A 119,557-nucleotide genomic window follows, 5' to 3' on the forward strand; every position below is an offset into this window, starting at 1 on the left:
GATGGGACACAGAGATGGATGCTTTCCCTTCTTGGATTTACAAAAAGGCTTTGCCAAATTGAGCTCTGAGGTTTAGCTAAAATGCCGGGAGACAGCTTGTTTTTGTCAACAAGGTTTCCTCGCTCATATCTGCCTGACCGCGATGTTCACAGATTACCTTCCTGGAAGAATGGAGCGTTTTTCACTGGCAAAAGAGTTTATGTTTTGAAGTGGTGGTAATGAAGAGAATTTCTCAACGGCCTCTGCTTTGGAGACGTCATTTCTGAAGTTGCCAAAATTCAGTTTTGCTGTGCCGTAGCTGTAGTTTCCAAGGTGAAATAAGGTAAATCATATTAAGGCCATTTGGAGCTGAGCGAGATGGGTCGAATGGGAATTTCAGGCAGGTCCATCACCAAGAAATTCAATTCACTACTTAACTGAGCTGAACTTTCCTGACCATCCCCGCGCAGAGGCATGAGTCTCATGTTGAGACAAGCCGGAGACTCCGCTGCAGCACTCCTGGGCTCTGCCCAAGGTAAGCACTCCTCCTGCCTCTGCCTGAGCTCTTTCTCCAGGTTCTTCTATCAGCATCTGGCTTTCCTCTCTCTGAGCAGTCAGATTTAGGACCTGCTCTGGATGCCCTGGCCATGTGGTCCCAAAAGCCTGAGCAGAAACACCCTTGGGAGTGAGGACTGCTGGAGACTGAGCTCAGCTTTCCCAGGAGCTGTGGATCAGGAGCCCCAAGGACAAGGTCTCTTTGAGGCTTTGCTGGACACAACTTAGAGTTGATGGGTTTTGTCCTCTCCGCAAAGGGCTGCACATCTTAAAAGGAGAAAAATGAGGCGACTGACTCACGCAACGGTTCACCTAAACTGGCTGGCATGTTGTTTTTCTGAAGGGCACATAATCATTTTATGGGGGGTTTCACTAGACTTTGCACCGTCAAGCAGTTCCTTGTGCCAATATTTGATTATGACGATAGAGCTAATAGACGTGCTCGCTTGTCCTTTCTTAACGAATTGGCTGTGCTGTATAATAGAGCGGTTAGATTTGTGTTAAATTGCAGCTTTGGGAGCCATCACTGTGAGATGTTATCTTCTCTGAACTGGCGTCCTTTATCGCAGGGAAGGGAATTGAATTGGTTTAAGATGGTACACTGTCAGTTTATAGGTGTGCTTAGGAGAGCTCTTAAGCCTCCTCCAACACACGTAGGGTGAGAGCTGAATGGCAGAGAGTGGGTCTTTTGCTTCAAGGATGCAAGGGAAAAGATACTTGTCAGCATGTGGTTGTTTCTAAACACGTCGAGAGCATCATTTGGCTTCACTGATGCCACTGTTAATTGTTAAAAGCTGCTAACGACCCATCCCTCCATTCTTCTGCTCAAGTGGTACCTTCCACTTGTCAACATTTACCTAGCCTCTCCCCGAGAGCCACGAGCTCCGGCGATGGCTTTCGGGTGTGTGCAGAAAGGGGTTTCTTTCCCAGCCTCATGCATTTTTTCTGACTTTTGGTCCCCCTGCCCCAGAGCTCCTCTGGGTAAAGTCTCAAAGCTCGGTCCTTCTCACCCTGCTCCCGCGACCAAGGTGTCCCAAAGAACGCACAGCTGGGTGGTCAGGAAGGGGTTGCCTTGTTCTCCATCAGGTTACTGGGGAGAGAAGGTAACTTTGCTCTTCAAGAGCTGCCATTTGGCCTCGAATTCACCTTCCTTGGGCCCCGGGAAGATGATGCTGAGGCTGGGGAGCAATGGGATGGGCTGGAGATGACACTGCAGCCAATGGAGCAGCCCCCGGCTGGAAACTGCTCCCCTCCCAACCAGCACTGAGCATAGCTTGGCTGGATTAAAGGCTCTGGCCCGCACTTGTTAACACACTCGCTTCTCCTACACTTTTATGAGAAGATATATCCTGAAACGACCTTCCACTTCGTACAGAAGGGCTCGTGGGATTGAGGCTGTAGGAAAGCATGCGGATGATGCATTCTTCAGGCAAATAGCTCTCGTTATTCCAGATGCCTTCATCCCCTTCTTTCAGTGGGATGAATAAATCACCAATTGTTGTAAAAATGGTAGTATCAGATTTAAAGACATTTTCGACCCTGTCAACAAGGAAGTATAACAGCCATTAATGCCTGCTTTCATTTATATAACTGCAACGCTCTTTTGTTTGAATGTCAGTGACTATCTGTGATGATCTGAAGAAACACAAGCCATGAAGGGACAGAGCAAGGACATATGCTCTGCCTGAGCTCCAGGATGAGCACGAAGGGCTGGACCACACCGGGAGGACCGATCTACGCTAAGATGTGATGTCCAACCCTACAGCATAGTGGCCACAGTTAACTCCAGGATGCCCTTATTAAAGCCAGGAGATGCCAAAACTTTTCCTTGCCTCTTCCTTAATTCCAGCGAGTCCCAGCATCCACCCAAGCCAAGCATGAGGCAATGGCCAAATGGTTTGGACTGAAACAGGGGCTAACCTGGCCTTAGCACCACAGGGGAGCTGGTTTTGGCCTGAAGCTCATCAAGGCCAAGATCAAGGATCAGCTCCTCAGGTCTCGCCATTTGCTGGAGGACTCCTTCTTGGGCTTCAACATTTAATAATCCAGCCCAACCATGCTGAGGCTGTTTAGCAATTAAATAACATAAATCCAGAAGCTAGATTAATAAACAGACTAGTCTGTCTAGAGCAGTCTACAGGGTGGAGAGATAAAACTGTAAAATATTTATTACCGGCTTGGGGATGAAGTCATTAATTTAATAACTACCCATTGCTTTGCTTCTTACAGTTAGCAGTCTGAAGGTTACAGAAGATTAGGTGGGAAACTTACTGCCTCCCTGGTGAGAGGAGCCTTTCCCATGAAAGCCAGAGCCCAGCTCCCATCTGTCACCCCATTACATTTGGAGGTGGTGAATATATTACCGTGCCACTTACCGAAATAAAACAAAACAAAATTTCTGCTGGCCACATGGCAACCCTCCACGAAACTTAATGAGGACGCTGCCCTTTGTGCGCGGGGCCATTTTCAACAGCTGTAGAGATGAAGGCAGGAGGATCTTTGTTGGCGCTTGCCGCTTGCTCACGATGTGGCTCCCACGGCGAGCCTGGCCCCAACAGTATTGCGAGGGCAGGCGCCTTTGGGGACCGATGCTTTGGCTGCCTCTTGTCCTGAGAGGTCGGCAGCATTGTCAGAGCCTCTCATTTGTGATTTCTCAGCAGGTCTTCACATTTTCAGGAGAGGGAACATGGGTATTAGTTCAGTCCCTGCTGTGATCTGATATTAGGGAGCATCCAGGACTTAGATATATGCATCCTCTTTATAGTGATTATGGCTGGAGTCCCCTGATGAGCGTGCTCCCCCACTGACAACTACAATTTGCAGCAATGCTGCAGCAAAAGTTGGGGCAGGGGAGAGTGAGGGAGAGTGTCTGTGTGCCCTTGGCATATTTTGCCATCCGTTTCATTCAGGGACAGCAAAGAGCTGTCATGTGAATGAAGTGCACAAGGGGTAGGGTTTGAGCAGGAGACAATGTGTGATGTGGGACGTGTGCCCCCCCGCCAGCTCCCGCTGCTGAGGGGCCGAGACACTGCTAATCCTCCCTGATGACCGCACTGACAACAAGTAATAGAATTGCCTAAATAATTTAATGGAATCTTTAGCCTGCTTTGTAAAATAAATAAAATAAAAATGGGCACGTACTGTGAGCACGGGACACAGACCACAGCACGGATGAATATACGGGTGCAGCCACCCAGTCCTCCCGGCTACAGCCTCCCTTGGGGGGGACCAGCTCCAGCAGCACTTAGTGCCTGTCCCTGTTCTTGAGGAAGGCAGGAAAAACAGCTCGGAAAGCACTGAAGGGTGCTGGATGGCTCCTGGAGAGCTCTGTCCCGAGGGAGCCGCAGAGCCCATACTCCTCACTCAGCCACCAGCCTTGGAAGAGCCCCTTTAGCCATGGGCATCCCTGGTCCTCCTAAAGCCTTGAAAAGCTGCAGAACCACACGGACCGGGCAAAGCAGAAATGAGTAGGAGCCCTGAGTGGATGCCTTGAGGATGTAAGAGAGGTTGACAGGAGACAAGGTGGCCAGTGGTGGAGAAAGGCATCTGTGCTCTCTGTTAACACAAGAAGCAATGATAAGCGCCTGCAGGTCATGCAGCGATGGACGCTGATTTTTACCTTGCGCCATTTGGTGTGACTGTAGTTCTGCTAACAACCCAGAGAGCACCAAGTAGCCTTGTTTTCAGGTAATTTCCAGGTGATCTGGTTGACTCAAATTATCTGTGAAGAATGCCCAGGAGAGAAAGGAAAACAACATCCCTGAAATAATATTCTGGTTTCTGCACGCTCCCACAAAGGAGAGACTTGCGTAAGGTTTGTGGGCAGCTCAAAGCAGACGAGTATGAAGCTGGGTCTCCAGGTACTGGAGATGAGAAGCTCTGTACGGGTGGATCAACTGTGATGTCTTGGCCAAGACTTTGCACTATGGTTTAATGACATCAGGCTGTGTTTTACCACAGACAGAGTGAGATTTTAGTGGTACTTTAAGGAGGATAGGGAGGAGAGGGAAAGAGAGAAAAAACGCTTGTGAATCAGACGGGCTTCTTCAGTGCTGAATGGCATGACAGACCTGCAAGATACTTCTGTTCTCAGCAAAAAGTAACAGAAACATTTCTGCAGAGTGTTAACCTCAATTTTTCCCTCACAACAGACTAATTTGCAACTGTCAGCACAAGCACCTTTGTCCTGACCATCCTGTACTCCGGTACACATCCAGCACAGGCAGGGCTAACTGCAGAGGCCCTACCCCAGTATCATGTCATCGCATTACCCTTTCATTTCTCTTATCAACACCACCATTCAGTTCCACTCCTTATTCCCAGCCGTTATCACAATGAGCCAAGAAAGTGCAGAGCATCAGCCAGGAGAAAAAAAAAAAAAAAAAGAACAGGTGAAATTCTGATGTTGTCAGCTAAAATAGTTTCCAGATGAGCTCTGCCCACAAAGAAGCTGAATCTTGGTGATTTTGTTGCCAAATTTTACATTTGCTCCCTCTCCCCCATCCCTCCTCTCTGCCGCAAGCTGAAAGTGGAGTCCTGACACTGCAAAGTGTTAATAGAATTAGTCTCCTGCTATAAACTGTTCACTGGGGCTTGTTAGCTCAATTGTTGATGCTAAATTCTTATCAGAGCCACCTAAAAGAGCATTAATCAAGAAAGGCTGAACTCCCTGCCTGGGTCACAGAAATTTAATTAAACCCCAAGTAAAACTGGAAAATCATTTTGAAAGAGAAGAGACGAATACAAAATGCTTTTCATCATTTGACTCTGCATCTTCGTAGTTCAAACCCTCAGCCATGATTTCAAAGAGAGTTTTGCTAGAGCAAAGGCTGAGTGAAACACAGACAAGGCTTCCCTCAGTGCCTCCTTTAACACAAGGTCCTGATGCTCATCCAGGGTAAATGAAATATGGAAAACCACTGATTAAGGCCTGCTAAGGACCGGGACCCACAAATGCAAAGGGGCAGAATGCCCTTCCAAGTAAAACAGCGATCTCCTTGAGTAAGGTTGTGTTATGATTATTGGTTTATGGATTTGTATCTATTTTCCATTTGCTGTGCAAAAAGGTTCACGCAACAAACCATTTATTCAGTAGACGCAGAGAAATATTAGTACAGGTGTCTAGTACGACCTCGTGTGGGATATTGTGTGTAGCTCTGGGACCTCTCTTTGGAAAAAAAAAAGATGAATTTATCCTTGAACAGGTGCAGGGAAGGACTGGCAGAGTGATTAGCAGAACAGAGAACCTATCTTAGGAGAGGAGATTAAAAGAGCTTGGCTTGTTTAGCCTAGAAAAACAAAGGTTAAGAGGAGATACGATTACTCTTCATAAATACATTCAGGGTGGGAGGAATGGGAATGATTTAAGTTAGAGGATAATACGGGAAGGAGATCAAATAAGGCGCATCTTGGCCAGGAATAAATTTCCATTGGAAATCTGAAGATGTTTTCTTATTGTTGGAGGAGGGAGGTTTTGGAAAGGCATTCTGAGCATGATGCCTGAGCCCCCGTGGATTTTAAGGGGAAATGGACAAACGTTGTGGCTGGCACAGCCCAACATGCCAGTCTGTAGGTAGGATATGTAGGACCACCAAAGCCAAAGCAGGAGCAGGAAAACGTGATATGGCTGCCGTCTTGTTGTATTTTTATTATTTATGAATCCATAAAATCTGTTGATTTTATTTAATCCAGGAATCACTTGAAAGATCTAGGAATCATTTTCTTCCCCTGTAAGTAAGAAATGCTTGATTTTTGAGATTCTTATTTGGCAACCCTCTCCTAAATCATGGCAGATGGGCCATAACGAGACAGGAGAGAGACAGGACACTGAACGGGGCTCACTGGTGCTCCTGGCAGTACCAAGAAGAGATGAAGCACCTCGCTGCTGTATGTCCCCAATGGCAGGGACCTCTGGTGACGCTTTCTCCCACTCTCAGCCAGGCTGCACCATCTCCTGGCTGCTTTCTATTGACGACGCAGTTAAGTGAGATGAATCCAGGTCTTTACGAGCCCTTCTTCCAAGTGGCAGTGGTTATGCATGGTGCAATACAGTGGAAATCAAGATATATGTTCTTCCTCTTGCTTCAGCAATTACTCACAGAGCCCCTTGATGAAGTGAGGCAGAAGGATAGCTTTAGGAGAAACACACACATACACACATATACACCCTTTGCATGGGCAGGAGGATCTCAAGTGATTTGCTGTCAGTGTATTAATAGTAATACTAGTATAAATGCATGTGTCTGCATGTATTTACATATAAGCATATGTGTGTGCATATGCACATATAGTATATACTTCTGAAAGTGGTATAGTGCCAAAGTGACCAAAAAATGCAAAAGAGCATATTTTGCAAAATAATAAAAAAAGAGAAAATGGTGAAAATATAACCCTATGATTTAATGCTCCTCCATCTCTTCATTTATGTGAGTCATCCTGTCACTCACAAATTACCCTGTTGACTTAAACAGCAATCTGTATTGCAACGGTGCAGGTCAGGCTGCCTGAGTGCACGAGCTCAGCCTGTTGGGCCCTGACTTGGGTGCTAAAATACATTTTTACTATTTGCTCTTTCAAATAAATAAAACCATCCCATTTTAACTAATCATCTCTAAGATGGACTTCAGAAGTTAATTCACGCTGACTGATATTTTAAAAGTATTTATAAAAGAAATTGGTTTAAAAAAAAAGGAGGGAGGAAACTGTAAATCACAGGGAAATAAAGACAAGGAAAAGCAAGAAAATTCTTGGCTTCAGCTCACCCTCATGAAAATTGCTTGTTCTCAGCAATTAAGTATCTCAGCTAACGAAGGATGGAGACCTGATTCTTACTGGTAAGACTGTAGAGCAGGGGGTTGCTGAGAGTAGGGACAGGGATTGCACTTGCACCTGCAAGGGTCCCTGCAATGCCCCAGGCCAGGCAAAGGTGCTGAGGTGCAACCTCCAAACCCCACAGCAATGCCTGTACTGCTGGAGACACCTTGTGGTACACGGCTGAGAAATATACTAATGCACGGATTTAACCAGGGCCACCAGGGCCTGCTTTCCCAATCCTACTTTGCTTTTTCCACTCTCAGAGGCTGCTGGGGTTCTTCAAGCCAGGGGGAGCTGCCCACACGCATTTGCAGACAACGCAGATGCAGGAGTGAGTTACTAATCTATTGCTGACTATAACTCATGGATAACAAAGCCCCAGGTGAGCTGTAAGGATGAAAGGAAGGTCTTTTTAAAGAGCAGGGAAAGAAGTAGCACAAAGAATCAGCAATCGCAGACCCATGAAATCATGAAATACCCAACCCTTCTGTTTTTCTAAATGTGGGTATTTTTGCAATATTATCAGACAACTTACGGTTTCCTCCAAGGCTGGAGCCTGGTGCTATGACCTACGTGGAGGTGTTTTCAGCAATAACTGCATTTTCAAAGAAGCCAGAGGGGAAAAAGCACCCGGGGAGCAGAACCAGTGGGAAGCTGGGGGTGAGCCCATGCAGCAGCGAAAGCAAGCCTGCCCGGGCACAGCTTGGCATGAGTTTTCTGTTAGCACATGATTTGGGTCATGTGTTGCAGAGACGTGTATGAGTTAGAGGTGCAGAAAATAACCTGTCCCTTGGGGGTGACCGTCTCCCTTTGGCTATTCCCTCCCCATGGCTGTGCCCCCGGACATGTTTGGGGTGCACGCAATGAGGTGGGGACTTGCTGTGGGCAAGTGTCTTCCCTGCGTGCTTCTCCTGGTTAATCCCTGTAATTCTCTGGAAACAGAGGGGCTGCCAAGTCTCACCGATCGTGGCAGTGAAAGGCTGGAAGGAATCACGAATACACCTAGGAGGGCTCAGGGTATTTGGGAATCCCTAAAACACTCCTCAAGCTCCTTCTGGTCTTCTCGAGGACTTGCTGCAAGATCTGCTGCTGCTGCCGAATCTACCTCTCTGCCTTAGTAACAGTTTGCAGGGAAGCACAAGCAGTGCTCCTCTCTACCCCTGCTCCTGCGAGCTCTCTGCCTACAGCACAGCTGCTCTAGCAATAATGGGATTTTTTTTTTTACCCAGCTTTTATTTTAACAATTTTTTGTGCAAAAAATAAACCAACTGCTATTTTTCAAGAGGCTCTAGTGGCAAGGGGAGCAGACGCTGAATGGAAGGCCTGGAACCACACGTGTAAGGAGTTTGTCTGTTCTGCGTTTGCAGATTTGAACTGCGTTGCCATTATGCTTAAGTGCTTTCCGTATTAAACAAGATGAGGCGAGCACAATAACCGCGTCCTGTTTTGGTTGAATCAGCAAGGAGGAGTTTCCGCGCTCACTCTCCACAAATAATCCCATTCTCCCAGGCAGCTGTCTTCTGTGCAATGAAAGTGCAGACATCTACAGTATTACCCTGTGCCTGTTTGCAGAGTCTGCTGTTATCACGTTAACGAAGGGAGCTGAGATAATCACCTTAAAGCATAAATACATCTTGGATGCTGATTCACTTTCTCCTATTTGAGCCTATTTACCAGGGTAATTCTTATTCTTTTCCACTGTGGGCTTGTTGTGTCTGGAAGGATAGCTGTTTCTTTTTTCACGATTCAAATCCAAACAACTTAAAGCAAGATGCCTCTTGTCTAGATGTGATTATTCCTTCTCATTTTGTAGCCATACGTAGTATCAATTCCTAGATCTAAGGCTAGTCTAGACAATTTTGTTTGATCTGCAGCCTTAGCAGTCACACAGATCACGCAGCCTCAGCTAACGCTGTGTGCGTCACTTACAGATGAAGACGGACACGCACTTTTAGAGGATAATTTCTCTCAGTCTGTGATGGGTGACAGGAGTCAGCTTTTCCCCATGCCTTGTCAGGCCCTGCCACGTCAGTTAAAGCCACTGAAGGAGCCTGCGTGGGTGGATAAAATCTAAATTAGGTCCCTAATGCTCAGCCAGATCATCTCGGGGGACAGGGATCCCTCCACCGCACGAATAGCAAGTCAGATATTGTGGCAGTCTCGCAATACTCCATGTTTCCCTCAAGCCCCAGCCCCCGGAGTCGGGTGAATATGCATCTCACTTATTTTCTTCTCAGTAAATTTATATCTGGCATTTATGGTTGTAGCCAAAAAACATAAAATTATCCAAGCATGTGACTCAAGTTGGGTGTTCATAGGCTCAAAATGAAGAGTATCAATTAGTTCCCAGAGTAATGTTTTTTTTCCTGAGTTCCCATGATTTTTTCCCAAGCCTAACGACATCAGAACATCTGGTGTTGGCCAGGCTTCACACAGGAGGTTCAGCTACAGCGTGAGGACCGCGTGTGCCAGCTGGAGACTGGCATCTCCCCAGCTCCCAACACCGGGCTGCTCCATGCATCCACTCCCGCACCCTGGGAAGCCCCGATCCCACCCGGAGCCGGGGCAATCTGCTGTCACAGCGGGGATTGCTGCGGAGGCGTCCTGCAGGGGACGAGGACTGGGAGAACTGGGTGCTGACCTGAAGGAGCAGCTGTGGCGACACAGCCCTGTGCTGGGAGCCAAAGATGAGGGCAGGGTAAGTGGGACGGGGCTGGGGGAAAGCAGCCACGCCGCGATGAGGAGATCTTCCCAGGAGCTGTGCGATGGGGAAGGGAGTCCTAGTCTGCATTTAGTCCCAGTCTGTATTTAGGCTGGATCTGTGGGTGCAGGCTGTTGGCCCAGTCTGTGTTCAGACCTGCTCCGCATTTACGCCTGGCCGGTATCCCTGTGCTGCCGGCCCAGGCCGTATTTATGCCCGGTCTGCCGACTCCACCTGCATTTAGCCCCAGCCTGCAGCTCCTGTCCGTATTTAAGCCCTGTGCCTGTTGCCCTAGGCTGTATTTAGACCTAGTTTGTACTTAGGGCCGGTCTGTATTTAGCTCTGACCCGTAGGCCCAGTGTGATATGCGCTGTGGTTTGTACGAAGGCCTGGTCTGTAACACTTCCCCTCAGGGAACCAGCGCTGCCCCCCGCCCCGTAGTGGTACACTCTTCCCACCCTCTCCCCGGTCATGCATGGTACAGCCCAGACAGCGCCCCCCTCCGGGCAGCAGTGGTATGCTCCCCCTCGACCCCCCCCCCCGCTTTTCCCGCGGCGGTGGTGCGCGCCGCGCCTGCGCAGTGGCGCGGCCGGCGCTCAGCTGGGCAGTGTTTACAGCTGACCGAGCGCGGCGGGACGGGCCGCGCCGCCGGGCCCGGGAGGGGAGCGGGCCGCACCGGGCTGGCTTTCGTCGACCCGCCGCTCAGGTACGGCCCGACGGGCGAGGAGACCCTGTCCGTTGAGGTGCGGCCGGTCCCGACTCCACCTGACCTCACCGGGCTGCTGCAGCCCCCCCTCTTCCCTTCACCTCAGCCCCGGCCGGAGCCGCGCCGCCTCCTCAGGCCGCAGCCGCCCCCCCCCCCCTCCTCCGCCTCAGCCCGGCCCTGCGGCTTTCCTCGGGCAGTGGGGCTCCCGCTTCTCCTGGAGGTGCCCCGCGGTGGGGGCATGGCCCTTCCCGTGGCCTCTCCTTCGCCCCAACACCGCTTCCCCGTCAGGGCGGCCTGGGCTCCCACACGGCCGCGCTGGGGCTCTGGGCAAGGCTGGAGGCAGCGATGCTGTGTGGAGACCGGAGGCGCCCAGGTGTAATTAAAGCCGGGGGCGGGGAGGGGGAATATACCAACATCTGGCCTTCCTAGACCTCCCAGTCTCTCATCACCGTCACTTTGCTCGGCAGCAGCCTGATAACGCAGGTAGTGATTGAGCTATATGGCGTGGGGCTGTTTAATTTGTTATTTGAGAGGGTTAGAAGGGATCGGATTGAAAGCTGTGCCAGCTGTAACTGTTGTGTTTTTTTTTTTTATCGATAAATAGCCTCACCTTTGTTATTCCTTCTGGAGCGTATTATGTCAGAGCAGGGATTATCCTGGAAATGTGTTGGGGTGAAGAATTGCATTTTTGTGCCTTGCGTATTGTTTTGAGTCTTCCTCTGTGCATCTGCTGGTGTTTGCCTTGGAAGAAATTGCTTTTATTTCAGTGTTTTGTTTCAGGCGTCTGAATCCAGCTTCTCATGTCAGACTTGTTTGTTTGTTTTTCTGTTTTGTTTTTCTTAAAGGGGAAGATGACAACATGCAATTGAAGGGATATTTCAAAACTAAAAGGCTGCTTCGTTTGATACCTGTGTTGTGATCAGCTAAGGATCGTAGTTTTTGCATGTGAACTTTGTCCCTGCTCAGATTTGTGGAAATCTGTGCTTTACCTAGAAGCGTGAAAAGTGCAACTGGGCTAATTGTGGAGGGAGAGGATCTGGTTTTAAAAAGTTTGTTAAAAATAAGCCCTACTCATAGTTGTGGTCCCCATTTCCGATAGGAGAAGGGAAACAAGGTTAAACAAAGACGTGGAATTACCTCAAGAGGAATTTAAATGTCAGAGTTCTATGTTCTGCATACAAAACATCCATTCTATTGGAAGTAAGCTAGTGTCCAGTAAAAGTGATCATTTCAGAATTAACTCACACCTGTCACAACTTGGATATTCCTTGATCTCATTAGAAAAATGTCTTCAATGTTGTAGGACGTGGAAGAACAGTTGTTGATCATATAGCTGTGCTAAAACCAGGTTGGACCAGGTGTCCCAGTGGGGCTTGTGTACATCAGAAAGAATTTGTTGGTGATCCAAAGTGGAACACTGTTAAAGGCACAACTTTTTATTCATACTTTAAATCTAAAAATGTAGATTTTTAATAGCAAAAAGAGCTTAAGTGGAAGAAAGAAACAAGCCTAAGAACAACATATACAAAAGAAAGTCGAGGGAATCAACACCCTCAGGGAAGAGAGTATTTTAATGCAGCATGTTATATAAAGCATACTGACTAAAGATATAAGCAACCCTACTTGTGCAGATGCAAAGAGTTGTCGTGTATGTAAGAGGAGGGAAAAAAAAAAGAATCAAATTGGCTGGTAAACCCAGCTAAGCCTTCAACTTGATGTGTTTCCACTGTGAAGTAATAAAACACAATCTTTTTTTTTTTTTAGAGAAAATGAAGGAGTAACTATAGAAAGGAGAGGGGTGGCATTTTTTTAAGTTTTATTAATGGTCTGGAACGGGATTGATGTGTTTGAGACATGAATGTATTAAAAACTGGCTTGAGTTCCCTGCCTAAGTATATCCTATTTTGTGTGTCTCTGCAGGTAATCAGGATGGTATGTTATTTGAATAACTGTGAAATTTCCTTAGACTCCTGTAGCTTTTCTTTTTTTCCTCTGAAAATGAAAGTGTATAATTTGCTCTTGCTGAATGAAACAAATAAACCCCAACAATTTAGCTGTAGGCAGATCTTCTGATCCCAGGAATGAACTCTAAAGCTGCTGCTTCTGTGGTTGTTATTGTGAGCAGAGAAAGGCATTGTAAATAAATGCATTTAAAAAAAAAAAAAATCATGTTGTGTTTTCTGAAAAGGATTTTTTTTTTTTTTTAAGATATGGGAAGAGAAGAAAAGCTAGGTTAATTTTGAGTGATAAGTTCTTCTATGTTCTTCTCCCCCTACACCTTTTCCTTTAAAACCTATAGATATTTTACTACAGGAAGCGTATAGCCATGCTTGGTGTAATGCACAGTCAAGGAAGGTGCTTGCTTTTCTCCCCCCCCCCCCCCCCCCCCCCCAACCAAGCCTGAATAGGTTGCTGGAGATGATCATGTCAGTGAAGTCAGAAGTGTTTGTAATTCATAAATCTGTGTCACTGAAGAGGTTCCAAATTGGGGGTTAGCTCATCTAGGACTTAAGAGGACCTAAGAAATTCTACAGGCTTCAGTGGAAATTCTCCCTGCAGTTGCTGTCTGTATCATTAAGTGCTTTACTAATGATGGTGGCTCAAGCTCTAAAGATGAGCTGTGTGAAAGTGCATTTGCTAAAGTAAGCAAGCTTGTACACTAGGTCAGAGGTTTCTTTAACCTCTGCGAAATCGGCATCCTGATGCATGTTCAAAGAGAATGTAATTTGAGATTTTTTCTGGTTCTTGCTGCCTGTGTCTTAATTTCCCCTGGTTGCTATTAGAGATAGAAAGTCGGCGTGTGGCAAGAATTCTGACAGGCAAGCCAAACTTGCACTGTTTGTTGGATTTGAAATGAAAAATGACCTATAAGCATAGGAGCTAGAATAATCCTTTTATATAAAGGGTTCAGTGGAAAAGCTGACATGCTAGTAAAATGTTGGTAGTGTTTGAAGACAGGCATTGCATGTTTAAATTGTCTATTGTGGTTTTCCCCACTAGTGTCAGGTACTGGATGCCAGATCTGCTGCATTTTGTTTTTCATTGTTTGAATGGGGGATGGGGGTGCTGGAAGGTGGTAATGTTCTTCTGGTGCTTGTGGTCCTTAAGGCACCTAAAGGTCTCCCTCAAAGTACTTCATATACAGCAGCATAACTTAGTGTTCGAGTGCGTGCTCTATACCTCACCTTCCTTTATTACTCTTTCAGTTTTAGTGCTTGTAGAAAACTGCTGAAGATGGGAGGTGCAGTGAGTGCAGGAGAAGATAATGATGAATTAATTGATAACCTGAAGGAGGCACAATATATCCGGACAGAACTGGTAGAACAGGCGTTCCGAGCCATTGATCGAGCAGATTACTACCTGGAAGAGTTCAAAGACAATGCCTACAAGGACTTGGCATGGAAGCATGGAAATATTCATCTCTCGGCACCGTGTATTTACTCTGAGGTGATGGAAGCTTTGGATCTGCAACCGGGGCTGTCATTTTTGAATCTTGGCAGTGGCACTGGTTATCTGAGTTCCATGGTTGGACTCATCTTGGGTAAATACCTTTTCAATCATGTTAACTGTTTACATTAGATTAAAAAAGAAAAAATATTGAAATTGGGAATGAAGCATACCTCAAGTAATGAAACTAAAAGGTAGCCAGGAAAGTAAAGAATGCATTAATTCAGCTGGCCAATTTATCAGGATTCTTGCAACCTTTTCTCTGCAACTGGATGGGATCCAGATTTCTGTGGCAGTTCAGAACAGGCAACGATGTAATTGCCCAGGTGGCTGTAGTGGATTCCTGCAGAACTGGACATGAACTTGGGTTTGTTGCCCCTTGAGCAAGAACCCAGCTCAGGAGCAGGAGCGCCATGTTTAAAATAGGATTGAGCATGTCCATGGGAACCTGTGACTATAGCTGCTTTGTGGCTTGTTTGTTTTTACGCTCTCCTGTCTAGACCGAAACATGTTTGAAATCCAGTTTTGACTCTTGCCGACATACAGGTGGGAATAGTCTCTGGAAAGCAGTTGGTGCATCACAACTGACTTCGTGACCACATCTACAGTAGGCACAAAGCAAAGCATCAAAGTGCAATTATATAATTGCAATTCGCCCTTAAGTATTTCAGTCAGCAATTGTGCTGCCGGGATAGATAGCAAATTATTATAGGGTACATATTTTCCTTTTGTGGGGGTGTCAAGAATTTTAACTGCTGAAACATTTGTTGTCAGGATAGAACCTCGCTCCATCTCCCATTTGTGGTTTTCAGCTAGGTTTGTTGAGGTTACCTAGGATGCCAATATGTAACCCCAGGGCTTTTGAATTCCTTTGAATTTTTTGAAAAGTTACCAAGTCAGTTCTGAATAAAAAGCATGAGTGCTGAACAACTTCTGTATTTTCCAATTTATTTTTGCTGTTAATTGAGGTATGATGTGTGGTGACTGTTCCCAATTCCTTTGAGGAGATTTTCAGCATATCAGCAAGGGGCTATGAAAATAACATGAAGATTTTTTTGAGAGATTTATTAAAAAATGCAGGCTATTGTTCTGCATTGGAGTTTTTTTCAGGTGGTCAGTTTTACAGCAGTAGTATCAGTGTTTCCCTCCTACAGAGGAATTTCCTGCATAGTTAAGAGCAAATGATTCAAAATCAATTGTGCCAAACAGCCTCATTTGCTGCCAGAAATTGCAGGTATAGGGTTGCAATCCCCATTGTAGTAGTATGATAGCTGACCCTACACAAGTGCTGATTGTCTGACTCTCAAGGAGCAATCTGTTATAGGAAGTAACCAAAACTGTATTCGATCCTGTTGGATTTTGTGTTGTTGCCTGTTACCATTATGTACTGTTCTATATTTGCAGGTCCTTTTGGTGTTAACCATGGTGTGGAGTTGCATTCCGATGTGATCGAATATGCGAAGCAGAAACTGGACTTCTTCATTAAAACAAGTGACAGCTTTGACAAGTAAGAATGTGGAATGCCCATTTGGATTCATTTTGTGCATTTGGCTTTAGTCCTGGCAGTTCTTGCTCCTGTGTGGCAGCTCTGGATTCAGGGTAATCTGAGGATTTTGGCTCCTTAGGCTTGCTGAGCTGCAGTGTGTGACCTTCGAAGCTGATGCGTATTGTGGGGGAGTTTCAGAAATTTTTGCAGTGTTTTTAATAGCAGTGCTGCTGTTGCAGAGCTTAAAGGAAGCTGAAGAAGGTTACTTACTTCAAAATGCACTTGCAGGTAACAACTTGAAACTTGCAAATAACAATAATAGTTATGTTTGTGATCTGAAAGCGTACATGGTTATCAGAAGAATATGAACTGATTTCTGTGGTGGCCTAATATGTTTTATCTGAGAAGAAGAAAAATGGTGTTTTAAAATATGAAGGTAGTTTTATGATGATTAAGTTGGTACTAAAACTGCTTGGGATTTGATTTATGTTCTTCCTTAGAACCTCCATTTTGCTGCTGTCACAAGTAATAACTTTCCAGCAAGATAACCACTGCCAATAGTAACCTCAGCAATAAAAGTTGTAGCTGTCATATTTTTGGATCCGTCTCACAGTTTGTTCAAACAGGGAAGTAAAGCACCTCTGGATACCTGATAGTCCTCCTCTCATGGGAGGAAGAAAATTAGAGTCATTATGTGCTGGAATTTAAACTACTCAGCCTTGTGCTATTACTGCTGTGCTGGAAAGCTGCTGATGGCAGGGCTGTATTTTCTTAATGTTGGCAGCAGACAAAGTTTTCGGCATGGACAGTGCTTGCACATAGATGACTGGGTTTTTTTCAGAGTCACATTGCTATTGTTTGAATAGGTGTTTTAAGGAAGACTTCTTTTTCTCTCTCCAGACAAATATAGCTATGGAGCAGAAGTGAGCTGAATTCAGAAATCAACATGTCTGGAAAATTGGCACTGCTGAGAGAAATGTCTGCTGGGTTATGCTGTTAGAACACCATGTGCAGGAACTATTCGCTGGCTGCTGTGAATGTCTAGCATGCTTTGCAAAACCAGAAGGTTTCAGGAAGTGTTTAGGAATAAATAGGTGCTATATTGAGCTGCCTCTCAAAGATTGCAGTAGAAGAATGGATACATTGTACTTGTACAACTTCTATCAAAATCAGCCCTTAAATGTAGGGCTTAAACTTATGTAGTTTTGGAGCATGTAAGAGAACCAGAAGCATCACAGAATCATTCATTTTTCTGCTAAACTGAATCAAAAATGCTATAGGCAAAAATTCTTTTTATGAAGGGTGAAATCACAGTTCTTTTGAAGCTAATGGCAAAACTTCCATTGGCTTCAGCAAAGCATATTTCTGAAGCATCAGGTGATAGTTCCCCACAGCATCTGAAAACTATTTAAAAGCTTTTGAAAATGCCAAAAAAACCCTGGTGCAGTCCTTAAAAGACCTTAACATTTGGAGTTGCTCGTCTAATATTTATATTTGCGTATCATAACTGAGTCAGCATCAGGTGACTAAAAATAGCTCGTTCTGAAGAGTTATATGCAACTAAAGTATGAAATTATGTATCCTTATCCTTTGGAGATTTTCACCTATGAATTCTCACCTCGTTGTTCTGTGGTTTTGAGACTTCTAGCTGTGGTCTGTTCCGGTAATGTCTAGAATATATGGGCTTCGGAGGAGAAATCCCATGAAACTGGTTTTTTTTCAAGTATTTTTCATTGTTTCAGTTTTTTTCAGAATCATGAAAATAATTCATTTGATAAATTGTAATATTCTTGTATGATACGCATCTTCTTCATTTTCAGATTTGAATTTTGTGAGCCATCTTTTGTTACCGGCAATTGTTTAGAGATTTCTCCAGACTGTACTCAGTATGACCGTGTTTACTGTGGTGCTGGAGTACAGAAGGAACATGAAGACTACATGAAGAACCTGTTGAAAGTTGGGGGAATTCTTGTCATGCCTCTAGAAGAGAAGGTTGAGTGCCTTTCTACCCATGTTTCTCTTTCAGTTATTCTTAATTCTAATCTCGGTTTAGTCAATAGCTCTTCCTTTAGTTTGCCCTTCTTGTAGCAGATTGAAGAAAGCAGCAAGTGCACCAGTTTTCACTGTGAGTGGAAACGCAACTCTGCTCACTTAATAATATTTAAGAAATTCATAGTTCTACCAGTCTTCCACACATTCAGATCTGTTGTTTTTAATTGCAGATTTATTTTCATGCTGCAGAAAAATGTCAGCAAGGCTTTGTTCAAGTTACATCATCTAGTGTTGTACTTAATGGCAAAATACAAAATTACCCTCTAACTGGCTTATGAAAGAGCATGCAAGTTGTCCCTATTTAAGTGTCAATGGATTCTTTTTAGTAAAAAGTGGGTAACAGCCCTGTGTGTGAGCTTAGGATTGTAATTCAGATTATCTTTTTGGTGTAAAGGTGTGTTGTTTTAATGGACTTGAATGACTGAGGTATAGGTATGTGACCTTTTGCCTCTGTCAGGGTGGTTGAGGTGAGCAGAGTTTCTTCCCAGTAAGATGCTGTGCAGTGAGTTAGTGTAAGAGATTTGAGCTGGAACAGAAATCCAGTGATCTTCAGGCTTCCTTCAAGAGTGAACGTTCATCAGTGACTGGCATGTTTTCTCAGTGGTGAGACATAGCTGTTCTGGTTCAGAATTGAGGAAGATCTGGGAAAGCAGGGTGACCCAAACTGCCAGTGCCTGTACTGTGTTGCAACAGATGAAGTTACCTGGTACTAATCCTGTAAGGAGTTCTCAATTTTCTCAGAAAAGCCCCAGCGTTTCTCCGTATTACCTAACTTTTACTGTTGTTGCTTCTAGTACTTTAACCACTTGTCCAGGCAGAAAAGTAATTTGTTCATTTTTTGTTCAGAAATCTTGCTGTAGTTCACACAATGGACAATAATCTCCTTGTTTTGATTTAGTTGACTAAGATAACTCGTATTGGTCCTTCTGCCTGGGAGACCAAGAAGATTCTTGCTGTTTCTTTTGCTCCCTTGATTCAGCCTAACCACGCAGATTCAGGAAAATCAAGGCTTGTTCACTTGCGTGAGTACAGACATTCTTGAGTATGGGGGGGGTTTCTTCTGCTATTTGGCTATAAACTGCACCTTACTTCCTTAGATGTAACATCCCTATGAATCCTTTCACGGAAAATTATTCCAACTGCTTCCTTCTTTGAACAGTTGTCTAAGTCTTGTATTGGCTCCCAGTCCACCCTTGAGGATATCTGCATAGGTCTGGTGCAAGAATCAGAATTGCATAAAACAGATTCTAAATACAAATGATTTCTTGTGAAATTGTACCTAAACTTTGTGGGATGTTTCATCATTGTTTTTGCACATGCAGACATCTATTTCAATCCTGAATTACGTACTGTCGTGGTTCTCGGGCACTGTGCCATGGTGATGGAAAATACAAGCAGTACCTGTGAACAAACATTCTATCTACTCAAAGGCTCTCACCACCCAGCAATTCAGAATTATCCTGAAGCTGGAATGCTTGAGGGATAGAAGTTGTGCAATTTTTGATTAGCTGTTTGAAATGCAGGTTGTATGCAGTGGCCTCAATCTTTAGATTAAGACTTCAGTGTAGGGAGGCCTCTTAAGAACATGTGAAGACAGAGATACTTCCATAAAGAGATTAGTCAGGCTTTGTTCTTATTCTGGAAAGGTGTCTTTGCATGACAAAAAGCAGCTCAGCAAGCAGTCCATACAGTGCTATAAAGCCCATTAAGTGCATATTTCAGCATACTTGGTATGGTGGCTTTGTAGTGAGACCTGCATATATATTACATGTATTTTTTTTCTCGTTCCTTCATTCGGGTCACAGGAATGCTTACTTGTCAGTAGAAGACAGGGAGGTTTTTTTGTTTCAGTTTTAATTCATTTTAGTACATGGATGTGTGTGCATCAATACATTTTTTTCTTTATACTACATGAGTTATGTTGTGCACTTACGGGCTGGCAGCAAATAAGTGCAGAAGACAGAACAGTCTTCCAGACCATTAATGTGGGAAGTATTTTAATACAATAACTTATTGTATGCTTCTATAATTACTTTTACCAAATGGTTTCCAGCCAGTCTTCACCCACTAAGTCTGAAGCAGTTTTTGAAGAGCGTAAATAGTACTCATGTTTTATAAGTGAAGAACTTGGCAAAGCTGAAGTAACTTCACAATAGAAAAATCATTTTATGGAAGAGTTAAATAGACTTCAGGTCTAGTTCTCTATGGTTGGAAAATATCTTTTTCTAAGTTATTAAACAGTCAGAGTTTCAGTCACTAAGTCTGCATTCTTATAATCTTTAAGACATGTGTATCTTAAAATAATTGTGAGGACTTGACATCAAAATATGAAACTCTTCTTTCATCCCATTCTTTTTCTTCAGTTAATGAGAGAAATGCATAATTAAATTTTGTTTAGGAAGTTACAATACAGTTTATCTGAGTTGACAGGAGTTGAATAGGGCTGTTTTTGTAATCACAGCAGGGAATTCAAGTGGCCTGATTTAATTTGAGCAAATACAACTTTTCCTGTGAGTACTCTTGAGGGGAGTTTCTTCATATCTGTTCATGGTTTTCATTTTGTTTTAGCCCCAGTGGCTGTTCGCAGCCTCCAGGATCTGGCTCGCATAGCCATCCGAGGAACCATTAAAAAAATTATACATCAAGAAACAATGGGCAAAAATGGAAATGGGCTGAAGAACCCCCCAAGATTTAAACGAAGACGAGTGCGTCGCCGTCGCATGGAAACTATTGTTTTCTTGGACAAAGAGGTCTTCGCTAGTCGTATCTCCAACCCATCAGATGATAACAACAACAGTGAGGATATCGAGGATGAGAGACGAGAAGAGGAAGAAACTAAACCCTCTGAACTAAAGCCAGATCCCCCTGTAAACTTTTTGAGGGAAAAGGTCTTGAGTCTGCCTTTGCCTGATCCGTTGAAATATTACCTGCTTTATTACAGGGAAAAGTAATTTCCTTCTTCTAGAAAGTGGGAAGTAGGCAGAAAATAAAGTATTACTTAGGGCTTGACAAATGTATACCACTTGCTTGCCTGCTAATATGACCACCCAAAGCAGTAGGCTAGCTGGGGAACATGGCTGCTGTACACTTAAACATTATAGCTTTTTTGAGTTTCTTCTTTCTTCTCAGTTGTGTGCTATAGTTTTATCCTACAGCAGGGATTCCTTAGGAAGCAAGTTGGTGAAATGCTCAGCTGCTTACGGAAAGGAGGATTTAATTCCCTGAAACTAACTGCACAGAGATATTCTAAAAATCTCATGGCTGCTCTACCAAATTGCAGTTTTTAAATATTCTCAAGCAGTTCCCCAAAGACCTTTGCTGTCTGTGCTTTCTCCCACTAAACCTGCCATCTATTTACTGTGGTGTGTGTTTGATGGAGGATGAAGATTATTAGTAAAAACTGACCTGGCAAATCTTGTTTCTTCCAGTAACCTGAAAAAGCACAACTTTTACAGAAAGGAAAGAATTTTTGGCATTACCCTTGTGGCATCCAGGTTTTGAATGAGAAGGAAAGCATCAGCTCCCCTTTGATTGGTCTCAGTTTTGCATATAAACTATATATAATTTTTCAGTAAAAGGTAAAAATGTTTTAGAGAATATTGATTTTCTTAATGGGAAACACATGTTCTAGTGAATTAGTCTAAGAGATGCAAAGTTGTTTTTTGTTGTGTTTTTTTTTTAAGCAATGGAGGCAAGTGAAGAATGGCAAAGCTGGTTAGCTTTGACAGGATGCTAAGGTAGTCAGGGTTGTGACTGTTGTCTCTGGAAATGTTTACAGAGTAATTCTGAATGGGGAAGAGGGTAGAGAGATGCGAAGCAGTGAGTTTGTGAAAACTGACTGTGAAAGCAGAATCTGCGGATTTTGCTGTTGTATGAGATAACTTACATCTGCTGGGCTGAACAGAGTGAAGTGCAGCGTGCTAGCTTGAGCAGAGTGGCTTGTGTCCTGGTAAATCAGCCAAATGTAGTTTTGTGGAGGGTATGTAGAACCTGAAAACAGTCTAGAAAGCCAAATTGATACAGTTCTTAGGTGTTCCTGTGTGTGTGCCCCTGCTGTAGCCAGGTGGCTAGAATACAACCTGTGTACACACGGTCCACATACAGTAGGTAGAATGAAGTTGATCAACTTGGTAAGTTATTTTATTCCTATAACAATTAAGTAGATGTTTTAACAGGCTTATATAGAAGGACTTTACGCTCTGCAGTTCTGTGGATGTGAACTCTAATTTTTATTCCCAAGTCTTCCTGTAATGGTGATAGAAGTAGATATCGTGTTTAGAAGGGGAAGTTTACTTGGTTCAGCCTGTTTGAAAAACCTACCTAAAGTGGTAAAGGCTGAAAAGAAACCCTTGAGCTTGTATTGATGTGAAATACTCTTAAAGCTGGTGGGGGGGAACCCCTCTCTGTAGGTAATGAAGCTATGTTAAGGCATTGCCCCATCAGCAGCACTTAAGTTGGTATCACTTTGATATCTTTTTTTTTTTTTTAATGCTGTCTCCTCATTTTCTGAGGAGGAATGAATGAAGACTGTCTTGCCAAAAGTACGTTGGGTTTTCGGTTAATGGTACTGAGTTGCACAACTTGCCTAATGATAAATGGTGTTTCAAAGTTCTGTGCGGCTTTGAAAATAAATGGATAACTCTTGTACGTCTAAGCCCAAGGTGGAGAACTCTTCCTTGCTTAATAGGCTTTTTTATATCTTTGAGAATATCATCTGATAATACGGTGTCATGTGGCCGCTGGCACATAACACAGTCGTAGGCTGTGTTTTGCCTCTGGTTTCCTAAGTCTCCACTTCTGGCCTAAATGGTACCCTAAGCTATCTTGCTCCCTCAGATTTTTATTTCTTTATTTTAAATGGGGCAGTTCTATGGCCACTGAGCTGATGGTTTCCTGTAAATATGCAAGTACCCATCTTGTAATTCTGGCAACTACAATGAATTTCTTTCTACAAATGAAAATCCCGGATATGGTGGTAAATAGAGGCTTAATAGAATCTACGTGTAATATTTCCCTGTGCTTCCCTGAAGGCTGTCACCTCTCTATTTGTTAGGCATTTCTGCTTAATAGCTGTCATACCAGGTATGTGCCTTTCTGTATTGTGGCACAATTTCCACACCCCTACATAGTACAGGGTGCCTCCTACTTTTGGCTATCAGGTCATCCTTCAGTTTGTTAATTACAAAACTTCTTTTAAAGAAGTTGCTTTAAAAATGACATTAAACTTCAAGTTCGTATTAGTAAGCCTTGTTGAGATTCTGTTAAAGCCGACCAGTTGAGGGAGAATTCTCTTTCATTTATCCCTGTTTGATTTTAGCCCCATCCCACCCCCAGTTGTAAAAGATATTTTATCAAATTTTTCACCAGATTTGCCTTTTTTATTACATTTGCTAGATTTTTGTAGCTTTCTATAAGATGCATAAAATACTGCTATTTTTCCTGGATAAGGTTGAATAAATAAATATATATGCAGGAAATTTATGTTCTAGGTTGTCAAATTGTCACCTTGTCCAAAACCCCACAGATCCAAACACAGAGTAGAAATTTTATGTGTAATATAACTGTGAAATAGTATTGCTTATAGCCTGTAAATGAAGGGGAACTGTAAATACATTTTCCCTGTGCACAAGGACTTGCACTGTAGTTTTGTATGCATTTCTAATAGAGTAATTGTAGCATAACTGTTTTTGTATAGTCTGTAAGCTGTCTAGGAATTTTACCTGCTTTGTTTCCTTTTGTGTTCGAAGTAGTCTTCATTTAATTGTATGTGGCTCCTTTTAGGTTTCGATACTGCAGTAAATTTGCAAAAAGAAATGAACTTCAAGCTGCTTTAATCATTAATGTGTAAGTTGAAAAATCTATGTGTAGAAACTAGAGTTAAATTGGCCTGAGGCATGCAAAAGTGTTACACAATTTAAACATTATTAATAAGTGTTTCTGTATCAATAAATTCAGTAAAGACTTTTTAGCCTTCTTAACATGGCTTTGCATCATGTTGTGATTAGAATACTTTGTAGATAAGTACTTATTTCCATAACTGAAGGTTAAGACACTAGACCACTAGAAAAAGCACTTAATAATATGGTGCAGGTGCATAGTTTTAGATGAACTCCTCAGAATGTAATCTCTCAAAAGAAACCTGCCCAGCTGATGATTTCTAAACCTTTATGTAATGGAGTTGTGCAAGATGCATTTTGGAATTAGCACACACAGAACTGATCTAGATTTAATATATCAGAACGGTTAAAGAGTGAATTCACTTACCTGGCTGTTAGACCTGTAGACAACAAATATCAAGATGTCATTTAGTCCACTGCTGTACTTCAAGGAATTGCCTAAACCAAACATGTCAGGAGTTTGTTTAATGCATTCTGAACTGCAACTCCCCTCTCGTCTCTTGTGCTCTGTTTCAGTGCTTAATTCATGGCGATTTTTAAGAGCTGGTGTTCAAGGCTTCCATTTCACTAGTATTGAGAATAATATTTTGGCTTCAGCTGTAATAGGAAACTGATCATAATAGCAAATACAGCTGTTGCTAATTAAATGTGTCTGTTAACCTTTATTCCACAGGATAATTATGTGTAGTCTGTGTTTCTTAATGTCATCTGTGTGTGTGTGATAGATGTCCTTTTACCAGCTATAACATGAGACTAGTTCAGTGATAATGTTTTCCTTCACGTGATGCTTGCTGAAAAAAAAAATCCTTTTCTGCTTTGGAAAGCTATGGATGTGTCATACAAATGGTGTCAAGTAAATTAAATTTGTCAGATAATGTTTATGTTCCCTTTATAGTAAAATGTAAACCATCACAGTTTCCTGGGAAGTAGTGATGAGCTCGTCAGGGGACCTACTCCAGTGAAATCTTTTTACTGCCATAGAAGTGATAGTTAAAAATAAAGAAGGGGTGGGGGGGAGACCCACACCTGAAAAACAAAACCAAACTTCCTTGCATTCTACCTGTGTGAAAAAGTCTGTCTAGCAGAGACTGGCAATGGTTAAGCATGGGACACAAGGTTCCTGTTGCTTAGGAGTTAACTTTTCGTTCATGTTCAGAGCTGCACGCTCCTTTTTAAACAGTTTGTCATGTTGATGGAAAATAAGATAAATTAATGCAAGAGTAAGGGAACTGTGATTGCTAGCATTTCATAACATCTCACAAACATCCCATTTGTCGTGAGGGGGAGATAAGCAAGGTAGAACAAGTATGTTTCAAGTTCAAGTGAAGATTTGCTTCTCAGTAAACGTATAGGTTGCAGAACTTGCTTTTTTGCACTCTAGTTATTCTTTGTGGTATGGCCACTGTTAATCTGCTGACTTGGCTAAAGATCCCATTCCCACAAAGTTGTAGGCAAATACCCATCAATCCTCCCAGAAGCTGCCACCGACTGCACAGCCAGGCGCTGAAATAAGATTCCAAAGACAGTACGTACAGAAACATGACTGATGCCTGGCCCAGCTCTCCTGTTAGCAATATAAATAAACCTGGAAGGCATTTTTTTTTTTTTTTTAGATGGTGGATTTAGAGCTCAGAGTTTATGCACCAAGATGTAATTGGAGGCAGAAGGCAAAAGCTTTGTATTTGTAAAGTGGCCAGATGTACCAGGGAAGATGTCGATTACTTTCCTAAATACTGAAGCATGGTTTGAAGAGAGCATTTTGTTTATTTTCCTAGAAATACTTCTTTACAGAGCAGCTCCTAAGTAGCTGTGTTACCCTGTCCTAACAGAGTTCAATGTGTTTTGGAAAGATGATATGAGGAGCAATCAGACTGGAAGAACATACAACTTAAGTCTTGAAGATTTTGACATAACCTGCGTTGTCTTTTCTGATGCACATGAAGGATGCACTTTTAATGCACTTAGGTTCTCAAACTGGAATTAAAAGCTGTCATTCACCTGGAGCAATCTGCCCTCAGCTGCCAATTGTTGTTACATAAAGGCTGAAGCAGATAATTTAGCCTTTTACAACCTTTTTTTGTAACAAAGGGTTGGGTGGCCACTAGAGGACACTCTGCTCAAAACCATGAGTTGGGTCCACAGGGGGAGCGGGGAAGAGTTCAGCGAACTTGCTTGAATTTTAAAGTGATGTCAGGGCAAACAAGCAACAGATTGCCTGAGAACTAGATGCAGAAAACCTGCAGTATAATGCCCTTTTATAGGTGGGAAAAAATATAATTTTTACCATCTATGACATGAAATTTGTAAGTGAAACCCCAAAACCCAACACTCTCTCCCCCTGTGCTCAAGCGACAAAGAATCTGAAGGGAGGAAAGAACTGGGGAGGTTTAAATGTCACCCTTGTTAAGTACTGTTTTGTTATGTTAATTATATTGTAGTTTATGGTATAAAGCAGACGTGCAGGTTGATGGGAAACTTGTGTTTGATCTTCCAGGTAATGTGGAGCAGTGCCATGTTTGGATTCCTCAAGTACCTTTATATCCTAATAAGCATTAATGCCTCGCACTCATTTAGGATCCTGCATAGTAGTAACTTAAAATCTAAAGACAAGCTGTTTCCTCTCTAAGCTACTTTATAACAGTAAAAGGTGATTAATTCAACTGGAAACAAGTCTTCCCTTTTGCATCTCCACTTTGTCATCCAACCGGAGAAACAAACTGAGGTCTGTGTTTCCTGGAGTTCAAATTCAGTTGATTTCATTGTTTCTTTCCCTCTTCACCCCTCAATTGCCTTTAATTTCTCCAAAATCCTGACATTTTTCCAAATGACATCCTTGTAGAAAGAAATTACACTAGCTAAAAGGTCTTTGAAATGAATCAGCTTTTACTCTGCATAAAAAACTTTACAGAATGCATACAATCAGGGTTTTTTTGTCTTTATTTGCAGGTTATTTATCTCTGTTAGTGATCTCCCTTTTAAAATCACTTATCTGTAGCACTCCATGCTCCTGTCAATGGTTGGAAACGTATTTTTGTTGGATGTTGTAACTACATGTAATAAGAGACAGCCTCTGTCCTAAAAATCTTACTGCCTGATACGTTTGACAGGCTGTTAGATAAGATGCTATCCTTAGTTTGCAGAGAGTGTGCTAAGGCAAAAATTTTGACATAAAAAACTTGACCCTGGGCCATCTGCATCCTAGCTCAGCCTTGGAAATACAGGGTCATTTTTTGGTCATTGTTCATGAAGGTGCGTTCTGCATGCCTTCAGATAAATGCCTGAGGAGAAGGTGAGGAGTTAACTTGCTGTTCAAAGTAAGAAACGAGGCAAAAATAAATCAAAATTAAGAGTTTGCATTTCAGCACCACAATTAAAGAGGGGTGGGAACAGTCTGATCTTCAATGATGTACATAATGGCAGAGAGGGTGGGCGGTTGGACTGTCAAACTGCCTTAATTTAATTGCAAACACATGCTGATGAGTCCCCTCCTCCTGGACCTCAGGGCTGGGAAACTTTTTTTTGTCAGCTCCCCGCAGTTCAGAATTGAGGCAAATACACTCCAGCAAACACCATGCTGATCAAATCTTCAGCTCTTCGAGGCTTTTTGTGTTTTCTCCTCTTGCCTAGTTTCTCCTGCTCCTGTCCTAGTCGCTGCCTGTGCTTCAGGACTACAGTAAGATGCATGCATCTGATGTTGGAAACGATCCCCGATATCCCACCCCAGACAAACATACTGTGAGTAACCATTTCATTTTACTGCCTTTCTTACCTGCTTGGTCTTTAGAAAGAAGAAAGAAAATGTCAAGGCCAAAGGCATGCTTTTTTTTCTGCAGAATTGTCTGCATCACAAACTGTTTCCTGCTTTTAAAGCATAAAACAGAAACTGGTTTTTTTGGGCATCAGCTAATTATTAACAGGACAATCAAGGGAATTGAAAAATGTAATAAGAATAATGCCAGGGCGATCACTGGAAGACAGTTTTGGAGAATCAAAGGTCAAAAGTGTTAAACTGAGCTTATAGAAAGGTACATAGTTTACATTTGAGAAGGCTTTGTGTATGGGTGTAGGGGAGAGAGAGGAAATACAGCAGTTCAGGCTTTTGTCTCTACTGAAACAAACACTTTTCTAATATATACAACACCATTTCTTTCCTAAACTTTAAGTACTGCTTTTTCAGTTTCTATCTGAACTATACAAACCAAACTTAAGGCTTATTTGGAAAGCAACAATTGTGGTTACTCACAGATTCCTTGAGAAATAAAATACCTGTTGGCGAGGGAGCTGCTGGCTGAGGCCCTTTGAACAGAAAAGGTGGAGGAACAGGGTATGTAATGCTTGGAGAGTCCTAAGAAGCCCTTGCTGATAGATCCAGAAGAGCACTTCCCTGTGATTCTAAACTAATCCTCACCTTAAAGGTGGTTTTAAGATGCAGTGGCATGTGACGAAATACTTCCCTTTGTGCTCCTCTTAGCTGATCCCTTGGTTTGGAAGACCTTTTTTGTGAATAGTAGGAAAGACTCATTAAAAATTTATCTTTATACTCATCCTCCTTAAACTGCTGCCAATTGTAAAACTTTTTGAAGACTAGTTTGAGAAGCTTTTCGCTGTGCCTGTAACAGTCCAAATTTGGTCTCAGTCAGAACATCTATACCAGCATTTCTCCTGTAATCATCTCACTAATATTGCTAATGCATTTTCTCTGCTGGCAGCCTAAGGAACATGATGTGGGCAGGATGCTGGCATTTTAATTGCTGCCATCCAGATCTGCTTTGGTGGATGGAAACTGCAGAGGTTCTAGCATTAGTGGCACACAGGAAAACATCTACATTTGCTACAGCTGCCAGAGCTATGCTCTTGGGGAAACTGATTGCAGCTGGACTACTTGGGAGTCACCTTGACACGGGGCGGATCAGAATCTGGACTTGCTCTCTCCCTAGGCTAGTGATGGAGTGGTTATTCTACGGTGTGGAACTGGTCAGTACTCTATGGCTTGTTGCAAACTGGGTGGTGGTTATCTGCTCTTACAGCAACTTGCAGAGTCTGACTCTCCAAATTGTCACCAAACTTTTTTTTCCCCCCTTACTCCCCTGCATCTTGAAATATTAAAATATTTAAAAAACCTTACACTGTTTGATTTCAGCAAAGTAACTTGTTTCTCCTTGTTTAAACATAGATTTTACTGAGAGAAAAGTTTGTTTTGTTGGCTGAACTGAGAAAGCTTAATTTCTGTTCTCTGTTTGAAATGAGATATTTATTGTCACACTGGATAGCCTGAGTGTGTTTTGGGTAGAGATTCTTCGCAGAGGGAGGGAAATTTACTGTAGTCACCAACTTTTTTTTCAGTACCGCAATGGTGTATTTCTAAATGCCCTCTGGCAACAGCACACTTCATTCTCTGTGCTGAAGGGGGCAAATGTAACTCTGGTCCATGGCTTGTCCTTGCAGCTTTAGTAAAATTCCAGGTAGTATCTTGCTACAATGTAAGTGGCATTTAGTTGTCTGTAAAACTCAATCTAGAAAGGTGACCAGTTTTTCCAGTGCAGTGTATACAGTTATCCTAATTCCCTCTCCCCTGCTCTAACTAGTTTACACGTACACTGCTTGTAAATGGTCCATGTTTTGCCTCCTTAACCCTTTGGAAAGCTGGTTTATTTAGTTTAACATGATAGCCACAACCTTGAATGAGAAACTGTTTTTTTAAACATTAACTAAATGGTACAGGTGTGAGATATAAAAGTAGTAATATTCCAAAACAAGATGACTGTCTTTACAGACCAGTATTTTTAAGGAGATTTATCTGGTTTATTCTCTTTTAATACTGTCTGCATAATTATAAGCAAACCCCATACTGATGAGCAGAGATCCCCATAGATACAAAGACGTATGAGCCTGGTAAGTGTTCTCTGTTGGCAGATCATGTGCCTTTGTATGGTGTGTGGCCTGACTTTCTGACTATCTTGAAGATCTAATGTATGTAAATGCATTTGCCAGCCAGCATCCCATTGTATCTGTTATAAATAGCATTTGAATAATTAAACTTTTTTTAATTGTGAAAGATCAAAGAATGCTTCTTAACCAGGCCCCTGACGACTCCAGCTTTTTGGTATGTTAATCTTTCTCCTGGGAGGACCGTTGTGTCAGAGTGAACATTCAGAATTATAGCAAGAGTAGTCTTGATCATGGAGTTATTCTGAGTAGAAAATGTGGGATTTTGATATTTTCCACATTTGCCCTTTGGTATGAATAGGACCAAGTCTGTGACTGCAGATGCAAACACCGATCCCAGGCTCCAGCTCGGTTCCCTTGGAGAACAGCTGCAGTTTCCAGATGGAGTTTGCTTTGAAGTTGGGAGTTTGGGACTTTCTGACCTCCGTGACTCCGTGCCACCCTCTCTCTAACAATCCTTGAAGAGTGGGGGAGTCTTCTAGCTGGCACACACTGTGCTTCAACAAGCCCCATTGGCAGATGGCCCCCTCGGGGCTGTAGCCAGCTGGCGTAACTTAGAGCAGCCCATAGCCTTCTCCGAGCGATGCTGGGATTGGCATGGAACCAGTTCCAGGATTGATGAGCTGTTACTGGCTCCTCTTTGGTCACCATTTCCCTCCTCCCTTCGCAGTCCCAGCTGGGTGCAGCTGAGGATCTGGCCCAATGTCTGGTTTTAGCAATAGACTCTTTATCTTTGGTAATGAAGTCTGTTTTATCCTGAGCAGAGAATAGGATGGCAGGAATGGCTACACGTGTATAGATAAGTAAGCTATAAAAATTCATGGTGTATAACTGCAAACGTATTTTGGCTGCTGTCTCTTCAACTGGAACATGATTACCCAGATGTGATCTGCTGGTTACCGCTGGGATTCAAGCAGTTCTTTTTGCCAGCAGCCCAAAGAAGGGAACAGCTGTGAAACATACACTCAGAAAATTTCAATAGGTCTTTAACCTTCTAAGTCATTTGTTCTACAGTGTGACATTTAAAACAATAAACGTTGAAATGTGTGGGCATGAGTAGAAGAAATCCATGGAAAGAAGTTCCCCCCTGGCTGGCAGCTAATGGATTGCAATCCAATTATCCATGGGTTATTCTCCTTTCTGCATTATGCATAGCACATAATGAATGAGTACTTCTAGAGAAACATAGCTGAGGGCACAAGCAAAGGCGGCGCAGTATCTGGGATCTGAACACATCGCTGGCATGAACTGAAGGTGACCCAGTTGTTCACAGACCTGGTTGCTAATTGGGCAGTGTAGGCATGGCCAGCTTGACAAGTTTTGTTTCCCGTCGTTGTTGTGCTGCGAGTTTGGTGGCCGCTCGGTTCCTTTCTTCCTCCCGCAGGTCATTACACTGCGGTAGCGAAGGCTGTAGTAGGACAGGGTATGGCTCTCTTAGTCTATCTTAAGGAGCATAGTTTTGAGAAGGAACTTTATACGTTTGTTAGGGAAAGGTTTACTGAGCAAATGAGTTCTTGGAAATGCTGCTCCCTTTGTGGTCTCTGTCGTGCGCTTTGGGTTGGAGAATGGATTACTCATTTCCTCTGCGTGTGATAGTCTTATATGCAGCCATTAAATGCACACCCACGCATACTGGATATGCCAGGTGTGATCTCTTTCTGACTTCTTTCTCTGTAGTATTCAATCCTCATTAAATCTTTTAGAGGTGACCAAAGTGTTCTGTATGTTCTGTTTATAGAAGTCCCTTCATCAGAAGAAAAATAGGGAGGGAAGGTATTTAAAACATGTTTTCTTTCCTAGAAACATTCCAACATCTTCTGATGAAAACATCCTAACTCTTGGGATTGTAGCTACCTCAAGGGTTTAGAAATCCTGCCTTCACTGAACTTCACAGTGCTTCATCATCTGGTTCCCACTTGAGTATTTGCATTTTCATTGACCTCACCACATCCTTCTCCCCCTAGGTATACCAGGATTTTTTCCTGTGCTCTTTAAGAAGAAGTCAGCATTTTTTGGTGAAAGAATGTGTGTGTATTCTGGGTAAAGACTTGAACGGTCATGCTCTTAAAAAAGAAAAAAACTGACACTTAGGCTACATGGGACTCGGTACTAAAGAATGCCCCAGCAGTTCATTTAAGCTGGCATGGTGCTACTGATTCTTAGACTCTATGAAAAAGGTAAATATATCTTTACGCTCTGAAATGTTCTTTTACTCCTTCCAGATCCAGGTCAGAACACAGTTCAGCAGGAGGGAAAGTTGTCTTCATTTGATGCGGGCAATATCTTGAATAGATGGTACAAAGGAAATATGCATTAGGTTAAGAGAGTCCTGCTCGTTGCTGACATGAATGCCCAAGAATAGACTTAGTTGGTTTGATTAGGATCAGGATCCTAATCTCCATACCAGCTGTTAATACATAATAGCTCAAATTATCTAAGATTGTTGAGGTCAACAGTTTGCTGTGTAATCTCCCTACTTGAATATGTGTCCAGGGCTGAAACTATGTTTTGGAGATACTCCTTGCTCCTGCCTTTACTGGCAAGAGCTAAAGGGATGCCCTGTGGCAGGTGATGAAATGATTCCACAGGGATGAAGAACCAGCAAACCCCTCCTGCCCTAGCACTGCCTTCAGGGCCAGGCTCTGAAGTGCAATATTGACGCCAGCTTACATGCACCGAAAAGGTGGGATCAAAACAGCTTGGTACATTGACTGCTGAATTACTATCTTGCCCCAGCTGATGCAGAGGGAGCCCCTTTGAAAAGCTAACCCCTGTTTGTGGGACCTGAAATCTTAAAAAGCTGGTTTCAGGAATGCCTGTGGTAATTTCTTAATTAAAAGCTAGCGTGTCCATCCCTAAAACTTCAAAATGTAAGCAGTGTGGCAGTGCAACAGATAACAACAGCCTGTTCTGCAGCACGAGGTTCTCTGCATCTGCTTGCTCTTCAGTGTTTCAACCATGATCGTATAATCTCATTTACTAGTATTTCCATGGTGAACATATTTTCCTTCCTCTTCCCTCTTTGAACAGTCAAATCTTGATGTCTTAAGCTGGTATGCCCCAAAATAGGCAGGACTTGGAAAAAACCCCAGCCCTGAGCCTCCCTGCGGTCTCCTCATCTGTCTAGCAGAGATGGCAATGCTCAGCTGTCCATGTAAGGATTCGGAGATGAAGGCTGTCATTTATTAAAGCCATTTGGGGACTCGTGTGCGAGAGGGACATTCCTGAGTTGGGGAGCTGATGACAGTGAATCTGGAAGACTTCATTTCCATCTCACCAAGGCTGTTTTCCCATCCTGCCAGGACTGGAGCTGTTTGGCAGGATGGGGGAACCTGCAGAGATTACTCCGATGGTCTGTGGATAAGTAAGAGAAACAAGCATCTTTCTGATAAATGTTCTGGCCCTTCTTACGTATGGAAAACTTGACCTAAAAATTGTGTTTAGGATGTCTTTCACATCCTCCCTTCCCCAGGAAACACTGGAAGGAACCCGAATGTCTTATCTCTGTTTGTAAACCCACCTTTACTCTCTGTCTCTTTGTTGATAATGATTGGGTGGCTGCCACTTACTCAACCAGTTCTGGGTGAAATGGGCCAGAACTGCCAGCATCACTGCTGTGCACAACATTTTGAACACAAAAGATGCTTCAGTGAAACAAACCCAGTAATTTCCATGGAACTGCAGTAAAATACCTCTTGTACCTAATTATCTGCTTAGTTAACATAGTAATACATGATTCTGTAAAAGCCTAAATAGATTAAACAGAAGTGGAAGTTTCTTGTAAAAGCCATTGATTGCTTTATATGCTAATCACTGATAATTATTTAATGCAATGCTTTCAGGAACGATTGTTCTGATAGCAGCTGAGAGGATCAGAAAGATTCAAGTGTCATTCTGTAAAGACCTGATTCCCCATCCGTTTGCAAGTTCTGGCATTCTTGGTAAGCCTCTGCAATGGGGTTAAGAGTTCCCAGAGTCAGAAAAGGTGAGTTATTTCAATAGCAGATCCTAGATTATCTACGTATTCCAGCCCAGTTTCCCATCAGAACTATGGTGCTTTGGCACGAGGGTTTGGTGAGGTCTTCTGCTGAGCCAGTCAAGCTGGTATTGTCCGGAGGGATCAGTATTGCATGATGCAGGACAGCTGCCGTCCCAGGCCTCCAGGGACTGCGTATGTGAAGGTAAAAAAGGATCTGGGATCCTCTAGCAGCAGATATCCCCTTTGTTCCTTGCGGAAAGGTATCTTGGAGTCCCAGACAGTTGGCCTTGAAAACATGGTGGAGAGTTAAATCACAAAGGATATTTTTCCCCTCCATTTTGCAAATTCCAAGGTGGAAAGAAGGAGGCGGGAGTGAGGGAGCCCAGCTGCTGGTGCGCACAGCAGCTGGAAGGGGCTGGCACGGGAGAAGCTGTGTGGTGGGTCCCCGTAAAAAGCACACTTGTTTGTGAAAAGAAACGTAAAGTTTCCAGAGCGAGTGCCCTGGGAATAGAGAGAAACAAGCGTTTCTGTGTAAGAGGGGACAAACTCTGTAGGGAATGTTCTCAATCAAATACATGCAAGCCAGGAATTTCCCAGTGCAGCCCTCCATGGCATTCATTACCAGCTAAGCTTCAGGCTAAGGCGAGGTCTGGAGAAAAACCACTATAGATGAGCCAAAGTGTTGGGTTTATTTTAATGTATTGGTAAGGAGGAAGGTGTGGGTTCCTCTGTGTCTCCAGGGGCTTTCTTTGCTGTGTAGGGACATCCACACTGGTGTGTTTTTACTGCTGTCTTGGGTACAGGGAGCAGAATAGTTGAGTCCATCCTTCTGCCTCCAGGGCAGGATCCATCTACCTAAACCACATGTGGCTAATGTCCGTCTCACCTGCAGTCCACCTGAGTGTTTTATTAGCCTTGCTGTTTACGATATTTTAAAAAGAAAATCTGAATCTGCGGTTTTAGTTGGTGACTATTTGCCCTTTTCCATTTGTAGCAATGTTCTGACATAGTTATTGTACCCATGGCTAAATAAGCCATTTCAGTTCTTTTCATTGTCATGTTTTCTAAACTTCAGATCATTCCCATTGCTTTCCTCTGGATTCTCTCCAGTTAATTTACATAATTTCTTGAAATGAAGTGCTCAGAGTAGACATGTGCTGTTTCAGTTCCCCTTTTTGTCTGTGGAGAAAGCTGTTGCCTTCGTGTGATGGAGAGCAAACCGAAGAGTGAGCTTTCCAAAGGAGCGCAAGACAGCTGGGGTCCAGGGACTCATTTGACGGTCTTATCTGGAACAGAAAACAGAAGAAAAATCAAGATATTTCATTAAAATAATAAGCTAAGTTTTATTATATGCTCCTTGGGGGTGGTGTAGGGGAAAAGTTCCTGCATGAAACCAGACCCCCATTGCTTGCTCATCAGTGGGAGCTATGAGGAGGCATCTCTCCATCCATGTGCTTAGCAGGAGCACTACTGAGAGATGGTTCAGCCAAGTGACAGCTGTGAGACATCTGTTAGTGACACAGGGTCACTCCTGCCAGGCTTTGCAGCCCAAGTTTGCTTTATTGCTCTCGCAGGTGAAGAAACCTGCCGCCTGGGAGGTCAGACTTGCTTAGGGAGCTGGAAACCAGGTGCAAACTTCCAGAGCACCATTTCCAAGGAGTTGTTTTCAGCAAGCAACCGATACTGAAAGCAACCCTGGGAGTGGAGGAGCTTGTGTTTTTTATTTTTCTGGGTTTTAAGTCACCTGTGGTTCTGGGTTTTGCTTTTTTTGTCAGCTATGGAAGCTGTGTGCTTATGTGTGAATGCTGGGGTGTGAAGAATTGCAGTTATCTTTGTTCATGAAAATAGTCTGATTTTTTTTTTTTCCACCTGCAGCCTGTGACCCAAAGTGGTATTTTACACTTCACTGCCTGCTTCCCGCTGCCTTCCATGAGCATCAACAGCTTCAGCCCTGACCCCTGTGTATTTCTTCCATTTATTTGTTATGTTCCCTATTACCTGTAGCCAGCTGCCTGGACTAATTACACATCTCTTTACAGCCCCCTGGGGCAGACAGAGTTGGTGTCTGTGCGTTACAGTGTATAAATCAAGTTTGCATTTCTTCACCTTTTTTCATGATCTAGTCTCTCCTCCTTTCCTTTTAATGAGGCTGCGGAGAATAGTCAGTGTGTTGTGTTATCACCTTTGCCAATGTTTAATTGTATTTGGCTTTATGGTGTCAGCCCTTGCCTTGAAAAATCCATACAGATATCCTCAAATTCATATCAGCAGGGAAGAGGGATGGATATGTAACACCTTCCAACAAGAAGAGCAAGAAACGCGCATTTGAGCAATGCAAGTAAAGCCAAACATGCCAGAAAATGTCAAAGGTAAAGTTACTGTTAAAAACTGCAATTCCAAAGGGTCATCCTTCGGGACTGCAGTTTGCAGTGGACAAATGGTGCTTGTAAATTACAATTCCAACACTTTTTTTGAAATATTGAAGCTGTGTTCCTTCCTGCCCTCTAACTCTTCTCTGTGCAATACTTGCCACTAAGAAAGGGGAGAGACTTCTCACTTCATTAGTCTTCTCATTCCTTTATTCAAAGTTAAAAAGTTAGACAGGAAAAAACACAACAGAAAAGACAACGTTCCACTGGCGTGTGTTCTGTTGCATTCAGTGATAACAAAGGGGTAACAAGGCAGAGATTTAATTATTTCAGTGTAACCTCAGTTAAGTAAAAATACCATGCATACTCTGCCTAAAAAGTAAGAAAATTTAGTGAGAATTTTTTATAATAACTAGTTTTAAAATAACTAGTTTTGCAAACTGTTAAGCTAAAGAAACATTGCATCTGAAGATAAAATCATCTTTACTTACTGTGTATCCTCTTCTCCAGTACTTGCTCAAAGATGTTTCAGCCCCCTTGGATACTCACTGTCAGTTTGAGTTTACAGCCACCTGCAATGAATGCACCTCTTTCTAATCTTAATTTTATAACGGCTGCGATTCTTGTTGATGGCTGTTCTAAAAATAAGTGTTAAACTTCTAGCTATTTCTAGAATTCTTTCTTTAAACTCTGCCTCCAAATGCTCTGTAACTTACCACCAGAATGACAGGCAATTCAGCATGTTCATGTGTTTCTTCGTCTTAAAGCAAATGCCCTTAAAAGGCTGTCTTAAACCAAGAAATAGCTGTGTATTCTCTAAATGTGATAGATCAGGCAGTGTATGAGAAAAAAAAGCAACTTCATTGTTGTGCTTTGGTTAGAAACTAGTAGCAAAAAACATTTGTCAGTCTTTTGTGATTTGTTATAATAGGCTGGAAGGTGCCAAATCAATGCACATTCCCTATAGAAGTGTTTCTACTTGGTTAACCAGGTTAAACCACTTAGCTCTTATTTTATTATCTCATTAGCAATCAAAAACCCATGTTTTAGGGCTCCAAGTCAATGTCGTTACATGGACAGCCCTTGAAATTTGCCAGAATCCCCTGGACTCCACTAATTGTAATTGAAGTTGGCACAAATTTGAAATGAAGGCGGCGATAAGCTGTTCTGAGTCTTGGAGCGTTGCGGAGCAGAATGTGAAATGCTTGTTATATGAGGTTATTTGATCAGATTTAACCATTTTAGGGCAAAGATAATTTTGCTAGGGAGCTAAAACATGGGCCCACATGATGATACACATTCCTCTACAAATCAGTATGAGATGCAAGTGTAATTGCATGTGAACTTGGGGTGTTGAGCAGCAGACCTTGTCCGGTGTTCGTGGAAATGATCACTTGAGTCCTTTCAGTCTTTAGTTCTCTATGAAATTAAAATGAATTTTGTAAACATAGGCTTGCTCTGGCTGTTGGCTGACTTTGCAGACAATAGTAGACCCCAGCCATCATCCCCACTCCTCCTCCGCTCCCTTCCCTGGTCTTTGTCTCCATTTCTCCAGTTCATGTAGGCCTGGTACGATAGACTCTCCCAGGAGCCCTCCTCCCTTCCTCCCTGGATGATGCTGATTGCTAATGGCTTGTTTATATCACGAGTGCACTGATTGTATTTTCTGCTTTCAGAGATTTACGTTTCAACCACATCAAGGAGATACAACCTGGAGCCTTCAGGAGGCTGAAGAACCTCAACACGCTGTAAGTTCCACTTGGTGATCCTGCAGTGAAGTTATCCATTTATTACTTGTGTCAGTACTATCCCCCATAATGGCTTAAAGATGGCCTTGGTCTTTTAGTTATTTCAGCCAAGTTGTGCATATCCAGCTAAAACTTTAAAATTCTCTCTGTTCTACCCTGGATCATGTTTCTTACCCTTTTTAATTAAATGTGCAATTTAATAACTTACATTTTGGCAATTAACTTGTCTTTAAAAAAAAAAAAATTAAAGATCCTAATGCATACGGTCACTGCCTGAGGATGTTTCAGCAGGTATGGCTTTAGAGTAGCCTGTAAAAACAGTTCTGGCGTGGGATCAAGATAGCGGAGGGATGCATTAAGATCTTTGTCCTTTCTGTGACCTCCTCAAATGCATAAACCACATTAGTTGCTCTACATGACATTGACTGAAGTGAGAGTGCATCCTTCCAGATGCCATCTTGTCCCTACGCCTTGCCGTAGAATAAATGCCTACAAATACCCTACTGCAGCTAGGAATGGGAGTAGAAAGCAGTTCCTTCAGTCTTGCATCCCAGCCAGAGCAGGCACACTCACGTCAGTATGATCTACTACTGCACTAACAAGTTTCTTATTCTGCTCAAAGGAAATAGTGGGAGCCTTTGCTGCTTCTTGCCGCTGTAAGGCTGAGGGTTTGAAGATAGATATGAGTACATCTGCACCGTGTAGCCAAGAAGTTGAAAACAAACCAGCTCCCAAATCAGGAACAGAAGCTGTGTCAGCACAGTGCTGTGCTGGATGTAATTGGCCTGTTGAGACTCAGATCTGATTATTCGAGCCGTTACATGGCGCTAACAGCTATGAGATTTCCAGGTCCAAGCTCGAATCTCTCTGTGAAGCAAACTGGCTAGCTTGGGAACCTGCACTGCACAACAGTCATGCTCAGATTTCCTGGGTTCGTACATTCGTGGTCCCAAATGGCAAGAGAAAGTCCAAATTGTTTTTTTCTGTCTGACCTTGAAAGATCTGAAGTCCCTGATCCTGTAAAGATGGCAGTGCTGAAAGAAGGAAGACCTGGGCAATAAGGAATTCAGTCAATTATAAGAAGTTGTAGGAGGAGTGGAAATACAGCAGGACTTTATCATAGAGCCCTGTTCAATAGCTATCTTTTAAAAATCGGTATTTGCTAAAGATCGTTCCACTGTGTGTGGGGGACTGATTGGCTGACCCATGACTGCAGGATGCTTCAAAGTACCCTGGTCATGGCCCAGGCTCCTGCTCACAGGACTGGTGGTCAACTAGTAGACTGGTAGAAAACTTTATTGCCAATGATGCTGTTCATTCAGAGCACAAGAACAGCCCATATTAGTCTCTCAAACAGCACCATGTAGTACTTAATTACCAAAACTAATAGAGAGAAAGGATACTTTGGATGGATTTCTGTCATTTGAGATAGGGTCAGATGGGGTGATAAATGTGAGTAAAATATCTAGAGAGAAAATAGAGTCTGAGTCCGTAGGGTTTTACCTTATCACAAAGCTCTGCTGAGGCATCTTGATCTCCAGACCTGCTCTTCCACCCCTGAAGCTCTCCTGAGTCGAGAAAACAAACTGTTCCAAATTATGTCATCTCTGTGAGATGCAGACAGATGTTTGGCAGACAGCTCGGCAGGACCGCCAGGCTAGTTTCAGCCGAACCCTGGGGAAACTAAGGATGCTGGCAGGCCTTCACTTGGAGAGATGCTCCACCCAACCTGCGGAGCCTTGTAAGAGATCCCAGTTCCTGCCCTGCCAGTGCCTTGGTCTAGGCAGGTCCCTGCCATCTGCAAGACTTCTGCTTCTGTCTTTCTGACTCCTGCCACTCTGTTTAAAGCTAGATATAGATACACAGCCTGGCTGAGGTGGAAAGACCTGTCTCTCTACAATACCCGTTCATGCTCCATGAATTTGTCCCATTCTTTTTGCTTTCTGTCTCCACACCTTCCTGGACAGGGACATAATGACAGCAATCCCCTGAACAGATCCTAAAGGGAATAGGCATGAATGTCCCCCCTAACATCCCTAATCTCATGATTATGGATGCTGGGGCAGTAAGAGGAATATGTTTTGCACAGATGTGGTGGGCAGGCTCCCCTGCTCTCCCTAAATAGTGTCCTACGGCCATCGTCAGAGCTGGAATACTGGACTAGGTGAAACACTGCTCTAACAAAATACTGCATTTTTATATTTGAATTCTGAAAATCAACTAGTTTTGCAGATGAAACCTTTCCATTTAGATAGTACTTCATATGCTTGGTTGGATTTCCTGGTTTGGCCAGCAAACTGGAAAAATCAGTTATTCTCACACTCGTAGTAGTTAACTCCCACGGATGAAAAGCTTGATAACTGAATGAAAGAATGTCAGACCTCGCACTCTTAAAGCAAATTTCTCTCCAGGAACTTTTGTTTGTCCAATTCCCACATCAAAACTGACAAGAGCTGAAGAATTTGCTGATGTTTCTTAGATGGTAAACTTTTGCCTGAGGACTCTTATAGGTCTTCAAGTGATAAAGAGAATAAATCCTTTAAAATCCCTGAGAGACTTGCTGGGAAAGTTTGGCCAGAATATTTGAAGTGAGAGGTTTGGAGGACAGAGTAGTTCAGGTTCCATATGCAGAGCTCTGAGCTTGCAGCTTTCTGCCATGGGACTTAAATAAGTGTTCCTTAAGCAAATAAGTGCTTTTAAAAGAGCCTTTTCCTACAATGCTTTGGCCTGGCAGAGGAAGGGCAGCAGATTCTGATGAAGCTTCTGTTCTGCATCTCCTTTTGGGCAGGATGGCTGTACTATATCCAAGTTTGACAGTTTATAAACCACCCTGATAAGGAAACCTTTGTCATCCGTGTTGGATGCAGGGAGGTGGGCTGTGAGACTGACAGAAGAGGAGCCTGCCATGAATGTCCAGTGGGGCTTTTCAACAGTTCAACCCTTCCCCTGGCTCTGCTCTCTTCTTTTCTCTCCCTGGTGCGGAGATTTGATAAGTTACAGAGCACTACTTTAAAATTAAAAACAAGAGCCCTGTTTGTCTGTGGAAGAGATACAGTCATTACGTGTGTCTGGCTGGGGACTCCTGGTACAGCACCACAGGTAATAAGCAATTATCCTAAATGCTGCACCACTGGGACCTTGCTTGTCAGCCGTCTGCAATGTTGTGTGCATTGAAGAAGTCCTCTTGGGCTAAACATCTTAGACTTGTAAAGGTTTCCTCATCCCTTCCTATTGCCTCTTCTCAGTTCCCATGCAGATGTTGGTGTCAGGATCTCCTCTGTGTATTTTTAAACTCTTAATATGTCCCCTCAGTAAAAAAAAACAGGGTAGCAGGGAGAGGGAGGGGAAAAAACTTTTGTATGCCATCCACAAAATACCCACAGCTCCTCAACAGCTGTTTCACTTGAGCTTGCCAACGCCAGCCGCATCACTTAACCCACCATTAGCTCACAGCAGGTGGTGGACTGTGGAAGAGAGCAAACACATGGCGAGCCCATGGTGAGGCATAGCGTCTCATTGCTTTCCAGTTGTTGCTCCTTTAGGTCATCTTTGGGTGGGGATGGATGACGACACCCCTTGCGTGACTGTCCCCTTACGTGTTTCCACAGGAGATCAGCACCCTGCCATGTTGACCCAACTGGTTGATTGCTGTATTTTCAAACCAAAGCCATCACAACCAAATGGTTGCTGCTACTTGAGTCTTTCCAGCATTGTCTATAGAAATGTCCAGCCCTGGGACCAAAGCACTATTTCTTAACTTCCCCAGTATGTATTTTGTTCTGCCTGTGGCATGGGCACCCTAGAGAATAGGGACTCTGCGGAGACCACATTGTGGTATGTGCTTCTGCTTGTACGTTTGCCCTGTCAATGTTGTTGCTCACATCATATTTCTCTTTCTGCTTAGGTGAGAGCAAAGGGCACTTCTGGTGAACTCTGCAGCTCTCCTTTAGATGCCGCTTATAAAGGGTTTCAGGGTGAATGACAGGAGTAACGTGGAGGCTATGTCTTGAACCCTCTAGTAGCTCTTGAGAGAATGTGTTCCTGTCAGCAAGGAGGGGATGTCGGAGCTTGCTTGGATCTCAGAATAGCAGTTTCTCCCTCAAATATGGGGAATGGCTATTCCAGATCATTCTGTCAACAAGGGAGAATGCATGGCTGAATATTAAACTCACATTTTCTCCCCCTTTAAATACAGTACGTGATGATTTCTATTAATGAGGGGAGGAAAAAAATAGCTGTTGTCTCACAACAATTGTAGCATGTGGTTTGTCAAACAAAAAGAAGAAAGAGTACACGGTTTGAGTCTGAATTCTGTACTGTCACATCATTTAATACATTCTTCAAAACAGAAAACGACTCAATGCAACTTAAGCCTGTGCTTGGCAACCCGGAGAGAGGGTGGGGAAGGAGAAGGGAGGGGTGGTCGGGACATAAAACCTAAAGGAAACTGAATGTAAAGTGTTCTCTTACTGAATCTGGGCCAGATCTCATGGTGCTTGTGTATCTCAAACCTCCCATAAGAACTTCTCAGGAATAAAACCTGTACGATTGAGTCCACCTACTCATTTGGAGCCCAGTTCAGCAGCTGGCACGAAGGGGAATGCCACATCATTTTGCTATCTTTTGATAAACTCCAGGAAACGTACTTCTGATACTTTTAATTTAGCTTGTTTTGCTACAGGGTATACTTAAGACGTGCATCAATAATGATCTTTCCAGCTTCTGTCTGCCAGAGCATTTATTCCCAGCATGTATGGTTAGCAGTAGGTCTTAGCTTTCAATCCTCTTTAACATTAGCAGGAATTTGGGCAGTTTGCTGTTTGATTGTAGCTAGCATCAATATCCAGGTCATGGCAGGATTTTGCACACTCCTCTGCCGGGGTGAATTGCACAGAAGTCGAGGAGTAGACAGCTGTGCACAAGGCATCTAAAGTCTTTCAAGGAGCCAGATGTGCTGTCTTGTCTATGGATTTCTCTGAAAGCAGCATTTTGGAATATGTAGACTATGGTGGACTTCATAAATTATCTCACTTTTGAGTTTTTTCCAGGACATATCCTTCTATTACAATGGGGAATCCTGAGACAGGAAACAGAGATGGCTTCTTCCATACGCGTTTTAACCTTTAATCGGGCAATGAACAAATTTTTAAGTGTCAGACGATGAGATAAGAGGCCTGTGTACTGCATGCCATCTGAACTTCCAGAATTTGTCTTGTTTGGCTTGGATCACTGATTACACCCCCTTGAACTGTCCTAAATAGCCAAAACGACAAAACGCACTAGGTTAATGCTTTTTAAATAGCACCAAAATGCAGTCAGACAACAGGTTGCAATTTGAAATCCCCCCTGGACTTCAGTCCTCGTCCGAACTCATTGCATTAAAGGGTCAGTGAAGGAGTCCAGACCATCGTGGTGCGTGAGGCTGTTGGCGTGACCCTGCCTCCAGGACCTGCTCGCCTGGTTGTTGTCTCGTGCCCGCTGTGAAACGGGTGGCCGATGCCAGCTGCGTGGCAGGGGACAGGTGCTCACGTCCATCGGAATGATGTCGGAGCTGGCACCCGTCTATCAGCCCATCTAGCATCCTCAGAAGTGGGGCCAAGGATCAGATAACAGAGAACAAGCTGCCTTCATCCTCCTCTGGCTGAAGATGAAAGCGTGCTGATAGAGGGCAGGGAAGGAAGCGTGCACGGTTGGTGCCTGTGTTGTCTTTGTCCTGTGGGTAAATAGACAAAAGCCCTCTCCCGCGCTGCTCTCAAGCAGTTATTTCCAGTCCTTGGGTGTTCAGTCATCAAATAAACCTTTGGGTTGGTGCTCAGGGGCTGTATTTCTACTCAGCATATCTGGCTGTCAAAGCAGGATCGTGTGTTCCAGGGACTTGACATCATTTTTGCATCCTTACGAGTGAAATCGGGTTGTTTAACCTCAGCCGTGTGTATCGAGCCATTGCTTCCAGCTGTGCAGAAACTTTGCAGCAACTTTCTGCCTTAACCTCTTCGGGCTGCTTGTCCACAACCCTGGCGATGTGCAGTTTGATAGTGGTGCCCACATCCATGGTAGCAGGGTAGCTAATCAAGAGAGGATGGTCAAATCAAGGGTACTGAGATTTTTCTCAAACCCTTATTGTTCTGACTTCCGAAGGTTTCTTTGCACTCGAGTTTCTGAAGTGCTTTTTGGACCCTTAATGTAATACGCCACCTGAGAACAAGCTGGTGGAAAGCTGGTGTGACTCAGGTGCCTGGCGGTAAGTTGCGAAGCTGCCATAACACATGTGTGTTTCTGACACCTTTTATCTTTGCATCCCCAAGGCATTTGATTTTATCTTCATCTTCTTTTCCCACATGTCTTCTTCCATTTCTCCCCACCTCTTCATCTTTTCTCTCCATCCTTTACCTGCACAAACTGTTCTTCCCAGGAAGGGACCTTTGCTTGTAGTGCCAGAGGCTGACTGATGCGCTACCTACCCTATTTTCTCCAGCAAAGGGGAGCAGAAGATCGGGCTTCTGGGACTGCTAGGAAAGTGCTGAACTGTCTTCTCACCTGCTGTCTGGTGGCAGATCGTTTGTGAGGAGCGTAGCTACCACAAAGAGGAGCTTATAAAATAGAAAATTTACATCCAATGCACGTATTGAATTTGACCCGACATTGTAAGGTCTGGCTGCTTGCAGAGGGAATAGCAGTTTTTCCTACAACACTAGAAAAACAAATCTTTGCAGTACACAGTCACAGCTCTCCTTTCCATCCACATCTCCATTTAAGAATTTTAAAAATAAGTGTAGCCACTGAAATCCTTGCTCTGCGATATTCAGCTATAAGCCCCACCAGCTCTGCGGCCACAGTGAGGTTTGCCAGATCTGAACATCAGTGGGATACCACGGCGAAAGACCCACAGGAGTGTGGTTGGGCAGCCATGATGAATAGTTAAATGTTGTATATTAAAGAGCTATTTATAAGTGATTTATTTCGTTTTCTCGGTGTTGGGCTTGTCAGTGGTTGCAGAAGAGGTTTTTGTAGCGTTCAGCTGCGTGGTTACCGCTGTTGCACACAGCATGGTTATTACAAGGTTGAGCTGTGTTTCTGGTCATTGGCACGGGCCATCATTTGCATGCACAGTCATGGCAACTGCACATACAAGTCGGAGATTGCTTGCCAATACGATGTTGTCCATAGGTTTTGTATTAAAACCTGGCAAAAGGCTCTCTAGATCGAAAGAGGCTGTCTCTGAATAGCCTCAGGAGTCAGATCTGTATTTATTTATTTGTCATGTGCACATATTTGTATACAAAGTGATTAGAACAAAGCGTTACCATTTTATAACTCCTATAACTCCACTGTGAACTGGTATTTTAAACTGCATTTGTACTCTTAAAAACTGGCTCTGCACGCCCCTGGTCACACGTTGTTGAACACAACTATGCACCTTCAAAAACTGTTGTGGTTGTACAAGACTGGCAGCAATGATTTAATTTCTCCCTCCCCTCCATTTCTTTCTGCCTGTCTCCCTTCCCCTCATCCCTTTCCTGGTCAAAATTGTAACTTTGGGGTGAAAAACACTGTGGCAAAAGGTAAAGAAAAGTCTTTGAACATTGTACGTATTGGAAGCACTTGGCACCTCTGGGCGAGAAACCTTCTCATTGACTTAACTGGTCTTTGATCTGCTAACCCCTTTAAATCTTAAACTCTGTGAAACACGAGCTCGGGATTTTTCAGTGGGTATCCAGGAACAGAAATACCACAAGTCTCACACATCCTGAATTCACCGGTTGTGTTTTTCTTTCTTGATTTGAACAGGCTGCTGAACAATAATCAGATAAAACAAATTGTGAGAAGATCCTTTGAAGATCTGGAGAACCTGAAATACCTGTGAGTTGGTAGCTCAGTAATTTCTTAATCTCTTTGAAATTTAACAACCCGCTTCTAATGTTTGCCAGTCAAGGATGTATTTTCTGTCCTCAGAATTTCTGGATGTTCATGTCACAGCTATAAAACATTGCCTTGAATCGAATCAGCAAGCTCTGCTTTGGGTTGAGGTTCATAGCTGTTTCCTGTGTCTTTTTAAAACACAACTGCTGGTCGGTTAGCCTAATGCTTTTTTCTGTCTCTCCTTTTGAAAGCTACCTTTATAAAAATGAAATTCAGAGCATCCAGCAACACGCCTTCAACGGGCTCCGTTCTCTGGAACAGCTGTAAGTACAAATGAGCCTTGTTTGTTGCTGAAGGTGATGTGCGTAAGAGCTGATTTATTGGCTCCTCTGACTCAAGCGCTGTGTTTCCAGTAGAGGAGAGTACCAGACACTTAGCAAGGAGTAGGATGAGGCTTCTACTGTTTTATGATCCAGCTTTGCAGGACTACCCTGGCTTCATTTGAAAACAGCTGGTCCCAGTACTGATTTTGGTTAGTTAATGCTGAGGTCTCTTCCTACTGACGTCCCGTATGTTTTCTCCTGACCCGGAACCTCTGGAGCATAGGAAGAGCCCAGCTGTGCTTCTGATTCCCTTTGCATCCAAGAACCTTAGGGTGGGAGGAGATCGGGGTCTGTAGGATGGCTTGAAGCAGAAGGCAGCTGGCCTGCTGTGTTTATGTCTGCTGAGATTCCTGGAGCAGAGAGTAGGATCTGGCCCTTTGCTTGAATTGAGGGTGCTGGTCGAGTTTTTCTGTTATCCAAACCTTTGCTGAAGATGAACAGATGAAGTGCAAGGTGAGAGCTGGGGCAGCGGGGTGTTTGTGGGAGCAATGGTGGTGCTTGCATGCTGTAAAGCATCTGGAAATTGCAGTGGGGGGAAGATGATGGATCCAAACAAACAAAGTAATGACCTTCCCTCCAAGCTGTGTGGCACTCTGGCATGAAAGGAGCCTCACGTGTTTTCCTGGCAGCTGGAGCCCATCACAGTGACACCCTAGCAGTCCTTATTTGCTCCCCTTCTGTGTATTGCAAATCTGTGTGGTTTATTCAATCAAAGAAGTTTTGTTTTGTTTTTTGACTCTTAGTGCTCCATGCTCAAGGTGAGATGGGAAGACTGAGATCTGACTCTTCTAAAGTGTCTTGCTAAACTGGGATTGGATTTTTCATGCCAGGCGTCGTGATATATTATGTGCATATGTGTAAATACATGTGTGCATGTGGAGAGAGTGTGAGTGTGGCTATTTGAAGTATAGGAATTATTTGCATCATTGGAGAACAGGAACCAAAGATGAAACCTTTCTAATTCATGGATTGTTCCCAGCGGCAGCATTTATAGGGTTGGAACGTAACTAAGGATTTTGCTGTAAAAGGGATAGGATCCAGCTTGTTCTCCAGGCTGACAGCAGAAATGGACAGAGTATAACAGGAAGTTTCAGGTGAGCTTAATAATAGGTGTGCTACCAACCCTGCGTACAATATGGTTTTTCATCAGCCAGCTCAGCAAGGATGTCTGGGAGAAAACATAGGAAGCAGATACTGGCTCAGCCATGCTTTGAGGGGAGATGATGCTGGCCACAGTGATATTTTAACAATAAGCGTTCCAGACTCGATGTCATGAATAAAAGAAAAAAAACCCAACAAAACCAACAAACAACCCGCTGAAAGTCCCATCTGTTTTCAATCTCAGGCAGACGTGGTTCCAAAAGAATTAGCTTTGCTCAAATCCTACCCCGTTTTCCTGTACCCCACAAGCCAGCTTTTCAAGAAAAAGTATAACCCGATTGATGGACAGTATCAGATGCTTTCCTCAAGGACCAAAGCAATGACAGCAGACATGTGAGACTCATTAAAGCACGTATGTCTCTCCCCACTGTTGCCCTCCACTGCAGAATCTGAGTCACCGTCTCTTGGTTTGCGCTCTGATAGTGGACCATTTATCATGAATCCTTCCATTACGAATCAAACAGCCATGTGGCAGCTTAGGCAATTATTTCTCAACGCGTTCAGCTACAATAGCAGAATGAGTATTTGTAGATCTGTGATTAATCAGTGTCTGCCGTGAAGTTTATGCCTGTGTAAAAATAAGGGGGAAGAGTTGAGGCAACTTTGAAACCATACTGAAACACATCTAAAGGTCAGGAACACATCAGTTATGCCAGTGAATGTCACAGCTAATGGGAACAGGGAGTCTCAGGTATCATGGGGTGTTGCTCTGCAGATCCCAGGTTTCCTTTGCTGATGGCAAGAGGTGACCTGGGGCAGAGCAGAAGGTCTCCCAGGCCTCTGGAATAGCAGGTCACACTTGAGATTTTAGTGGAACTAAAAATATTAACCTGCATTAGCAAGAGCTGGGCTGTTCACGTTAACGTGCCATTTAGATCCAAGTGTTGCAACTGACTGAACCATCTCTGTCTTTGGAGACTGTGCCTTCCCTCCGCAGAAACAGAATAGCCTGACGGCAGCTGTTCCCAGATGTTTCTGCTCTTGCTGGATGGATGCACGTGCTGGGAGCCCCTGTTAGAATCACAGATAAATGCAGGCTGAAGAGACCTTTGGATGTCTCCAGTCCCACCTTCAGCAACAAGCAGGACCAATTTCAAAGTTTTATCAGGTTGTTCAGGGCCTTTTTCTACAATTTAATTCTCAGCAAACTCAGGATTCCACTCAGAAATATTGCAGTTCCTAGGCTGGGAACAAGTGCCTTGTAGTAAGGCTATTTCTTCCTCCCTGACAATCCAAGGATGTGTTGGGGACTAGGGGAAAGGCAGGGGAAATTCCCGTATGGTGCTCAGATAGGAGCAGCTGCTGCTGGCTCTCCGTGGGCAACGGTTTCATCCTGGCACTTAACAGTGCAACAGGCAATTCATAGTGATGGTGGTGGCCTTAGGCTTCAGGGAAGAGCAGAGCTGTCCTCCTTTCTGTCTGTGTTTTAGTTTATTAAGAGAGAGAGAAAATAATTGACAGGATAGGGAAAAGCCAGCGTTGGCTACTACATGTGCACGTGGAAAGTGGACGCACTGAAGTGGAAGCTGGCTTCTCAGCATCTGCCCTGAGATGTGTGGTGACCAACTGGTGGGCATTGGTGGATTGATCTGGAAATATCTTCTGTCTTTTAAATTGCCATCTGTAAGCCTGCCCTTTGTGATTTTCTGTGTGACAGCTACCTGCATTTCAACAACCTGGAAAGTCTGGAGTCGGAGACTTTTAGTGACCTGCCTAAACTTGAAAGGCTGTAAGTAAAGATGGGACCTTTCTTGTGAGTAAGGGGGTGAGGAGAAGGGGAAAAAACCTTCTTTTTGTGTAACAGTTTCAGTAGCATGAAGTGTGATCTTCAATATGGAGGGAAATGCAAAACGAAGCTTCCTTGAAGAAGAGTTTACATACTTACCAAGTAGAAAGGTTACTGAGAATATGAAGGGAATTTCCCATGTTGTGTTACGTTCACGTTTCCACTTAAGTAGGGGTCAGTCTGCAGAAAGCCCTGCTGCTGGCCAAGCCAACTGAAATTTTACTCTGACCATAAGGTCAACATTAGTCACTGTTGGGCAGTGTGTACAAAAAAAAGTGGGTGGAAAAGGAAGAAAGTCAGAAGAAAGTCTAACAAGAAAAACACGCGTCCTTCTTGAAAGCAGTTAGGAAACGAAGTCCTGTGTCTCTCGCTCCCCAGGATTACTTCTAGTAGTAATGTAGCCCCTACAACAAAAGTTAACATGGTGGTTCCCACTCCACGGTGAAACCAACAGACCCTTCTATGCTGCATGGAAATGTGCCTTATATCCGTACACACTAGGGAAATAAAATCATGGTATCCAAACACCCTTAGGAAAATTCAGACCTGGATTAGTACACCATGGCTGATCTCAGTCGCTGTATTTGATCCAACAAAAATTCTGGATTTAAATTTTAGAGGAGGGTTTGTCAGCATCCAAGCTGGGCAACTAGGCTGAACTTGCATGTACATGTGCGTATGCAGACATTTGCACACAAGCTGTACTCCTTTTGCATTTCTTTCCTGTTCCACTCTCTACAAAAATTTCTTCCTGTCTTTTATCAATGGTCTCTTATGAGTTTTAGATGTAACTGGCATAAGTAAATTTCCCCCTCCCTTATGGGAATGGGGAGTTAATTATCCCATCTTGGTCCCCACTGATGGATTTTAGTGCAATCAGGGTTATTCTTCTAAGAACTGGGGAGTCTTATCTGCGTGCTAAGACTTGGGAAGTGACAATTTATGTCGGCTTTGTTCAGAGGTAAGCCCGGCTTAGGCCGTTGTTGTCTGAATTAGATTTACTCGTGGATTTGGGTTAATAACTGCATTGAGTCTAGGGCATGAGTCGTCTAGCATCTTCTACTGGAGCCTTACTTCAATGGCTGCCCTTGTAAAATTGCCATATCTCCTGCAGGGGAGAAAAGAAAAGGTGCCTTCTAAACTGGAGCTGACCCAGGCACAGAAAGCATAGGGTGGGTCCAGTCTGTGGGGATTTCGTGCCCTTTCTCCTCCCTTTGCAGCACATGAAGCAGATTAACGTTAAGGTTCCAGTTTAAACCTGTTACATCACATCTTGAGTCACCATTTCCAGTCCACACCCGCTCTCCGCTTTGGTGTATTGCATTGCACTTGCAGATGAATGAAATCCCTATAGCTCATGGAAACAAACACAGTAAATTTAAAAACTAAGCTCCATTTTGATGAGTAGCCTTCGTATTTAAACTGAGTTTTGACCTGGGATGTTATCATCCATGTAGTGCAAATACTGAATAATGTTTTGGCATGGGTTCTCCCGTTGCAGATTCTTGCACAACAACAAGATTTCCAGGATTCATCCAGGGACATTCTCTCAACTGGAATCCCTCAAACGGCTGTAAGTAAAAAACATTGCCTGCAAAGAGCAGTTGTTTATCTTTGATCAGATGGCCAGGACCTGAGGAAAAATGTGCCTGGTTGGCAAAGCTTTTAGTTGTTGCACTTCTAAGGCCACTGCTAAGTTTATAAAACAGTTTTGATTGGACGTGAGAGCTGATTTAACCAGTTAGTAGTTTCTTCATGCTAGTGTCTAATTATAATCTAACTATAATCTGCTTACAGCTCAATAATGCCACAGGAATGAACATTCCTGGAAAGTCCTCACAACGGTTTGAACCCATAAAACATCCTTCAAAAATGTAGGAACTCCAGGTCACATATATGACCTTGATCATGTCCTCACATCAGTATCTAACATGGCAGGAAAAATCATAGTCATAAAAGGAAAGGCTTTTTTTCTACAGATTGAAAATACTCCAAGGGGTGCCCAGGTGCACGATTCTCCTCCCATGCAGGAATACCCTGGTGTGTTGTTCCCACATAACCTGGCTGTCTCTTAAGCTTACTTGCTTGCTTAAACCCTGCAGAGATTTGCTTTGTTTGTCTTTTATGATCTCTGGAAATAAGTTCTATGATGCGTTTTGGGGAAAAAAAAGCAAAAGCTAAAGAATTTTGGTGTTTTGCCATGCTTTTAAACTGCAAGAAAATAATGTGTTTCTCACTGCAGCCCTCTGTGATTTCTGCAAGCAGGTAAAATGCTTCGCTTTTCTTTAACAGGGAATAACTTGTGAAATGTTGTCTGTATGTGTCAGAGAAAAAGGTGGGGTGTCTATAAAATGCTCTATCATGGCCTTGTGTGAAATCTCACATTCTCAAATGTTTGTCCCTGAAAACATTTGACCTTTCTTCCATGTTTTTTTCCGATGGCCCAGACCCATCTATTGTAAAACTGTCAATGGGGAAGGAGGCATAAACTAATCCCCCTATAGTCTTTATTTATCCTTATGCATAGCACTGCACAGAGGAATGAGGTCAGTGGAGGAAAAAGCATGGGTGCGCTCGGAGGTCACTGGTGCTCCATACGGTACGTTGCAGTAATAAAAGTTCTTATAGTTTGCAGAAATGCTACAACCTCTAGCACCTGGTCACAGAAAGAGATTCATCCGATGCACACTAAAATCAAGGGGGAGTTTTTTGGAGCTAAGAGTGAAACAGAACGGAAAGCTCTAACAGAGGCAGTGTTATCTGCCGTTCTTAGAGAATTCAGTAAAGGTTGAAATCTCCATCCTGGGGGAAAACCCAGTATTTCACTGTCTCTCTTTGCCTCACATTAAGCCAAAAATGCATAATCCAGTTTAACAGAATAATTTTCATTTGAAACTGGAATGAGTGATGGGTAACGTTAGTTTTTCAACGAAATCCTTCTGACTTGGTTAAGCATCCTATATGACCATTGTGGGAATGAAATATCTCAAATTTTCATTTGGAATATAATCAAATGCAGGGAAAACCAGCCAAGTGATCCTTCACTGCTCTTCCCCTCCCATGTCCCGGAGAAGGAGGCAGCAGTCAGAGGCTGGGCAATGAACTGCCTTTTCCTCGGTCTTGCAGGCGGCTGGACTCCAACGCCTTGCTTTGCGACTGCGACTTGATGTGGCTGGCTGAGCTGCTGAAGAAATACGCTGAGCAGGGCAGTATCCAGACAGCCGCCACCTGCGAGGCTCCTCGGGACCTGCATGGGCGCTCCATCGTCACCTTGACCGCCCAGGAGTTTAATTGCGGTGAGCGAGGTCAAACCCCTCCACCGGCCACCCTCAGCCCGTGGAGTTGGGCTTTGGTCTGGGAATTGTGTCCTTCACCCCTTTCCCTCCCTGTTTCCCATCCTGGCATCCTGCTTTCTCCCTCCCTTTTACTGCTGAAATGGGGAAGTCCCAGTGGGGTCCCACGAGTTATCAGGATAATGCAGAAAAAGCTGACAGTCGTGGGGGGGTTGAAGACAGCTCTTTTTTGGCTGGCAGTTGTCATCTTGGTTTTTAGATAGAGTAGGGCCAGGAAAGGACCTGCTGTGGTCGGTGGCTAAACCAGCAACCAGAAGAAATGTCCCGCATTAGGCTGAACAGAAGGGGAACACTGGGAGAGCTGCAATGGCTGGAAACGCAACTGAAAACCTAAGCAAACGTATAGTAGATACGTAGCTGAATGCTTTGTTTGACTGTGGTAGTGTATCGCATTTGTTAAGCGGTTATTCTTTAAATATAGATAATTGCTCACTGAAAAATGCCATTTTGAAATGAAAGGGTTTGGTCTGAAAAATTCTGAAGTAAAATATGTCATATAGAAAAAGACAAAACTCTGACTTTTAAGTGCAGGCATCAGCAGAGGATGGCACAAGCGTCAGCTATGGTTCCCTGATACTTCACCGCTGGTGGAGTCAGTCTGAGATGTTCCCACTCACCCGGGCCAGCTATTAGCATCCCTCCTGGATGTGCCAGTCCAGCTGTGTGCGTGGCCATGCCAGATGTGTGAGATCAGCTGGATTTTGAAGGGCTCTCCCTTGAATTCAGCTTTTCTCCTATGATTTTATTATTTTTTTTCAAAATCTTGACCACTTCACAGCTTAATTTAGGGTGCAGCCACGCAAAGAGTTCAACTGGCACAAAAGGGTCTGTAACCTCAAGGGAGGGGGGAATAGGGAGGGGGGAATAGGAAGGGTCTAGAGAAAGCAGCTGGGGACACATGGAGTGGGACCCGCTACAAGTGGATGTGGCGCACAACGAGCTGTCCCCGACACACAGCCGGTGCCATGGTACAGCCGTTAATGTAAATTGGTTCTGGTTGAGGCATGGGCGCACAGTGGGATGTCTGTCAAATGAGCCAGAGCACCTGGTGGGAAGATTTTGCTGGCATTAGGCTTTTACACTGGTATTGTGCCAGCTGGGAAAGACAAATGATGCATAATTCAGCGTAAAGCTCTAATGATGCAGGCAGCTGATATCTGAGTCAGTACGAGGCCTGCTGGCATCAAGTTAACCCACCACTTTTTAGCAGATGTGAGCCAGCGGAGCAAATCTGCACTGGGTCAGCGTTTTGTACCAACGGGCTGCGGTGGGTTTGGTCCTGGCGTTGCCATTGGGGTTAAGTTGCCAAGCCATTAAGTTGCTGTCTAAGGAGTAAGGGCACAGACTTTCCACTGGAGAAGGTTCTCAATCTTATGAATAATCCATCTGGTTTTACTGGATTACTGGTGAGCACACAGATTGTTAGATGGGTAAGTATTCTGCTGAATCAAGATCAAGCACTCCAGACCATGTACATAAATTCCTTCCTATTTTAGCACATCCTTTAAATGTTTAACTTGCTTAGTGCTTGAGTACATCTTAAAGTGAAGCACATAGTGAAAGGCTTGGCTGAATAGGGATCGGCTGATGAATTAGGGGCATAATGAATGAAATCCTGTTGAAAGGGAAGTAGCGTGATTTGCAGAGAGCTGGCTCTGTGTGATTTGCAGAGAGCTGGCACTATGTTCAGAGGGAGCAGGCAGTTGCTGAGAGCAGCAGGCTGCCAGGGGCAGAAAAATAACCCAAGTGAGGATGCCGCTGACTACTTCGCTTATTTTGGGGGAGATGGGGACCAACTTTTGGGGCAGCTATAGTGAACCAGTGTACAGCCAGGTCTGTTTTTTCTCAGTGCTGCCTGGGGCTGTGAGGGGAGCTGATCCGCTGCCCAACATACTGGCAATAAAAGCAGCCACTTCGATTCTCCAGGGCTTTTAGCGGGCTCAGATGAATGATGCTGTTCCCTCCCTGACGTCATTTTTGCTGATGTCGGTGAGAAGTCCTGGGGTGGCTCTGAGTTGTGCCTAGGGATCTGCCGGTGCCTGCTTGCTCGGGGGTTGCAGGATGGGTGTTGCGTTACCCACTACACTCTGGTTGGGCTGTAGATGGTTTTGTGCTGCTCTAGACTGGGTTGTGTTAAAACGGTCTTTTGCAGAGAGGCCTCGCATAACCTCACAACCCCACGATGTCGACGTCCTCTTGGGAAACACAGTTTATTTCACCTGCAGGGCAGAAGGCAACCCAAAGCCTGCGATTATTTGGCTGCACAACAAGTAAGTCGCACACAATGAGCCCTGGGGTAGCAAAGGTTTTTCAAGCACCGAGCTCTTCAGTTAGTGCCTGTAATTACAAAAGCTGTTTCACGCAACATAAAAAAAAAAAAAAAAAAAAAAAGAATGGGTATTCCATGGGTTGTATTTACCTCCCTTTTAATAGCATTCTCTGGTGACCACGTAATCCAAGTGGTGTTTTCATCTGCATTTGAAATATTTCGTCTGCATTTGTAATGGATTCCAAGAGCTTATAACTTTCCCATAAACGTACTCTGCAGGCTGAAAGCAATTGTCTTTTGATCAGAAAAAGAATAAAATTAGTATTTCATGTTGCTCTAAGCCACCATGCTTGCCATTTATTAACTGCTGAAATGCTTCTAGTCTCTAGGTTTTTCTCACTAAAGGCCTAGTGTGCTGGGAGAATGGCTTTTTTTCAAAGGGAAAAATCACTGTGCTCCACTGAAAGACAGACCTTGCAAAGCAGTGTATAGATTATCATTCTATACAGCAACACTGAAAAAATATACGGCTATGCTAGTTGCTGATGCGTTTCTGGGAAATGCTGCACAATAAAATATTCTGTGCTCAAGCAGTCGCCCACTGTGGAAGTGAAGTTACTTTGCTGCTTTACGAGCTTCTTGTCTGTGGGAGCCTGAATAGGGCTTGGTTATTAATAAAAATGATCAATGTATGCTTCTTCAGCTAACTCCCCACCAGGCAGAGTTTCAGCACAGAGCAAAAGTTTATGGCTGAGTTAAGTCCCCCTGGAAGGAAGGTTTTGTTAGGGAAATGCTGGCAGGCTCCCAAAGATAGCATTGTAAGAGGGGTAATGATAATAAATGTTCCGCAAACGAGATACGACTAGAGTGAGGAGACATCAGGGGAATTAAATAAATGCCCAGCAAGCATATTAGTTTGCATAGTGGATTCAGCCTTTGTCCTAGGGGGAGAGAGGTCCCTTCTCCCCTTTCAATCGTCTGCAGCCATCCAAGATTCCTTCATGCTGGGACAAATGGGATGCAGCAGCGGGACCTTCTGCCGCGGGCTGGGATCCAGGAGTCGCAGGTCACTGTAGAAAGAAGGAAGATGTTTCACAGCTCTCGGGTTGGGTTGGAGTCCAAGCTGTGTTGGGGTCCCATGGTGACTTACTCAGAGCTTTTTTGCCCCCCTGAGGCCTTTGAGCCCGTACTAATAGAAATGGCTGCACGCAGTAACAATATTAATTCATTATTATATTTACACTTAGTAAATAATGAGAACAAGCTTTCCAGGCCCAGATGCCCTGACAATAGCAACGATGCTATTGCATGGGAACAGTATGCTCTCCTGATGGGCTGTAAATGTCGTATGTAATCAGTGGTGAGAGAAAAAGTAGCTCACCCAGGGAGTAAATCGGAGCTGGAGCTGAAGTTCAGTGCTGTAAATCATAACTCTTGCTATAAATTTCATGAAGTCTCAGAATAGCTCCAAGGAACACCAACTTGCAATGCATGCAAAGCCCCACCGCTCCTCCAGCAGCTCGGGGCAAGATCACCAGTCTTTACTCCTTTGAGATTTTGTCTGTTTGTGGCTGTTTTTCAGTAATGAGATTGACATGAAAGATGACAACCGCCTGAACCTGTTGCAAGACGGTACCTTGATGATCCAGAATACCAAGGAGTCGGACAAAGGCGTCTACCAGTGCATGGCCAAGAACATAGCTGGGGAGGTCAAGACGCAAGAAGTCGTGCTGCGCTATTTTGGCACCCCATGTAATTGAGCCTTGTGCACCCCTTGAAGGCCCAGCTCGGATTGGGGCTGGGAGTGGAGCTAAGTCAGAGTCAGTCCCAGCTTTGTACATGTCAAGATGTTCTTGGTGTGCTGGGGAAGAGAGTGGCTAACAGCGTAGCATGGTCTGAGCTTTAGGGGGTTCCTTCACAGGAGTGGGAAACTGAGGGTTAAGAGACTGAAGGGAATTTGGGGCTGGGGAGGGAGTTTGGAGGCTGGGATGAATTCTGCAGCCCAGAGGTATCAAGGGTGAAGGGGACACCGGGGTGGGGATGCTTCAGCACTAAGTGACTGGGAGGGAGGAGGTGGTAGGAAGAAGTAGCGCTGGGGGAATTGCTCACGGTGAGGATTTGGAGGTCACGGAAGAGTCAGGTGATTGCTAGCTGGGTTGCGTGAGGAGTCCTAGCAATTTCTGCCCATAACGGAGCAGGCAGCAGAGCTTCTGGTTTCTGAAGCACTCGTTTCCTTCCAGCCAAGCCCACTTTTGTGATCCAGCCGCAGAACACTGAAGTGCTGATTGGGGAAAGCGTCACCTTGGAGTGTGGGGTCTCTGGGCACCCCCACCCTCGCATCAGCTGGACCCTTGGCACAGGCTCTCCTTTACCGCAGGATTCCCGTTTCGCTATCACCAGCTCTGGAGGACTCTTCATTCAGAACGTCACTTTCTCAGACCAGGGCCAGTACAACTGCAATGCCAGCAACACCGAGGGATCCGTCCAGGCGACAGCAAGGATCATAGTGCAAGGTGAGGAGTCCCAGGGTGATGACATTTCTGGGATACAGCGTTCAGTCAGGGGGCTGTATTTAAGCCCTGTGACTGGTTCTGCTCCCATGAACTGAGAATTAACCTGAGCTTGCTGCCTGAGTTTTTCCTGCTGCTCAGTCATTGCTTTCCCCTCCAGATTCTCCCAGGTTTCTCCTCATTCCCACTGATCAGACAGTAACTGAGGGACAAAGCGTGGACTTCCCATGCTCTGCTGAGGGTCATCCTCCACCCGTGATTGCCTGGACGAGGGCAGGTACTGCCTCACTTGACTCACGATTTCTTTCTCTCCCATGCCATCATCCACGGGATGTGGGTGAGAACAGCTGAGCTGATGGTCCAGGGCGATGACTTGCAGTGGTGACACTGAACAGATGGTGATCAGCACAGACCTAGTCACACTATGAGGTATGTTGTAGATCACCAAGAACGATGTTAAGCACTGAGGAGGGAGCCTCTTAGGTCTTTGACACACTGAGTCATCGTGTCAGAAGGAAGGAGTGTGCTGGTTTTCATCGGCATGAAACCCACGGACAGCCTCGAACTTCCTCCTGCCTTCTTTGAAAAGGGAAGGTCTGGACACTCCAAGTCAGTGGATATCACCGTGTACCGGCTCTCCATCACTGTCATTGATTTGCTCCTCTCGGGGAGCACGGTGCAGAAGAGCACCGTTCACCACTGACACACTTCTGAGGTTTCTTTTAGGTTAGGAAAAAACACTTTGGGCCAACAGGTGGTGGTGAACTTTTAAAGTCTCGGGTGGTTGTTAGTGCTGGCTCCACTGAACTGATCCCATCCAGCACTTTCTGGGACAGAAGCCAATAACACTTGGCCCAGAGGCCCTCCAACTTTTCCTTATGCTTCACAAGCCATAATTAATGGTTTAGTGCTGTGGAGAATTCATGGCTATTGTATTCCAGCTTCCACAGCAATAGCCCTGATGCGGAGTTAAGAAAGACCAGCCGAAATTCTCCTCCACCAGCATGTTCTCCATCTCCTTTAACCTGTTTTCCTCCACTGCCCAGATTTCAGAAGGTATCTCTTAGAGATGTGGAAAGGAGCACAGTGACAAGAAGTAAGGTTAATAACTGCTTTGTAACCAGGTTTGCTAGGTCACTCGGCAATCCAAAGGCTTTACAGTGCTTTCACGGAAGGCACGCTAAGAACAAGACAAGAGGAGGAGAAGTGACGGAGCATCGCTCATCCCAAAGCCACTTTTGACAGTGTGGGGAGGATTCAGATTCCTTTTGGTATTTGGGATGAATAAAGAGAGCTCTTATTTGGAGGAAAATGGAATATTAAAAAAAAAAAGTAGCTAAACTGAGAAATTCTAATAATTTTGTTTGGGTTTGGTAAAGCATTTTAATTTTCAATTTTTCTCCTTAAATAGAGGGAATATTGAAACAACATAGTTTCCAAACCAAAGAAAATCAAAGTAACAAATTTTAAAAGACAATGCTAAGTGTTTCCATTTATTTCATTGAACAGCCAGTTTGGATAATTGAACACAGATTTGCTCTCCATCAGGTGTCACTAAATCTGCAGTTTGCACTAAGGAAAGACTTAGGAGGAAAGAAAAAGGGTACCAGCTCCTTTCCAGTTGCTTAGACAAGACAACTCAGTCATGATCCTGGGTGTGAGAAGAGCAGCATCTGTCCTGTTCCTCACTTAGCAAGATGAAGATGGTATTTCAGCGTGGCTGATGTCATGTTGGGAAGGAAATTAAATTTTTAACCGTCACACAGATACCTCCAGTGATGGGAAGAGAAATCTCACAGACAATTAACAAATTGCACTGCTTGTTTGTCCAGGTGGGCCACTGCCGAATGACCGGAGGCACAGCATCCTCTCCACGGGTACCCTGCGGGTGATGAGGGTTGCTTTGCATGACCAAGGCCAGTACGAATGCCATGCCATAAGTGCCATCGGAGTGAGGACCCTCCCGGTACAGCTGTCGGTGACCCCACGAGGTAAGCTGGTGAGGCTGTGGGAAATAAGGGCTGGCGAATGGGTTTATTAATTTAATGTTACAGTATATAACGCACTGTCTGACAAGGCAGGGAATTGCCCTGGTTCCTATGGGATGGGATTTTGCTTTTGCCTGGGAGCAGACATCTAGCCCTGAGAGCTCCATCAGTTGATGGGAAACGTTAAAGAGGTTTCCAGAGGGCCAAGAATTGTAAATTGGAAGAAGCTGCTTCAGTGTTCCTTGAAAATTTATCTGGTAGTCCAGAAAAAGTATAACCGTGGGAATGAAAGTCATCTGGTGTGGCCAGGGAACGGGATGGTATCATTTGGCATGTCCACAAATAAACACTAGGGCAAGGTTATGTGATCAGAAATGACCTTTAACAGCCATCAGATGAGCTCTGATATCTGACCAGTTTGAGTGAAAAATGGGGCCCTTTAATATGTTGGGGAGTTGTCATTAAGAAAATGATTTTGGGAAAGGAAACAAAGGATTTTTGTTGGATAATTTACAGAAAATCGTATTAATTAAATTCTTAGTGGTTTTTTTTTCTATTTTTAAATTTTGGCTTTCCTACAGAATGAATTGTAAGATTCTTTTTAAAATGAAATATTCTGCAAAACAAAATGATTCCTTCTCGGGAAGATTTAACTCTGGCTCTGGACACATTTGTCTTAAACATTAGCAACCAGGTCGTAGGTTCAACTTAAATTTAGGTATTCTAAAATCAAGCCTCTGTAAAATACGAGTGACACAGGAATGCTTTCATATTTTAATTTTCTTTTTTGTTCCCATGTAAATAATTGTTCTAAATAAGCAAACATCCCTGCTTGTTCATAAACATGGCAGAATTTTACTAATGGTAGACTGGAGGGAAGGCAACTATCTAGAAACATGAAATTAGTGATGCTTCAAGCACAGAATTCACAGAATATTTTAAGACCAGTAAGATCAATATAATTATTTAATCTGACCTGACTAACACTTGCCAGAGAGCCTCGTCCGATAACTCCTGAATCAATTGACGATCCTTGTTTCAGCTAGAGCATCTTTTCTAGAAAGCCTTTGAATTAACGATTGTAAATGACGGAGAACCCAGCACATTCCTATGTAATTGCCCCACAATTACAGAGACACACAGGAGCAGAAAATAATGAATGTAAATTACAGAGGACTTGGTAGAGAGACAGAGAGCACGGGTAAACTGACACCCCTTTGAAGAGCCCTTGCAACAGCAGAAAGAGCCCAGCAGCCCTGGTTTGCCCATACGGAGATGTTTTGCACACAGATTTCTCTGTTTTCTTTGATGCATTTCTTGCACTTGTGACTTTTTTTCCCCGTGTTGCACAGTGATACCCGTGTTCCTTCATCCCCCCCAAGACGTGGTGGCAGAGACAGGCCAGGACGTTGCCATTACCTGCACTGCCCAAGGAGATCCACGGCCCACCATAACCTGGGTCAAAGTAAGAGGGGATATCATGTACTCGACAGTCACCGGCAAGCAGGAACACTCCTCCGTGGGGGCATTAAACAACTCTCTCGTTAAATGCCTCTCCCAGCTCAACTAGTTAAATCAGTTTGTGCAATGCACATGGAAGAAATTGTGTTTGATGAAAATTTAAGGACCAATGTTTCCACTGATTTGGGGTTTTTAATGGTCTAAAAGAATGGTGCTCTTTCTGAGGCTCGAAGCCTTGCAATCCATGTTCCTGTTTTCTCTTGTTCTTCCTTCCAAATGAGTAACTTGAAGCCAGTGACTTTCCAGGATGTTAGAAACGCTTGATCGGCTGTTCCTGGAAAAAACTGAAAATGGATTTTTTTTCTAAGTACTTTGCCCTTATTTCTAGGATTCCCAGTGGTGGAACTGGATGTTGCCAGTTGGCTCCAGCTTTGATGGGGCAAAGCCACAATCCCTCAAAATCACACTGCAGCCTGGCTGCTTTTTTCAAGAATTTATTAGATGAAGCTCTTCAGACTTTTTCCTGCTGTGCTGTAGTACCTGTGACCTTCAGTGGGACCTGCCCTGCCTTTGAGCGCAGTCAGGCACAGAACAAATTAGAGGGGAAAATGCTTGAGCCTCAGTTACCCTGCGGAGGTCTCATGGGAGGTGGGCTCCAGCCAACAGTAGGAGAAGAAGAAAAGAGCCTGGTGGCAGGGCAGCAGAGTAAGCATTAGACTGGGGCAGGGCAGCAGAAAGATGGTAAGAAAACAGGTGAACAAAAAAGTAAAACCTGAAGCCACTTCTGCTACCAGACAGGTTGAGAGGTTGGGTTTGAGCGTGCTGCTGCTCGCAGCATTTTGATCAGCGATGCTGCCCAGAGCCAGCAAAAGCTGGTATCTGCAGTTCAAGGCCAGCAAAAATCCATCAGTTTCAGGTTGTCCCCAAACTGAAGACATTTAGACTTACTTTATGTGCCGTGAAACTTCTGTGACAGCATCAGGGCACAGCACTCACTCCAGCCAGCCCATCTGTAAGAAGTGCCGAGAAATGGGTGGGTTGGCTGTGCCCTGCAGTGAGTGCCTGGAGGTGGACCAGGAGGAGGTCCAGAAGGAACTTGCTGGGGGTCCAGGCAGGACCAGATGTCCTTGGATAGCTTTCTGGTTTCTTTGGAAGAGCAATGCTAACATCTGGTGGCCACGTTAGTTCATTGCATCTGTCTGCGGGTTTGCTGAACAGGCTGAAGGCTGGGGTGATGGGAAGCTTTCCATACCCTGACACGTTTTCTGTCTTTTGATGGTACAACAGGAGGGTATCCAGATCACAGAGAGCGGCAAGTTCCACATAAGCCAAGACGGGACCCTTTCCATTCAAGACCTCGGCGTGGCTGACCAGGGCAGATACGAGTGCATAGCCAGAAACCCCTTTGGCTTCACCTCCAGCGCTATGCAGCTCACCATCACTGGTAGGGTATCTCCTGTGGTCCTCGTGAGTCTTCTCTTGCTCTCACGTGAGGAAGGGCTATGCTGTGTTGATGCCACTTTGAACGGATAACTCTGTTATTTCTTTAGCTTCTTTGCAGACAGGTCCCTCGCAGGCGTGATCGGAGTCGCTCGGTTGTGAAAGCCCATGCACCTCCCAGCTGCTCCTCGCTGTTTTCTCAGCTGAGCTGCAATTGCTCCCTGCAAAGCCAAAGGTGTTGTCTTAAACCGCCTCCTGCAAGCCGAGCTGTCGGCGTGCGTGTAGTTACTGTCTCTGCTGGGAGGGAGAAACTTATTAAAATGTGCCAACACGCTCACAAGTCATCGTCTGACCGTAACCTCGCACGCCAGGGGAGGGAGAAGGAAAACAACATTGTCGCTGCAAATGCAGGGTTTTAAACATTTGCTCGGACCCTTGGGGATGGGAAATAAGTCGCTTGGTTTCAAGCTACTGCTCTGTGCATTAGGGAAGCTGTAATGAATAAAGAGGAGCAGCGCTCCTCTGCTAGTCAAACCAGAGGTCAAGAGTGGAAATTGTACTTCTTAGAGGATAAGGAAGAACTGGCAAGGAAAAAAAATCAAAGGCAAGCAATAAGGTTAAAAATATAAGTAAGGGGCTATTCCTCAAGCACGCAGGAATAACCAGCATCGATAGTGAGTATCTTATTAGATGAATTTAGTATCATTTTCTATACAGGGATTGTATGCAAGGAGCTGAGAATAATCTGAAATCTCTTTGTTGTCTGAAATTATTCCTAAAATAATTTCTGTGATTTATTCTTGACTGATATCTCATTTTCCAGCGGGCTATTGAATACACCAGTAGCCAAATGGGAACTGGTTTGTACAGACGTGACAAGGGCCATGGCTTAGGAAATGCATTCTGTAGTAATTTTTAAGAATACATGTGTTTACTTCTGAAGGTATTCAAACAACAGCTTTCTTTTTTGATTTAAAATGATGTCTCTGATGTGTTAACACTAAATTTGAACTGAATTAGAAGTGTTCCACGAATGGAAAATTAATATATGAGCAATACATTCAAATGAATTTCATGACTTTTAGAAGTTTCCTTTGTGGGAATTAAATACATTATTTTGGGTTAACCCACTGTGATTTTTACATTTTCTTTTTCCAGTTTAACCACCAACCAAAACAGGCATTTATTTGCAAAGCCATACAGGAGCAAACTCTGACTATGTGTTCTGCAGCCATCTCCTGAAAAAATCACCTTCAGGCAGTTAATTTCTTCTTCAGAATATCTGTTTAAAAAAATAAATTCATTATGTTTATGTTGCAAATGGAAACGCAGTTTGACCTGCAGTGGAGTAACTACAGGGCTTGTACTGATACACAGAATTTCTTGAGCTTGAAAGGCAAATTAATATCGAGGTGAATTTAGGATATTTTGTTCTTTCTTTCTGCTTTGGAAAGCCACGGACGTCGGTCGGAGTGGCGACACGTTTGTAGCCACATCAATACGGGAAGCCATCAGCAGTGTGGACCACGCCATCAATTCAACACGCACTGAGCTGTTTAGCAAGTAAGTGCGTGAAGTGCCACGATCTGAGACTTGAAGGAGAAAAGAGATAAGAACGACAATGAATGAAGCTTTCTCAAATCTCATTTTGTCGTTGACAATCCGCAAATGAAAGCTACGGTATTGTTTTGAGTATCGGAGGTTGAAGCTGCGCCATGTAGGATGTAAGGATGTGATAGAGCTTCATAATGGGCATTTGGGATTCTGGAAGAATCTGGTACACGACTATCACCTCTTAATGTCACTTATATCTGCAACATATATTTTGTCAGCTGGAGTTGCCTCCAGAGACAGTGCATAGAAAAGAAAATAATCAGCATAGTCATTTTATAAATGCAACTGACTTTGTGTAGGGTGAACAGAAGTAATAATATAATATTCTAACCATTTCCTCAGTGAAAAATGACTTCTTGAGTGAATGGTAATTCCTTCCTCTTCCACCCCAATATATGTTTTTATTGAAAAGATAGTTTATATTAAGCCCAAAACCTCTGGGTTTCAGCTGTTGAAAAGTGAAAAATAAATTACTATGGCAGAAAAAAACAAGAGATGCTGAGGAAATTAAATATGTGTATTTTCCTGGGGAAAAATATCCTTTCTTTAATCATCTGCAATATGCAGGCAAGCCACATGGGCCTTATGCACTAGTTTTGGGGGTCAAGCACCAGACCAGGCTTAGAGCCTGACTCTTGCTGCCTGTAGAGTTTCATTGCTCTGAACAGAGTCTATTTATTTTAATGTTCCCGCATCACTTCTAATTCCTTGAAACAGACGCCCCAAGACGCCCAATGACTTGCTGGCTCTCTTCCGTTACCCCCGGGACCCCTACACCATTGAAACAGCCAGGGCAGGTGAGATCTTTGAAAGGACCTTGCAGCTGATTCAGGAACACGTGCAACAAGGTCTAATCGTGGATATGAATGTCACAGGTAGGAGAGATTTTATTTCCCTTCTTAACTTCATGTGCAGGATTAAATTAAAACAACAACGTGTAGACATGCAGAAAGTTTAAAAAGTGCAACGGTGTACCAAAAGTCCAGGTCAATTTGGGGCATATCAAGAAATGTGTTCTCTGGGTTGCAATTCTCTCTTACATCTCACAGTTTTCATAACAGCTGGAGGGCTGGTCTTGCGTTTACCATACCAACCCGGTACTCAGGAAAGTGTTTTCAGTTCCCCGTTTTGCTAAAGATTTCTTGACTGGCTGTGGAAGCTCTAATCTTTAAAAATATTTAGCCATCTAACTCACAAAGGAGTACCTTTGTGGATCTGAGATTCAGTCCCTCAGCAGCGTAGTCAGAGATGTGTCCTGCCCTCCAAGTGGCAACGAGAAAAATACTGTAAACTCTGGAGTATTCGGATGCTGTAACAGCAGAAGGGGGATATCACTCCTCTGTCTCCCTACTATTTTGACCTCTTAGCTACAAACTCTGATGGGTTCCAGCCACTCGGGTTCCTTTTATCGAGGCAGGATAGCAAGCAACAAAGCAATGCAACACCAAAAATATTTAGTGATGTCCAAGCATCCAGCAGCTGGACTCCAAAACTTGCTAGCTGGGACTTCCTTTATATACAACAGGCATTCCCGTGACACTGCATGTTTCTACCTATACGTGTGAATCATCATGTAGCAGGCATGTACATTTGGGGCCCGTAAATATTTTTTCCTGCCTGGGTGTATTCCAGGGTGCAAGGAGTCTCTCTCCAGGCTGCAGGTCTCGTCTGAGCTGGTCGGACTGCCAGCCTCTCCTCCTCGTTGGTCTGTCAGCATCCGCACAGCACAGCATTATTCAGTGCTTTCGCATGGCGTAGCGCCCTGGCAGTCACCCACAGCTTCCCTGCTGCTTGTCACGTAGAGTTTGGATGGTTGATGGTGCTCGAGGTTGCAGTAACAACCCAGAGAGACGTAAAATAAACCTAGAATGGAGACTGAGACCACCCCCACGGTTTGGTCTACCAGTCCCAACATTTCTGCTTTCCACCTCTGTGCAGTTTATACTAAACTCTTTTCCCCTTCTTTTCTTCTTTGTGGGACTGATATGATCCTGTGCTTCATTTGCCTTCCATAAATTACATAGCAACACGACGATCAGAGAGCTGGCTTTCCCGTGCCCACGCAGCAGCGGGTTTCACACGGAGCCCTTACACGGGTTAGTAGGAACCGGATGGCTGCCGTGGCCGTGGTCTGACCTGGTGCTTTGCCTTTACCTTCGCAGGCTATCGGTACAATGACTTGGTGTCCCCTCACTACCTGAACATGATTGCCAACCTGTCGGGCTGCTCTGCCCACCGCCGCACACCGAACTGCTCGGATATCTGCTTCCACAAGAAGTACAGGACCCATGACGGCTCTTGCAACAACCTCCAGCACCCGATGTGGGGTGCGTCTCTCACAGCCTTCCAGAGGCTCCTGAAACCCGCCTACCAGAACGGATTTAACCTCCCCCGGGGGTTTTCCATGGCAGAAGATGCCAGGGACCTGCCCCTTCCTCTACCTCGCCTTGTCTCTACCGCCATGGTCGGGACTGAGACCGTCACCCCCGATGACCAGTTCACACACATGCTCATGCAGTGGGGCCAGTTTCTGGACCACGACATGGACCAAACGGTGGCAGCCATTAGCATGTCCCGCTTCTCAGATGGAGCACCCTGCAGCGAGGTGTGCAGCAACGACCCGCCTTGCTTCTCCGTCATGGTCCCTGCTAACGACCCCCGCGTGAGGAACGGGCGCTGCATGTTCTTTGTCCGTTCGAGCCCTGTGTGCGGCAGCGGGATGACCTCCCTGCTGATGAACTCTGTCTACGCCAGGGAGCAGATCAACCACTTGACGTCTTACATCGATGCCTCCAATGTTTACGGCAGCACAGAGCAGGAATCACGGGAGCTGCGGGATGTGAGCAGCCAAAATGGGCTGCTGAAGCGAGGGCAAGTTGTGCCCAGCTCGGGGAAGTATCTCCTTCCCTTTGCTGTGGGGCCACCCACCGAGTGCATGAGAGATGAGAACGAGAGCCCCGTGCCGTGCTTCCTGGCAGGAGACCACCGTGCCAATGAGCAGCTGGGTCTCACGGCCATGCACACGCTTTGGTTCAGGGAGCACAACCGCATTGCCACAGAGCTGTCGGCCCTCAATCCCCACTGGGATGGAGATCTCCTGTATCACGAGGCACGGAAGATTGTGGGTGCCCAGATGCAGTATATCACCTATGCCCAGTGGCTCCCCAAGGTCCTGGGGGAAGCTGGGATGAAGATGCTGGGTGAGTACAAAGGCTACGACCCCAATGTCAACGCGGGGATTCTCAACGCCTTTGCCACTGCTGCCTTCCGCTTTGGGCACACCTTGATCAACCCCATCTTGTACCGGCTGAACGAAACCTTCCAGCCCATCCGCCAAGGCCACATCCCCCTGCACAAGGCCTTCTTCTCCCCTTTCAGGATCATGCAGGAGGGTGGGATTGACCCCCTCCTCCGTGGGCTTTTTGGGGTTCCTGGGAAAATGCGCGTCCCCTCCGAACTCCTCAACATGGAGCTGACGGAGAAACTCTTCTCCATGGCACACTCTGTCTCACTGGACTTGGCTGCTATCAACATCCAGAGAGGGCGAGACCATGGCATCCCACCTTACAACGACTTCAGGGTCTTCTGCAACCTCTCATCTGCACAGGAGTTTGAGGACCTCAGAAATGAGATCAAGAACTTGGAGATCAGAGAAAAGCTCAGGAGGTATTGTAGCCTGGACTTGGAAGCATCAAAATCGCTGGAGATCAGTCAGTGAAAAGTTTCTGCTTCTCCCAGGACACCCATCAAATAATCTTCCCAGATATTGCTACCCAGAGATGTTAAGATAGGGTAATAGCTGTGGTTTAAGAACAGGGTAAGACAAATGAGGTCTTTCCAAGTGATCCGTCTGGTTCTGAGTGGAATGTCATCAGGCACTGCTGTGGTGTAGTTTGGGAGCAGATTGAGCCTTGGAGCTATTTTCCAGTGAGACTAAACTGCATCCTATCTGCACTGGCTGCCTCTTTCCAAGGCAGGCCTTTATCCCATTGTCTTTTAGATAAGACCATTATAAATATTGTTCAGATGAGTTCCTTGCGTACAAATTCCTATGACGGGATCAGATTTATATTATCCCCACTCTTCGATAGTCTTTTAACTGTTTTTTAATATCTGTTATCCTGCAGTTTATATGGAACTACCAAAAATATTGACCTATTTCCAGCACTGATGGTGGAAGATCTTGTTCCTGGTACCAGAGTTGGACCAACGCTGATGTGCCTGTTAACGACACAGTTCAGAAGGCTGAGGGATGGAGACAGGTATTATCATCGCAGTCAACCCAAAGTCTTTGCTATTCTGTTTGGGGGGATTTGCTCCCTACAGGGAGGAAGAGAACCTGTAATTTTTTATTATTTCTGGTCTTAGGATACAAGGAAGAGTCTCCTCTGTCCTGTGCATTTGCAAAAGGACTTGCTACAGTTACTGTCAATGTGTCCTTTCCTGAATTAATGGTTCTCATTTCACTGCAGGACACTGAGCACCATTGAGGATGTGCCCAATGTGTCATGAAAATGCTAGCAAATGTCCACAGGAGCTCCCGTCCAATTCCTATTTGGTGCTTGTGTGAATGAGACACGTCTTTGCCCCATGATACACTTAGGGCAGGAGCATTGTTCACCCGTGTCCCAACGTGCTACAGCAGAGCTGTCTGAGCCTTGGGATTCCCCTCCAAGGGGCTGTACCTGCAGGTGGTGGCATCCTGCAGCTCCAACCAGCAGCTCACGGGGATTCCTGGGTTCAGAAAAGGGCAGTCTGTGTTTGCAGCTGCCTGACACCAGAATAAAAGGTCCTTTTTGAGGGGCGTGGGTGCTGCCACACAGATGTAGGGGAACACTTCTCCCTCTCCCAGCGTCACTCCCCATCTTCTTCTCCTACTCCTGAGTCATGCTGTGATTACAACCCCCTGCAGATTTTGGTATGAGAATCCTGGAGTCTTCACACCGGCGCAGCTGACTCAGATCAGACAGACATCCCTTGCTCGTGTCATCTGTGACAACGGTGACCACATCCAGCAGCTCCAGAGAGATGTCTTCCGGGTGGCATCGTACCCGCAGGGCATGGTCGGCTGTGAAGAGATTCCTGTGGTGGACCTCCGCTTGTGGCAGGACTGTTGTGAGGGTAAGGAAGGAGGCTGCTCTAGCACTGACTGACATGGGGATGGCTCTGGGGGGCATTCATCACGTGCTGTCAGCTTATATGAAATGCCAGGAGCTGGTTTCATGCTACACCATGAGAACCATCTGTCAGCAAATGGATGCAAAGAGGAGAACAGAACAGCTTAGAACAGCATAGAACAGAACAGAATAGAATAGAATATTTCAGTTGGAAGGGACCTACCTCACCTAGCTGAGGGCTTCTGTCTCTGGCAGCAGCCAACAGCACATGCCTGGAGGACAGACTGAAACAAGACGTAGGCATGGCGATCCCCACCATGTATCACTTTACAGGTTCATTTGGGAGTCTGTAAAACTCTGCCATTAAACCACAGATCCTGCCATAGTCCCTTTGTGCTATATTCTGGGTACAGATGTCCAGCTGACACATGGGAATCCATGCGTGATGCATGCCCTGTTACACACCTTGGTTGCCCCCTCCTCTCCAGCATAAGAATTGTGTCGGGGCGGATGGTGAAGGAGGGCAGCGCTGCCTGCAATCCACATGGTTCTGCTTTAAACACGAGTGCTCACTGCAGCCTTTCCCTTCCTTCCTAAGACTGCCAGACACGTGGGCAATTCAGGGCTCTTTCTCAGCGGTTCCGAAGCAAGAGGTCTCCTGGCTTCAGCTACTCAGAGGAAAACCCTGCCAAGCATAAGCCTGCCTTCCCCAGGTGTAGTATCACCGCTTCTTTTACCTCCATTTTATGAAGGATAAGAAAAGTTTTTAATAACTCAGTCCATTCAGACCTTTGAAATTGTCATTCTGCAGAGGTCTGGAGGTCAGGGGTGTTCCAGTAGGTAGATGCTGAGCTTGGTCAAAGTCCTCCAACACTTTAGTGCAGAGCCTGACTCCGATATTTAAATACCTGGGCTGAGTGGCTGTTTGGCTGGCATCTCTTGGCAGGTGAATCTGGGAGTCAGGCCCTTCTGTTTGACGCTTACTTGGAGGCTGATGTTGGAGCAGGCAGAATGATTCTCTCACCCAGGAAGCTGACATTTGCATAATCCCTTTCATTTTTTATCCCTGACCCCAGAAATGAGGCGCCTTCTCCAAGCCCTTCCTCCAGAGAGAATCTCGAGTCCCTTGTGGCTGAACTGGAGAAGACAGTTGCTTCCCTACGGAAACAGGTAAAACTTTGTGCCCCAATGTTTGTCTTCCGTGGAGTCACCCCAGGAGCAGGATTTAGCTATTTGCTACAGGCAGCTTCTGCTACTTCTGTGTCCTCCAGAGCCAAGAGCAACCATCGATCAGAGGGAACAGGTACAGAAGAGGTAGAGTAGGGAGAGAAGAGATGAAGCTGAGCTCTGTGAGCTCAGACCTCTACGACAGTAGGGTAAAACGCAAGTTTGAGCCTCAGCAAAAGTAACTTGAGCCAGCACTTTCTTCTTGTATTTGAGACAGGTTAAAGACTATCTGTGCAATGGTGCAGACTCCTCTTTCTCATCCCCACTAGGTGAATGTACTAGAGAGCCAGCTGAGGTGGCACCACAGGAACACCAGCACTCATGGACAGGGGAAGAAGACTGGAGACAAATGGAGAAAAAGATGACCATGTCACTGTTCGTATAAGGTCAGTGTGTTTGTTCTGGGCTGGGATCCAAGTGGTGGATCAATGTGGTGCTGCTGAGCGTGTGGTGGGACACCTCAGCAGTCTTCACATCCAGAAGATGCTGTTGCAGAAAGGGATGGAGCAATCTGGTGATGAATGGGACAAGAGGTAATAGGCTTAAATGCAGCAGGTTAGACACTCATTTCTACCAGTAATGATTAGTGACTCACTGGAGTGGGTTGTCTGGGGACGTTGTGGCGTATCCATTCCTGGAGGTCTTTTAAGAACTGGTTTGGCAAAGATGGGGTAAGACTTAAGTATAGGATGGACTAGGTGGACTGGGCGAGGTCTCTCAGGCCTATTCTTCTGGGACTCTGGATAGGTTTCTTCTAACAACACTTAATATCATAACCCCAAATCCAACAGCCTCCAAAGGACCTTTGTGGGGAGAGAGATATCACAAAGCTCAGTGATGGAGTAGATGGACTGGTTCCCCCTCAGGGAAACAAGGACATCTGGGCAGATGGAGCAATCCAACATTTGCTTACATATTGGCAGAGATTTCCCCCTCAACATCTGAGTCATTGTGCACCTCTCTTCTGAAGGCACCAGTCCTCTGTTTGCTCAGCTTGAGCCAAGGGAGCAAGGCTGTGAAGTGCATGTCTAAAGTCACTGTCAGCACTTGCCAGCCTGGGCACTCCTGCTGCTGCTCAGCTGTGGCAGGGTGCTGGCAGAAAGCTGCCAGACCTCTGGTCCCTGCTGTTTAGGGGCACGGAGAGCACAGACTGAGCTCCCTTAGCCCACTTTCCATGGAGATCTCCGCAGCCTTGAAAAAGAGGATGAACAATTCACTGGCACCTGCCAGTCTGGAGAAGGTTTTTAATGGTTTTTATGTGTTGCAAATGATTACTCCAGGGACAGGAGCAGAGGAGTTATGCAGAAGTGTTGTTCTGCCAGGCAGTCTGTACTAGAAGGAGAATCCTCTGGAAGTTAGATTACAGGATAGGGCAAGCAAAGGCTGGTCTGTGCCGGTAATCTCAGCAGAAAGCAGAAGGGGAAGCCTGTAGGCTGGCCACAGTTTTCCAGTCTGATTTGGTGTGTTGGTCCTTACAGATTTTCCAGTCGAACAGCGATTCCCCTTTAGAAATTTGACATAAATTACAGTGTGACATGTGAGTTAGCTTTTTCTTGCCATCATTTCAGATCCTTGAAGTGCACTCTAGGGTTTACGGGGTCCCTGAAAAGTATTCCTGTGGGTTTAAAGGGCTGTTGCTGTTTTGGTGCTGCAGTTCTGCATGCCCCGGACCTGCCAGGTGCTGTACAAACAGCTCGCTCTGCCTCCAGCTGCCTCCCATAGAGTTTTTCTGCTTTCCTGTGCTATTTCAGGTGCCCCGTGACCTGCACTCCCGCTCTCCACCAGCCAGTCCAACCCACTCCTACAGGGCTCAGAAAGCAGCCACGAGACCCCGCGATGCTCTGCCTCCTCTCACACCTCCTGTACCGCTCCTTGTCCCAAGACGACTGTCCTTTTGCCTGTATTGAACCCTCTGCACTGATTGCCTATGAGCCCCTCGGCCCCTGGACCGTTCCTGCCCTTTTCAGCCTCCCTGGGATGGGCTCTGCCTTCTTTGATGGGGACAGACCAGCGGTCTGCCGAGACGCCGCTTTCTTCCGCAGTCCCCAGGAAACGGAGAATTATTGAAGCTGCTTTAGTGCCACTGTTCTGCTCTTGTCCTCCTCCCACACAATGCTGTCGTCATCTACCTCCCCTTGTCTGAAATGTCCCACGGGCACCCAACTGAAAGAATTCATTAAGAGGCAAAATCTTTCTCATATGCACTGTGGTGCCAGGAAGCATCTGGAGAAATCTAAAAAAAAAAAAAAACCAAAAAAAACCAAACAAGAAACCCAAAACAGCCATCTTCTCATGCCAACAGAAGGAGCAAGAGGAACCTCAGGGCCCTGGCAAGCACCGTTTGGGCTGGGCTTGCCGTCCCTGCCAGCAGCGAGGAGGTGAACCCAAGGCCTGGGGAAGTCTCCTGGCTGTTTGGGTGCTTCAGGATGGGATGCCAGACACAGCAGACCGTGGCTGCCCCTGATGCCCTGATCAGCTGCTGTGTTTTGCCAGTCCTCGGGTAATGAGTGGCACATCCTGGGTTACGTGACCCTGCGAGTGACCTACCGTTACGTGCCCAGTGCTCAAAAACGTTTTCCTCGGCGTGACCTGCATTCTCCAACTTTCTGCCCCTTTAGGGGTTTAATTGGATTTATGTTTGTCTTCCCTTTTTTTTCCTCCTAAAAGGCTCTTTGCTGGAAGACGTATTTTGAGTGTAAACGTAACAGGACCTGGAACAGAACCTCAGATAATTAGATGTAATGGGCGCTCTCATTAGTGGAGGGGAGCTGCTGTTTTCTGTCAATTAGTACGGGAGAACACTATGTGCAGTATTTGACACATGGATGAATGCAAAGTGCTGTTTGTGTTTATTGCTCCCAGGTGCTCTGCAGCTAAACCAGGACTATGTAACCAGCTCTACTGAACAAGTCTTCTGGTTTTGTTGCTCTTTGGCGGTGCTTTTTAGTGGTGCTAGAACTAAGGTCCCTGTGTATCCACCATAGCCCCAAATCTGTGGACAGATCAGTTTTTAATACATCCTTGTTAGCTGGTCACAGGGACTAAAGAGAAAATACTTGATCCATCAGATATCTGTGCCTTCCTTATCTTTCTCACTTTTCCTACATCCTCCCACCTTCCCTCCCACAGTGCAAGGACCAGAAACTTTTATGAACATGCTTTTTCTTTTCTTCTTTTTTTTATTTTTAGGTGTTTTATAGTATCAAAGGGATTCAAAGCAGCAGGGGTGCTCCTGGAACTTAATAGGAAAAATAAAAAAGATACTAGAGAAAGGTGGTGATTTATCAGCTATTTCCTGGCGTGGGACTCTGAGCTGTGTGTGCGTGTCCTGTGCAGACACAGGTTTGCAGTGATGAGTGTGTTATGCATGTCTGGTAAGTTCAGCTCAGAGGCAGTATTTAGTCCTCAGGGATGTTTGTCATTTTGAAGTACTCTTTCATTTAGGTGCAAATCAAGATCCAAAGCCTTGTGTGTTATAAATCAGCTGCACTTGTCTATTGCTTGTACCACTAGAGAACCTAATCTGGCAAAGGTCAATAAAGGTAAATCAGTCTCCAGTCTCCTTCTGCAAACCACAAGTTTACCAAGTCCTCATTCAAAACAGTAAGGCATAAACGTTTGGTGCTTGATCTAATCAGATAATCTCTAAATGCATAACCAAGCAGCCCATTTTCCTCCTGATGGAGTGCGAGGTGAGGAGCAGACTTGCCAGAAGCGCTGCAGAAGGACAGCAGAGGGGGTGTCCCTTCCCCGTGTGTTGCAAACCTTTCTGCGCTCCATCCTCTGTTCCCCTCCCCATGCTGAAGTGGGAAAAATACACAGAGAAATTACACATCCCTGCGTGCCGCCGAGGGTGACACTGTGTGCTGGGCAGGTGGGGGAAGATCTTGGGGGAATTACCCGTATATTCAGGTGCTACTTTGGTAAGTAGGGAGCAGAATATTTTATTAAAGACTCCCTTTTTTCCTCATTTCCATCTGTGCAGCAACGTGCCAGGCATGCTCACGGAGCGCTGTGTACTCCTGCCCTCTGTCCTGGGCTTCTCTGCCTGGGAGAGGGTGAGGAAAGAGCTGACCCCCAAACCCAGATATTGAAATCCAGCTTTTGCAGGTTGTTTGGGCATCATGGGACACCCGGGACGCGGGACATGGCAGGCCTAGAGCTGTTGACCCAGGGATGGGTCCAGTTTGTTCCTCATACACCATACAGTTGCAGTCTGCAACCTAGACCCCTACAATTAATTTTCCTTTTTTTTTTTTTTTTTTTAAGCATCCTCTTTCAAAACCCAACTGCACACCCAAAATGAGCTACCCAGACCAATTACAAGCAGAGGAGGATCAAAATAATGGGCTCAAGGCCAGGAGCGGAGTTGCCAGGCGCAAAATTCCCACTAATTAGATGGAACAGTTAAATGACAAAACCCAGGCAGGGGCTGTGGGGGGGGGCTGGCACTGAGATTTCTCACCGGAGCAGCGATCTTCAGGCGGCTTAAAGCACACATGTAAGATGCGAGGTGGGAATCTCCGTCCTTTGGCCGATGCCTGTGGTTGCTGGGGTTCGGCGGGGGAGTTGTAGCATGTCTGCGTCCGAGCGTGACCAGGACCGCGAGGAGCGTGGTGTGCTGATGGCAGCAGGAGCCGGGGGGGTTGCGTGCCGGGGCTCGGCTCAGGATGCCAAGCAGGCACCTGGGGCTGATCCAGACCCTGCATCAGATGAGGACCTCCTGGTGCTGAGGGGGACCCATCTCTGCTGGATGCCAGCAAGCACCAGATCCTGGTGGATCTGGGAAGGGGATTCCCTAGAGATCCTTTGCAATGGGGAATTAGTGAGAGGAGGCAAATGCTTTAGCGGGGTAACCCTGGGAGGTCATTGCAGACCGAAAGGAAAAAGGATCTTGTGTTATAAACCCCACAATATCCACCCAGCAAATATCTAAACCACTTCAGATCTCCTCAAAGGTTATTTCCTTAATTCTATTTTAACTCGCGCATATTTGTGGATGCAATTATTTTCCTATGGAAAAAAAAATACCCTCCCACACAAGTGAGATCAAGACTATTAACTCGAGTCAGCCACTTGTCACAAGAGCTGCTTGAAGAATAGAGAGCTGTGTTTACGGGTGCTCTAGTAACAAGCAGGAGAGCAGACTGTAAAATAATAATTAAAAAAAAAAAAAAAAAGCCGTTCTTTTCCGAGAGCGGCGAGCCTGGCTCCAGCTGTGCCCGGCTCCCAGATGTGCCCGTGGGACTCCCGCCTATAGACTCGTCCCACCTGCAGACTCGTCCCACCAGATCAACCAGTTTCACTTTCAGAAATAGGAAGTTCGCCGGGAAGGGCCGGCGAGCGCCCAGACGTGCGCGAGGGACGCAGGACGGCGGCGTGAGCCGCCCGGCCGGCGGCATGACCTCTGCATCGTCCCTCCCTCCGGCCTCGAGAAGAGCGGTGGCATAGACCACTGCATCCACCGCATCCGCCGGGGATGGAGCAGTTTGTCCGGAAGCGTTTGACCTTCCTGACGTCCTTCTGGAACAAGCTCCGTCCCCGCTCCGTGCCGGAGAGCTGCTCGCTGGGGTATCTTGGTTCTGATTCCGTTTCGCTGCACTCGGAGCCGAACTCCGTTTCCTTCATCCCCAAGTCTTCTCTCTTTATCGCTTTATACGCTTTCACAGCCCGGAGCGCAGAGGAACTGAGCGTAAGCGCAGGGGACAAACTTCGTGTCCTCAGAGAAGAAGGAGAGTATGTCTTAGCCCGGCGGCTGCTGGGGGAACCGGCCATGGGGTACGTTCCCGCTGCGTACGTGGCCAACCTCAGCCAGGGCACCTCCGCTCACCGGCCGTAAGTATCCGATGCTCTGGACCCCTTGGGGGATGGAGGCTGGACCAGGGTGGCACGTCCCTGCCCAGGGAAAGGCAGCGCTCGCCCTCTGCGATGGCAGGGAGCACGAGCTCCTCATCCCCTGCTTTTGCCATCGGCGGTGGTGGGACTGAGTGGGGATCTGCCCTCCCTCGGGCATCCCTGCCGTGAAGCTCCTGCAGCTCACGGCAGTGGGGTGGAGATATTCAGCACAGCAAGCGAGGGTTGGGGGGGGATGCACCGAGGGGCAGAGATGCTGGTCCCCCTTCCCGGGCGCATCACCCTCACACGAGGTGGGATGGCTCCGGGCTGGGACGCGACGCGATGGTGCACACGGGTGCAGCTACGGTGCCAAATAAATGGGCTCCTGCTTGCTCCAGCTCCTCTCCCTCTTGCCCCGCATTAAAGGGGAGGCAGCGGGGAGGGAGGGAGCTGGGGAAGCTTGTACCTGAGCCCTAACAAAGGGCCCAGGAGTGTGGGGAGAAGCAGTTTGGGTTGGGACCTGCTGGGAAGCCCGGAGCTCTGTAGAGTCAAGCCGTGGTGCTGCTGCTGCCGTCCGGCTCCTGCTCATCTGGGGCCAGGGGCTCCCTCCCTGTCAGTGCCTCTCCCACCCAACACGGAGCTTGGGTTGATGTCTCAGCCCTCCCTCAGCTGGGGAAAGCCCAGGCTCATCGTTGTGTAAGGCAGCCCGGTCCCGACACGCCGGGCAAAGCGCCCCGAGACACTGCTGCTCCCTCTGCACCAGGCTCTGAGTCACTCAGAGCAATGGGGAGCGTGTGGACGGGGTGGGTGTCATCACCCTGCAGACTCCCCCCGCACTGCCCGGGAGCAGGAGTAAAGGAAAGGAGCGGGGGGAACCTGGGAAGGGGCCCTGATGTGCAGAGGCAGTGATTGCAGCCAGTGGGATGGGAGACGCTGCACCGGCGAGGACCGTGGGGTCGGCTCACTGCTTTGGTCCCGTTGCACAAAACAGTCGGGCAGGCTACAGCCGAGCGTGCGCGTGTGCGTGCATGATTCGTGCCCAGCCCCGTCCCGAGGATGGAGGCGAGGGGGATGCCGCGGCGTGGGAGGGCGGTTGGCAGCAAACGTGCGTGGCTTTGCAGCTGGAACGAGCCGCAAGCACGCAGACTCTGCGGAGCCGCGGGTCAGAGCTGGGTGGTAATTTGTTCAGCTGCCGTAACCCCACGACGTATAATTTCCTGCACGGCTTCTCAGACGCTGGCGATCCCAGCTCATGACGAAATCTTGGGCTTCTCACGTCCTGGCTGTATTAGCCTGGATGAAGCAGCATCTTCTCCACGCTCCCATGCATCCCGCTGAGTCGGGACCCAGCCAGCCAACCTGCCTTTTCTTGCTGGAGATTTGGTGATGAATCTGGGTGCTGACTGGGCACAGAAGAGGGGTTTGGCTGGGTCCTCCCTCCTGGCTTGGTGCTGCTGAGGTCCCCAACCAGTGCTGCTGTGTCTGGAGCAGCAAAGGGCAATTCCCAGAGATGTTTTCATTGATGTGATTTGCTCAGGCGCTCTGAGAGCTGGTTGTGTCCATCAGCCGCAGGTCAAGAAGTGCAAAGCGATGCTGTGTCTGTAGCTGTTGCTCTTGTGGCGGGACAGATGGGTGCAACCCAACCAGAGCATCTTCCACGCAGCACCAGGTGGTCGGTGCTTTATTTACCGCAGGCTGTCAGCCCAGGTGCTGCGCAGAGCCGCAAGTGTAAACCTCCTGATTTTGGGATGGAGCTGAGACCTGGCCAGCTTGATACAGCGGTGACCAGACACTGCTGGAGAAAACGGTTTGCAGTCAGCGAGCTGCAATAAAACGCAACAAGTGCCCGCAAAACCAATCCAACAAAGCAGCCCCGACGCAGGCTGGCAATGGTGAGCGTGGCAGCCGCATTTACAGGCTCTGAGCCGCAGACTGGCCGCCGTGCTGCTCGCTTGGTGGCTGCCAGGGATGAGCAAAACGGTGGGAGGGAGCTGCTCCCCCTCCCTGGCTCAGAAGGTGCCAGAGCCCCTGGGGTGGATGTGACCCCATCCGTGCATCGTCTCCTTGCACCACACTAACCCCTTTGCTCTGCTTTATTCTTATTATACCCAGCTGGTACTTCAGCAAGATCAGCCGAAACGAAGCCGAGCAGCTCCTCCTCTCGCCTCCCAACCAGCACGGCTCCTTCCTCGTCCGCGACAGTGAGAGCAGCAAGGGCGAATACTCTCTCTCAGGTAATTTTGTAGCAATTATCCAGAGAAAATTAGCACAGGGAAAGGAACCAGGCTGTTCCTTAGGGGCAGCTCCTGGCTTGGTCAGTAAGGGGTGAAAAACATGGAAATATGTTTAAAGTGCTTTACAGCATCTTGTTAAAGTGAATTGACTGCTTTCTGAAAGCGTAGGGAAAGCTAATAGATGCAGGTATGGACTGCCGAATTACTGCGGCAAAGGAAAGTACATTTCTCCCGTCCAGCGTACGGAAGCCATAAACAATTCACAGCGGCTTAATGATGGTTTCGTGGCACAGACTCCCAGGATTTCATTCCAGCAGCTTTTGTCATCTGAGGGTTGTCTAAAAATATGCTGCCACTCCAGACTACCAGGGCCTGGGCTGCTCCCACATACAGAAATTTGAATTCAGGGGGGCTTCGGACCAGGCAGTGCTGTTACAGTCTGGTCCGATCCATGTAAAAACAACCCCCAAAAATTCATGGCGAACCCCGCATCCCACCCATTGGTCCCCTGGGCTGCAATGTGCCTGCGGGACGTCCAGCCGCTGCAGGTTTATCCACCTCGAGCAGCAATGAGCTCTGCCACTCTCCGAGCAGTTCGTTTGTGTGGGGAATTATCCCTGCTAATAAAGCATCACCTCTCCGGTCCAAATGAGCCCCACTCGCCCGTGGCCAGGAGTCTTCTGAGCCAGGAGGTGGGAGCAAAAGGGGTGATGGGGAGTGGGATGTAACACCCCAGGGGCGAGTTAGGTTGCTTTAGGGTGAATTAATAGATTGGATGCCTGGAAAGGAGAGAGGGTGAGAGTCAGCAGGGAGATGGGAAGGAGACGGCGATTGCACAAGCTGAGTTTTCCCCCGCCTGGGCTTCCCCGCAGTGCGCAACCACACGAAGGTCAGCCACTTCCGAATCTGCAAGAGCCCCGGGGGAAGCCTCTACATCCAGAAGGGGCATCCCTTCCCCGACATGGAGGAGCTCCTCGCCTTCTACACCGAGCACTGGAAGGTCATCCAGAGCCCCTTGCTGCAGCCCTGCAGCCCCGCGGTGCGTACGCCAGCGGCACGGCTCGGCCAAGGTCCCAGAGATGGCCAGGGTGGAAAAAAGGAAAGAGAAATTAGGGAAAAAATAGCAATAATTAGTCTATCCGTTTCGGATTTGAGGTTTATAAAACTGAATTTAAAATACACCATTAATATAGCTGCCAGCATCACCTTTTATCAGCCATGTTAAGACCAGGGCATGGCATTTATACGTATTTTTGAGCGGTCAAAATGCACAGGCCTTTCTGAAATGTCTTCTCCATGTTGAAGACTAGAAATTGCGTTGTTACAAATCCCTTTGATACTGAATCTGGAAATACCTGCACTTCCAATTTTTTTCCTAGAGTATAATAAGACCACACTGCTTTTTATATAGTTTCCATGCCAATTAGTGTGGCACTCATAAAGTCAATTAGAGTATTAATCCCAAATTGCTGACTCATTTCCTGATTAGAATTCCATCCACCGATTATGACTTAGAAATAACAATTAAACATGTGAATAATCCGAGAGTGAAACTGAAAGGTGTAAGATGAAATAAATGCTTAATGAGCCGAAGTCTGAATCAGCCATAATATGCAATAATATTCATTTACTCATTTTTATTTATTGGTGGAAATGGAAAAAAGCCACGTTTGAGGTCTGATGAGGAGTGAATCATGACTCGAATTCCTAATATTTCATGTAGCCTCCAAAAATCTCCCCCCTTGCATATGTCGGCTCCCAGCAGGGGTAATGCAGAGGATGCCCCACATGCTTTGTACCCCCAATGAACATTTAGCAGAGGGAAAAAGCAACGCACAGCCTGCAGCCCCAGTGCAACGCAGGTGGTGGAGCACCAAGTCCTGCTCCCTCCTCTGTGGCCGGTGGACCTTAGTGGGCACCAAGAGCTGGTGTGGGCTCCACCAGCAGGTCCTACCCAGCTGGCCGGTCCAAGTGTACAACGTCCATTTTGCAGACCCCCCCCGAGAGGGACGGCTGGGAGCGCCCGCGCTGGGAGTTCACCCTGCGGAGGAAGCTGGGCGAGGGCTACTTTGGAGAGGTGTGGGAAGGACTGTGGAGGAACACGGTGCCGGTGGCCATCAAGATCATAAAAGGTAGGTGGAGGAGCAGAGGTTAACAGCGGCCAACTGGGTCTCTCATTCACTGCCACATCGTTCACCCCCTTTTGTTTCCTAATCCTCTTGGTCGCTGCGTCTGTCTTATCGAGCGAACTGTGGTAGGACCTGGCAAGTAGCCACTGGACTATTTCTGTGGACCCACCTAAGCTTGGGCTGCACCTTTATAAAGTGGCTCCATCCAGTGGGTTTGTGATAAGTCGCATCAAGTCAAGTCCAATGGGTTTGTGATAAGTCAAGGCAAGTCAAGTCCAATGGGTTTGTGATAAGTCAAGTCCTGATGGGATTATGATCCTGAAAATGGCAAAGCCCCATGGAAAGCGTCTCTTGGGTGTTTGGATCTGAGACACAATGTGTGCAGACATGAACTTTGAGAGCAGGGGTGGGCTGTGAGGAGGAAAAATGTCCTTATCCCAGTTGGAGGTGCTGAGCTCCCAACGTCCATGTAAGAAAGTAGCTCGTAACAGCTGCGCTGGCTTTCTCCCCCAGCTGACATGAAGGCAGAAGACTTCACCAAGGAGATTCAGAACCTGAAGCGCCTGAGGCATGAGAAGCTGATCCAGCTACACGCCGTCTGCTCGCTGGATGAGCCCGTGTACATCATTACTGAGCTCATGCGGAAAGGCAACCTCCACAGCTACCTCAACAGTGAGTACCCATGCCGGCACCACGGGGAGCGGGCTCCTGGGGCAGTGCTGCTCTGGGGATGCTTTCTGTGGCCCAGAATGGTCCTGTGAACCCGAGTGGGGACCCTCAGAGAGTGCAAACCTGGTTTGGGTCCTGTTTAGCTCAGTGGTAATGCAGAGCATCCCATGGGCACTTGGTGGAGATGGTCTCGGGTGACCCCAAGACCCAAAGACACAGTCTGGCGTGATCCTTTTGGTGTCTGCGTGGGCTGGGTCCGTATGAGTCCCTGGGAGCCCAACCATGTTGGTAGGAACCTTCATCCCTCCTTCTTCACCCACCCATGGTCTGCCAGCTCCCACCAGTGCACAGAAACCCCACTGCCGTGTTTGGGTAACTCTGCCTTTGTTAGGAACGAAATGGCCAAACCTCCTCCTGCGCCGGCAGCATGGTTTTGTTCATGCGCAGAGCTAGTAACAGGCCGTGGTCTACTCATCACCCGGCCATCGGTTTATTTTTCTTGGCCTTTCTTTTCCTGACCCAGTAATCATTCTTGAAGGGAAACAAGACAAACTGCTCCCACCACAACCTGTTTTTCTGGTGGGTAAAATCCCCTCCTCCCCCACACTGACCTCGTTTTTGGTTGGGGCTCCAGCAGCATTTGGTGCTGGAGGAGCTGGAGCTTGCAGGTAGGACAGGTTGAGAGGCCTGGCTGGAGATTTGCATGGCAGAAGGTCACCTTTAGCTTTGAACGAGCCATGGATGTCTGCACCCTCGTAGCAGCACAAGGCGCTCTTCAGAGCTCACCCCAGTCCCATTCCTGAGGAGCACATGGCTGTGCTGAACTTCCCACACAGTACAACCAGGACTGTTAGGCAGGACCTCCAGTTCGAGATTTTACACGTTCCCCTGATCCCACGTTGATGGCGCAGGGTCTCCTTCCAAACCAGAAAACCCAAAATAGATGTTGCTAGATTGCCCCCAACGCTTGGATCGTCTGGGTTAACAGGTCCTGAAGGGAAGTCCCTGGGCACCTCCCACCTGCTCAACATCGCCTGCCAAGTAGCAGATGGGATGAGGTACCTGGAGGAGAAGCATATTGTCCACCGGGATCTGGCGGCCAGAAACATCCTGGTGGGAGAGGAACTCACCTGCAAAATCGCTGATTTTGGACTTGCGCGGCTCCTCAAGGTGGGTCCCTCCCATCACCCCAGGCCACCAAGCTGCCCCACGCTGCAGCCGTTCCCCCGCCGTCCCCTTTCCCAGCCCGCAGCCCCAGCAAAGCCCCAAAAGCAGCAGCTGTGTTCATCATACCATCCCTCATGACCCGTTGTCCTCCCATTGCTTTTCAGGATGACATTTATTCCACCAGCAGCAGCACTAAAATCCCGGTGAAGTGGACAGCCCCGGAGGCAGCCAACTACCGCACCTACTCCCTCAAGTCCGATGTCTGGTCCTATGGGATTCTGCTCTACGAAGTCTTCACGTATGGACAGATCCCGTATGAAGGTAGGGCTGCCAGCCCCCTCCACATGCCAGGCAGCTGGCCCACAGTCCCCAAAAGCCACCATGTCATGAATTGTTATATCGTCCCTCCCATAAGGGATGTGGAAGCAGCTCCTAGAGCGTGAGCAAGTTATTGTCCACTTTGGGGATTGCTTAGAGGGACTTTTAGTGCTTGCAGAGTAGATGCAGGAGCTGGGGGCAGGAAGGTGGTTTGGGTTGGATGATCTCCCCCAGCCTCTGCTCTACCAGCCTCCTGGCAGAGAGACACCATTTCACAGCAGCGCCAGTTGACATCATGGCCCACGCAGGTGTACCTTCAGGGCATCCTCTGGGGACATTAGATTCAGGGTCATTTTCACCTTCTTTGCAGGAATGACAAACCAAGAAACCGTACGGCAGATCACCAGGGGCTACCGCCTTCCCCGGCCCAGCTCCTGCCCTCCCGAGATCTACAGCATCATGCTGGAGTGCTGGAGTGGCAACACGGAGGAGCGTCCTACCTTCCTGGCCCTGCGGGAGAAGTTGGGCTTCATCTACAGACGGCTGCTCAGCTCCCTCTCCTGAGGGACCTCTTCCCACCATCCTTCCTGCACAAGCCCCTCCAGGCCCGCTCTTGCCAAGAAGCTCCTTCCTTCTGGTTTGCCCTCTGACATGGCTCCAAGGAAAGCACATCCCCCCAAAACCAGCCCATGGTCCTTCTCGGTCAGGATGCAGGGAGGTGGCTAAGGGAAAAGGCAACGAGTCGTGGAGAACTCGTTGCCAGCGCTTGGCTGTGTAGCAGTCTGGAAAAGCCCTGTGGTAGTGAAGGCATCACCCAGAGTTTACATCTTCATTCAGCCAGTAGGGTGGGAGGTCCCTGCCGCTCCCCACGCCAACGTGAAGGTTTGCAGTTTGTGTTCAGTTGTGGCTCCGCTTGATTTTTCTTGTAGTGAGTGTCCGGTGTATTTATCAATAAACGCGTGTGCATCCATCCACGTGAGTCCTTGCAGGGCATCGGTGGACGCTGCTCCCCTCCCTGCCCAGGAAGCAATGTTTTGCAACCAGTCCCACTCTTGCAACCACAAATATAACCATCTTCGTGTCTCTTTGGTCTCTGCTCATCCAGGTGTGCATTAAACCTTCGTGTGCGTCTGCCACCCCTATCCCAGGCAACAGCCCAGCTTGCCCCGAGGACCCTGCACAGGCAGCTCCTGCCTGGGCTGCTCCGCTCTGGCTCCTTGCCTCGCTCACCGTCCTGTGGTTATTCCAAGAAAAATGCGTATGTGGGTTCAAATATTTAATGCCTCCTTTGCCCAGGTGCAGGCGGCAGAGGCAGCACTCGATAAAACGCTGTTTTGCTCTTTATCACGCCCATGGTGCAAAGCCAAGAGGTGCTCCCACCACCCCCAGCTCCTCGCCGGTCCCAGGGTACGGCAATACAGGGGGACCTTGAGCCTCTTGTGCCCCCCCAAAGCTAGAGGGAAGCATTTGCTCCAGCCAAGTACCTTTTGCCCCCCTCCAACCCATGCACACTCTCAGAGGCTAGGCTGTCCTTGGCAGCGGTGGAAGGACTCACTGAAAAGCAACACCAGGAGCAGTGCCAAGGTCCCGGGCTGGTGCAGGCAGCCTCCCCGGGGCTGGCACTGATGTGCTTGGGGCACTGATGGCAGGGAAAACAACGTGCTGTGGGTGAAAGGCAGCCTGGCTATAAATTTTCTCCTGCCAAGTACATTTTGCCTGTTTGCAAGACAGGGGGTGACCGGTAGGACTGAAACAACAGCAGGGTTGGAATACATAAAGTTTATGCCATACTCTCCATGCCTGAGCAACATCCACGCTGTGCAAAAGAGCAGAAACAAGTCTGGCTGTTAATTGAGCAAGTCTCCGTGCACGAGGGGCCTGGAAAGGGGAGGTGGGAATGTGGTTTAGGGGTGTGATTAATTCCTGATCCAACCAGGCTTCCTCTGATGCCCGAGCAAGGGTGAGGCGGTTGCTGAGCCCTCGGGAGCTGCGGCCGTGCCCCGGGAAGGCAGCAGCTCCACGTTACAAGTGTTCACAGCTGGAAAAAAGCAACAAGTTGAGTTTGGACACGGCTGCAAGCGGAGACCCTCATCTTGCAAAACATTTTGCGGCCTGATCAAACACTTGAGCAAAGAGCACACATGTGCACAGCCCAGATTCCCTTTCACAAGAAACTAAAGACCGCAGCTCTGTCCGGCAGGTGATGGGTTTATTGCATGCCAAGAAAGGGCAGGAACACGCGCGGTGCAGGCAGGGCAAGGCTGTTCCAGCAATAAAGATATTAAATTTGCAGGTCTGGCTGCCACCAGATGGAGCTAAAAAATAAGCAGGAGGAGAAGGGTGTGCATGGGGTGATAGGGCGGTGGGGGGCTGGCGTGGGGAGCAGCGGTGCATGGATGGGCAGCCCTCGCTGCCTGCACTGGTCCCATCAGACGTGTGGCCCCAAAGCAGCTCACTCTGCTATAGCAATGCCATAATGGGTGGAGTGGAGGGGGGGACATGGTGTTGCCCACAGCAGTTTTTTCTTCCTTCTCCGCAGCTGCATGAAAAGCCGATGACGCTGCTTGGGTTCGCCCTCCTGCACGATCTGCTGGGTTTTGGCATTTCTCCGAGTCATCACTTGCTTCCTAAAAGTAGACAGAGTTGGAGGGGGGGAGCCCAGATTTTCTCATCTTCTCCCACGATCTCAGCCTGGGCAGGGCGCTGCAGCTCCCCCCCCCAAAATCGGGGCCACTATAGGGACTGGGGTCTTACCGAAATCCGTTCCACGAAGACAGAGCTGCTGGGGTCCCAATCCTTTCCAAACCCCTCCGGAGTGGGCACTGCAAATACTGTCATTAAAGGCATTCGCCTTCTCTGGCTTCAGCCTGGCATGTGCCCCATTTGCAGATTCAACTTGACCAAGTGGCATTTGAAAACAGCATCAGGCTAACGCAATGTATTTGAGCTGCACAGTTTCTATTTTTAAGGTCCAACATTGGCCTTTGAAGGGTGAGGGGGAAGCAAAGCTGCTGGAGGAAAAAAAAAATTCCCCAAGCAGCAAGAGGCAGGCAATGAAAGGAAGTATTTCTCATGCGCGGCTGCTGTAAGAGTTCCTCGGAGGCGGTGGGGCGACACGAGGGCCGCTGCAAGGGCCGAGAGCGAGCAGAAAGCATCAGCTAATTTTTTTCCCCAAAAATGTGAGTTAAGCAACAGTCAAAACACGGCATCTCGTCAAGCGTCACGAGGGAGCAGAGGAGGGGATGTCCGTCCCCGTGGGGGTTGGTGCCGTGAGAGGTGGGTGCTCGTCCCTCCGATAGCAAGGGGGGGGATGCTTAGGGAGGGGTATGGTATATAAAGAGCCCCTTTGCTTGTCTCGCTTCTGTTGCCCAGTGAATTCCTTGCAATCCCACCACAGGGGGCAGCACGATGACCCGAGACACAGGAAATCAGCTGGAATCATAAAATCGTTTAAGTTGGAAAAGACCTTTAAGATCATTGAGTCCAACTGTGAACCTAACGCTGCCAAGTCCACCACTGAACTGTGTCCCTAAGTGCCACATCTACACGTCTTTTAAATACCTCCAGGGATGGTGACTCAATTGCTTCCCTGGACAGCCTGTTCTAATGCCTGACAACCCTTTTGGTGAAGAAATTTTTCCTAATATCCAGTCTAAACCTTCCCTGGTGCAACTTGAGGCCGTTTTCTCTCATCCTATTACTTATTACTTGGGAAAAGAGACTGACACCCACAGCAGTGGAGATGGAAACACCACAAAAATAAATGTGCTTGTCTGTCAGATACTTTTCCTAAACCCATCTGAGTGCTGCCAAGGGGCAAGAAAAGCCCCAAAAGCACCAGGCACCCCAAGCAACCAAAGCGATGCCAAGGTCTTTGCTCTCAGCAATACTGTGAAGCTGCCTGGGAATGCAGTCTGGGGGGAGGGATCGGGCTCTCCCTGCTTTTTCACCCCCAGCAGAGCAGAAGCCCAAGTCTGTGAGACTTTACAGACATTCAGAAAAATCCCCTTTAATTCAGCAGGGCTTTCTCAGGCAGTTTTGCTGCACTGGACAGGGAGCCGCTGGCATCAGGGCAGCCACTCACCGATGCTTCGGTCACTGCTGTAAATCCGACTTGCCTTGCAGCAACGTGGGAACGAGCTTAACCTCCATGCGGCATCCAAAAATGGGATGGAGGAGCATCGATGTGCTGGTAGCATCACAGCAGGCAGCCAAAGCAGCTCACCCAGAGCTGGGTCAGGCCAGGGAAAGCGCCCAGTTGAAAACCAGGGATGTGGGATTGGTACCTTTGCTCTGCCACAGCCTTCCTTTGGGTGCCTGGGGACAGTTGCTGGGTTTGACCCTCCGCGATCACGAGACCAACAAGCAAATACGGCAATATTGACTTTACCTTTGTGCGTCCTCTGCAGCCTCTGAGGCTGCAGGCTTGGAAAAAATGTTTCTCCAAAATCTGGGGCTTCTGCTGGGAAGCAGCAGCAGATGAGACCCTGCTACTCCCCTAAAGCATCCTGGGGGTGAGCAGCAGCCAAAGGGCTTTGCCAGGGCATGGGAAGACCCTGAAGCAGTGCTTGCTGGTATGAGTCAGTGCCACAGCCACCCTTCCCAGCAAACCAGCCAGACAGCACGCCTCGTCTTGTCTTACTCAGAAGGGATTTTTTTTTTTCCCCCCCCTCGATTTTCCTGTGTTTTGTGACATTTAAAAGCTGCCGCATGCCTCCTGCCATAAACAGCCACATGCACATAGGTGCAGCCCCCCCAGCAGTTTGCTGCCCAGCTGGAAGTCAGATCAGATCAGTCATGGGGTGATGTACCACCGTGGATGGAGAGGTCACCCGCAGGGGTCCAAACCATGCGCCCAAGGCTGCTGGCCCTGGGGAACCCCCCCCACAGCCATTCCCTTTGGATGCACACGCCTACACGGGGGGGGGGAACGGAGGTCCCAGTGCTGCCCCAGCCTCTCCTAGGCATGGGGGGGGACACAGACCCTCTGCCCTGAGGACAAGGACTGCTGCCTGGAGAGGTAGAACTCTGGGCAAAGCTTACGCAACACTTTTCCCTACCAGAAACAAGGAGCAAAGCTGGAAACGACCCTGGATGCCTCTGTAGCACGGACAAAAAGCAGAACAGTTCAGGGAGCTGCCTGAACGCAGCTTTACCCTTCAGCCCTGCCCACATGGGATGCCAGCAGTACAAAGTCACCGCTCAGGAGGTCCCGTGGCCCCCAGCTGCCATCGGGGGCCGCAGGACCTCATGCACACAGGGACTGTCCCTCGTGCTGGGGCTGAAAGCAGAGCGGAGCAGGAAGATTTGGCACCTTTAAATCCACCCTTGCCGGGGTTTTGTTTGCCTCCAGCAGGAACGGGGACCTTGCCCCCTTGCATGCAGGTGGCTGCAGGCTCTTGTTTTCCCGGTGCTTTATCAAGCAGCACACCCCAGCTATCAATCAGGCTGATCGCAGAAGGGCCAAACAGCCAAGTTGACTAATTCAAGGCAAAAATCTGCCAAAACACCACTTAGGGCAGTACAGCATGTGGGCCAGCTGGGCTCCAGGACTGCCCAGCCCCATGCACCCCCTGAGCTGCCATCCCCACCATGAGCTCCAGCCTGACATCAGACCCACAAAATGCAAGCCCTGAGCGAGCCTTCTCGCTCCCTTCATTATGGAAGGCTCACTCTGCACTTAAATCCTTCCCCCAGCCCCGACCAGAGCCAGGTGCTCACTCCTACCCCACGAGGCACTGGAGCAGGGCAGGGCAGCAACGGGCTTGGGGAGAAAAACAAGTTCAGTGCCAGCAGGGACAGGCTGTGCAGCCAAGTAAGGAGGAAAGGGTGGGGAAAAGCATTTGCAGCATCACCACAGCCCAGCCGGATCTTGCTCACATGCAAACCAGACACGTACCGGGGAGTCACGCTGACACGAGCGTGCCATCAAGCGTCACCAGACCCTGCTGCTGCGGTCAGAGGCTGCACCGCGTCCTGGTTGAGAGCACCGCTCTGCCCTCCCACCCCGGATGAAGAACAACCCACAGCGTTTTAAAAGGCTGCTTGAGTTTATTACTTGCCATCGTACGAGTACAAGGTAAATAAAACACGTTACCGCATCTGCGCGGAAAGGGCGTAGTTACGTTGAGAAAGAGTAAAAAGGCTGGTGTGGGAATCGTGGGGGGTTTTGCTGCATTTTCTTCTTACAAAGCAACGCCTTTGCTTTGGAGCAGCCTGCCTACTCTACAGGGGGAAGGGGCTGTGCCCGCCGGCCTGGGGAGCAGCTGCTGACCCGCTCACGCCGAGGGTCCGGAGCTGGGCTCGCTGGCGTGACGCCTCCGTCCCGCTCCCGGGGCTGGAACCAGGCCACATGCCTTCGGTCCCGTTGTCACCCGCAGCGCTCCCGAGCTGCAAGACAGAGCAGAGAGAGGGTCAGGCCAACGCCGAGGCGTTGCGCTGTCGCTCTGCGTTGATTTTTGCAGCAAAGGAGCGGGTGCCCCGGGCACAAAGACGTCACCCATCAGGTCGGGATGCACCTTGGGGGACGCAGCAGGGATGTCCCCAACCGCCCTGGGTGCTGCACTGGCGCTCGCCTGCGTCATCTCGTCCGAGGAAAGCACTCACCTCTCCGGGGACTCTGACACAGTTGTCATGGCCGGGTGAGTCGTCTTCCCGAAGAAGAAGCTGGCCCACCAGTGGCCAGGGTCAGACTTGGGCAGACCTGGGGGACAGCGTGTGCCAGGGAAAGTCTGGGTCAGTGCAACCCAGGCAATCCCGCTACCACTCCGGTCTCATCCCATAGGAGAGGCTGGGTCACCTCCAGTAAGATCTGGAGCGGAGGGGCCAGGAGCAGAGTCCTCCTGCAGCCCCGAGCCAGGCAGCACTTACCCGGGGGGTGGGGGATGACCTCCCCAGAGTACTCCGAGCTGCCGCAGGAGCTGTTGCTGGATGTGGAGCTCAGGCGCCCTGTGGAGAAATCACGGCCATCAGAGCCACCACCGACCTTCGGTCACGCCATGAAAAGCAAAGCACGGGCTCGGTGTGGCCGTCGCTGGAGTGACACTGCTCAGTCTCATCACTGTCTCACTCCAGTACTTGCCCAGCTTTAGTGCCAAGTCAATAAAAAACACTAGGAAGGGAATACTGGCGAGATTACAAACTGGTCAACAGCAGGTAGCAGAAAAGCACCTGAACACCTCTGAAGGAAAACACTTGCAACCCCAAGGACATTATTTAACGGCTTTGCATCTGTATGCAACACTTGGGAGGCCTGTGCAGACAACTTGAGGCCAAGAGGATGCAGATTCCTGCATATAATCCATGCAGTTTTAGTCCAACTGCTAGAAGCCTGTTACTAGTTTCAGCTCAAGGGGAACACTTTAATTCCCTCTGGTTTAGGCAATCCATTAAACCAGAAAGACCCTCCCCTGGAGAGGTACCAGTAGCTACCATTGCCCAGGCTGGTTTTGCAGCTCATTTCCACAGCAACAATGCAAGATGCATTTGAGGCCATCACCTCCCCTCATCTACAACCTTAATAAGAAGCGAAGGAGTTTGCAAGACCTATCTCCAGCTGGTACAACTGGGCAGGGGTGGCCCAAAGGAGGGTCTGAGCAGCAGGAGGGATGGCGGCTGGCTGCTCCCCTTCCCCAGCAAGGAGCCTGCCAGCTCTCACGGGGCTTCAGCTGAAAGCTCACACCTGAGCTCAGCTTCATCTCTGCTGGAGCCACATCCCCTCCAGCCTGGCAGAGCATCCCACCCGCTCACCCACCACCCTGAGCCCACCCCAGCCCCGAGTGCACGCCCTTACTTCTGTAGTAGTTGTGCGTTGCCATGAGCGAGCCGCTCGATGGGATGGATGCCATGGTTCTCGATCTTGGTTCTTGTGCAGATCTAAAACCTGCGAGCAAAGGGGCAGCTGTCATTGCAGAGGGGACGAAGTGTGGCCCCCGCAGCCTCCACCCGCCCCGGGCCTGACCCGTGCCCATACACGGGAAAGCTGCAAGAGTTTCAATGGTACCAGTGTGATTTCTCAAGAGATTTGACACGCAGAGCCTCACAGTGGCACTGTGCTGGGTACAGAGGTTAGCACTCGTGGTGCTACACGTGGTTTAAATCCGCAGCTGCAGAGCCAAGAGCGCTACGTGCAAAGCCAAAATAATTCCCTCAAAAATGACTGTCTGCACAGAGCACAGGCCTGGCAAGTCTGCGCAGCACCTTCCCCGAACCCCACACGGGTGCTTGGCTTCCTTGCAAAAATCCAATTCCCCTCATTGTATCAACAGTTGGGAGTTATGAAATCTCAGGCAGAGATTGCGTAAGTAGCAAAGGAGTGTTTAGCTTGGGGCACATACCGAGGATTTTCATGCAAGGGGTTCCAGCCCCAGCCTGTCCCCAGCAGTGCCTCCGCCACCCCCGAGCCGGGGGCAAACCTGCGGGCCACCATCATGCACAACACATCCCTCCTCCTGCAACGCCTGCTTCCAGCACGGGCAAGAAATTTTGCTCTCCCTGGCCCACAATTATTTTGGGGAATTATATGTCTCCTCCTGGTACAACGCACACCCCTGCTAAGATGCTGACTCTTCCCACGTCCCGTGGCCTGATCCCTTCTTCTTCAAGCAAACTCCAAAAAGGCTCAAACAGCTGAAGGTGCCTGTTGCCAGCACAAGCCACGGTCCCCTGGGCCTGCAAGAGGACACCGAGCCCCATCGCCATCCAGAGGCACAGCAAAAGCACCGACCTGGGCTGCGAGCCGGGTGCGGGGGAGGCAGCCAGCACCCCAGCGTCCTCACCCCCGCCCCCGGACATCCAGCTCCTCCCCAGCTCCTGATGAGGCTTTTTCCTGGTCTAATGCTGCACCCACTTGTTGGGTATCCTGCTACAGAACGTCTTCCACGCACCCACGTCCCCGTTAATACAGTAATCCTTAGTGGGGAAACTGAGGCACGGAGCCGTCTCCCACAAGTTTCACCCCAAAGTGACTCGGCATAGCCTTGCAGTGCACCCTTCTCAAAGCAAAAAAACCCCCACGCCATCCCACCCCAAATTGCTACGGGCCGCCCCGTTTCCCCCCGCCACGGCTGACACTACCTGGATTGGGCAGCGGCGGGGTCCGGCGGGCGGGCGGGCACTAGGGCCGCTCGGCGGCGGCGGCGGCGGCGGCGGCGGCGGCGGCGCCGCCCGAGGAACGCAGCGTTCGCTCCGCACCGCACGGCCTGAGCCGCGGCGCTGCTGGCTCCTCCCCCGCCCCGCCCTTATATCCCCTCTGGACACGCCTCTTCGGGGCGAACCGCCAATCGAGATGAGGAGGGCGCGGCCGGGAACGCGCCCCCCCCCCCTTTTTTGGTCCCCGAGGGGGCGGGGTCTGCGAGGGAGGGGCGGGGTCTGCGAGGGAGGGGCGGGGCAGGGTGTGCGCAGCGCCGAGCACCGGCGGAGCGGCCGGACCGCGCTGCGGGGTCCCGCGTTCCCCGGGGGGCGAGGGGCGAGGGGGTCCTTCTCCGGAATCGCTTGAACTGCCACACAAACCCTCCACGTAACGTTCAAATAATACCTGGAATTTGGGGCGAGAAGAGTTAAAAAGATTCAAGTGACACCACCTTTCAAGTGAGAGTAAAAATGGATACATTAATAAAGATGGATTTGAAGGGATTCTGAGCTGGCTGGGCTGTATAAATTTCAGGGGGAGAATACTTCATTTTAGAGGAAAAAGCCTGCAGCGAGGCCCAAGTGCAACCCGCACCGAAATACAACTCCTCCATCTTTGGGTATAGGATGCTGTGAGATAAAACACCGGTACTGCGGGGGTCGAGTCCTGGAGAGCCAAGGCAATGCCGTATCTATGTAAGAGGAAAACAGAAACTTTCCAGAAAATTGCTTTCTGTGTGGAATGGAAATGCGGTTGAGAACACAAAGTGAATCCGCACGTGTCACGGAGAGACACAAGAGCCTCGCGGTGTCTCCACAAAGGCAGTTGGCTATTTGCTATAGCTGAAGTGTTATTCATTTATTCACTCTCCCAAACTCAGCAATACTTCAGAGCAGCGTGCTGTGGCCCGCTGAGGGTTCGCAATAAAATCTTGCAGCTGTGGGAAAGAGCATTTTTAGGGGGTGATGCTTTAGCCATTTTAGGGTTTGGAGAAAGGAGGGAGCCCATATCCCAGCCTGGGGTGGTTCTGGCACAAACTCACCCTGCAGTGAGGTTCATTCCTCCCCAGCCTGTGATTTTTCTTATTAAGCTGGGGTGATTCATTAAGCACCGGGGGCGAGCAGCCAGCTCCAGGGGAGGCAGGGCTGGCTTGTTCCGGGAGGACACTGATCTCCCCACGCAGCTCACGGGGCTGCAAAAGGGCTGAGATGCCCTTGGGGCTGCGTTTCTCAGCGGAGCAACCCCCCCACCACCACCCCAGCATGGGGACACCCTGGGTGACCCGTGTCCCTAGATCCCCCCACCTCGCCCACGCAACAAGGCAATACTCCTGCCATCACATCATCCCAGGAAATCATCCGGGACAGCTTCAGGGAAAGCCTTGGCACCACAGAGCTATAAATAAATTGTTTATTTTCAAAGTCTACTCCTGAGGTTTAAGGACCACACAAGAGCATGTGTGATCCAGCTCGGGACCACATTCCTCCAGCCGTGCCTCAGTTTCCCCATTGATGATACTGACTCGGTGCTTTCCAGGGCAGGAGTTGGCTAAAAGCTGTGATGGACTTTGAATATACAAATACCACCAGGCAGTTTAAACAGCCACGGGGTTGTTTTCGTGCCCAGCATTAGGCTTCGCTTTTGTGCCTCGTGGTCAGGTTTGATCAGTGGTTTGATTTCGGGGTCCCTGGGACCCACAGGCCAGCCCTGCCGGGAACATTCGCTCCCAGCCCCACCAGCTGCAAAGCACAGAGGGCTCTAGGGCACAGGCTTGGGAGATTTTTCTGGCCCCGAAGGGAAAGATAGGAAGGCTAAAAATTGGGTGCTTCGGACCTGAAAAGTCCCTTTTGTTTTAGTGAAACTGGTGTCATTTCTCAGGTTCCTCCTCAAATCCTTCCTGAGATGTATTCCTGCATCCTCTGTCCCTCTAATAATGTACAGAGCAATAAGAATATATTGACATAGAGATTATATCCTATAATGGAGTATATTTTCCCCAGCAGGTACAGGATGCCTTTGTACCTCACTGAGCCTGAGTGGGCTAATTGCTTTAATTAATGATAGAGCAGAGATGAACAAACACTTCCTAGTCCCTTTGTGCAGTGACACCACTTACACCCACATTTGGGGCTGCTTTTTAAAGGATCAGCTCACTAAGCAGATAGCACCGGGGCCACGATGCTGCACCCGTAGCAATGGGGGATGAATCGGAGCTTTGCTGGTTCAAGGGAGATTGATCTCCCCGCGTGGATGAATGACGGTCTCCAGCAAAACCTGTCTTGCTCTGCTCTTCATCCCAAAGCCAAATCCACTTCGCCTTAATGATGCAGTGGGAGCAGTGCGGGTGGGACAGCGCAGCCAGGGGGATTGATGGAGCATCCACTCTGGTTTCCCAGGACAAAGCCTGTCCTGGGTGTGTTGAGGAGAGGAAGATACATTTCATTTGTATTGATAAAGAATCAGTAGTTTTAAAAGCAAGCAGATGACAAGATTTGGACAGATTTTTCTCTTCGATTTTCCTCTAATTAGAGCCTCTGAGTTGACTGCAACTCTCCTTACACTTTGCTTTTGAGCAAGGTTTCTGTGTTTTCCTTCCCCCCCCCCCCCCCCCCCCCCAGTCTGGCTCCCTGGGCTCCATGTTACAGCTGGCAACTGGCTTTTGTTACCTGCTGGTTGTGTGTGCCATTGGGAAATAGCCTTTCGTGTCGTGTTTTGTACTGGGCAGAAACATCTGGAAGCCAGTAAAGGCTGCGGAGCTGAAGGAGCTGCTGCCTCTGGACTCCGCCAGCACTCACGGGACATCACAGATGGGTGTTCGCTAGTGCTGGGGATGATGGGGCACCCCAATGCCCTGCCGATGAGGTTTAATGCTGCTGCCGGATTCCCTCTGGGGTTGTGACATCCCAGTGGCTTCAGGAATTTGGTCAATGGTGAGAAAATCACCCAGCAGCCTCTTGCCCACCACCTTGCGCCCGAGCACGCAGCTATTTTCCTCCTGGGTAAGAAGGCAACGCTCACTCCCGGCACAGCAGTCATGCAGACTTGAGCTCTCTGTAGTGCTACAGGGCCTGATCCTGCACCACTGAGGGTTTTGCTTAATTCTCCCTCTGTTGAGAAGGGAGCAGGCACGACTTGTGCTCAGGCTTTGCCTTCCTACTCCTCCTGGGCTGCCTTCGCCCAGCTGTATTGCTCAGTGCCAGGTTTGGGATTCGGACAGCATCTGCCCAGCGCAGGCAGCTGCTGCCACCTATGGATAAAAAATAGCCAAAATATTCACCCCAGACACTGCATTAGGGCCATCCTCTCCTCTCTGCCCAGGGTTTTTGCAGCCTCACAGAAGTCAGAGCAAGAGTGGCTGCGAAACCAAATCCATGGTCTTGTTGTGGCTGGGCATCTTCCCCCGCCTGCACATGTTTAAATTGGAAAAGGGGATGTCCTGGAAATGCAAGGGGAGAATGGCCTTAAGCACAACACTCGAGCAGTGTATTTTACCTGTCAGCTGGAAATCACGCTCTGCCTTTTTGAGATATATGCAACGAAGTGACCCAAATGCCACCTTGGCAGAAGAATAAACCCAAGTCAGAGCAGGGCATGCACCACCGTCCCTGTGGTGATGGGAGCAGCAATGCTGTCCTCACCTGCAGTTTGTGCCAAGGGGTGCAGGCATCCAGGGCTGATTTCCCCAAAGGCTTGGGGAATTGGCATCAGGGCCCCCCTAAAATTCTGGGTCTGATCTGCAAATATGCACACTGTGGAGAGAAGTAGGTAGAAAGTCACCAACTGCCTGATTTGCCTATGCAAAAGGGATGTCTCCGATTTGGAAAAAGCAGTGAAGACAGAGGACCGCTGCTTGCTGTAATCCAGAGGCTTTAGGTGAACTTTGTCCCACAAATTCCTGACTTTTGGCCCATCTGTTCCTCTGCAAAAACTGGAAAATCATCTTGCAGAAACCAGCAGTGGTGCTGAGCAGGATCCCTCTCTCTACAGAAAACTGTCAGACCGGCACCTCCTTCGTGGGATTGGGGGGAAATTTTGCTACCATCATATGCAATCAAATTCCTCACTAATATAAATCTGTGGGCTTTGATGGGGGTTGGTTCAGCAACAAATTTTCTCATTAAGTTCCCTGATCCTTATTTCTCCCTCTGGATGCATCCAGAGCTTATGCTGTTAGCCAGGTATCTCCATTAACAGCCCTTCCACTAAAGTGATCGGAAGATATGGGCAGCCAAGGCTCTTTTCGCTCAGTGGCTGTGGTTTAATATGAAAAGCCATCACCAGGATTAATGCAGGCTTTTCCTAACTCAGAGATGTGCATGGCTGCCAAAACAAACACATCAATCTGTTGTAGCTTGATACAGCATCAGACTCCCTTGCCGTAAAATCAGTGTGGTCCAGAAGCAACCAAGCATCCTGCAAACAGCATTAAACCACAGGGCAGAGGTGTCTTATCTCACTTGGGCATGACCTAGATCAGGGTCTGTCCCCTCCTCAGCACACAGGGAGATTTACAGGATCAGCTTCTCGCAGCCGCCGCAGATGCTACATCCAGGCATCAGAAATGTTAGGGTGTCCCTGAAGAGATGCATTTAAAATGGTGTTTTTCTCGTCCCCTGGTGTTAAAAAAGATTTCAGAGTGTGGAAATGTTCATCCTGGCTGCTTCCCAGATGGACAGCGGCTCACATTGAGCAGTTTTACCTTCCACAGCCTCTTCTCTGCCAGTGGCATCTTGGAGAGCTGGAAGAAATAGAGTAGCAATATTAAAGTGACAGTGAGGAGGGTGAAGAGCAGTGCAGGAGTTAAAATCTTCAGAGGAAATCTGAGTTTCAGCGAGGAGCTGCTGCATTTGACCTGGGAATGTGCACCCAAGGGTGTCTTATAATCCCTGGGGTTCTGCTGAGCTCGGAGAGGTGACAGCCCTAGGGTGGAGGGAGTTTCTCATCTCGACCCCATAACTCAGCTGTTTGGTGGAAAAGAGGTTTCTGGCAGAGCATCCACCCATGCCCAGGATGGATGAGGACAGTTTTAAAGGTCCTTAAGCATTGTCCCTTCAGCATTGCTACCACCCGATGGCTGTGGCTACACCGAAACCCCGGGGGCCAGGTCCCAGCGGTGTAAGCATGATGGTGGGTCCTTGAGTGCAGCCTGCCCTGCACAAGGTAGACTGCTGTCCCATCAGGGATGACACCAGACACCGTCCCCAGCTGGCTGGGTGGCTGGAGGGCTTGGGCATCTTGTTATCACTTCTGAAGTTTATTTTTAAACCTCTGGCTCCAATTTAAAGGTATCAGCAGCATGTGCTGAGTGCAGGACCTCAAAATACTCTCCTCCTCCTCCTTCCCCTGCCTTTCTGTCCCATCATTTCTGTCTTCATCTCCCCTCTCCAGGTCTACAGCATGAGCACGAGCTGAAAAACCTGCTCGCGTTAAAGGTTCCATGAAATCTTCTCCTGTTTTGGTGCCTTGGGCCAGGAGTGCTGCCAGGCAAACACACAGAAAGAGGCATGACACATCAACACGGGGGCCTGGAAAAGTTGACCTCAAAGCCAGCCCCATGTAAACATGCTCTAGAAACCTCTGGGAGATGCAGCAGGGAATCCTATCCCGTCTTAGCCCCAGTTAAGCTGGGGACACCTGTTTTATATGCACCGGCACTGGCACTCGGGATTGCCATGGGATGCGTGTTGTATAGATGAGGAGAGGATGGCCAATGTCTCGGTGTTTTGAGCTTGTCCACTTCCAGCAGACGGTAAATGCTGAAACATCTGGGTGCAAAGCCTCTGCAAAGCCTCCAAAACTGGTGTGGAAGGAGCTGGAAGCCTGACAATGGGAAGAAGCATTCACCCCTTCCATAAAGCTGCCCTTTAGAGGACAACCACTGCCCTACACGCCTCTGATCTGCTTTTCTGATGGCTGTTGCCTGAGGCCGGTATAAGGCCCGGCATTTCTTCCTTTCAGGGAAAATATCTCTATTTCTTTGCAGGGGAAGAAGGAAGAAAATAGCAATTTATAGCCATTCCTTGTGTCCAGCCCCAACTTTTCCCTGGTGAGAGCAGGGCTTCTGGAGAGACATCAGGGCAGGCATCCCTCGTGGCTGCTGTCTGCTCTGCCCAAACCCCCACCTTCAAAGAAGACCTGATGCATATTATAGCAACAAAACCACAAGTGCTCAGTTAGCTGAACGCGTTACTCACGGGAAGAAACACCCCCAGCGTGAAGGCAAATTCAGGCAGGCAGCCTGGTGTGTTCGCATCCCAGATACATACAAATTACCGGCACTGCGGATTATTCACTCTCCCAGTCACACCGTGCAGGGCCTCTTTGGGGAAAAAAAAAAAAAAAAAATCTCAATTATTATGTCTGGGCAAATGGAAATTTTAGCACAGCTTAAAGCATCAGATCCTAACCTGGGGGCTGTGGGGCTGGATGGCATCGAGGTGATGATGAAAGGGGTAAGAGGTACCTAATAATGCATGTATGCAGCCTGCCCTTCCTTTTGGGGGGGGGTGTCTGTTTTCTTGAGCGACCTCAAATCATTTGGTGATGGTTTTGGGGGTGAGGGAATCAAGTCTAAATTGGATGAAAGGGAGTTGTTTCAGCTGGGACCAGAATCTGAAGCCAGATGGATGGAGACGAGGCGCTAAACTTCAGCCGCCCTCGGATTTTGCCTGCTCAGGTCTCTTCTATTTTACATAGCTGAACATTTAAGGACAGATTGCCACTATTTTCCAAGAGGGAAAACGGTTCCACTTGGGCGTGACAATCGAGCTTGATGGTCCACAGGGACCACACGTGTTCGGTGAAATCCTTTTCTCTGGGCACCGGCCGGACCTGGGCATATAGCTGTGGTTTTAAGCTTCTCAGAGGCTGGGCATAAAGTGGCTTAACCGAGCCGGGATTAGACAGGTCTGACAGCCCTCTCTCCTACTCGTGTCCCGTACTATTTATAGTCTGATGGGCCATCAGGCTCTGTTTCATTGCAGAAGTAAAGTACAGTGCACTGCCCGTTTCTCTTTTCCCTGCCTGGGAAAAGGGGTGAAAATTCAAATTCTTTTTACTGAAGAAGGAATGGAGAGAGGAGAGCTCCATCACACACTCACCTGGCCCAAGTGGCAGAGGGACCTGGGATTTACTCCATCTCCACAAAGACTAAAGTCTTCATTAGCAAACGCAGCTTCTGCCTGGCTAAGGGCAGTTCCCAGGCTGCCTGCAGCCCTTGTATAAAAAGGGGAGGTTATTTCTTGGCAAAGCACTAAAATATGGATAGGAAGAATAAGGTATTTATATACCCATCCCTCCCACGCGTTATCGCACTTGGTGTCCATCCCCAGCACATCCAGACCTGGGGTAAGTCTGCTGCTCCAATCCCAAACCAAGGCTGGGTCAATGCCTTTAAATGCTCTCTTAGAGCCTTCCTCTTGGAAATTTCTTTTTATTTTTTCTGGCACTCAGTGTTTATGTTGCACAAGGAATGCTGCATAAAAGTAAAAGATATCTTTCCTATCATATTTCTAAGAAAATACCAGTGGACTATAACATTTATAAAAAAAAAAAGTCTCCCTTTAAGCATTAATGAGAGGTTACTAACATTTTAATCTAGATGATGTGTAAGTTTTTAACCCTTAGCCTATGAAGGTAAGAGTACCTTCATAAGAGTACCTAAGGGTACCTGATTTAGCTGTTAAATTCACTGGAAGGATGGTCTAGGCCATAAAATTGGCCTGGACTATTACATAGCTTAATTCAAAATTAGCTTTCTTTTGACCTATATTTGGCTTTGGGACACAGAAAAATTTGCATTAGCCTTGTAATTGCACAGCTGACACAGGTATAAATATTCTGACCACTACATGTTCATTTTTTTTATGCAAAGAAATTTTCGTGGTATTATCGAAGGAGATTACATACGGTTTCCTTGTTCCCCTGGGACTTGAACCCCATCTCCCATTAAACAGGATGACGTTAATAAACCACAGATTCTTGAGCAGCCAACATACGTGTTGCAGGTGCAGGAATCTGTTTTGCTCTATTTGTCCCTTGCTTTGCTGTTTGCTCCTGGGCTAACGCATTTCCACCGAGGCAGAAATGTGGGTCAGCGCCTGCGGGGCTCTGCCCAGGGACGCGTTTGCCCCGTGTGCCGTGCAGGGACCCCTCTCCTCCCAGCACACGTGGGAAAACAGCCCTTCTGCACCACTGGCCCCACTGGGGGCAGAGCGAGGGCTGTGGTACTTGGTGACCCTGGGCCCCCCTCCAATTCCAGCCCTGTCCCTTCACCCCCAGGCTGCCATAGGGGGTCCAAGCCCCACTTGGCCTCCATCTTCACCACTCCTCCTGGACCAGCACTGCCATCATTTCCCCTGTCTTCCAAAAAGCCCTTCTTCCCATCTCCCCTTATCCCTCCATCTTCCTCCCGTCCCTCTGCCTCCAATCTCTCCATCTCCGCCATCCCTCCACCTCCCTCTCATGCCTTCATCTTCCACCTCTCGCATCTCTCCATCTTTTATCCTTCCACCTTCCTCCCACCCCTCTATCTCCCATCCTTGTCTCCCTCCAACCTCTACCTTCCACCCTCCTACCTGCCCACCCCTCCACCTCCCACCCCTCCATCTCTCCCCCTCCTCTCCATTTCTCCCAGCCCTCCATTTCTCCCCATCCCTCCATTCTTCCCCCATCCCTTTTACCACCCATCCTTCCACCTCCTTCCCATCCCTCCATCTCCCACCCCCTCCATTTCTCCCATCCCTCCACCTTCCCTCCCTCCTAGCCCCGTCCCCCCTTTCTCCCCACCCCCCCCCCGCTCCCTCCCTCCTCCTCCTCCTCCTCCTCCTCCTCCTCCCCCCGGCGCGCCTCCTCCTCCCCCGCCCGGTACCGCATTGCCGTAGTGCGGGGGGGGTCGCTGCATTGCGCTGTCGCCGTCAATAGGTGGGCCCCTCCCGGGGAGATAAAGCCGCCGGAGCCCAAGCTGGCAGCCTCTGCCGCCCCGACCGCCGCTCCGGTAAGAGCTCCGGGGGTCCCTGTCGTGTCCCCCCCCCCCTCCCCGGGCCGGGATGGGGGCCGATCCGCAGCAAGGGGGGGACCGGGCTTTTTGGGGGAGGGAGGGGAATGTCCTGGTCCCAGGGGTTGCGGGGGTTCAGTGCATATACAAGCATCCCCCCCCACCCCTTAAAGTGCATGGGGTGCTGCTGGTCACTGGGGTGGGGGGTACCCCTGGGTGGGGAGGGAGAGGATGGAGCTGGACCATTCCTTCATCCCGCAGGTGCCTCATCCCGCAGGTGGGAAATAACCAGCTTCTCCCCCCCCCCCCCCGGCCCCTGCAGCGTTTAGCTCCTTGAAGGGAGAAAAATAAAATAAAATAAATCCCCAGTTCCTAAAGCGACCCCGCATCGCCCACCCTGGGTGCTGGGGGTGTGCATGGGGGAGAGGGACCCGCAGGCAGGGCTGGGTGCTGCCGGGGAGCGGGCATCTCAGCGGAGCTGCAAAATGGCCAGATCCAGGCTGGAGCTCTTCAAGGGCAGGGGAGGGAATGGAGGGAATGGAGGGAATGGAGGGGGGGCACAGCCAGGGCTTTTGCTGCCCAGGGAGGCTTCTTGCAGGGGATATTATTGCCCGCATGACTGAATCGCTGTTAGGGCAGCAAAGTCCTCCTGACCTGCTTTACTTTTATGGGCAGATTCATAAAATTGGATTTTATTAGACGTCAAATTAAAGCTCCTAATTGTGCCGGGTTTGTGTAGCAGCTGCAGAGCCATGGTAACGCTGGGAGATGCCAGAACAGCTCCCCAGATATATTGATTGGCGTTTTTAGCCTCTTCCCTCTGTTTCATCCAGATTCACGGCAGCAAAATATAATAACCCCCCGCCCCGGTCCCGCCGCAAGCTCAGCCCGTGCCGCTGAGCTTTCGGCAACCCCGCTATTTGCAGCCCTGCTTGGGGGAGCGGGCGAAGGCTATTTTCGTGTGTCCCATTTTGCGGACACCATGTTGTCACCCGAACCGTGCACAGCTTGGGAGTGGCGAGGGCACCCACGGCTCCTCCCAGGGCACCCACAACATGGAGGAGATGCCCCGGGGTTTGGAAAGACCGAGAAGGCAGCGGTAGCAGCCTTGAGTTGGAGGAAGGTTTTCTGGGGAGGAAGGGCACCTTCGAGGCACCGATGACGTAGCCCTGGGAACTGGGGGTCTCCAGGAGGGCGGTGGAGGGCGAGACGCTGAAAAACGTGGCATCTTGCGGAGAACACGGAGGCTGTACGTGGCGGCCAGAAATAGCCCGGCTGGCCTCACCCGGGGGCAGGCTGGCTCCATCCCAGCGCGGGCAGAGCTGCCAGACGAGGCCAGGCACCTCCGGCCGGGATGGGGCGCGTGGTCCAGCAGGAAGGTGGGGCGAGGGGAGGAGAGCCATCCCCGATGGGCTGGGAGGTTGCTGTCACGGGGGTTCTTTTGACACATCTGCCTCTTCCCCCGCAGCCTCCCCAAAAACGCAGCCGCGTTCCCACAGCCCTCCCCGCCGCCGCCAGCCCCGGCCAGCCCCGCGTAGCCCACCAGCATGGGGAAGGAGAAGACGCATATCAACATCGTCGTCATTGGGCATGTGGACTCTGGGAAATCCACCACCACCGGGCACCTCATCTACAAATGTGGGGGCATTGACAAAAGGACCATTGAGAAATTTGAGAAGGAGGCTGCCGAGGTGAGGAGCCCATCCCTCAGCGTGCCCCCCACCCCACACTCCCACCTGTAGGGATGCTCCGCACTGACGCCCACAAGCGTCCCACGGGCAATATTCCCCTTTTCCTGGCGCTGCCCTTCTCGTACCTTCTCTTTCTCCCTTTGTTCCCATCTATTTTTTTCCCCTCTGCACCCCTGGGTCTTCCTGACTTCTCTGGCCTTGGGAAAATAGGCCATTTGGGCGCTCACCACCCTCTTCTCCGGAGCCGGGGGACTCCCTGCTGCGGGCTGCTAATGAGGGCAGGGGCACAAGCGAGGTCTGCAAGACGGGTTAGGGAACCGGCGGTAATCACCAGGATTCTGGAAGAGCCACAAACCGTGGTGCTTCAGGGCATGAAATTCCTTCTAAATATTGTGCATGAGGAGGAAAATCTGATAATCCCTCATTGCCTAGTGCAGGACTCTCTGAATTTCACTCTGAAGCATGTACTTCCAGTGCCTGCTGGGGACAAGGTGCAGCATCAGCTGGACCACTCGTTTGATCCAGTTCGTTAAAAACCCCATTCCTATTTTTCTCAGGAGGGTGGTCTGATGTGTAGCTCGATTGGTAGCCTTTAATACAGAAAAGCTGGCACGAAGCATGAGCATTTAAGTTAAATTCTTTTGTTTAACTCTTATAATGGTGGCATTTACAGCAATTTAATAGTGCATGCGTTCAGCAGGCTGGCACACAGTAAAGCACCACCCAATATCTATAATGTGGCAAACACAGAGATTAAAGAGGAAGAAAAAAACGTGAATTGGAAGCTCTCGGAAATTAATGATGGTAAATTCTAGAGAGGTGGGTGAGCCAGGAAAAGCCTGGCTGTGTTATTGATAGGGCAGATCTGGTCTCTCATCGTTCCAGGAATCTTTAATGCAGATATCCCTTGATTCTTTTTTTTTTTTTTTCTGGACAAGATCCCACATTTCAATGAAAAAAAAAAAAAGGTTTACAGAGCTGCCACTCTTGATTAGACATTTTGCTGTCTGTCTGTCTTAACCCTTTGAATTTACTGATAGCATCTCAGCTAAACCACCCATTTTCCTGCCTCACTGTCAGCCCTTTTTTCCAGCTCTTGAATGAAAAGCTTCTTCCTTCATACAAAATGATCTCTCTCCCCCCTGTTTTAAAATGGTTGCTGATATCCCTCCATATATTTCCCCCCTTTACCTACAGATCGGATATGGCGTTGATTAGGTGATCGTAGATGTGATTGCGGCTATTTTAATTGAACAGACACTTTCACTCACTTGCCAGAATACGCGGGGACTGGAAGCTGCTATTAATAGCCTATTGACTGAGCTTACAGACTCCATTTTCTGATGCAGGGCTGGGGAAGGGTTTTCTTCCATTAGGTGGCATTCGCAGGAAATGGAGGCCTGTGTGCACCCAAAAAGCCAACAAAAAAACCAGGGTCTGATATTTTTTTTAAGAGAAAAGAGAAAGGATTATTTTTTCTTTTTCACTCAGAGGCAGAGGTAACAGTATCTCCAAAAGAAGAGTTGTTCTATTTTTAAAAAAAACCCCAGTATTTGTGGTCTCCAAATAGAAAGCTGTCCTTCCACTGGGGTTTGATCAAGGAAAATCAGGCTGTTTCTGGCACTGAACAGGGAAGGTATTGTGCAAAGCTAGATAATACCCTGGTTTTTTTTCAACAACAGCTCTGGGTAACTGAATATACCCCGTGAAAGGAGGGAAACTGTTTGCTAAATAAAGGATCTCATTTGTCTTGACGTTATGTATGATACAGAGTTCGGGGGGGGCGTTCACATGAGATGACCGGCTTTTTGTGTGCATTGCCTGCAATAAGGTGCTGATTCCCACTTAGCTCCTGCGGGAGAGCCAGGGGTCTGCTCTGTGCCTCAGTTTCCCCATCCAGAAGTGAAGGAATAGGCTGCCGAAGGGTGAAAGGCTGCAGGGTGTGCTGATCGAGCTCCTGCTCGAGAACTACCCATTATTAATGCATTGCACAAAATGCACCATTCCTCGGTGTATCTCTGCCGTTTCCAGCAGTAAATGAGCACACTAACGATCCTCCCCACTCCTTTTCCCTGGCAAGAGAGGGGTTCAATGCACATGCTGGAAAGGGTTAACCTCTGAGCTCCTGCTCTGCCCCCTCACTAAGCCTGATGCCAGGAGGATGCTTAGGAGCAGAGATTTGATTCTGGATTTTTCCACCCCCCCCCCCCCCCCCGACTGCCCTTCCTGCAGGTACAAGAGCTCGCAGCTGCCCAGCAGGGATGGGGCATCACCCTCTCAACCCAGTATCCCCTCCGAGGAGGGGGAAGCTTGCCCCTGGCTTTAGGATTTTGCCCGTAATCCTCCAGAGCAAGCTGCAAAGTCATCGCAGCACTCAGCTCTTACATAAATGGGCCGGCACAGTTAATTCCTTGTGCTGGCTGGGCACGGGGCTGGAACGCGGGAGCCGGGGCAGACCAGCCCCTGGGCACGGCGTGGGCAGGACAGGTTTAGATGTGATGCTGCGTTAGCTGCCTTGGTGAGGATCATCACTGAAGCGTTTGCTGCCTGCAATCAGGAAGCGCATCCCTCTGGACCAGTGATTTATAATTGGCCAGGATGAATTTTACGCGTTGATACTCTAGAAGAAACCATGGTCGCAGAGAACACCAGGATGGATGCATGGGAGCGGGGTATCTCAGACCTGTCCTTGCACAGTGGTAGGAGCCCATTAAATCATCCACAAATGACCTAAATTCCGTTTTCCATCTTAAAAAAAACCCCTTGCATCTGAGGCTAAGACCAGATGATCGATGCCCATTAACCCTTTGCTTTTGCCAGGCTCCCCAGACTGCCCCGGCACACTGTGGTCAGCAAGGCATGGTCTTGTCCTGCCCCAACTCCAGGTTGGCAGGATCCCAGCTCAGACTGGGAGCACCACCTCCATGCTGGCGGGGGGGAATTCCGGCTCTCCCTGATGGCATGATGTCAAAGGACACCGACCCAAAGGAGAAAGCAGTTCAGAAGTGACATTGTGGTTTTACCAAGGAATGTGCTTTATCACAGGACAGAGAGATTTACTGTAGCTAATCTCACCCAGCATGATTTTATGCATTACAATGTTGGCTGAGATTTTGGCCATTTGGCAACAACAGTTGGTCTGGCTGCAGCTCGCAGTAGCTTTTTGTGTGAATTCGCACACTCTGTGGCAAAAATCAATCACATTTCTTTTCTGCTCATAGCAACCATCTCGCATTTAATTTTCTTTTAACCCATTCCCCTCCTCCACCCCTGTCAGTTAGTTATGGGCTCACTCATGCAGCAATGCCCTTTCCCACTAACCAGCTGTCTCACAGGTTTGGTTAATAGATTAAAATGCAACTATAAGAAGATTTTCACCATTGCTGTATAGTTCTGTAGCGGCATGATTTCCTAGCAGCAGTGCAGGACCGTGCCGTTTCATGGAGGAGACCTCGTGGATCACTGGTTCCAGCTCCTGCCCATCCAGCCCCACTCACAAATTGACTTCATAGCTCTTCCTCCATCCTGTTGAGGAACGCATTGAGAACAATATCTCCTTTCACCTGTATTTATTAGAATAGATCATGGCTGCCATTGAATTTAGGGATTTTTGCCTTCAATGTTTGTACCGTGATCCTCTGCCTATGTGAGCCTGGGATGTGCCCTAGAGGGTAGGTTGCTGGTACCAGTGCTATGGGCTTGGGTTTCTCACCGGCTCTTGCCTTTGTGTTGGCCAGATGGGGAAGGGGTCCTTCAAATACGCCTGGGTGCTTGACAAGCTGAAGGCCGAGCGCGAGCGTGGCATCACCATTGACATCTCGCTGTGGAAGTTTGAGACCACCAAGTACTACATCACCATCATTGACGCACCTGGCCACAGGGACTTCATCAAGAACATGATCACCGGGACCTCCCAGGTGAGAAATGGTGGCCAGGGAGTGGGGAGCTGCCAGAGGTGGGAGGCTGAGGCTTGCTGATGAGCCCAGGGTCACGTAGGTGCTGTTGGAGTCCTTTTGGAGGTGAGTAGTTGACACAGCAGACATCAAGTGACGTTGAGCAGGGTCCACGCAAGAAGCTGAGTAGCACCAGGAGACCCAGCTCGCCATGGGCCTTTACCTCCCTGGGTGTTTGGGAGAAAGGGCTTCCTTGGGCACAGAGAGGTGGTTTCTCCACCCCATTTCCCCTGCTTGGAGGAGGTGGGGATGAATATGGCCTCTCTGGGAGGTGGGATGCTATGACTTACAGGCCTTTGTGTGAGGGTGTCTCCCACATTATTTTAGCCTCAGCCAACTGAGGTATACGAGAAACTTCCAACAATCCCTTAGCATTTATTGGCTAAAGGACACTCCATGGGTCTTTTCTCCTTCCTTTTTCTCAAAACAGCTGTCTTTTTGTCCCATAAACCACATCACATTGCCAAACCCCATGGTCTACCCTCCCAGGGTAGGGCGCTTTCCCCTCGTCACACTGCAGAACATTCCTGCATCTCGCTGTGGTTGACGGGTGCTGGATGAGCCTCGCTGCATGCCCAGTGAGATTCTCATCGCGATGCCAGTTGGGCTGGGCATGGCTTTCTGTCAAACCCATGCAGCTTCTGCTGTGGGCTCTGGGTACAGAGGTAAGCCAGGGCACAGTTTGCATGGCTGTAGTCTCATCCATCACCCAGGGAGATTATTTGCAAGACTTCAGTAGGGTTTTACATCAGGCCTTGTCTGTGCATCCCTGGATGATCAAGATGAGGTCCTGGATAGTCATGCAACCTGGAGGAACCCACCCTGGTTTCCAACCCACACTGCAAAACCATGCACAGTTGGCAAGTCTGAAATAACACAGTTAGGTCAGGTTTGAGGTAGATCAGCAGGGTTATGGGTAGCAGCTGGCAGGGACTCTGTCCAAACCATGAGTAGTGTTCATCTGGGACTTGCTCAAAACTCTCAGGGGTGTCACCAGGAGCAGTGCTCTCTGGGGACAGAAGCAATTCATTAGCTCTCTCCCCCCAGGCTGACTGTGCTGTCCTGATCGTTGCTGCCGGTGTCGGTGAATTTGAAGCCGGCATCTCCAAGAACGGGCAGACTCGTGAGCACGCCCTGCTGGCTTACACCCTGGGGGTGAAGCAGCTCATCGTGGGCATCAACAAGATGGATTCCACAGAGCCCCCCTACAGCGAGAAACGCTATGATGAGATCGTCAAGGAGGTCAGCGCCTACATCAAGAAGATCGGCTATAACCCAGCCACAGTTCCCTTCGTGCCCATCTCGGGCTGGCATGGAGACAACATGCTGGAGCCTTCTCCCAATGTAAGTGTGCATTGTGTTAGGCTTTTCCCCCCACCCCGACTGTCCTGATCCAGGCTGAAGCTGACCTCCGTGCTCTGAAAACCACGGGCACATTTCAGGCACCCGTTGTGCGTAATGACCCGCGTTGCCAGCATAGATGTGTTTGTCACGTAGCTCTGCTTGCGCCGAGCCAGGATGAATGGGAGCACTGTTCATGGGCACGCTGGTTGCTGTACCGTGGCCAGACACCCCAGTGGCTAAACATGAGCATCTTCAGGACATGATCTATATGGCTTTGCTTGTGGGGTGCGATTTGAAGGTTTCATATCGTCAGACCCATGGTGATGTTAGCGTCATCTGCGGAAATTGTCACTCTCAGCAGGAACATCATGTGTGTTTTTAGGGTGTTGTTTTCTGAGCGAAATAACACGATCTGGTCTCAGGCTTGGAACGGCTCCCACCACACAGCTCCCGCGTGTTGGGTATCAGGTACCCTTTCACACTGGTGCTGAATGCCACTGTGGTGGCCGCACCTCCGGTTCCAGTGCTGGGATCTCACTCCTTAAGGCGACTTTTTTCTTGAGGAGGTACCAAGTTTCCCATGCCAAAACCATGGTTTCCTAGAGCACCCATTTGGGGCTGCTCCTTGTCCAGTTGATTTTTACAAGGCCCTCCCTCTGTCCATCGGTGATGAGGATGGTGGGGATACAAAAGCAGGGTGCTCTGGGTGGGCCCTTGCCATTATTTCATATGACAGCAGGGGAGAAAGAAAAGCTTGAAGAAGGATGGGGGCTTCTTGGCAGACAGGCTGCCAATAACCGTTGTTCCTCTGACACTGGTTTTTTGGAGAAAAAGCTACCCCAGCTTTAGTCTTCTAAAGAAGTGATGGGCTGGAAAGTTCTGGCCAGAGGAAGGTCCCTGCTCTCCTGCTGGCTTCTGGGTGACCTTGAGCAAGTTGCTCAGACCAGAAATCCCCAGCAATCTCTTGTGAAACCAATGGGAAATTTGATGCTTAAGGGGACTTCAGGACTTCACCTGTGGATTACAGGTCAGGGCTCTATGACTAGAGAGACAACGTATGAGTGTAGCAGCAATTGAGGGAGGTCAGGGATCACGAGCCTGAGCTAGAAGAGTGCTGCAATGCAAGCTCACACCATCATGAAACGCAGCTCACAGCCTTGCACGGGAAAAGCAGCTCAGTTGGGGCTGGCTTGGAAGGAAGGAATTTTTGGGGTGCTTACGAGATTCCTGTCCCCTGAGGAGCAGAGCTGGGATAAAGGTCAGCTGCGGCCATGCCAAACCCAGCCACATAGTTCCTGGGTGCCTCAAATCAGACAGGCTCCAAATGTCAGCAGCTGCTGGGCTGGGAAGATGATCCCGAACAATTCTCCTATTAATAGGCTGCAGAAGGGAGGCACGGAGCAGGATGGGGCTCGCTGGCCCCCTTCCTCCGGATGGGTCTCAGAGCATGTTCTCAATATAATGCACTGCCCAAGAGAAGGCAGGGGCCAAAATAACTCAATTCTCTGCTGTAAGGAGGCAGCTGGCTCCAGGGTGGGTTGCCAGAAGCTGCCTGAGTTGGTGAAGTGGGAAAAGAGCCTGTCCAGCGGTCTGGATCAGCATGAGTTTTGCTGGAGAGGGTGCAGGCTCCTCCCCATGCTGTGGTCCCCAGGAGGTCCCCATCCTGCCTTTGCCAGGACACCAGCTTGGAACAGACTCCTCCTCCCCATATTGCATCACGTCTAGGAAAGCTCGAGCAGGAAGCTGCTGTAGATATGTCTCATCTCGTTCCTTGCCTGAAAAAGCTCTGATTTTTTTCACTCGCAATTTCTGGCAGGGTTTCTCTAAAGCACAAGGCAGTCAACTGACTTGTCTGTTTGTCAGGGGACTTATCAGAAAGTGGGGATTAGAGCCGTGACGTCCCTGCAGCTCCTGTCACCTCCAGGCGAGGGGAGGTGTGGTGGTACGTCAGGCTGGAGCCAGCTCTGCGTGGGAGACTCCAGCCCACATCCCTGTTGCACAGCAGCCCAAGGCCAACTGCAAAAAATGATGGCTGGGCTGCGCTTGCATCAAAATTTGACATTTGAGAGCTTTTTGGCAAATGGGCTTTTATGTGAAGCCAGCTTTCTCTTGCTGCAGCCAACAGAACTGGGCCATTCGATGTGGTTTGGGAGACTTTCACCCTGTTGGGATGCTGCAACCCAAAGGCACCCAATCTGTGGGGCAAGGGAGCGTGGTGGCCTGGGGCTGCAGGCTCAACATTGGGGTGTGTGGGGTGGGCATGCTGGGATGCTCACGGGCTGGGTAAAATCAGAGAAAGGCGACTGGTCTGTAAAATGCACTTGGGGTGCAAAATAGTTGGGGCTCAGCTGTTATTTATGGGGGCTTGAGCCTGCAGTTTACCCTGTCTGGCTGTGGGGTTTGGTCAGATCCTGCTTTTGCCATAGGAGTGATGGAATAGGAATTGCTCTTTGGGAAGCAGATTTGGGGAATACATAAGAGAGGTTTTACTTGCGTGGCCCTAGGAGGCAGCGCAAACCAGGTTTTGCAGATGCTTCTCACCCTAGGGCCATGCTGAGGTTTTGCAGAGTGGATTTGCTCCCAGAAGGTGTCAAAGTGTATCTTTATCTGATTCTTGGGATGTCAAGTTTTCTGGCTAAAGCATCAAAAGGAAAAAGGACTGCTCTGACAGCCCCGCATCATGGGGCAGGGGTTGCCATTTCTCCATGTCCCCAAGCCTTACAGGGGCAGAGGGACGGGAGCTGCGGGCACATGGGTGGCCATCACCCTCGAGAGCAGAGCCTGTGGGCAGGCAGCCGTCGGGGCAGCTGCTCGCATGGGCACCTGCCCGGCATTTTGGGCCGTGCGACAGCAGGCTGGAGGGAAGTTCTGAGTCATCCTGTGCATCACATGCGGCTCCGTCACCGGCTGGATGGATTTATCATTTTGCTGAGCTGTTAGCCTGGTGCTGGGGCCGGCTGCGTAGCAATAGCTGCAGTGCCCTGGGAAGGATTCCTCTGCAAAAGTGTCCCCAGGCTCCTCCTGCCACTGTCACCAAGGAAGACAATTGGTGTCAGACGTCACCCTCCAAAGGAGGCTGACCTGAACATGTTCTATGCAGGCTGAATTCCTTGGCTGGACCTGGCTCTTCCCTGCCTTGCTCCTTCCCAAAAGCAGTGCAGATTGCAGGACAAGAAACCAGCCTTGACATAGCTGTGTCCTCCAGGGATGGCTGTGAAACTGGGGGTACTTTGGGGGTCCCATTTCACCCCTAGCCCCAGCACCGTACCCATTGCACTGTGCCACTGGTGTTGGTGCCTAAGGGAAAAGCCATGTCCATAATGTGTGTGATGGAGCCGGGGCACACAGGCAGCATTTTACATCTGAGTGGGAAAATATTGTCTACACCTTCCTGTGCAGAGGAAGGAGGAATGACCTTGCAGACTCTGATCTCTGTTTGTTGTATCAGGGTTGTTTCAGAACCAGGACTGAATTTTTCTTGCTGGCAAGCCCCAGGCATTGCTACAGCTTCCAGATGTGCAGCATCACCCAAAGACAGCACCGTGGTTCCCTGCATCAAACCATGGCCTCTGCTGAGCACATTTCCATACCTCTCTGCCTCTTTTCTGGCCAATTTTAGCTTCAAGGGTCCAATTTAGGGCAGGAGCAGAGAGCATCTGTGAAAAATGATCCTGCTCCTCGGCAGCCCTAGTGCAAGCACTGCGTTTCCAGGATCTTCCAAGCCAGGGTTTAAAATCCAAATCCTGGAGGGGTGATAGCAGGAGTGAGCGGGGAGAAGTGTCTGTCTGGGGCTCACCTGGAAGAAACTTGGTCCCCAGGACTGAAGTTTGGGGGTTTTGTAGCTGGGACTTGGCTGGAGACCCTGTGGTCCCTGTGCTGGAGGCATCATTGCTGGAGGGCAGGATCCAGGCAGCTGGTGCAGCGCCCATGGGTTGGTGTTGGAAATGAGGGCTCTGAGTTTGTTGGTTTTAACCACTTCCATCCTTTTTCTCCTGTTAATGGATGTTTTGCACATTTTTAGAAGAGAAGGGGGGAGATTGAGCAAAGGGGTGCAGATAAGCCTGCAGGGATGGTGGAGTGGAAAGAGCTCCCCAGCCCCCAGGTAAAGCCAGGACATGGCTGGACTGACTCCGTGAAGATTGTCCTGGTGGGACGTCTCTCTGGGATCGCTTCTGGCTGCTGAGGACAGGCACACTCAGTGCATCTTGTTGCTGCTCTGTTTCCAGATGCCTTGGTTCAAAGGCTGGAAGGTGGAGCGCAAGGAAGGCAATGCCAGTGGGGTGTCCCTCTTGGAGGCCCTGGACACCATCCTGCCCCCGACCCGCCCCACAGATAAACCCCTGCGCCTGCCCCTCCAGGACGTCTACAAGATTGGAGGTGAGCAAAAGCCTTGCCACTGTCCCTCTTCCCTCTGCTTTAACTGGAATCTTTGTTCCATGGGAGATTTGGGAATGACATTTCCAGGTATTGGGAAACTGGAGGGATTGGACTCTTCAAACTCAAGATAATGTGGAGGAGAAGGGTGGTAGCTCCAGGGCAAAGACCCCGTCTGAGACTGGGCTGTCTGGGGTGGAGGTAGACATGCCTAAAGGTGCCCAGGGACCGGAGAGGAGTAGCAGGTTTGTGAGCTCTCCCCAGGGAACATGCAATGCCAGAATGGCTGCAAATTTGGGTGTCCCAGAGGTCATGGCTGGCAAGGCAAGTTGGAGGCAGCAAAAAATGTGCTGGGACCCAGACGAGGGACAAGACCAGCAGGGAGGGTCACCGGTGAGACTGGTGCGTGGTGGCTTGGCCACGGTCTGCCCGTGCTTCCCAAATGCTGGTGTCCATCACCGGCACCTCCATCTGCTGAGCTGGACCATGGTGCCAGCCATGTAGGGAACGCAGTGGCCGGTGCGTCTCCCTTTCCCTCTGGAGCAGTGATGGGGATGCTTTTCTGAGCTATAAATACCCCATGAGCTCTCTGACCTGCTGGCAGCAGTGGGCAGCCCTGCTGACTCACCCGGCTGCTGGATCAGGCAGGCAGAGCTTTTTCCAGCCCTTTTCCACACTTTTCCAAGGACACATGCGCTGCAGAAACCAGGCAGGGATTGCACATGGGTTTTAGGAGGCTTTTTAATGCAGTCTTTTGTTTGCAGTGGAGAGGAAAGTGGTGAGCAGGTCTGTGTCCTCCCCTAGCTCAGCTGGGGCAAAGAGATATGGTTTTACCATGAGGCAGGTCCTTAGAGAGCAGGCACACCGTGGGAAGCTGGGGGGTGGAGGCAGCAGGGTAGATGTGGATGAGCTGATGGGTCCAGCCAACCTCCCCAACCTCTTTTTCAAGGCTGTTTCTCTTAATGATTCTTCACCTGACTCCAAAGGTGAGTTTTCCCAAAGTGTCCTGATGACACAGGGTGTAAAAGGTCCCCTTCATTTAATTAGTCACCCTCATTCCCTGGCACAGCTGGTCCTCGTCCCATGTGGATAGTGTGGCCATCAGGGATGTGGAGCATGTTGTTGCACGCACACCATGATGTGCCCAGTCCTCCATGCAGGAGTTGTCACAGCTGCTACAAAGGAAGAACTTTTGGGGCACGTGGATTGCTCAGGGCCTTCTGATTATGATGTTGCTCCTTTTTTACGAAACATTCTGTAGAAAGGATGGACTCATGTATTTTTGAAGAGCCTAATGTTGAACTTGCAGCTGAAAACTGGGGGGTTTTGGGCAAGAAGGAAACATGGTCTTTTGTTAAACCGCTGGAGATGTCTTGCTTTTGCTGCAGCCAGGCTCTAGCCCAGGGATATGCCAAGCAAGTTACGTTTCACTCTGTTTTGTCCTTGTCTCTGCAGGGATCGGCACAGTCCCCGTGGGCCGCGTGGAGACTGGCATCCTGCGGCCCGGCATGGTGGTCACCTTTGCACCCGTGAACATCACCACTGAGGTGAAGTCCGTGGAGATGCACCACGAGGCCCTGAGCGAGGCTCTGCCTGGGGACAATGTTGGCTTCAACGTGAAGAACGTCTCCGTCAAGGACATCCGCCGCGGGAATGTCTGCGGGGACAGCAAGTCAGACCCGCCGCAGGAGGCAGCGCAATTCACATCCCAGGTCAGCAGAGCTGGTGGTGCCACCGTGCATGGTCTGCCACCACCCTCTGGCTCCCATCCTTGCCCTGACACCACTCTGTCCCCCAGGTGATCATCCTGAACCACCCCGGCCAGATCAGCGCTGGCTACTCGCCCGTCATCGACTGCCACACCGCACACATCGCCTGCAAGTTTGCTGAGCTGAAGGAGAAGATCGACCGGCGCTCCGGCAAGAAGCTGGAGGACAACCCCAAGTCCCTGAAATCGGGCGACGCGGCCATTGTGGAGATGATCCCTGGCAAGCCGATGTGTGTGGAGAGTTTCTCCCAGTACCCACCCCTCGGTAAGGGAACAGCTCTTTGGAGGTCTCCTGTGGAGGATCATGAAGGCTCTATGGGTGTAGAGCTCACACCAGACATGCTGAGCCTCTCCCAGTATCCCCCACCAGTTAGACTGGGGAGGAGGGAGCTGAGGATGTTTCGTTGCTCCCCCATGTGCTGGGGTTACAAAACTGATGCATGAACTGTGTTAGGGCTGGTGGGGTGGGATGGGCTCTCTGCTGAGCTGGGTTTCCAAAGGCAGGGCTGGGTTCTTCCTCTGGGAGCAACAGGACATTTCCTTCAAGGTTACTAAACCCTGATAGTTTCTGAGCACAAACATTTTTCAGCTTCCCCATCTCTGCCCTAAAACACAACTGGTCAGGAGAAGAAAGAGGGAATTTTGCTCAGCAGACGTCACCTTTTAAAGTAGGGAAGCGCTGTGTTTTCCTTGGATGATGTTGCACATCTGGAAGCTTTAGCAATGCTGGGAGCTTGCAGAGAGCAGATGTGATTTAAGTTTAATAAATAGTCATTTAAACAGAGAGGAGCATCAGGGCTAGCTTGGTGCTCAGAGCAAGGGTTGATGGCTCAGGGCTCGTTCCTGCAGCAACCTGCTCCAAGGACAGGGTTAATGCATGGCATCATGAGTGGTGGGTGCAGATCCCACCATGACCCATCCAGAAGAGCTCATCCTTAGCGAAGGCAAGGCAGCCGCGTTTCACTCACGTCCCCCTGCTCTCCATCCCACAGGCCGCTTCGCTGTCCGTGACATGCGGCAGACCGTGGCTGTGGGCGTCATCAAGAACGTGGAGAAGAAAAGCGGTGGGGCCGGTAAAGTCACCAAGTCTGCCCAGAAGGCCCAGAAGGCTGGCAAATGAATTGTGGGCTCCCAGTGCATCGCGCAGAAACCATCCCTGACACCAGGACGCTGCCACCGTCTCCCCCGGGCGCATGTGTGCACATCAGCTTGTAAGAGTTTATATGTCAACGACTGGATGCTCACCATTAAGGTCCAGTGGAAATTCTTTAAAAGGAAAAGCATGTTCCAGCGTTTGTGAGGCTTCATGTTAATTTTACCAATAAAACTGGTACAACATCCACAGTGGGAAAAAAAAAACCCCAAACAAAAAACAAAAAACCAAAACAAACCAACAAACCCCAAAAGTGTGGAGCTCTGTGTGTGTGTCTGTCATTGAGAGGGGCTGGTTTTGCTGGGTTTTGTGTAGTCCCACGTAGAGCAGGTGGTGGGGATGGGCATAGGCAGGGCTGGGATGGAAATATGGGGGAAGGAGGAGAGCTTGGCACCCATATTCAGGGTGCCACCCAGGGCCCAGTCCTTACCCAGCTCTCGCCCCTCAACAGATGCAGGTGTCTGGTCTGATTCCCCCAGCCTAAAGCAGGGGCTGCTTTTACAACAGTCTGGGTTTTTATATTCTCCTTAACCTGCTCAAGTCTCTAATACCAGTTATCAGGGTCTTCATTATCATTTTTTCCATGCAAAATAAGCTTAAGTTAACCCCCTAAAGTTAGGCCACTTAAAGAGAGAAAAATAGCATACCCCATGCCTTCTGGAAGGGCTGGCAGCATCACTTTTATTCTTCATAATGCCCCATCATTTTGGGACAAGTGGCCAAGGCTGCCTTCTCTCTACACCTTTCTTTGTCTCACACATGGCGGATCCCCCAGCCCTTTCCAAACAACACAGCAGGAACGTTTCTCCCCAACTGAAGCCATGTGCTGTAGCTCAGACGTGACTCAGGACTCCCAAGAAGCCGCCAAACTCATGGTCTTCACCCAGGACAGTGTCTTGGCTCCCACTGCAAACTTGCAGCCTGGGGCAAGGTCTGCGCCTCTCCCCGCTCCACCCAGTGGCAGCTGCCCCAATCCAAAGGATTGTCGTTGCCGAGTATTTAGGACTGACCAAAATGAAACAGCCGGGTGCTTTGAGGGAGATAGGGTGGGGAGGAGTGGGAGGTGGTAAGGCGGGGCAGTGAGATGGAGGGAGGAGGTGTGAGGGTGCTACTCTCACCCCACCACAATGGTCCGGAGACATTTCCAAGGGATATTTCCTTCTCAAAGGTGGGGTTAGCAGCGTGCTGGGCCATCCTGAGTTGTCTGTGCTCATGACTTGGCTTTTAGAGGAAGCCACAGTGCCGGGAGCGGATGCCATGCGTGGGCTTTGTGAAGGATTGCATCATGCAGGGTCCTTCCCAGGAGAGCTCCAGAGACACAAGCATCATTATTGTTTGTGTTGCAGGAGCCCTTAATGATCCTAATTAACATGTGATGCTCTGCAGCACTAAATGTCCCCAGGCAGAGCTTCAAGGAGCGGACACCAAGCTGAATTACAGAGAGTGTTGCATGAAGCCATCACCGTCTGCTCCCCCAACACTGTCCCCATCCCACATCCCAGTCACATACCAGCTCACTGAGCCACATTCCCCAGAACTGTGCACACAGACCACCAAGGCTCCTCACCCCTCTTCACGCCCCCAGCAGCCCCCAGCCTCATCCATAGAAATGGATTTGGTGCCCAAGGTCTCTGCAGCATTTGGGCTTTACGAAGTGCCGTGTCCTTGGCATGCCACAAATTGGAAAGGGACCTGGGGATCCCTCCAGGCACAGCACGATTGTGGGAGGAGGCTGTTTTCCCACTAATGGTTTAATCTCATCTTCCAGCTCCTCATGCATTTCTCGGCTCCTGAGGCACATTGTCCTTGAGCCAGCACGGCAGACTTGTGCCCCTTCCTGGGTATTTCCAAGCAGGGCAGGAGAACATCACCATGTGCATGTTTTTCCTCCATCCCTAAAAGCAGCAAGAACAGGAGCTTCCATGGGGACATCCCCCCGCTACTGTGCAGGTACCTCCAGCTCTCTGGTCCCCAACAAGAGCTGGACTCTGGCACAGAAGGAGTGGGGACAACCTTGGGGTCAGGAGAGGGACAGAGAAGAGTAGGTGTAAAGTCTGCACCTGGTCCTCTGTAGCTATTTTAAAAGCAAAAACAAGTTTGACAAAACCACAGCTATGTTTCCATAGAAATATGCCAGGGGAGCTGTGAAAGATGCTCTGGGAGCAATGCACAAGTAGTGAGGTAATTAACAGTGTAGCTGCAGAAAAGGAAAAATATAAACCCCAGAGGATTTAACTCAAACTTGTTCATGGCTCACAACAGGTCCAAATTTTCAGCCTGATTTCAGTGCTGTTGGTACCCCAGGTAATCTGCAGGATCAGAAAGAAGAGACAGGGCCTGAAGTGAGATGTCTGCAGCTGCAGCATCCCCCATTTTGGGAGGTTTGGGTTAGGCTCTGTAGAGAGCCAGAATAAATAGACATGTTCTGATTTAGACCCACCTCAAAGCATGAGGTTCAAAAAAGAAAATCAAGTGCGCTGAATTTCTAGGGATCTCAAATCAAAATCAAATGAAGCCATGACCTGCCTCTACCCACACCTTGGGTTTGAAGACTCATTGTGGATCTGGGTTTTGGGACCGGATCAATGACCTGCCACGTGCAAATCATTGTCTGACCCTGCAGGGCTCAGAGGCACTCTGGGAACGATGCTTTGTTCGGAGTGGGTGACCCATTTTGGGTTTCTACCAAAATTATAAGCAACCCAACATCACCTTGAAGTGGGCCACAGATGGCTTTTGGCAAACCCTGTAGCGAACTCAAGTTGATTCGAGAACCATCAGCACCGTGGGAAAGCAGTCGGGTGTCGCGTGGCCTGTGGTGGGTGATATATAGGGCTGTGCTGGTGAGATACATTTTAAAACACTGCCGTCTCCTCCAATTCCTCTCTGCCACGGCCAGGTGCACTGGGACCCCCCCAACTGAGAACTCAGAGGCATTTTTTCCTAGCAACCTTTTTTTATTTGGAGGCATTTTTCATCGCTGTCCTCCCTGCAGACGTCGCGGTGGATGCTTCCCCTCCGTAGCAGTCTCAGCGATGCCATCTCGTGGAAACAGGGACAAAGTCCTGCTGGAGCAGCTGCCAAGGAAAAGAAATCCAGCCCCACGTCCCACCTCTGCAAAGCCTGGCCCTGGCAGGCAGCACGTCCATAGCGAAGCAAAGGGTACAGCCTGGGGAGCTGCAAACTGCTTATTGTAATTTCTTTGGGGACCAGAGTTTGCAACTGTGATTGTATTACCTGAAATTTAAAGCTTGTGGGGGGGAAAATTACTAGAGGTGGTAGGAAAGTCAAAAAGCATCAGGGCTGGCTCTCCTGTACTGCTGCGGATCAGCTCTTCAAGAGGTTGTTTGAGAAACTGATGGACCTGGAAGAAGGGGGAAGGAGAGGGAGGTGCAGGGGGGCTGGACGTGGACCAACAGCCAGTTTCCGAAAGGGACATCATCTCCACGAAGCAAGCACACCTCACGCACAGTATAGCACTGATGCCTTGTTGGGGTTTTCTGATGGAGAAGGGAACACCCCACGGATGGGACCATCCTCCAAGGCGTGAGCAGACACCTCTGCCCATCCCCAGCCTGGTGCTGGCTGCTCTCGTGGCACCCACTGGAGAAGGAGGAATGAGTAACTTCTCCTTTCCCACCTCTACGCCACGGGCCTCATGTCTGGTTGTGTGCTGTTAATAATTTAAGGTAAGTTTCCTTAATCCACCGGAGTTGATTGGCCGACTCAGCAGGCACTTTGGGCTGATCTAAAAAATTTATAAGGCTTTTGCAAGACTGCAAGTGCAAGCCATGCTGCAGGTGCTGAGCTGGGTGAATTTGAGCTGCCTGCTGCCCTTCCGTGCTTGGAGGCAAGTTAAAGCATCAGCCGCAACCCCTCGTCTGCCTGGGCACATCCCTGTAGAAACCCAGCACAGGCAGCACGTGTGGAACATTGCGTGGCAGCTTGGACACACAAGAAAGCCTCCACGGTTAAGGCAGCTCCTTTCCCATTGCTCCCTTCATCTGTCACTAGTCTCCCAGTATGTTTTGCTGAACCTTAACCCCCCGTGGGCAGTGAGGTCCTGCCTGTCTCATGTTGACTTAAAAGTCTTGATGACATCTGAAGCATTTCAATAGCATTTGAAAACGCACTCCGCTATGGGGGAAGACCAAGCAGAGATCTCTTGACCTTCCATCCCATTCCTGCTACCTTGGAAGCCGATGCCACTGACTGCCAGGGAGGCCAAGGTACGCTCCAGCCCCCTGAACACCAGCATCACCAGAGGACATCACCCAAGTGGGTTCTGCCATTGCCTGCTGGTGATGGAGATGCTGAATCATCTATAGTAGAGGTGGGAATGATGCAGATGCAGCACGAAGTCCATGACTATGCAACCTCGGAAAGTGAGTTGTCACTAACCAGCACCTTTGCCTGGGGGCTGTGTCCCAAAAGCAGCTGCTTGCCTTCTGTGACAGACTGAAGGAGTTAATGTCTCAAACATTGTGGTGGGGCGAGTTCTGCATAAGGACTAACTCTGCATAACAAGGAACTCGGCCTAGCAAGGAACCCCAGGTGAAAAGAAGCCCATCAGAGCCCATCAGACCCCATCAGCAACAGGAGGGGAGGGTGTGCAGGAGGGGGCACAGCTCCCTGCTCTGCTGTGCTGTTCTGATGTGCTGAGCGGGGCAGCTCACCATGGATGGCCAAAGATCAGGTCTACAGGGAAGGGGAAGCTACTCCCCAAACGACCCCCCCAAGCCCACAGCCCAAAGGCTCCCTAATTAGCCTAATGAGCTCGAGTGCCCACCCGAAGGAGGGGCAAGGATGATAAAAGGACACAAACTGAAGCCCCATGTGTGCAAGCCCACCGGGTCTGGACCCCTCAGCTGACTGAACCAACGCTGGACTCAGGACTGGTGACATCTTTCTCTTCTCTCTCTCCCTTTTCCTTTTCCATAATCCCTACAC

At 48.2% G+C, this 119,557-nt stretch overlaps 5 protein-coding genes and 1 long non-coding RNA gene across 12 annotated transcripts; 4 read left to right on the forward strand and 2 right to left on the reverse strand.

Moving 5' to 3' along the window:
- The first annotated feature begins 10,636 nt into the window (after window positions 1-10,636).
- On the forward strand, window positions 10,637-23,717 carry PCMTD2 (protein-L-isoaspartate (D-aspartate) O-methyltransferase domain containing 2). 7 transcript variants are annotated; one of them, XM_052785286.1, is made up of 7 exons: window positions 10,637-10,754; window positions 11,600-11,699; window positions 13,961-14,295; window positions 15,606-15,708; window positions 17,508-17,679; window positions 18,638-18,761; window positions 20,308-23,717. In XM_052785286.1, the coding sequence occupies exons 3-7, from the start codon at window positions 13,989-13,991 to the stop codon at window positions 20,688-20,690; spliced, it is 1,089 nt and encodes a 362-aa protein (XP_052641246.1). In that variant the 5' UTR covers window positions 10,637-10,754; window positions 11,600-11,699; window positions 13,961-13,988; the 3' UTR covers window positions 20,691-23,717. The 7 variants fall into 7 exon arrangements, with proteins under 7 accessions (XP_052641246.1, XP_052641254.1, XP_052641237.1 ...); XM_052785294.1 differs by having other exon boundaries at window positions 11,600-11,686; XM_052785326.1 differs by lacking the exon at window positions 10,637-10,754 and adding an exon at window positions 10,928-11,237.
- Window positions 23,718-23,948: 231 nt separating this feature from the next.
- LOC128140853 (peroxidasin-like) lies at window positions 23,949-74,067 on the forward strand. The gene is made up of 23 exons (XM_052785267.1): window positions 23,949-27,371; window positions 37,607-37,678; window positions 45,467-45,538; window positions 45,790-45,861; window positions 48,740-48,811; window positions 50,370-50,441; window positions 51,995-52,164; window positions 54,374-54,491; window positions 56,073-56,242; window positions 56,731-57,003; window positions 57,161-57,277; window positions 58,833-58,991; window positions 60,341-60,453; window positions 61,737-61,893; window positions 63,344-63,452; window positions 64,221-64,378; window positions 65,666-67,169; window positions 67,631-67,765; window positions 68,416-68,624; window positions 69,219-69,333; window positions 69,697-69,790; window positions 70,117-70,233; window positions 71,599-74,067. The coding sequence occupies exons 1-22, from the start codon at window positions 27,208-27,210 to the stop codon at window positions 70,210-70,212; spliced, it is 4,221 nt and encodes a 1,406-aa protein (XP_052641227.1). The 5' UTR covers window positions 23,949-27,207; the 3' UTR covers window positions 70,213-70,233; window positions 71,599-74,067.
- Window positions 74,068-75,055: 988 nt separating this feature from the next.
- On the forward strand, window positions 75,056-83,696 carry LOC128140901 (tyrosine-protein kinase Srms-like). The gene is made up of 8 exons (XM_052785339.1): window positions 75,056-75,682; window positions 77,795-77,916; window positions 78,789-78,955; window positions 79,910-80,048; window positions 80,559-80,717; window positions 81,703-81,884; window positions 82,046-82,202; window positions 82,570-83,696. The coding sequence occupies exons 1-8, from the start codon at window positions 75,327-75,329 to the stop codon at window positions 82,761-82,763; spliced, it is 1,476 nt and encodes a 491-aa protein (XP_052641299.1). The 5' UTR covers window positions 75,056-75,326; the 3' UTR covers window positions 82,764-83,696.
- A 4,534-nt stretch (window positions 83,697-88,230) lies between these two features.
- Window positions 88,231-91,382, reverse strand: PPDPF (pancreatic progenitor cell differentiation and proliferation factor). Its single transcript, XM_052785363.1, has 5 exons — window positions 91,275-91,382; window positions 89,992-90,081; window positions 89,070-89,147; window positions 88,806-88,902; window positions 88,231-88,589 (listed from the first exon to the last, which is right to left on the reverse strand). The coding sequence occupies exons 2-5, from the start codon at window positions 90,044-90,046 to the stop codon at window positions 88,478-88,480; spliced, it is 342 nt and encodes a 113-aa protein (XP_052641323.1). The 5' UTR covers window positions 90,047-90,081; window positions 91,275-91,382; the 3' UTR covers window positions 88,231-88,477.
- Window positions 91,383-94,452: 3,070 nt separating this feature from the next.
- On the reverse strand, window positions 94,453-98,185 carry LOC128140913 (uncharacterized). The gene is made up of 3 exons (XR_008234860.1): window positions 96,964-98,185; window positions 96,029-96,067; window positions 94,453-95,942 (listed from the first exon to the last, which is right to left on the reverse strand). It is a non-coding gene; the product is annotated as an uncharacterized LOC128140913 (long non-coding RNA).
- A 1,986-nt stretch (window positions 98,186-100,171) lies between these two features.
- EEF1A2 (eukaryotic translation elongation factor 1 alpha 2) lies at window positions 100,172-114,749 on the forward strand. The gene is made up of 8 exons (XM_052785379.1): window positions 100,172-100,324; window positions 101,793-102,015; window positions 105,753-105,932; window positions 107,016-107,312; window positions 111,539-111,689; window positions 113,142-113,398; window positions 113,485-113,719; window positions 114,447-114,749. Exons 2-8 carry the CDS (start codon window positions 101,872-101,874, stop codon window positions 114,572-114,574), a joined length of 1,392 nt encoding a protein of 463 aa, XP_052641339.1. The 5' UTR covers window positions 100,172-100,324; window positions 101,793-101,871; the 3' UTR covers window positions 114,575-114,749.
- The last annotated feature ends 4,808 nt before the right edge of the window (window positions 114,750-119,557 follow it).

The sequence above is a fragment of the Harpia harpyja genome, chromosome 1, assembly GCF_026419915.1.
Source record: "Harpia harpyja isolate bHarHar1 chromosome 1, bHarHar1 primary haplotype, whole genome shotgun sequence".
Taxonomy (NCBI): Eukaryota; Metazoa; Chordata; class Aves; order Accipitriformes; family Accipitridae; genus Harpia; species Harpia harpyja.

Coding starts and splice junctions, on each gene's coding strand:
- LOC128140853 (XM_052785267.1), top strand. CDS start 27,208: ATGCTGATCAAATCTTCAGCTCTTCGAGGCTTTTTGTGTTTTCTCCTC. Junction 67,766..68,415: donor AGGCTGAGGGATGGAGACAG/GTATTATCATCG, acceptor AACCCCCTGCAG/ATTTTGGTATGAGAATCCTG. Junction 69,334..69,696: donor CATAAGCCTGCCTTCCCCAG/GTGTAGTATCAC, acceptor CCCTGACCCCAG/AAATGAGGCGCCTTCTCCAA.
- LOC128140901 (XM_052785339.1), top strand. CDS start 75,327: ATGGAGCAGTTTGTCCGGAAGCGTTTGACCTTCCTGACGTCCTTCTGG. Junction 77,917..78,788: donor GGGCGAATACTCTCTCTCAG/GTAATTTTGTAG, acceptor GCTTCCCCGCAG/TGCGCAACCACACGAAGGTC. Junction 80,718..81,702: donor CCTCCACAGCTACCTCAACA/GTGAGTACCCAT, acceptor CTGGGTTAACAG/GTCCTGAAGGGAAGTCCCTG.
- PPDPF (XM_052785363.1), bottom strand. CDS start 90,046: ATGGCATCCATCCCATCGAGCGGCTCGCTCATGGCAACGCACAACTAC. Junction 89,148..89,991: donor AACGCACAACTACTACAGAA/GTAAGGGCGTGC, acceptor ATTTCTCCACAG/GGCGCCTGAGCTCCACATCC. Junction 88,903..89,069: donor GGTCATCCCCCACCCCCCGG/GTAAGTGCTGCC, acceptor GCTGTCCCCCAG/GTCTGCCCAAGTCTGACCCT.
- PCMTD2 (XM_052785286.1), top strand. CDS start 13,989: ATGGGAGGTGCAGTGAGTGCAGGAGAAGATAATGATGAATTAATTGAT. Junction 15,709..17,507: donor ACAAGTGACAGCTTTGACAA/GTAAGAATGTGG, acceptor CTTCATTTTCAG/ATTTGAATTTTGTGAGCCAT. Junction 18,762..20,307: donor ATCAAGGCTTGTTCACTTGC/GTGAGTACAGAC, acceptor ATTTTGTTTTAG/CCCCAGTGGCTGTTCGCAGC.
- EEF1A2 (XM_052785379.1), top strand. CDS start 101,872: ATGGGGAAGGAGAAGACGCATATCAACATCGTCGTCATTGGGCATGTG. Junction 113,399..113,484: donor CAGCGCAATTCACATCCCAG/GTCAGCAGAGCT, acceptor TCTGTCCCCCAG/GTGATCATCCTGAACCACCC. Junction 113,720..114,446: donor CTCCCAGTACCCACCCCTCG/GTAAGGGAACAG, acceptor TCCATCCCACAG/GCCGCTTCGCTGTCCGTGAC.